The sequence below is a fragment of the Equus przewalskii genome, chromosome 5 (genome assembly GCF_037783145.1).
Source record: "Equus przewalskii isolate Varuska chromosome 5, EquPr2, whole genome shotgun sequence".
In the NCBI taxonomy this organism is placed as follows: Eukaryota; Metazoa; Chordata; class Mammalia; order Perissodactyla; family Equidae; genus Equus; species Equus przewalskii.
In genome coordinates, this window is record NC_091835.1 from 12,831,068 (window position 1) to 12,975,246 (window position 144,179).

The 144,179-nt window shown below is 40.3% G+C and overlaps 1 long non-coding RNA gene and 1 other non-coding gene across 2 annotated transcripts; both read right to left on the minus strand.

The window, feature by feature from the left end:
• Window positions 1–54,761: 54,761 nt before the first annotated feature.
• Window positions 54,762–91,116, minus strand: LOC139083461 (uncharacterized). Its single transcript, XR_011540179.1, has 3 exons — window positions 91,023–91,116; window positions 90,521–90,900; window positions 54,762–55,893 (listed from the first exon to the last, which is right to left on the minus strand). It is a non-coding gene; the product is annotated as an uncharacterized lncRNA (long non-coding RNA).
• Window positions 91,117–131,583: 40,467 nt separating this feature from the next.
• TRNAF-GAA (transfer RNA phenylalanine (anticodon GAA)) lies at window positions 131,584–131,656 on the minus strand. Its single transcript has one exon. It is a non-coding gene; the product is annotated as a tRNA-Phe (tRNA).
• Between the last annotated feature and the right edge of the window lie 12,523 nt (window positions 131,657–144,179).

Here is a 144,179-nt window from a genome sequence, read left to right on the forward strand (position 1 = left end):
CTCCTCTTCTCTGCCGTGAGTAGGCTTGAAGAGGGTGAAAGCATGAAGAGCTTTCTTGGGTGCCTGTAACAGGATTCCCACCCACCTCCTAATCCTCACAACGTCTTTACCTCCATCTGCCAAGAGACCATCAGGACAAACCTCTTCATCAGCCACCATTAGGAAGTTGGGATCTCCCCAGGTCTTCCCTCATTTTCCAGACTCTCGCCCACATCCAGCACTGTACATCTCCTATAATGGCCCCATCTCCCACTCCTGCCCCCAAAGCAAAACCTTTCCATAAGACCCTCTGGAACTCAACAGCAATCATCAGCAAAATTTCCTATATCCTTTTACTTGAATATTTCCTCACCTTCGTACCCTCTCTGAATCCTGGATCCACCCAAGCGCACTATCTTCACTGCGGTCTATTGAGTGGTGGCTATTCTACCTTCCTCAGCTGTTGTATTTGTCTGAAGACTCTCCATTTGGTTAAATGCACCTCTCTGAATTTTGAAAGCCTGCCCCAGGGAGCTGGGTGTGGCTGGAGAAAAGCGCATATCTCTGTGGACAGTTTCACTTCAAATTCCTAACCACTAACTTCATGTGACCCAAGCAAGCCCACCATAATTCCCTGGTTTATCCACTTACTCACGCTCCTAGATGATTATTACACTCCCATCCCTCCTGTTTTGGGCTGATGTCCTTGATTCTTATTTCACTGAGAGATGGAAGCAATCTGGAATATCCCATCAGTCAGTAACCAACTGGGCCCTCTCTACGCACATAGACATTTTGCTTTCCCTCCAGTACTGTGGAAGAATGACTTTGTTTCTGTGGAAGACAAAGCCACCCCTCCTACTATTCATTGGGTCCCATCCCTCTCTTCAGGACGTTGCACCAGGACATGTCCTCCCTCTAGCATGCACTTTCATTTCCCCTGTGCTAATGTATCATTCCCATCAGCACTCAGTACTAGAATATTTCCCACCTTATAACAAAAATAGTACAATTTTGACCACCTCCTCCATGTGTCACCATTTCTCTGTTCTCCCTCTAGCAAAACTCATCGAAAGATTTGTCTACACTGTCTCTACTTCTCTCCTGCAAGGCTGCTACTATGGCCTATGGTGCATGATGTGAATTTTTAAAAGCTTTGTATTGATTAGCTATTGCTGTGTAACAAAGTACCACAAATTTAGTGGCTCAAAACAATACAAATTATTTATCTCACAGTTTTTGTAAGTCAGGGGCTCCAGCACAGCATAGCCTGATTCTCTGCTCAGGGTGTCCCTGGGATGATATCAAGATGTTGGCCAGGATTGTGGTTTCATCTGTGCTTAGGGTCCTCTTCCAAGCTCACTGATTGTTGTTAGCACCCTGTTTCTTGTGGTCACAGGGCTGAGGTCCTTGTTTTCCTTCTAGCCATTGCTTGGGGACCTCTCACAGTTCCTAGAGACACCCATGTTTCCTCCCCTTTGGCCCTCATAAGCGATTCACAATCTGGGTGTTTGCTTTTTGCAAGCCAGTTGGAGTGTGTCTCTCTGACTTCCTCATTTCTGACTAACAGGAGAAAACTTTCTACTTTTAAAGGACCCATGTGACTAAGCCAGGTCCACCCAAGTAATCTCCCAAAAGGTCAACTAATGTGAGGACTTATTACAGCTACAAATTTCACAGCAGTACCTTAGTACTTAGTTTTTGATTGAATAACTGGGAGAGGGTGTGTGTATACTAGGGGCCAGAATCTTGGGGGCTTAGAATTCTGCTTACTCCAGGTAGATAAATTACAAAAAGAAAATTGTCCTTTCCTCTGCACTGACACAGCCCATCCAGGGTGGAGGACTTGGCCGGTGAAGTTCCAGCTGGATAGACTTGATCCCCACTTGACCCTAAGCTGAGTGCCTTTGTGAAAAATACAACCTGTTATCTTTCCATGGTGGTGCTTTCTCCCATGCTTTCTAATCGAGGGTGTCCCACGACATCACTAAAACTACCCTTTTCAACATCAACAGGGACTTTCATGTTGCCAAACCCAATGCTCAATTCTCCTCGTTATACTGCTGTGGACTGAATGTTTGTGTCGCCCCAAAACTCATGTATTGAAGCCCTAACCCCTCAATGTGATGGTATTAGGAGGAGGGGTCTTTGGGAGGTAATTAGGTTTAGATGAGGTCAGGAGAGAGGAGCGCCCATGATGAGATCAGTGTCCTTATAAGAAGAGGAAGAGGAAGAGACATCAGAGCTTCCTCTCTTTGCCATGTGAGGGCACAGCAAGAAAGTGTCCATCTCCAAACCAGGAGGTGGGTTCTCAAAAAGAATTGAATCTGCTGGCACTTGATCTTAGACTTGCCAGCCTCCAGAACTGTGAGAAATAAATGTCTGTTATTTAAGTCACTCAGTCTAGCTATTTTGTTATAGCAGCCTGAGCTCTAAGACTAAATCTGACCTACAGCATCATTTGACAGTTGATCAATCTCTCCCTCCAGACACACTTTCTTCTCTTAACTTTGGGAAACTATTCTATTTTGGTTCTTCTTCCACACGCCTAGCTATTCTTTGTCAGTCTCATTTGCTGAATTCTCTTCATCTCCCTTTCCTCTAAACCTTGGGGATCCTTAGGGCTCAATCCTTAAACTTCTTTTCTCCATCCAACATGACTTTGCCTTTAAACACCATCTAACACTGAGGATTCCAAAATGTGTATCTCCTGCTCACATTTGTACATCCAGTTGGCTCCTGAGCATCTTAGACATTTCCAGTTGGACTACAGTTGCTCTCTTGAGCTTAACATGTACCATATCGAACTCATACATCACCCCATGACCAAAAAAAAGCAATAACAAAAATAACGTTAAAAAACCTGTTCTTCTTGAAACATTCCCCTTTCAGTAAATGGCAACTTCATTTTGGTCAGGCTAAACACCTGAAAATCATTCCTGAGCCCTTTTTTCTTTCATTCCCCACATCCAATCCATCGGCAAATCCTAACGTCTCTACCTACAGAATATATCCAGAATCTAATCATTTCTCCACCTGGACCCAACCCACCACTGTCTTAGCCTGGATTATTGCACTAGGTTTCTGAAAGTTCTTGCTGTTCTACTATTGCCTCTGTATGGTCTTTTTCCCACAAAGCAACAAGAGCGAACCTTTTAATAAGTACATCACATCTTCTAAAGGCCAGCAATCACTTCCGAAGAAAAGCCAAAATTCTTACAAAGGTCTCCAAGGCCCTACACCTCTGTAACCTCAGGACTGACCCACCCTCCCCTCAACTCACTCTGCTCTGGTCCTGCAGGGCCCTTGCTGTTCCCAGCTCCTCCAACTGAAATCTTTCTCCAGGATCTTTGCTTTTACTGATCTTCCTGCCTTAACCGTTTTTCCTTCCAGATACCTGCATAGCTTGTCCTTTCACGGCAGGTCTGTGCTCAAAAGTTACCCTTGATGTCACATCCTATCTCTTATCTTGCTTTTTCTTTGTCTGTCGCCGTCAGTCATGGAGTATTTTGTTTGTCTGGTTTGTCTCTTCCAACCATCTCCACTAACTGGTCTAGATATTAACCTCCATGAGGGTCGAAAGTTATTTGTTTTGTTCATTGACATGTCCATCATGATTTAACAGAGTGGGTGCTAATAAATACTAGTTGCATTAGTAAATACATTTTAATCTTATCACTATTTTTCTAAATCAATGCAGGTAGGGAAACTAATACTTTCTAAAAGGCCAGGCGTTGTATTTGACATTGCTCTAGAGTTTTCAGATGGTTCTGACAAAAATACTAGATGGAAACAATTTCTCAGATAAAAATTATATTATGGAACATTTAATAATGACAATCAGCATTATATTCTTTTTCTTACCAAATAAGTAAAAGTATTTTAAAAATCTCCAACAAACCATGAAGTTTGGCTTTTCTGACTCAAGACTGGTTCTGTTATAGACATTAAACCAAGATTACTCATAGCACAAAAAATTATTTTCAATCTGGTATCTAGTACAGAAGTTAGAGCAATTATCAAAGTGGTTTTTACACAGAGCTGCAGCTTCCGTGTGGAAAACACATTTCCACTTATCAAGAAACGACATTTTCTCAAAGCATTTGAACATCATGTCCCAAAAAACGACTCTCCTGAGGAGAATTTGGAGGGAGCCCCTTTTTTTCATGTTGACAACCTCCAGATTTGAGTTACTCATCAAAAGATTGATTATGATTAGCCAAACGAGAAAGACTCAGTGCACGGCATCATGACTTCTAACTACTCCTTCTAGAACTCGCGACTCCTTAAATTCACATATGTGCCTGCACAATCAATTTACGATCTGCGTAAAGAAGAAACTCATTTTTCTGCAAGTTGAATATGGCCTTGATGCCAAAAACTTGTAGCATCAATTTTTGAAAGGCACTTGGGAGCTAAATTAAATCTTTAAAATTCTTGATTCGAGCTTGATGAAGTTACCAAAAGTGCCTGTCTTTAAAAAGTTCTGCAACAAATAATTTAAAATTTTGCATGTTCTGTGATTTAGAAATCCCACTTCTAGAACATTATCCTAAGGAAATAGTTCTGTAAATGGAACTTAAATGGAAAGTGTGCAGACTTTGGAAATAGACAGACCTAGGTTCTGCCCTGGCTCAGCATCAACACCAAGTGCATTTGTATAACTCTCTCTGTGTCTCGGTTTTCCTGTCTGTAAAATGGGAATGACATTATACACCTTTCAAGACTGCTGTGAGAATTAGAGATATGAGGAATATTGCCCCCTAGGCAGGTCTATATGTGGTGTATACACAAATGGAATATTATTCAGTCATAAAAAAGAATGAAGTACTGATACATGCTAGAGCCTGGATGAACTTTGAAAACATTGTGCTAAGGGGAAGATGAAGGACAAAAAAATCGCAATTATGATTCCATTTATATGAAACATCTAGAATAGGTAAATCCCCAGAGACAGAAAGCAGATTAGTGGATGCCATGGGGCGTGAGGAGTGAGGAATGAAGAGTGACTGCTTAACGGAGATGGGTTTTTTTCCTGGGGTTTTGAAAAAGTTCTGGAATTAAATAGCGGTGATGGCTGCAAAAGATTGTGAATGTGTTCTTGCTGCTGAATTGTACACGTTAAAATGGTAAAATGGTAAATTTTATGTTGTGTGTATTTTACTGCAGTAAAAAAAGCTTACCTAAAAAAAATAAATTGCAAAATTGTGTTTACAGCAAAATTTTATTTACAGTCATCTATATCTATCTACACACGCACAGACACACACACACTGGAATTTATACACCCACATATTAGTGGTGGTGATTTCTGAGTATGGCAGCACAAGTGTTTTTTTAAAAAATCATCTATGTTAAAAATTTTTTTGATAAATATGTATTATTTTTATAATAGGAAATGAAGTTTAAGAACAAAAAATCAAGAAAACAAAAGTGCTGAATAAATGAGAAAGATGAAAGCAGACCCAAGACCGACTTGCACTGTATGTTTATAAAATGAAAGTGTTCAGCACTATTTCTTCATTGGACCTGCCTGCTCGCAGGTCTGAACGGCTCTTCGCTGCATAGCGCCATTCTACGTTGTGCACCAGAATTTACGAGGAACCAAGTCTCATACTTAACATCTAATTTGCAAATCAGCAAAGCAAGGCACAAGCCGAGAGAGTAAGCAGAAATATTTGCACCTAAATCATGACAAGATAAGATCACTCTAACACTTACCCCAACAGTATATATAACTATCAAGGCCCCATTAAAAAAATTCCCTCTCAGTGAAGGGTTCAAATACTGGACAACGAGGTTCAAAGCAGAATGTTTGGCAACTCTACTCATAATTGCCTTTATTTCTCTCAACAACCCCATGAAGAAGATATCATTATTCGTATTTTACACACAATAAAATTTGAACTCAGGGTGTGTAACTTCCTTGGTTCAGAATGCTCATAAATGGTGGACCCGGAATTCAGACCCAGTCTCGTGAGAACCTATGGCTCACGCTCTGTCCACAATGACATTCTGCCTCTTGTCATTTGATGGGTGGGGAAGCAGATGTTCAGAGAGGAAACCCGACTGAGCCGAAGTCACAGCAAATGTGTGGCAGACCTGGGATTCGATCCGAAGTTTCCCAGTGAAATGACATTCCATAAAACTTGGCTGCCTCCCACGCATTTCTCAGGGGTACCAACTATATAGACGCCATTGCTTCAGGAAGGACAACCGAAGACCATAGTAGAGCACAACCTCAAAGAAATGGTAAAAAGATAACTGGCGCTTTAGGATAAATGCATCTCACATGCCGAGAGAATAAGCATTCAACTAAGAATAAACTTCTGACATGACGCTATAAAACATTCCGAGTTCAAGCACATGCAGATACTTTATTTTACATGGTAGGATGATGTAGGGATAACACTGAAATGAGATCTACATTAAAAGTTGAGCTGTCATGCAAAATGAATGAGCCCTCTTAAAGACAGAACGAGCCTCGCCAGGAGAGCCCACAGCCAGCCTGGTGAGCCATCCGGAGCCTCTGTTCGGAGGATGCAATCTGTGTGCGAGCCGATATTGATATTCAAGCCACATCCCACTTGCCTCCACGGGTAGCCTAAAGGTGAAGTTTAGCTAGACCATGTTCTCTAGCCACATTTGTAGGAATGTGTTCAGTGTGGAACTTTTCAGCCTAAAGAGAAAATAGAAATCATTTTTCTTCATTTGCAATCATTATAACATAGCAGATTATTCACCCAGACAAATCTATGCTGGGTTCTATTTTGCATGCTCCCTTGCGCTTCTGAATCTCTTTCAAACCCAGCTCAGAGCCCGTCCAGGGGGCTCTCCAAGCCCCATGTCAGTCAGGTGGCCTTTGGTACCCTCGCTGCCTCATTACAGGCATTGGTGCTAAAATTACATTTCTTTTCTGAGTCTCTGACCACATCACCCCTTCTTTAAATACCTGACCTACTCTTTTTCTTCAATAAATTCTAAATACATTCAAATTCGCTGACTTGACCTCTTGATTCTCCCATGTGTCACTTTCATGTTCTGCCAGCCTGTGCCTCCTATTGTCGTTTTGCCTCACACCTGCCTTCTCTTTTGTTCAGGCTCTCCCTCTCAGTTGCCCCTGTATTTCTGTTCTCAGGCTTTCTCACGTGCTTCCAGGCATGACAGCCCTTATGCCAGAAACACCTTCCGTCTCAGACGCCGGCCTCGCCCTCAGTCTTATACCTCAGTCTCTGTGACGTTCACTTCCTTTGTGAAGCCTCACTATGTGCCAACTTAGGGGTGCCACCATCATCTCAGAACCACACTTGGGTTCCATTCTCTTGTCCCCAGCCTGTCCTTTGAAAGGTTGGAATTAAGTTAACCAAGAAGGCTCCAAAGTGAGATGAGAAACTTGAACACACTTCCAAGCATGAGAAGGCAAGCCAAGCTTCTTCGCTCATTCATTCATTCATTCCTCAATATATCTGCTGAGAAATTATTATACATCTGACACTGCGCTGGGTTATTTGTATGTGTATGTATATAATTCTGCTTATATGTGTGTCACAGAGTCATGGCAGAGATTCTCAAACTTCCTTGGTCATGGCACCCTTAGTGTCTCAGTAATATTTTCATGACACCCCTAGGCTGAAAGTAATAACTAACAGTTAGGTTTTTTTTCAATAGTTAGGTTAAAAGAACTTAATAAATACTTATGGATTAACAATTTAGTATTCATTTATTTGAGCTACACACAAATTCAAAGAAAATAATATTTTTATTTCATTTCGAAATAACCACAATTACTTACTCATGGGATGTATGTGCCTGTTGGGCACTGCGCAGATTCTCAATCTTTGGAATCCAATCAGACACTGCCATCCTCATTTTTTATCCCATATTGACTTTGTGCTTACTTGCATTTTATGACACTGATCACTAAACTCAGCTTTGCAAAAAATATATTACGAACAGAAATGCAACATAATCTAAATTTGAAGCAGAGCTACTTCAAGCTAGAAGTTCTTGTGATATCTGATGAAATGTTGCTGTGTTTCTCTCAAAATTTCAAAATATCACGCAGCACAGGGTGCCTGGGTGCACAGGTTGGGAACGATGGGGACATGGTTTCTGTTCCCCTGGTCTTTATAGTCTGAAAGAGGAAAGAAGTCATATAAATAAGGCAGGATGGATTAAGTGCCACAAAAATTCACCAAGTTAGAGCAGAGGTTCTATATGTGATTTCATGGACCAATATGACGTCAAAGTAAAATTCTGGTGACGATGAGCAGTTGCCTACTTTTTACGTTACCCAAAAGGACTTTAAATTTAAAAATATATATCATCATCTACTATTATAGTTATCTTAACTATTTTTTAAAATTGAGGTATAAATTACAAAGCCAGCCCTGGTAGTCTAGTGGTTAAGAGTTGGACTCTCACATCACGGCCTGGATTCATTTCCCAGTCCGGAACCACATCATCCATCTATTGCTTATTATACTCTGGCAGCTGCGAGTTGCTGTGATGCTGAAAGCTATGCCACCGGGATTTCAAATACCAGCAGAGCCATCCATGGTGGACAGGTTTCAGCAGAGCTTCCAGACTAAGACAGACTAGGAAGAAGGACCTGGCCACCTGCTTCCGAAAACGTGTCCATGAAAACCCTACAAAACAGCAACAGGGCATTGTCTGATAGAGCTCCAGAATGTGAGAAGGTGGTGCAAAAAGAGTGGGCAGGGATCCGCTCTACTGTACACAGGGTGACAAGGGGACAGAATCCACTCCATGGCACTAACAACAGAAGTAACTTCTGTGTAGTCAAATACACACATCTTAAGTGTTCAGTTTGATGAAATTTTACATATGTAAACGTCCATGAACAATCACACTGGTCAAGAGGTAGAATCACCTCAGAGGTTCCCTCAGGTGCTTTCCCAGTGGATTTCCCAGTTAACACCTCAAATCCTCACTCCCCAGCCCAAACTTCCCCAGTGAGGTAACCATTACATTGATCTTTATCTCTACAGTGTTTTTTACTGTTCTTGGGCTTCACGTAAATGGAATTGTACAGTGTGTACTCTTCTCATCTTGCTTCTTTCTCAGAATAATGTTTGTGAGATTCCTCCGCATTGCTGTATGCATCAGTAATTTGTTCCTTTCTCTTGCTGAATTATATTCCATTGTATGAACATCTCACACCACCTCTTTTTTTTAAAGAAAGACTTCTCAAATTGGAAAAAATTATGTTTTTTACTTTCTTTATAGATGTATTGCATATAAATGCTTCCATAAGCAATATATTATTGAATTTTGCCTGCTTATGAAGTTCAGAAAATTCTCTCATACCATTTTATTGAATTGAATTGAATTCTTTTCAACTTCCTTTTTTCGCATAATACTCTGTTTCTGAGAGTCATCACATTCAAGATGAACCTATTGTTCATTCATTTTTAGTGCTGTGTATTACTCCATTTATGAAAATGTCGCTATCTATCTATTGTCTGTTGATAGACAGGGGCAAGTCATTTGTATCCTAGACACATGAGACTTTTCTTTCATTGGACATGTTTAGCTTTCAAATTAATACAAAACATTTGCATAATTTTTAAACCACCCGTTTCTCCTTTAAATAATTTTTTAAACGCTGTCTCATTGAGGCTATTTTAGGAAAAGTCTGCAGACCTAAGGCAGTCTGCTGTAGTTGTTATGCAGTGTGTTCAAAGTGGCTGGTCTTGGTTCCTGGAGGACTTTTTGGCCCACGGGTTAATGGTCACGTGGCCCCAAACAGGCATTGACCTCCCTATTAACAATACCCATACCTAAGAGCAATGCACGGTGCCAAGTGAGGAGCCTTTCATCTTAGTTAATGTCAAGCATGAACCCCAGTGAAAGAGGGGTCATGGAGTGACATGCAGCTAGTTGGAGAAAAGTGGAAAGATTTTTCAGCTACAAGAGAAGGGTGTTAACAAATGGAATGCACTCTGAAATTAAAGAATTCTATATGCCTTCAGCATCCTCCTAGTTTCTTCATCTAATGGGAATGGTTTTGCCCTTAGGCTTTACAAAATTCTCAAACTAATCCCCAAAGGTTTACTGACAGAAAATAATCAGAGCTAAGCTAACCCAACTGCTATTGAATGTTTCCTAAGTAACAGGCATTCATAGAGCTAAGTGCTTTTAAATGGTTTATCTCATTCATTTCTCACAGCAAGCATATTAGACGGCTACTGTCACTGTCTCGTTCATTCCTCACAACAAGATTATTAGATGGCTGCTGTCATGATCAGCCTTGTTTTATGGAGGAAGTGGAAATAATTTGCCCAAAGTCCTACGGCTAGTGTATAGCAACATTGGGTTTAAAACTAGCTCATTTGAGTTCCTAGCCAGACACTATTGTGTCCCCAGGCACTTGCCTGCCCAGTTGCCAAGAAGTCTACGGGCACTGTTGATATTTTGAATATTGGGACTGGAGACTGAGTGAGGCCGTGTTCAGGGGACAGTTTGCCTCTTTTTGGAGTGATAGGTCGATATTTCAGTGTTATGAGGAAGTCTTGACTCACGTTCAAACATTTTAGTTCAGGAACATGCTGCGGGACACAGAAGGAACATAACTCTCAGTTACTGAGGTACTAGTTCTAGACATTCTATTAGGAGCTTTCACAGATATGGTCTTACTTAATTATGACACCAACCCTGTGAAATCGAGCATAAAATCCCCATTTTGTGGCTGAGAAAACGAACGCTCAGAGAGGTTAATTGAAGCATAGTCTTGGAGATGGGCGTCAAGGATTCACCACTTACCCAACTCTTTTTGAGATTTTGCACTATTTTAAAAACTCAGTATTTGTGACTTTTTAGGCTGTCGGAAACCAGATTTTATTTAGTTCTTTTTCGAATCTGTATTTACATTGGCTTTAGGATGTGGTTAGGTTGGGAAAGGAAGATGCGCGCTCCAAGGTAAATCTCATGGGCCATAGTTCTTAGGGCATCTGTGAATTTGCCTCCTTCTTACTCAGAGACATCACCTGCCTTCTTTCTGCCAGGATTAAAAGGGAAAACACGAAAGCCCAAGATTAACACTCATTTCCTAAGAACCATTTTGAGGACACCCCTTTGACTTTACCACTACAACCAACACTAACTACATTAAGTGGACAAACCTCGGAGCTTTGAAAAGCTGAAAAGAAACTTCCTGCTAAACCTTTGACTTGAATTGAGGAGAAGGAGCTGCCATTTTGTACAGCATGGTCCCGCCCTCTGCCTCAGTTGATTGGACAGGGGTAGCCACATGACTCAGGCTGGGCCAATTAGACTTCCTTTCTCAGGAATCCGTAACTGGGGCTAAGAGAGATTCGTTTTCATCAGGTGACTGTACCTGCACGGTCTAAGCTCTGGAGCCGTGCGGTAGGGTCCTGAGGAGCAGTGAAGCCACTGTAGAAAAAGACGAATGAAGTGAGTGTTCTGCGTGTATCAGTCAAGTTCAGTCAGGAAAACAGAAACCACACCAGATATTTTAACAGAAGATTTAACAATGGCAATTGACCAAAAGGCACTGGAGGGTTATAAAGGCAAAAGGGAACACTGAAGTTAGAGAGAGTAACGTCAGGAAGGAAGTACCTAACATCCCTAGGGCTGGAGGAACAAAGGGAAGAATTTGGAGTTATCAGAACCTGACCTCTTACCTGCGACACAGGAAGTCCTAAAAGCTATCCTAACATTTGCTAAGATCTTCAACATGCCTCAGGCCCTGTGCACTGATAGGCATCATTTCAAGGCTCAAACCTAATAGTTTAGAAGAGGGTGTGCAGAGCTAGGACTCAGATTGTCCTGCTGATTTTGGTGCCTCTGGAAGTCTCCATGGACTGACCTCAGGGACAGAATGCTGGCGGCTCTTGCTGATATCTCTGAAGGGTCACCATGAGGTGGATTATGGGTGTGCAGAACAAAGCTGAAAACTGGAATCTATCACTACTGGAACCAGTTGGGTGCTGGGTTGAAGACCTGTCACCAGGTGACACAGTCAGGAACCACAAACCAATTGGCACAAGCAAGTCCCTTTCCCCTCTTCCAGCCTTTGTAGACTCTCTCCAGCATCCCTTGCCCTTGACAGAGCCTGGCAAGGAACCAGTTAGCAAAGCCAGAAATGCGGTTTGCAGAGACTCAGCTCCAGTATCACCAAGAAAAGGAGACAAGAGTGTGTTTGGCACTAAAAGCTTAATGGCCAGGACACACTGACAGGTGTGGCTTTGAGGGTCCATGTGACTCTCAAGCTCCTGGCCTGGGTTTCTCAATAGCAAGACTGTTGACATATGGGGCCAGATGATTCTTTGTTGTGGGGGCTGTCCCGTGCCTTGTAGGATGTTGAGTAGCATCTCTGGCTTCTACCCACTAGATGCCAGTACCACCTCCCTAGTTGTGACAACCAAAAATTGTCTCTAGACATTGCCAAATATCCCCTGGAGGGCAAACCACCCCCACTTGGACCACTTGGAGAAGTTCCTTCTTTGTGTTCTGTGAGGCATCTTTGTTTTTCTAATAATCCCTTTTCCCCTTAAGCTGTTTCAGTTTAGCTCTTACTAGCTGCACACAGGGAGTCCTAAAAGCTACTGTAACATTTACTAAGATCTTAAATATGCCCCAGGCCCTGTGCACTGACAAGCATCATCTGTTTCAAGGCTCGCAACAATCCTGTGAGGGAGGTACAAGTTTTGTCCTCATTTCACAGAAGAGGAACCTGAGGGTCCAAGAAGAAACTTGTCCCAGTCACGAAGTGGAGTGGGCACTTCGTGACTGCACTATGTTACCACTCACCAGTGTGACAGGCAGCCACGCTCTTGCTCCAGGCCCTTTGCTTATATTGGGCATATGAAATTGCCACTTTGGGGGCCAAAATGATGAATCAGGTATCAACAATTTCATTTGGTTCAAGTGAATATCCCCTGCCCTTTGCTAGAAATGCCTGCCCCCATCCACAGATCGTACCCATCCTTCAGGATGATTTCTATTCCTTCGTCCTCCACAATGCTTAGCTGCACCATTCCAGCTCGCAGAGACGTACTCGCTTGTTAGGACCACCATAACAAAGTACCACTGAGTGAGCGGCTTACACAATGGAAATTTGTTTGCTCACCTTTCTGGAGACTAGAAGTCTGAGATCAAGGTGTTGGAAGGGCTGGTTCTTCTGAGGCTTCTCTGTCTCCTTGGCTTGTAGATGGCCATCTTCTCCCTGTGTCTTCACATGATCTTTGCTCTGTGCTTGTGTGTCTAGGTCCTAATTTCCTCTTCTTATAAGACTACCAGTCAGGGGCCAGCCCTGTGGTACAGTGGTTAAATATGAGTGCTCTGCTTCAGTGGCCTGGGGTTCATGGGTTCAGATTCTGGGTGCAGACCTATGCACTGCTCATCAAGCTATGCAGTGGTGGCATCTCACATAAAAAATAGAGGAAGATGGGTACAGATACTAGCTCGGCAAGAATCTTCCCCAGCAAAAAGAGGGAGATTGGCAAAGGATGTTAGCTCAGGGGCCAATCTTCCTCACCCAAAGAAAAAAGAAAAAGACCACCAGTCATATCAGATTAGAGCCCACCTTAATGACCTAATTTTAACTTATTCACTTCTTGAAAGACCTTATCTCCAAATATAGACCTTATCTCTGAAATCCCTGAGTTACAGGGATTTAAGACTTCAACATATGAATTTTTTGGGGTGGGGAGAGGGACACAATTTGACTCATAACAGGAGACCTTGCCCTCCTGGAATCGCCAAGCACTTGCTCTCTGTGAGATTCATTTGTCTCTCAATCATTTCTGTTTCATTTGGCTCTCGAAGCGTTTTGCCATCCACGTGCGATATCCTGCCCCTTCAAGAAGTCCACATGCTTACTAAAAGCACTTCCTTTCCTAAACCGGGCACGGTGCTAGTCCCAGATCAGTAAAATATATAAGGTTATCATAGCTTGAACATTCCTGCTGTATTAAAGCAGGAACATTGATTAAAAAAAAAACAAGATTTCTTCCAGCTTGAAGTTTCCATGGCTCACTGGCCTTTAAAACCAATTTTTATGCAGTTAAAACACACTTTGAGGTCTCTTGAAAACCTTTATTATTACCTTAATTTTGCTCATGATGAGCCAGTACTACTGCTATCAAGAACTGAGGTTTACAAACACTCGAAACCGATTTCCCCCGCTGGAGGCCCTCGAGGTTTTCAGTTCTAACTGCTAATGAAGTAAACATGGCATCTAAGACTAAGGGAAGAGAAAGAAAAATATCAGGACCGAAACAGAATATGTAAATCTCTTGGGGCTCCAACCCACAGGCCAGCTGAAAATAGAGCCGTGGCATGACCACTCTCTTAGCCCAGCAAGAGTGACTTTGAAGAGTGGCTGAAGGATGTCATTGCTTGGAAAGGAAGCAGCCGTTTATGGAATAAATGTAAATGTATTCATTCTAGGGAGTTCTTTTCAGATTCATATTGGCTTTTGGCTCTGGTCCATAGCATGTCTGGACACAGAAGGATTTAGAGCTCTGTGCTCAGAACAGTCATTGTTCCTTCTAGAATATGCAAAAATTTCCCATTTATAACATTTTTATTTGACTGGGAGAATATGGCAAACAGCCCCCAAATCATTTCCCTGATGAATTGCCTCTGTGTGTGGTTTTATTAATCATGTTTTTGCATTTATTTGTTTGCCTTCTTTCAGCAAATATTTATTGGGTGCCTGCTCTGTGCTGGTTTGTGATATGACTCTCCCATCGTTGTCAGCTACGCTGGGTCTAGGGTGAGCCACAAGATGTAGGAAGGCAATAGGGGTTCTGGTTAAAAGTGGATTCTGGGGTCAGCCGGCCTGGGTTCCCAGCAGACTCTGACACCGCCATGGCTGCAGGCAACGTTGCCCGGGGCCTCTTGTAATACAAGGATAATAATCTAACTTACCTCATGGGTTGTTATGATAATGAATCTATGTAAGGCATATGAATTACTTATTGTAATTCCTGGCTCATTAGAAGAGCTAAGAAGTAATTAGCTACTATCGCTAGTACTGTTTTTCGGTAATATTTCTGCAATTTACATTCTTGGTATTTTCTGGTACTCTCCCTCCTTTCCTATTTGGGTCATTACCCTTACAAACCACCGCTTTGAGGAAATGTTGCTGCGGCAGAAGGGAATGTGAAAGGCTTTTGACATTCACATTCAAAAGGAGAGGCAGAAAGAATCCACAGAGCTGGAACAGCTTTCCACCTTCTGAGCCTGGAAACTTATCCCTCAGTGTGGGGAGGGGGTGGCAAAGACAATCTGGGAGACTGAGAAAGGAGGACCCTCGTGCCTTGGGGTGGAAGGAGGGGACAATCCAGAAGGCGTGGTGCATGGCTTAACCCTCCAATAAGATCAGATACCAGTGCCCTAAAGGGACTGGAAGCAGACAAGGTCTCAGTCAGTCTCTCAGGGTTTCCTGTGGCCAATAGTTGGGGTGAGGAGAGAAGAATGAGTCTTTATGCCAAGCGCCAGCTTTAAAGACACAGAAAGTCTGACTCCAAGGGGCCTTCCATACGAGGCTCCCAGGACCAAGGAGCTGGGGACCTACATGGACAATAACTGAACATGAGACCCTCCTGCCCAACCCTATACCTCAGCACAACATAGGACCCCAAACCTTAGATGCAATCATGATGTGGGTAGGGGGTGGGGTTGGGGGAACTTGCGACAATTATTACCATTATTGAAAGTTTTTGAGGGCAACAGACTATTATTTTATATCCATAGTGTGTAGCACAGGGCCTTGTATGTAGTAGGTGCTCAATAAAATTTACATGTGACTGGCAGGCACTGAATTAATTGTTAGGGCTCTACAGATGAGAAGGCATGGTCCTCGCTCTGCAGGAACGCAGAGTCTCTTGGAGACACACACACACACACAATGAGGTAAAGATATAACAGAGGTGCAATGAAAACTTGGTGGAAAGAGCCCCCAAACCTTATTGCAAAGCTTCAGAGATGGGAGCTGTTGGCACTAACTTATGCAAGGGCATCGCCAGCAGAAAGAGTAACGTACACAAACGCAAAAACACGGAACAGCATGGTCCTGAAGATCAGAAGGAACCAAACCTAGCCGCCATTTTACTGGCTGCTAGTGTGAAGGGGAGACTGGCACAGGACACTGATGCCCTACAGGGCTCTCCAGAGCAGCTCTTGATTGGTTAGATTTAAAATCTTCTCTGAATGCATTGATATTTCACGCAGCTCCCTCCTAAGACATGGGATTTTTGCAACAAATGACTTCGGAAGCAGGAAGGAGACATAGCCTGGAGCCTGGACAGCTGGACGCTGGTTCTGGCTCCATCACTTACTAACTCTGTGATTTTGACCAAGTGAATTAACTTCCTCCTGCCTCTGAAAGAACCAATCCATCCATTACCTGAGACTGAACAGAAAAACTGCGAAACTTGCCTGCGATTTTGTCTTAGTGGTCAGAATGGCTCTGAGCAATGGGTTTGAAGAGACAGTGGAAGGGTAGAGTAGAGTTGCTTTCGGCAGAAATCTCCCCGCCGAGTCAGACATGTTCACTCAACCAGTTAGAATAAGCCCACAAGCCTTAAGGCAGGAAAATGCAGAATGCACTAGCAGAGCTGAAGGGAGACCAGTGGGATTGGTGAACTAATATTTATTGAACTACTTTGTACCAGGCGTTATTAGGGAGGATGGAAAAATATAGATCCACAAGCTGCAATTACTAATCTTTAAAAAAAATCACAATTGTTCATGGGAGAAAAGCCTGTGAAAGCAAGTGGGTATGGAACAGTGGGATATATATTTTCCAAAGACAGAGAAGGTAACAGTATATCTGCCTGAGGGGGGCACCTAGGGGGAGCCACATAGAGGAATGGCATTGGGTCTGGAAGACTCTTTCATAGATGTGAAACCAAGAGAGAAGCAGAGAAGAGTTTGCCATCAAGCATTAAATTGTATTTTAGTGGATATTTAGCCCTGAGGTGTGACAGTAATCTGATAAAACATGAGTGATCCATCATTTTGTATAGATTTCTGTATATTATTGCTTTTTCCTTCTTTATTTTTCCCCCACACGTTTTTGCATAAAATGTTCTTCCAGTGTTACGGGCATTTGCTGATACTCAGTGAAGAGTATCAGGCATGCCTGTTGTCCAATTCAGGAAATCTGAGTCTAGTTCTTGGTTCTGGTGGGGAGACACTAGGTGAATAGAATAGCAACAGCAATAGAAACTGCTAGAAGAGGTGGAGAAAGACCAGAAGATGCGCTTTGGGCTTGTGGCCAGGGTCAAAGGGGTTTCAGAGAATTCCCCTCGGACCTCAGTGTCTGACCTCACCAAGCCCTTCCATCTGTCAGTCATCCTACAGAGGAGGGAGAAAGAGCAAAGGGAGAAAAGAGGGGAGACAGAGAATTTGGCCGATATCACGGGTAAGTAGTTGGGTGGCTAGATCTGGGATCAGCCCATCTGGGTTCAAATCCTGTCTCTGCTATTCACATATATTAGCCATTAGCATTTGTCCACTCAGCCCCCTCCTGGCTCCCTTTCTTGGCAATAGACTTTGAAGGAGGAGGAACAGGAGTTGGGCAGGACCACAGGATTACCTATAAGGTAGTACTTATAGTACTACCTGTAAGTACTGATTTACTTAGAGCCTCGGTAACGGACTCAGGGATAGACCTGTGACACAAATGGCTCAGAGTCCTTACCTGGGTTTTCCCATTGCAGCTGAGCTCTCCTTTCAGATCTTGGACCCCTGTACCCCTGGGGTGGATAGCTGCTGTGTCCGCCCACATGGAGAGGGCCTGTCTGTGATTGCAGAGGATGAAACCTCATAGAAAAGGAGAATGCGGTAGTGTACGCTGGATCCAGATCCGGAGGTCCCACAGTTTTCATTCCATAGGTTCTCAGTTCTTGCTTGCATTTGGAGTTCTATCCCCATCATTCTTGCAGTAAACTCTCTTTTTGCTTCGGCCAGTGTGAACTGGGTAGAAGTCAGACCTGAACAGTCTTGACTGATGCAAAAAAGCAAGGGAAGGAGCCAAGAGAGACAGGAGATGTCTGCAAACAGCTTGACTTTGCTTAGAAGAGGACAGGGAAGGTGAAGCCCGTGTAACAAGGACTAAAGCAGCATTCCCAGACATCTTGGGCTGATTGATTACCAAGAGGTTTAGGTTGATGGCTAGCTTTCCATAAGATGCTCATAAGGCTGTTCTACTTAAGCTTTTTAGGGTGATAGAGACCATTTTAAACCCTGCATTTGCAATTTCTATTCTCGGAAGTCTTTCTAATGCCCCGTGGTCTTTGGACCACTTGTTCTGAAGGTTTAGGTTGGTTACTGTTATGATGAAGTTTTCCTAATAAATCAAATATAGAACAAAGATCTCATGATCCCTACATTTCTGTTTCAGCTGGATGATTCATTTAGTTCAGACTATATATCAAATGTATTATGCAAAAGTAGAGTAAAGTGTTAACAGAATAATCATTAAGAAACCTAGTGCCATCCATTATACTTTAAAAAAAAAAACTATTAAAGATGTGGTTTTAATTGATGCCCCTTGTTAACTTAGCTTTTGTCCTTTGAAGCTAAGAAATGTATTTGCAATAGCAGCAAGATTTGCATTTGTAAGACTTCTGCTTCTCTTCTTTGCAGCTTCTCCCTTCAGTCAGGGACATTCTGGCCACCAAAAGGACAAATGATCTTAGCCCACAGGAGACCTAATTAGCAATAACAAGTTACCAGTGCGGGAAATGCCTTAAGGGCAAGCACTCAGGGAGAGAGACAGCATCAGAACGAGCCTGCCAGTGAGAGCTGGAGAGGGCGTGTGTAGAAACTGAGCTGGACCATCCCTTAACTGCATCTGCCCTACACAGTCGGGCAAGATGAAATAAAAATTAGTCTGGCCATCCATCAACACTGTCAGTTTGAATTTTGAAAGGGTATGGCGTGGGTGGCTTTTCCTGAAATGTAATTTTTAACATTAAAAACAGCTATCAGGGGTCCAGCCCAGTGGCACAGCGGTTAAGTGCTCACATTCCACTTCTCGGCAGCCCGGGGTTTGCCAGTTTGGATCCCAGGTGCGGACATAGCACCGCTTGGCAAGCCATGATGTGGTTGGCGTCCCACATATAAAGTAGAGAAAGAGGGGCATGGATGTTAGCTCAGGGCCAGTCTTCTTCAGCAAAAAGAGGAGGATTGACAGCAAATGTTAGCGCAGTGCTAATCGTCCTCAAAAAAAAAAAAAAAAAGAACAGCTATCAGGGCCAGACCCATGGCCTAGTGGTTAAGTTTGGCATGTTCTGCTTTGGTGGCCCAGGTTCGGTTCCCAGGTGTGGACCTACACCACTCATCAGCCATGCTGTGGCAGCAACCTACATACAAAATAGAGGGAGATTGGCACAGATGTTAGCTCAGGGCAAATCTTTCTCAGCAAAAGAAAGCCAAAAAAACCCAGTTATCATTATAATGTCATTAGAATTACCAAAAAAGAAAAAGAAACCCCACAAAATCCACTTCTATGTTGGCATTCTTCATAAGGATGGAGATGGTTAAATTTCTTTAGGACTAAAATTAATTATTTCAAGGCTAAGATTATTCATTCATCCATGCCAGGAAGTAGCCATGTAGTGACGGTGGTTTTAATCTTGTTAATGACTAATTTTCTAGTCCTAAAGGTGAACATAAGGGTGAGTTGTTGAAAACAGTAAGACTTGGCAGATCTGAGTAACGCAAAATGGACCTTTCTTACTCCCTCGGTTGCCTTAGACCAAGTCTGGGAGGAAGGCAAGGGTCCCCGGCTTAGCCGCTATCAGAGGTGGGTTACACTGAAGGCTGAAACAAAGAGAAGAGGGTTGGGATAAAGAAAAGAAATTATCTGAGCAACTCATGGGTCCCCTAGGAGCAATGAATTTACCTTATTCGATTAAAGAGGAGCAGCTAATTTCATCTTTGGGTTCCTCTTTGGGGGGTCTCATTACACAAGGCTGTCCCAGAGAGAAGCTTAAAGGGCTCCTTCTAGGGTCACTCACTGTCCCCATTTGCTGGGAATGAGGGTTCCTGGATTCAGTACAGTACCCATGACAGCTGGTCTCCCCAGCTCCTCCGTTGACCTTTGCCAGGAATAACCAGGAATCCTCCTCTCTTAATGCAAGAGGCTAGGTTTTCATAAGCTCGGAGTTATTCTTACAATAGCCCCATAAATTCATTTATTTTACATTTTAAAATTCTAATTGCATTCTTAAAATTCAACATAGCCTTTGAACCTAAATACAAACTACTAAATTCAACCAAAGTTCATCATCATGCTCGTACCTTGGGTTCCGTCAGGAAGGGGAGAGAGTTACTTGTGAGAGGAAGGAAGTTACCTGGAATGGTGAGAAAGAGGAGCAAGAGACCAAAGTCAGTATGACTCGGGATTTGGGAGAAGAGGGCAAGGGGCATTTTGAGAGAAGGAAGAGGAGGTTAGGGGTAGCTGCTTGGACCTGCGAGAAATTTGGAGATGACTTTAAGAAGTTTTGCCATGTGTGTGCTTGGTGGGATTTACCCTGGTGTCTCTTAGAGAGATTTCTCTAAAGATGTTATTGTAGCTGTGGGCCCTCCAGGGGCCCATCTCTTATCAACAGACCCCATCTCTTATCAACAGAGTGATTAAGGACTGTCTTTCAGAAAATCTGCAAAGTCTCGTAGCCAGAGCATGCGCAAAAGAAGAAATCTTGACCTGAAGAGACCATGGAATCAAAGATCCTTCTTCCCATGGAACCCAAGGACTGGAACACAACCAGAACTTGAAAGTCAGACTCTTATCAGAGGTGAGGGGAGGTCCCTCATTCAGGAAGATCTAATGTTAAAATTCCTTCCCCACCTCATTGAAAATGCTTGGAACCCTGCCATAAATGTTTAAAACCTTACCATAAATGCTTGAAACCCACCAGTCAAAACCTGTCCCACCAGCATTTCTGCATGCCTGCCTGTTCTTCCCAACCTCTTAAATTTTGCTCCAAATCCTAAACTGGGGAGACCGATCTGAGGACACATGACCCCTGCCTCCCTGCAGGTTGATCTTGCAGAATAAAGTTGATCTCTTTTCCCAAAGGCTGATGTCGTAATTAATGGGTCATTTAGGCATGTCGAGCAAGAGAACCCCAATTTTGTGCAATAACACTATCATGTTATCTGCTTATCAGTGTTCTGTTGGGTGACAAAATGGGCTCTGAAGAATTTGGATTCTATTGGGTGACACTTTCATTTCCTCGTAGCATGATCGATTGCAGTGGGTATTTGAATTCCCTCTTCTTCACCTGTCATCATTATTAGTCATTTCCCAGAACACATCTGCGTAGCGTTGTAATGGACAGAGTGTATCTGATAGATTTTAAAACATAACCCCATTTCAAATATTGTCTCCCCCACTCAAGGAAACCAGATGCAGTACAAACTCTACACCCTGGTTTTACTCTAAGCAATCTTTGAAAGCTAATTAACAGTGTCTTCCTGGAAACCAAAGCCACATTTCCAGCTGAGAGGTTGCTTTAAAATGACAGAGATTGCTTTGATTGTTCAAAAAAAGGAAACTTGTACACATCTCATACCAAACTGTGAGAAAGTAAATTTGCTCAGCAAAAGAAGAAGGCCAGAGGGAGCTAGAAATGAAAAAAAATTTAAGGGCCAAATCCATACTCGTGATAAGTGTTATAAATGCTCAGATTTCTGCTTTTCATCTAAATTCATTTCCTTGAAGTTTGAGACAATCTATGTTGGGGTTTAGCTTTTATTTTGACCTTGTCTTTTATTCAGGTCATATATTTTAATCCCCAAGCATATCAAATATGCTGAGGCAAGACTAGGGAAGAATTTTTAAATTTCATGGTTTTTAAAGTTAAGAAAATTATGTTACCATATTGAAACTACTAAAGAGTATAATGATATTTAAAGTGTGGGGCGATTGTAACAATTCATACTCACAGTTGATGGGATTCAGACATCAATAACATAAAATACATCGTGTAAACTGCATTTCAGCACATCGGGCATAAGAACAAATTTTCCTGGGATGGAGAATCTTGGTTGTTTAGGAGAGAAGGCTAAAGAGACCCAGGAATACTTGAGTGTGAGCTGCATTCTACGCCCAGCAAATGAAAACCACTGGAGACAACGCAAACCCGATCCGAGGATGTTTATCATGAAAAACGAAGGGCAGCCCATGGCAGTGAGCCAAATTGTTAGTTATCACTAAGGAGAATATCTGTCATCACCTTCCCATCTCAAAAGTAGGTTTGCATAAGCATCACCTGATGAATTTAAATTGTTAAAATTCAGATCCCAGGGCAGCACCCCAAGGGATTTTAATCCGGTAAATTTTACACGGCTTCAAGTAATCTGCACTCAAGTATCCTTCTCCACCCATTTCAGCGGGGTGAGGTGGCGTTTCTGAGGCTGCACTTCCAGAGAAATTTAACTCTTTCATGAACACGACACAGTGGGACTAACACCCAGATCATTCATATAAAAATAGATTCTTTCATGATTACACCCATTGGCCATTCTAACGATTTAGCTCTAACACATTTGATGAGAGGATGCAGAATGGAAAGGAAAGATGGTGTGGAGGAGACAAGCTGTGACAGATGTCCCCAAAATGCTATATTATTGACGCTAAAATATCGTTAGGGGCTCTGGAGTGAGCTAGTAGCTTGATTTTCCAAAATAGATTTTTTTTTCCTACTTCTCTTTCTAGTAGCAAAATAGCCCCTGGGAGTCCTCTCTCCATAAGACGTGCCCTAAAGAGTTCTCTCCTCAACACCCTGCCCCTTGATCTGCCTCATTCATTTTCCTGGTCTGCACTAAGGATGCGGTGAGTCCTTGCTTCAGAGCGCAAGCTCTCCTGTTTCCTCTTTAATATGTGTCATCTTACTTCAAGGAAGGGCTGGCTTCCGCATCTCACTAACCTCCTCCCCTGAGTTGTCATTTTCATAAAACACATAAGCACTGCCTTTTTATAAAATTATTCAGAACAACGTTCACTTGACATCAAAGGATGTTCTGAATTTCCCTGTGAGATTTAAATTCACTGAGGATGAATTTAATACTCGCTTTTGGCTTATTGCCTCGAATGAAGGAAACAAAGACAGCAGTGAAGTGGTATTGAGCCTCTACGCTCAATTATATATTTATGACTTAAACGTGTTTCTTAGTCTAAGAGGACTAAGGGACTTGGGGCCCCTTATGCAATGGCAGACATTGAAGCCCCTTAGCAATCTGGCCCAGCACACGTTCCTATCATCTATTTCTGTGACAGTGAGTTGAAGAATCTCTTCTTTATTGTGAAGAAAACTGGCTGTGTTTGCTGAGTTCTCACTGTTCGCCTGGAGCTGGTAGAAGGTAAGTAACCTGAGCAAGGGCTTCCTGGAGGCCAGTGACCAAGCCAAGTCTTAAATTCCTAAGTTCCCAGTAGCTCGTATACTGATTCATATCATCTTCTCATCTTGGGAAATCACACACACACATGTCTTTCAGCATCTCTGAACTCTAAGAAGATGATTCCAATTAAGAGTTTAAAATATTGCCCCTATTGGCACTGAGAAAAACCCATCTTTGTCCCATATGAAGATAAGTTTTATTTCAGAAAATTATTAAGTTAGCTTCTTTCCAAAGAAATGGGACACGTCAGCAAATAAAAACCAAAGATGAGAGCAAAAAAAGGGAAAGAGCCACATTTTAAGAGAAGACTGGTTTCAGAATCCTGCAATTTATCTAGAAATCAGACAGAGATGGGAAAATTTCCAAGTTCAGAAACCCACTTAAAATTCTATAATTGGATTTCTTAACTCTCAGTTCTCCCTACTACTGATTTTATTTGGATTCTAAGAAACTGAAGTTTTAAAAGTGATGTGTATGTGCATTTCACCATATAATCTATGTCTTTTTGACCAGGCTTCCTGAGTGCAAATCCTGGCTCCACACTAATGGCTGTGCAATCTTGGGCAAATTAATTTCTCTGTGCCTCAATTTCCTTCCTCTATGAGGTGCCTACCTTATAGAAATGTTGTGAGTGATAAATGAGCTAGTTTATATAAAATACCTGGTACCTAATAAGCATTCAATGGTTAACCAAGATTATTATGTGCTAACGAGAGAATACGACACAGAGGAAGACAGAAGCTCTGCCCTCAGAGGACTTTCAATCCAACAGAGGAGACATATGTTAAGCAGTCGATCAATAATTATTTCCTTAGAATTTTCATTTGTGTTGCGAAAGAAGAATGCCTTTCGGAGTGCTATGAAAGTGGTCAATAAGGGAACTCTGGGGAAACAGGAGAGATGCCTCAATGAAGAGATTTTAGACTGAGGCTTGAAGAAGAGGGAGAAGCTTCCCTCAAGGAGAAGGATGAGCTTGTGCAGAAGGATTTGGGGCACATAAGAGAAAACAGTAGCAGTATGACAGTGGGAGAGAGTCATAGTCATGTGGAAGGACCACCCTCTGCCTGTGGGATGAGTCTGGGGGATGAGCCCTGTCCAGTTAAGGGAAGAAGCTTTGTTTTGCACTCAGGATCAGGATGGGGGCAAACTTCTCTAGTAAAATAAGCTCACATTTGGGTGCAGAGGTGAAATGTAAATAGAGAAAAGTCAATAAGGTTTGGGGAAGGACATTAATCTTTTGGGGTAAAAATTTTTTTTGCTTGTTTTTGGTTGGTTTGTTTCGTGGATTCATGGAGAAAACTACAAAATGCAATCCAGATGTTCTTCCTTCCCAACGCAGAGCATCTAAAGCTGACTCTTCCCTCTACCCTGGAGGAGAGAAGAACAATGGCGTTCATTCACCTAAGACCCTGGAAGTCTTCAAAAATAGACTCAAGGAGGGACGTGGGACTTGCTGACTTCTGAGGGAGGGCAGTATATCCAGGAAAATGAGGAGACAGAGATTTCAGAAAGATGGAAGGGCAAAAGCAGAGAGACAGATGAAGAGGGAATAAGGACCGTGTTAGAGTGTGTAAGGGGGCAACACCCTGAAGGTCTGGGCAGGGTGTGAACTTGCTCTTTGATTAGGCAACAGGAGTGAGGTGCCTGGAGTAATGGAGTAAGTCAGGATGCTCAGAATTACATCCTTCACTAGTGTCAACTCTATTCGGATTTATTACCAAACTCTGTGAAGAATGGCTTTGGCCTTTCCAGGGTTCCTGTGTGTGTTTGCCTCTAGAACAGAGGCCAATGGGATAGCTAGAATAGAGAAGGGAATAGTCATTGGCAAGTACAAGAGATGCTTTTGTCATGGGCTATGTTATGGGCAAAGGGTCCATCTGTAGACAGTACTTGGCTGGAAGAACCATAAGTGTACACCGCAGTTGTCTCTTCTCCCCAAAAGATAGCTAGGAGATTGTCTCTTCTCCTGCCCTGACCCCACTGTGCAACAAAGGAAAAGATCCCATCACACACTGTGTGCCTTTAAAAGGAGCTCTGGCTGCCATGCAATGAATCATGTGAAAAATAATGGTAGTTGACTAGGCTGGTGGCAGTAGAGAAGGGAAGAAGTGGATGGACTTGTATTATTTTTAGGAATCTAATAAACAGGACTTGATGACTGCTTGAATGTGTGGGATGAGAGAGGAAGCTGTGATGCGAGCATCACTGATGGCATCCAATTGGTGGTACAGCTTCTCCTGGAGTAACTGCAAGGATTAGTCAGGGCTATCGTTTACTCAAATGAGAACCACTGTAGGAGGAGCAGATTCCTAGGAAGATGACAGGATCTGTTTTGAAAATGTGGAGCAGGATGTGTTGATGAGCCAGCCCACAAGATGTAGAGTAGGTAGTTGAATATAAGGATAGAGAACTTACTAGAGCAAGCGGCTGGGGTAGAGTAGTGAAGAAGATCACTGATGGGGATGAGGACAAATGTGTTGGGTGGTTCTTCCAAGAGGATGTCGGAGGGAAGAGGAAGAGTTTGCAGGAATAAACCGTCAGTGAGGAAGGAGGGATTTGGAGGTTGGTAGATGACTCAATGGGGAATGGGGTGGTTGCTAAAGCAAGACGGTATGCATTTTAAAAGAACAGGGGATTGAACAAGGAGGGATGCAGAGCAACTTCCTGGAAGTAGTGGTTGTGGGTAGGGAAGATTTCCACCCCACTTCCTGGACTTGAGGTATTTGGACCTGGAAGAAATAAAAGAACATCATCGTGGAGCAGCCACATAGGAAGCTGTGTCCTTAAAGGACAGTTACTTTTCACTTAAAGGCAAGGAACTATAGGGCATCTTTGGGGAAGAAGTTGGGCTTAGAAGGGAGCTGTGATCAGCACATTTGCTCAGGTGGATGGGTTGGGGAGCGGAAAAGTGAGAGAAGGGTCAGGAGGTGATAGAAGATGGGGAGGTACACTGGGTACTTACGTCTAACAAGGCTCAATGTGGCCAGGAAATGATGCCCATGGTCAAAGCATGGGGCTCAACTTCCTCATGGTCAACTGACACTAGCCACTTCCCTGGGCATGGTAGCAGCTGATGCCAATGAACAGGTCGCTTGGTTTTTTCAAAGCACAATCCGATTATGTCACATATGCCCCTCTTCCCAACTTCAAGTCATGAAGATAGAACTTCTTAGTGTGCTTTACGGGGTTCTATATGGTCATCCTTCTGCCTGCCAATGCACTCCACTCTCTCTAGCCATCTTCCCTTACTCTCTTAAACTTACCACTTTTTGTCTGTCACAGGGCCTTTGCATATACTGCTTGTTCTGATTGGAATACTACTCCCTCCACGTATCATCTAGTTAACTCTTATTCAGATTTTCTGAAATCTCAGCTCAAATTTCTCTTACTCCAAGCAGACTTACCTGACCTCCCTAACTGGGTCAATCCCCTTTCTATGGATGAGCATTGAGTATCTTTCTGACACTTATCACAGTTACAATTTTATATTGTTCATGAGATTATTTTATTAACATCTCTTTCCCCCATAGGACTAAATTCCATGAGGGCAGGAACCATGTTTGCTCCTTGTGCAAACTGTTTCTCCCACCACATAGCACCGTGTCTGGCATTTATTCCTGATTTCAGTAAATACTTGCTTAATGGATGGAAAGAGTGGTCTTCACTGGTTGGCACTGGGCGAGGGTGCTGCAGCTTGTCAAGGCCCTGGTCCAGCTGGTGAGTTGCTTCTCTTCAGAGTTGCAGGACTGGAACTTCTCCTGGCCTCCCACTGGCGATGGGGGTGCCATCAGGGATGGGAGCTGGGCTCTAAAAACTCCCATGTCCCTTTAATTAATTTACTTATTCCTTAAAAAAAAAATTTGAGGCTATTTTAGCAGCTGATTTTTGTGGTTTGGCTGTGATTCAGTAATTTTCGTGAAAGACGAGGGCCCTGGATAGTTTCCCTGAGAAGAGGCAATCCCATCCCTCTTGGATAAGAAGAGCACATTGTCTATTCACAAGGGGCCTTCAGAGCTCTGGTTCTTGGGGGAGAGCCCAGGAGATGCAACAGCTGCAGACTCAGTGCCCCCGGGGTGTCAAAGGGCAAAAGGTCAAGAGTCTCTTTCTCTGGAAGGATATCTCAATCAATGAAGGCTAGCCAAAGAATTGCCCCTTTCCCAACTCCTAAATGGAACTTCCTGCCCTAGGCTGAGGGCACTGCTTCTTCTAAGGCTTTACTGAGGCATGATTTGAGGTATAAATGGACATGAGCTTTGAGCTCTCTTGTCTCTAGGGGGACTTGGGAGAGGGGCCCTCCTAGCTTAGTGACTAGTGGATTTTGTGCTTCTTTCAATCAGTGCTGCTCAGCCTCCAAAGGACCTATTGTCTCAGAGAAACAGAACCTAAAATTAGTTTGTTCCTCACCAGGAACCTAGGTTCCCTGCGAACAGGATCCTTGTCATCTCCAGGCCTCTGTGTTGAGTCAGCACACAAATATGACACCAACAAATACCACATGCTTACACAGTTGCTAGGCAGGACTCCATCCCTCATTGGGTCACCTTCAGCTCTTCAATCCAAATAACTGGATTCTAAGGTGGTACAAAACATTCACGAAGAAGGAATTCACTCACAGGAAAAACATGAGTCACTGCTGTCTCAATTATGACCAGCAGGGCCTCCAAACAAGAGGTAACATTGGAAGCAAATGTGGCGCATGATATGGAGCTGTGTAGCCTCCAAGAAAAGCTACTTTCTCCGTAGGAGCTGGAATCCTGGCAGGGACAGGCCCTCCAGCCACCAGAAAGTCATGCCGTAGAGTCATACATTCTGACAAGAATGCCAGTTTCTTAATTGGCCCTCTGGGGCTCACCAGGCAAAAGGCAATGGGTCAGATGAATTTATTATGAAAAATAGAGTAGATGAAGTGAAGCACACATTGAGCTGCCTGGTTGCAGAACTCTCCATTTACACAAAGAAAGGATGCTTCATTCATTCAGTCAGTCGGTCGGTCCTTCGTTCCTTTGTTTAACAGTAATTCACTGAGTGCCTAAAATTGTGTGCAGCACTACACCAGGCACTGGGGCTATGAGGTAAATTAGGCAGATCTTCTCTATTCCCCCACATTTGCTCTTCCAAGACATTTCAGACCTGTTCACATTATTCATGGGTTCGAGACTAATATTAATAACTTTTCTAATTTATTCTCAGAAAGCCAAGATTAATAAAATAAGAGAGTGATGAAGGAGAAAACATGAAAGAGAAAACTTTGATGGCTATTCAACTCTTCAGACTTCAGTTTCCTCATCCGTAAAATATTGGGATCAATTACGTGTTATATAAAGTCTATTCTGTTTTATAAACACAAAGTGAAACCAAGTTTTTTAAAGAGATCTGATTGACCACTGTTCCACTAAAAACAGTAACTGTTGGGGCCAGCCCTGTGGCCTAGTGGTTAAGTTTGGTGCGTTCCACTTCAGGGGCCTGGGTTTGGTTCCTGGGTGCGGACTTACACCACTCGTTGGCAGGCATGCTGTGGTGGTGATCCACATACAAAATAGAGGTAGATTGGCACAGATGCTAGCTCAGAGCAAATCTTCCTCAGCAAAAAAAAAAAAGTAAGTGTTTTTACTGTTTTGTGATTGTTTAAACCAAAGCTTAGTGACTTAAAACAACAACCACTTTGTCATATCTCACAATTTTGTCAATAAGGAACTCAAATGACTCTTCATGAGGCACATCTACTACTCCATGTGGTGTTGACTAAGGTCACTCACAGTATTCAGTTGGCAGATGGGCTTGGTACTAAAAGTACCAAGATATAAATCCCAAAATGGGTCTTAGTTGAGATGCCTGGGAGACTGGGCTCAGCCGGAATAGTCATTGGAGTGCCTAGAAGTGGCCTTTCCAGCATGGCCGTCTCAGGGGAGTTGAACATCTTACAGGGCAGCTCAGCACTCCAAGAGACCCGGGCAGGAGACAAAAGCTTCTTTTGAACTAGACTTAAAGTCCCAGAATACAACTTCTGCCACATTTTATTATGTAGCCCAGATTCCAGGGGAGGGGAGAAACAGACTTGACCTCTCCATGGGGGACTTTTAAGAACCACATGGAGAAAGTCATTGATGACAGCCATCTTGGAGACAAGCTACCACTGTCACCATGAGAGTTTAAACCTTAGAGGCTCTGAGACCTGGCGATTAGAAGTGCTAAACCTCTCTATGATCTTTGATTTCTTCTTCTCTTCCTATAAGTCTTCCTACAAGAGGTTCTCAATCGTTATTTGCTGAATGAACACAAACTCTCTCGTGGGTTTTCAGGGAAAGCTGGAAGTAGCATAAAGAATAGGGTGATAGCCGCTCCTGGTAGTAGAAGAAGGGAATTCCATTATCTCTAACGGCTAATGTTCAACAGTTCGTCAACGTTCTCTAATGGGCAATAAAAGTGAAAACATCCATTGGGTGGTTGGTTTCTGGCCTGTGTCTTGGTAAATTAAATAGCTCACACTTCATGGCAGGAGACAGGAAGGGGTTGTGCTGCTCGTTTTCACAAAGAACTAACCTTGATCTCTTTGCCTGCACACAAACCACTCTTGGCCCCGGGGTTGGCTTTGCAAGATGGTGTTGGCACAGGGTGAGAATCCCACATGACACGGATGGGGGAGGGTGGTTGGTGTCCAAGGAAGATTAATGATCACCTTTACGACAAGTTTAATTAGTATGAAAATAGAGGAACACTGGGGAAAAAGCAGAGGCTTCCTTATTTACATCCTATTGGAGAATCCATTTCAGGATCATAAAAAAATAAGATGTGAATTGCAGACCCGGAAAAGATAAGAACACCATGTTTTTCCATAAAATGTGGATACCACTTAAGCAAGAGCCTACTTGTATTTACTAAAGCCAGCCCAGATTCAAGGGGAGGGGAGAAATAGACTATAAACTATAATCTTTCATTTCTTTTCCATTATAAAAGAAGTGTTTTAAAGGTAATGTCATCAGAACCCTCCAAGGAGCCACAAAATATTTTTATGACTATATAATAGCTAAATTATATATATATATATATATATATATATATATATATATATATATAAAACTATATAATAACCAGTGCTCCCACTTTTTCTTTCTTACTTTCTACTCATTCCCTCAGTTGAAATCCTGGCTCAATCTCTCTCTTGCAGTGTGTCCTTAGGCTAATTCAAACGTCTCTGTTCCTTAATTTCCTCAATGTTAAAATGCAGTTAATAATAATACACATGCATCTGGCAGTTTTGGCACACAGTATGTGCTCAATATGTATACTCTGAAATCAATGAGCATTTTGCCTACATTTTCTCATTTAATCTTCAAAACAAGCTAAGCAGTATTAGGGAAAATCAACCACATTAGGAGCTAGGGGCCTGCATTCTGAAGTCAGACTATGTGGGATTGAATCCTGGTTCCCTCTCTTACTAGCTGCACAATCTTGGCAAGTTACTAAACTAGTCTGGGCCTTAGTTTTCTCATCTGCAAAATGGGCATCACCACAATCCTGTTTCATCAGTTAAATGTGATATTCCACTCAAAGCACTTAGAGGAGTCCCTGGCACGTGGTAGGTGCCTCTATTTTATCTACCTTGCTGAATGGCTGCAGATTGTGCTGGGCTGGCATAAAGGTCCACTGTCTGCACAGACATCCTGGCGTACCCAGGCCCCCATTCAGGGCTGGTTTCACAGGGCGAATAGGGCCCCATGCTCAGAAGGTCCTTACACTTGGCTTAATGCTCTGCTGTCATCATCTCACAATTTGTCATAAATTTTTGAACAAGGGGCGCTGAACTTTCATTTTGCTCTGGGCCCTGCAAATTATGTAGCTGGTCCTACCCCAATTTTTTAGAATTAATTCAAGAGCGCCGCCACCCGTAGGCCATTATCATGCACACTCATAGGAGAAATTTGCATTTATTTTAGGACATCCTTAACATCTGAGCTTTTGTAACAGAAGTTGCAAATGTATTTCTGTGCATTGAGCTTTGTTCCTGTGGTCGGATAAAGGAGCTGGGGGTCAGCTGGGTTCTAGTCCAGTTCTGTGCTTCTCCTCGGATCCGGGGTGTAACTTGGAGATGGAATTATCACAAAGGGATGACAAATCTGTTCTTCTCATATTGTACGGAAGAGGGAACGCGTTTCAGACACGCATTTACTGTTATGTAGTAACATTATGTAGAAGTCACTGCCTTAATACAAAAATGCATAAAAAGTGTTATTGGATGTATAGTAGCTTCTTGTCATTACATAGTTTCTCAATGAATGACTATTAAATATACTAAAGTATTATTAGGCAGGAGATTGAGAATTTTTCTTGTAATAGAGGTCTGCATACTTGAAACAATTGGGAAACTCCATATTAGGCAGTAAATTCCTGAGCTGCCAGGCCCATCTCAACTCATATTTGAGCTGTCTTTGCTCCTCATTCAGAACCTTGCACACAGCAAGTGTACAATAAACGTGTGTGCGATGAATGATTTACGTTTGCTGGTTTTAATCAGATTTCCGCCTAAATGTATTGATAGCAGGAAATGCATTAGGTTGAGTTAGAAATAAAAAGGGGCGGTGAATTCAGAGGAGATATTGGAAGATATGTGAGATTAAGAGGGGGACCACAGAATGTTTACTATCTTAGAAACATAAGGAGCCGAGAGGAAGCAAGTGCACAACTGGAGTCCACGTCCCATAGAACAGAGGTTGGTTTGACATGGAAGCAGGCAGACGCTACGCCCAGTGCTCCAGAATGGCCTGCCTCCTCCATCCAGTTATACATGTCGTTCCTCTGCTCAAAATGTTCCAGGAACTTCCCAGCCGCCAAAGTCCTACATCATCTGGCTCCCAATCTCGCTCCTGTCTAATTCCTACCTACTCTGTCCACCTCGCTCTGTTCCATTCGTATTGTTTTTCAAGCTGCTCCTTGAACATGCCTTGCACATCCCTGTCCAGCTGAGGTTCCCTTTGACTGGAAGCTACAGATTCCAGACTGGGAGTCACGTTCAGCCCTCTTGAGGCCAATCTGCAGTCAGAAGCAGAACTACCCCAGATAATCTGCAGGCTTGTGAGTGAGAATAAGAAATGCATGTTATTGTAAACCACAGAGATTTGGAGTTTGTTTGTTATGCCATAGAAACTTGACGAAGACATTTTTTGAACATTTTCGGCAACGTTTCTGATCATTGTGCCCTACTTGTCAAACATAGGTGCTATGGCTTAGTTATGTTTCACACTCATTTTGACCAAATCCTGCATCAAAGAATAAGGGTCAGATTTTTCATTTGTAGGATGACTTGGGGATAAACAGTCCTTCTTGTACTGTTCCAAGGAGCTTGTCCACTTTAGGAATCCATCCTGATGAACCAGCACCTAGGACGTTTCCTCAGCAGAAAAGATCCAATTCTTTTGCATCTTCTCTTACTCTCCTTTGCACAGAGTAGGTACTCAATAAATGGAACTGACTATCTAGCTGCACTGCCCAATAAGGTAGCCATTAACCACATGTGGCTATTTAAATATAAATTAATTAGAATGAAATAAGGTAAAATTTTATTTCAAGTTCTCAATAAGCGCATATGACCATTGGCCACCATATTAGACAGCACAGATATAGACCCTTTCCATTATCACCTAAAGTTCTGTTGGACAGTGGCTAACTCTAGAGTCTAGAGATTTGGTAATTTATTAATCTTGAAGTTTGGGAGAAGTAAATTCCTTGCGGTTTAATTATATGTGTGTTGGGACGATAGGGTGGAAGAAGAGGAGAGGAAGCAGAAGGAAAGATGAGCTCTATAATCACCTTTCACCTCTGGTTTAGACATAAATAATATTTATAAACTATCACCTGGTATGTTAGTCTTTTTCATATTGCTGAGTCTTCTGGAAACACTCTAAGGTGCACAGTTCAGCAATCACATTTACCATTAAACGGATATGAGCATGTGTTCTTCCAGGGTGTGTCTCCACACATCAACTGTATTTCAGTTCATCTCCCAAAGGCAGGAAATGTGTCAATAAGAATACTTGTAAATTCATGACCTCGAACTCCTCCAAAACAAAGAAACCAAAAGAATGATGGAAAAATCCAAGGAGAAAGGGTGTTTTTTGCTGAGGTTAGCACTCCCAGCCCCAGTTCAGTTAGAGTGGTGGCAGGCATTATATTTGTCTCCCCAAGATTCATCACACTGTACTGGCAAAGACTCAGCGAGTAGAAAGCAACAGAGCATGGACTAAGATCAGCAATTTATCTGAGGCCAAATACCAAGAAACAAAGCAAGATTCATTATGTACGCCTGCTACAGGTGTATTAGTTCCGTTTCAGAGACTTCCAACAGGTCTTCATTTATTTCTACATTTAACATCACTATCAACCTTAATATAAGAAACAATACAGTCATTTTTTATAGTACTTGGAAGGGAAAATTCTCAGGAGGAATTTTTCAAAGGATTTTTCAGGTCCATTTTTCTTATAGGAAAGTTTTACATTTGAAGTAATACAATCTGTTCCCAACAGAGTGGAAAGTCTTTGTCTCTGGTCTTTGGTGCCAATTGGTTGACTTTTTAGTACTTAGGCTTCCTTCGTTGGCAACAGTCCCCGGACTCTGTCATCCCCAGTAGCTGTCATGCACAATACCCAGAACTCTTCAGCTAACTCTTTCCCTTCTTCCAACCCATTAAGCTAAATCTTACATCAAACTATAAGGGTCAGATTCTTATAGAGCCTCTAGAACTTCTACTGCAACATATTTTCAGCTTCATTGAGACCACCAGCCTCAGGAGAGCTTTTTCTCGTTGTTTTGTCTTCCCTTCATAGTGTCTGTCCCATGATCCATTTTATAATTACTATCTTACTAACACCCTTAGATTTCATGCCTTCTCTCTGATGTACCTTCTCGGGGAAACCTTGGACAACCTGGTTTTACCAAATTATTATCTTTTTCTACACTGCCAACTGAATGGCTGAGCAGGTCAACCTCCACTTTGGATTGAACACTGCCCAGCATTTGTACCTCTGCTCCATCCGATATCAGCTGGGCAGCTTGAAGTTGGGAACTAGAATTGTCTGAAGGCTCACTCATTCACACATCTGGCGGTAGATGCTGGGAAGATTGGACTTCTCAAAACACGATGGGTGGACTCCAGGGGCAAGCTTCAAGCGAGAAAGAGTGAGACAGAGAGAGACTGAGAGTGACTAAGGGTAAAGCATTTTATGACCTACCTTTGGACGACTACATATGAAGTCTCTATCTTGGGATTTCTCTCCCACGTTAAATTCTCCTACAGGACAAAACTGTACACTCATAGGGTTTAAATATTGTATTTGTGCTGACGTCTCCAAGAACTTATTCCAGCTCTAGAGCATTACCCCAAGCTTTGACATCTCAAATTGGATGTCTGATAGTCCTTTCAAGCTTACCAAGTCCAAAAGCATAACTCTTGATCTCCCCTGTCCTTCTCTAGCCATCCCCCTTTCAGTAACTATCATCGTCAAGTCCAAATCCTGAGAATCATCCTTGTATTTTCCATTTCCTTCAATTCTCCTCCTTCAGCCCCTCAGCAAGTCCTGTTGGTTCCATCTACAAAATGAATCTAGTTCTTCCTATCTGTTCCGTAATCACCTTAGTCCAAAACATCTTTTCCCTGGATTGTTGTGTAGCCTCCGAACTTGTAGAGAGCATCAGGAACAATTGCTGTTGTGGAAGTTTAAATCTTTCATATCATTTAATCACTCTTCCTTCAAATGTTATCTAAAAAAACACCTGGGACTATGTTGAAGTGAAAGCTCCCAGCCTGGGTGCAGCACCAGCTTCCACCTACCAATGACTCTGATGACAGGAGCCCAAAGAAATGGCTCCCTGTTATATTTGCCTCCAAGGAATTACACTGTACTATCAGTAAAGAACACTAACCTTGTCTAGAAAAATATGATGGATATGGAAAGTGTTGCATCTTTTTTCTCTGTTAAACTAACCATGTCTTCAAGATGTACAGATCTTGTTAATAAGGTACAGGCCCTGTGATTTAATAATTTATTAAAAATAAGTGTTGGGGCCAGCCCCAGTGGCCTAGTGGTTAAGCTCAGAGTGCTCCACTTTGGCAGCCCAGGGTTCAGGTCCCTGTTGTGGACATATACCACTAGTCAGCAGCCATGCTGTGGCAGTGACCCACATACAACCTAGAGGAAGACTGGCACAGATGTTAGCTCAGGGCAAATTTTCCTCAGGAAAAAGAGGAAGATTAGCAACAGATGTTAGCTCAGGGTGAATCTTCCTCAGCAAAAAAAAAAAGTATTACACGTCTCTCATATGCCAAGCATTGTTCCAGTTGCTGAGGAAACTGGTAAACAAAACAGAGCTTCTAGCAAAGAAAGGCAGACAATAAAGAACAAACATAAAATATGTCAGAAGGTGGTAAGGGCTGTGCAGAAAACTGAAGCAGGGTGAGGGAGATGGAACATGAAGGACAAACTGCAGGGCCCTGAGCTGCTTTCTATCTGATGGTCAGGGGGTGCCTCCCCTTAAGATGATGCTTAAGATGAACCACGTGAAGGGGCAGCCATGCGGGTATCTGAGGAAAAGTGTTCTAGGCAAAAAGAACAGCAGGTTCAAGCGCCTTGAGTATGATGTGTTTGGCATATTCAAGGAACCGAAAGGAAGCCAGTGCAGCTGGAGTGGTGTGAGCAAGGAGGAAGGTGGCAGGAGATGAGGCCGGAGAGGGAGAGCATGACGTTGATGGTTGATCGGGCAGCTTGTGTGACAAGGCTGAGAGAATTTTGGTGGAAGGGGCAGTCCTGTTAGAAGCACAGGCCAAAGGTAGAGAGGGCATTATCAGAAACAAAAAAGCTCTGGGGAAGTGGATGCCTGTATGATGTAGGTTTCCCTTAGAAACCCCAACATCTATTCAATATATGCAAAGCACACGGCAGGTGCCCAATAAATGAAAGCTGTTCCTGTTTCTGTCAAGTTTGGTGTTAATTGGAAAGGTGGTCAGCCTGGCTTCAAATCCTAAGTCCAGCCACGGTTCAAGTCTTGTCTGTGTGACCTCCAGCCAATCACCTAACTTCTCTGGACCTCTCTTATTCTGTGTTATTGTGCTGACAAATAAGTTGCTTGGGAAAGTGCATGGGAAATGCTTAGCAGAATGCTTAACGCATGTTAAGGGCTCAATAAATGTTGCTTATTATTATTATGAGGGATTTTGTAAGCCCCTCCGTTTGTTGTAACAGCATGGAGATGAGAGAGATCCTAAAGACACAGTTAATGTTATTTTGTGTCTATTTCTAGACTCTCTTCTCCATTGCTGTCTTCCTTGCTTGGTTCACATCTCTGTTCATCTGACCCCCACCACTCTGCATCCATTTTCTCCGTTTTATTTACCCACCATCGCAATGATCAACAGACGACATGCCACATGTTTACTTCATCATCCTTTTTCTCCTCCAACTAAAATGTAAGCTCCGTGAGAGCAGGAATTTTTTCTTCTTTAGTTCATTGATGTCTCTCCAGCGCCTAGCACAGTGTCTGGTACACAGTAAACTCACAATTAACACTTGAACAAATATCAGGGGAGCTCTTCAGCTGTCAGAAAGAATGGGTACCACCCCAAACCACAGGTCCTCGCATTGGAATTCAGAGTGTTGAACTTTCTAATCCAGAGCATCGCTCTGTGACATTACTGTTATGAACATTCGGGAACTAAACATCTTGGATTTCAAGCCTGACAATTTGGAGAGCTCCAGAATTTAGACCAATTTCCTTTCTCAGGAACAAGTAGCCAGACCTACTTTGACTAAAGCCCTGGGAAGCCCGCTGGGACCTCACCCTGCCCGCCACTCTGCACACTGAGCGGGTATGTGCGTTCTGTAAATTTCTGTCATTAGTAATTGCCAAACAGCCCTTTGCTCGACTGACTTGGCTCCTCACTTAAGTTGCATATTTCGACTTGTAATTTCTCCAAAGGGCCATTTCAGACGTTTTACTTCCTGAAATTATAGTGCTTGTATTTTTTAAGCCATTTGCAGTCCTGTCTTATCCACCGGAGGTTAGGCTTGGAAAGATGGAAGAGACATAAGATTTTCTTCAGCCACATTTGGTTTAACCAGTATGAACTTCACAAAGAATATCTTGTTCATTTCCCCAGGGCCAAGAGAAACTTATGGAAGGTGTTCTATAAAATAGAAATTGTATTTTGTTTGTCATCCCTGTATTTCCTTGGGAAAGCACAGCCTGGGGATACTTTTGCATTGGATTGCAAGTTTGATTTAAATCTCTGCATATACTTCCTGGGGGTAGGGATTTGGGGCAGCAAGTGGCAAGGAGCAGGTCTCTAACAATTACTGTGACAAAAACTTTAACTTTGGAGATTTGAGGGGTTTTCGGTAATTCTGATCAACTAAGACACGTTTGTGACACCCAGTTGGTCAGCTCCTTTTTTTCTCTAAGGCTTAAAAGTCAACCATCAAGGGTCACACGTGTAAATAACCAGTGTTGGCAAAACGTGTCCGAGAAAGCAATTTTACCTTTTAATTCCTCCTAAAATGAAAAGAATGACCTTTCTGCTCACACTTCATCTGAGTATGAAAACCCGGCCTAGCAAATGCTGATCTTCACCCTGGTGGGATGAGAGACTTTGAGCCAGGAGCCACCCCAGGAAAGCTGTGTTCCAGAGACTCCGGCTGGCACATTTCTGAAGAGCACCAGGAGGCTCTGCTCCCTTCCTCCAGGCAGGCAAGGTTTTGGGGGATGAGATCAGCTTTCCTGAATAAGGTCTAATTTAAATAATGGTGGATTTAAATAATAGTGATTCATTTGCTCCCACTAGATCAGGACTGCCAGAAACTGCAAGGGGGAGGTTTGCATTTATAAGAAGCCTGAGGGTGCGGGGGGGGGGGGGTGCTGGTTGTTTCCACTAAAAGAAATGTCACTCATCCTGGAATAGGAAATGTGGGCATCCCTTGGGATTGAAAGGGAGAGTTAGCTCAGGGCAAGAGGTCATGGGATGGGGTAATAGTGTTGACGTGTGGCTGTGATCAGAGAAACCTCCGGACCATTAGGGATGTGCCTTGGGGAAAATGGTGGGTGAATTGCTACGTGGGTTTTTAAAAGTTGAGTAAGTAAAACACTACAATGCTGGCCCAGCTCCAAGGTGGTGGGAAGCCAGCATAGATGAGTGTAGCAATGAGGGAGAGACTTCCTCTGTCAACCATCCCAGAGACACTGCAGCGAGGTGATCCAGGACCTCAGAAAAGAGTGGAAAGATGGAGAGCGCCATCACTGAGCAACTCCCATCCTCACTGGATGTGTTTCCTTCCCTGTTCCCCAAAGTAGCCTAGGGGAAGGAATGTTTAGGATAATTCACTTACATTAGGTTGACAGGCAAGAAATAATAAAAAGAGATTCAATTAGCCATGAAAGTGTGTGTGTGTCTGTGTGACTGAGAGGGTGATCAAGAGAAAGCCGTGGGGCAGCTGAGAAGATTGACTGTGCCGTCCGACACTCTGGATAGGTGAAATCACCTTCAGAGAATCCCAGGTATTTACGAGGTTCTTCCCGAATAGAAAGGATGCAGTACAACTTCAGAAATTGCTTTAGTCCTCATAACAGATGCTGCCCCGAAGCTGAAACCTAGGCTAGTACCCTGCAGCAATACTGGCTCTTTTATGTTGTTCTAAATTAAATTCAGAGCCATTCAACCCGTGCCACAAGTACTATTATGTGGGCTTACTTGTGCTAAATCTATGTTTATGGGAACATAAAATACATGTTGTTCTTGTCGTCAGATTTTATTATTGACGATGATTTCTAATATGTGCCCATCAGTTGCCCTTTTAATCACTGTCAATCATTCTTTTCTATTGCAGTCAGATTTAAAACAGCAGTGATGGTTTCAAAATAAGGCCCTTCCTCTGCTCAACTGTATTTAGGGCTAATTAAGATTAAATAACTATTCCCAGCAAGGAGGGCAGAACCCAAGCAAATCTTTGACAAATGCACCCTTCCCCTTAGAGGAACATATTCTTGTCTGCTGCCAGTAAATATTTCCATTATAATCATAAGAAAGTTTGTTTTTCTGCCCATTGAGAACATCATGCTGCTTCGATACAAGTGGAGAAAAATATACCAGTCAAGACCAGGAAGGAAAACACAAGAAACATTTAATTAAGAAAAAAGTATATAATTCCCTGTTTCTTTCAGTTTATCTCAGTTCCATTTGGTTGTGATCACAGGCTCTTAGCTCCCACTCAAGTCTGACATTTCCCCTAAGTCTTCCCACCTTCTTCACTCCCACACCCTCAGTGATGCAACACAATTCATTCACTATAATTTGAAGGTTATAGTCAATTGCTCCAAGACGAGAATGCAGAATGGATCGGATCAGACTTCCTGCATTACGAAGGTTCATCTTGATTTTGCTTCTGTAGACTCTCCTGCAATGTCTTGCCCAAAGGACTCTCTGTTCAACTTTGCTTTGACTGGGCCTTTTAATTTCTCCTTTCATTTAAAGATGAGAGTTACCGTCACTTTGCAAATGATAGATTTTAATATTTCTTATATTTTCACTTCCCGTTGGAATCTTACAGTTACTTTTATGAAATTCCTCTAACTGATAAAAGTTAAAATGAAGTGTCTTCCCAGCCCAGGGAAGGAGAAGGAAGAAGTGTATTGAAAGATGTATTTGCTCTGAAAAATTGGACTGGGTGAGAAAAGTAAACTTTGAGCTACCTAAATGGAAATATAATAGATAAATTCATCCCAATTTTTGGAAATATAAGAAAATTCTATCATAAAATATAGAGTTGAAAGAAATTAACATAGTGAAGAAACAAGCAAGGGTATAGTTTTTTAAAATACAAACACACTTAAATAAGAATTTCTTGTGTGCATTCAACACAGAATGGTTGAACATCAACATTGTAATGTTCTGTTCAGTCCTCCTTACTAATTTCTCCAGCTAAAATTTCTTAACTCCAGTTTTTGCTGATTTTCCGAGGGGACTAGAAACATTAACAATCTTCAAAATAATTTTTAATTAATCTACTTAAGAGTTATTGGTAGACCCTAGTTAACTAATTGCTCCTTGGTACCAGTGAACTACACTATATACAGTTTTGCTGTGTATACTATGGTATCTAAACTCATTTATTCTTTCCAGAACTGTTTATTGAGCACCTATCGTATATCAAGTCGAGTTCTAGGTGCTGAGGATGCAGGAGTAAAAAAGATGAATGTAAACCTGAGCCTGCAGAGCTTACATTATAATAAGCAAGATAGTCAACAACAAATAGATACAACACTTTTCGGGAGTAAGACATGCTATGAATAAGGGGATAGATATTATCAGATGGGGCCAGCTAGTTTAGAGAGAGAGTCACCAGGGAAGTCTTCTCTGAGGACGTGACTTTTGAACAAAGACTATAATGGGCAAGACAGAGGGAAGTGGGAGAAGAGGTTGGAGATATGAGGATGGCAGCCTTGTAGGCCACGGCAAGGACTTGGAACTCTGGTTTGAAGGAGACAGAAGCTCTGGCTCAGAGAAGTAGCATGATCTAGTTTACATTTTACAAAGATCTCGCTGGCTATATGGAGAAGGGACTCTTGGAAAAGATTGCCAGATAAAACACAAGATGCCCTGTTAAATTTGAATTCCAGATAGACAACAAATAATTTTAGTGGAAGTATGTCTCATATGTTGCATGGGGCATACTTCTACTGAAAAGAATATTACTGTGAGGCCAGAATCCCTGAAATAAAATGCTGCTACCACTAACCAACTTGGAAGTAATTCTTGTGTGGGCCACTCTTCTCCTCTTCTACCACCTTCCAAGTAAACTACCCAGACCTGTTGCTCCTGGATTTCCAGCCTGACTCAGAGGCTCACAGAAAAGAGCGGGGAGGCGGGAGGAAAAGGTGGTGGGCCTTTGGCCAATGGCTCCTTTGCCATCTATCTCTGACAAGCCCCCTCCGACCTCCTCTTTCCACAGTCATCACGTAGTGCTTCTTACCAGTGGCTCTGTCCTCCCTGAGCCTACTTCAGAACACACTAAAATAGAGTATTGAGACTATCCTTTTACCCCTAAGGCAAAGCCACTGGAAGTTTGTGAGGAAACACACACACACGCACAAACCTAGATTAAGCAGCCAGTCTTCATTTCCCCAACACCCAGGGCTAACATGCTAAGTGTGCTTGGGTATGCTTATGCCTTGACTCTCTCTCCCCATCATTATTAACTCTGAGAACAAGATGATCCTCCACCTAATAGCAATATGATTGACAAATAAGATGATCACAAACACTTGCCAACAATAGGTCATTCTGAAGACTATGATTAATAGAGGGAGAGGCAACAGAAACTTTCCAAGGAGGAACGACAGAGACACTTTTCTGTTTCTTAGGACTTAAGAAAACCAAAAACTATAGACAGTTGAAGAACTAAGGCTAGTTTTCTAGAGTGATACATTAGTTTGCTAGGGCTGTTGTAACAAAATGCCACAGATGGAATGACTTAAGCAACAGAAATTTATTTTCTTGCAGCCCTGGAAGCTGGAAGTCCAAGATCAAGGCGTCTGCAGGGCTGGTTTCTCCTGAGGCCTCTCTCATTGGCTTGCCAACTGCTGTCTTCTTGCTGTGTCTTCACGTGGTCTTTCCTCAATGCACATGCGTCCCTGGTATCTCTTTGTGTGTCCAGATTTCCTCTTCCTATAAAGACTCCAGTCATGTGGGATTAGGGACCACTCTAAAGGCCTCATTTTAACTTAATCACTGCTTCTAAGGCCCTATCTCCAAATATGGTCACATTCTGAGATACTAGGGGTTAGGGCTTGAACATACAAATTTTGGCAGGATACAAGTCAGCTCATAAAAGGTGAGGATATGTTTGTAATGGCAGTTGAAGTCATCAACACTGAGGGACCAAAGGAACAAATTGGGTTCTCCAAACAGCAGACTAGTAGGGCTCTGCTGGTGGTAGGGGTGAGAAACGAATGCATGAACAGAGGGTCAGATGGTAAACTGGGTCCAACTCCCTCTAACTGTGAATGTGAATCATCAATTTTCTCAGTAGATGAGGGGTTGCCCGCTTTTTCTCATTGGGGGTAGATTAGACCATAAGGAATATAGAGGGTTTATGAAAGCAAACATAACACTGTATTAGAAATTTAATTCTCAATATCCCCTAATCTGAAAAGTTTGATAGTCGTCAACCATAGATTGTGTTTAAAATGACTTTTTGACATGGCAAGGGGTATAGCAAGGCTTTTGATGATGGAAGAGTAGTAAGCACAAAAGAGAAATTTGGAAACCACTGGCCAGAGTAGAGCTTTTTAAACTTTTCAAACAATATAAATTTGATGTCGGAGGAGAGTGAACCCCTGGCTGGGAGAGAAGAGAGAAATGGATGTTGTGTTAACATTGAATATATTTGAACTTCACATTCTATTCTACAATATATTTCTTTTTATTTTGATTGAAAAACTATGTTACCTTTATCCCCCAAGTCCTCAAGAAAGTTCATGACCCAACAACAGACCTCATGCTTGTTGTGTAGCTTTTTCTGACCTCTGGCCTCACAGTTACAGACCTGGATTATTTGTGCCTGGATTTGAGAATCCAGGCCTCAAAGTCTTAAGTGTCCTCTTGTGGGGGGGAGTAGCCCTCTGGATAAAAAGTTTAACACACATCCTTACTAAGCCTTGGCCACAGGACTTGCTCCGGGCATGCTATGAGTGAATGAAAGTCTAGAGTCTCGGACAGACAAAGGCAGGATCTCTCCTTCCCAATCTCAAGGCAGCCCCTCCACAAATCTCCCTGACCACTACAGGAGTTCCCACCACTTCTCTGGCAGTAAATGTATAGTTATCTATTGCTACAATTATGATGCATAAAAAACCACAAAACCTCAGTGGCATAAAATACAAACATTTATTTTCACTCATGACTCTGAATTGGCTGAGTAGTTCTGCTGATCTTGGCTGGCTTGGCTAAGCAGTTCTTCTTCTTGTCTTGGCTGAGGGTCGCTTACATATCTGGCAGTCAACTGATTTTTGTTAATGTAGGATAGTCCTGGCTGGGATGACTGGCTTTGCTCCACGTGGTCTCTCATCCTCCAGGAAGCTAACACAAGCTTGTTCTCATGGTACAGGGAAGAGAGGGTAGTAGGCATGCAAGATCTCATAAGGGCTGGCTTCAGAGGTGAGGCCCCATTCTATCAACCAACAGTGAGATAAAAGAGCAGCCCAGATTCAGGGGACGGGAAAATAGATTACACTCTTTTTGGGAAAAGTGGCAAAGTCACATTGCAAAGGGCAGAGATTCAGGGAAAGTTGGAGAATTAAGGCATTTTCTCAATCAATGTATCACAAGAAGGCATCTGAGTCATCTTTTTTGTAAGCAAAACTCTGTAATCGTATTATCTTTTTCCATACTGTTTACTTACGGAGCCCAGAGAATCTCGCTGGAATCCAGGATGGAATATCGGGGTGAAAGGTTTTAAGCCCTCCTTGTATGTCAGTTTTAGCTACTTACACATACTCTTTGTTGGGAGAAGAAAAGGGTGCACATCCAAAATGACTTCTCTGAAGACTGGTGGTTGACTAGAGATGGGCTTGCTCTGTTACATTGAGCCAAATTCTTGATAAACATAAAATATATTAATAATAAATTTATTAGACTTGTGACAATTTGGCATCTGCTTGAGCAAAGATTTCAATCACGCAAAGAAAAAAAGTGTCAAAAATGTGGAGGAGAAAAATTACGCAAGTCAATAATGCTTAGATGTATAGAGGAAAAATTAATCATATTTTTGAAGCTAGTTCAAGAAACTTCAGTAATTATGAGGCAGATTTATAGCTCATAAAGTGTAGTTTTTCCATGGAATCATATGTCACAGTTAAAAGGATATATAAAAGATGCTTAGCTCTTCATTTTTAAAGTGTATATCGTTACCCTGCTCAGATATTTACTTACCTTTATCCATGACTAAAGATGAATACTCAGAGAAAGAGAAGGAGAACTCACATAGTTTCAGGAATAGCCATGCAAGGTGAATTTTGGAATCTACAATGAAGGGACACAGACAATGACATTGATTGGCCATTGCAATAGGCACATTATCTCATTTAATCTCCACCATAACATTGTGGGATAGTCATTAACAGCCTTTGATTTTATAGATAAGGAAGCTGAGATTCAGAGAGGATAAGCAGCTTGCCCTAATTCGCACTAGTGAAAGAGAAAGCCAAGAATTGAACCCTAATCTCACGGTTTCCATTTCTGGCTGTGATTTTTCCACTATAACGGGTCATTTCCATCTTGGGTAACCACATCTTTGTAATTTGAAAATAAAAAGGTACTGAGCTGATTTTTACTCTTTGGGGTGTTTTTTTTCCCTCAAAGGCAGAGAAAGAAAGCCTATTTCACGCTGTATGAATGAACACCTCACCCTTTGTTCATGGTCTTCCCTGGAATGATCTTTGTTAAACTGAATACAGAAAGACTAGTCTTCAGGGGAAAAAGCCAGCAGAAATGATAAACACAAACGATGCAGTGACTCCAGAGTTTACAAATTTGAGAAAGAACTTTGCTCCAGGTCAGGCTTGGGGGAGGGGAGGAACAGCCACCCACATGAGACACATGCCCAGGGCTCGGCTGCTGTGGGCACCCCATGCCAGTATCCATGAGGTAATTCTGGAGAACAGCAGGACTCATTCATCCCACATGCCTTCTCAGACAATTAGGGTAAACAACTTTCAGATGTGTTTCCTGTTAGCTTAAAAAAAAATTTCCATAGTGGTACTAGGCAAGCAGTATTTGAAAATTCCCTTTTGTGTTTCCTTTAAAAGTACTTTCTTTTGCAAGAGATTTCCCGGACATGATATCATCCTAATTATTCCTTGACCAATTTTATCACCAACCACTTCACATCTAGACAGTTTACCCAGCCTTACAAGGTGGTTAGGGTCACTCTGGGAATGTCTGAAATAGTGACGACAGGAACACTTTAATTCCGTGGCCAGATCCTACGTTTGGAGTAATACGTGACCTGTCTGCCTGAAGAACATTTACTGCAAAACTGGGAGACAGAACTAATTGGTTGTGGAGTCATGAGGCTAAAGTGGCTAAAAAAATCTGTGACTGGAAACGTGAAAGAAAATAATGAATTGACAGCTAGTTCTTACTCTGAGTTCTAAAAGCAAACTGTTCAGAATTGTTGCAGAAGCTGACACTTCCAAAATTGTCCCTTGGCTCCCTGAATAGAGTTCAGAGTTCAGTGCTCCCCACTTCCCTGTTTAGGCTTTTCTCAAGGATTTTCAAACAGAGGAAACAATCCCCCTTCTACCCCGGGCTCCCCAGAGGGTATAGACAGAGAAAAAGTTGAATCCAGATTTACATAGATCTGCTGTTCTATAAGATTCTTGCCTCAAAGATGAGATAAAATGAAAGAAATGTTGGCATTATGTTGATAAATCACTTGAGACAATGCTAGGTCATTCTTAGAAGAAGATAAGGAAATAGACATTCAAAACCAAAATTTGAAGTTAGAGATAGTTCCAGAACTTATTTTGGAAATGACGTTTGCCACAGATAAAGTCTACTTGAGAGAGACAAGTCTCTTATCATCAGATTTCAGGGTTGTGAAATTTTGCCAGTTTTTATCTAAAGAAGTGAGGTCAAGGCCAGCACCTCTGGCCATAGTGGCTAGTTATTTGTGTATGTATCCCACGTTCAAAGATCTTAGCTTTGTTCAAAGCAAATTCCAGCTGGTCTTGCCCACTCATGGGACTGGAGAGCCCTCGGCAGTCCACGGAGGTACCACTCATAACCGCAACAGCATGAGGATGAAGAGGGGAAGCCACACTATCCAGGGACAGAGAAAGGCCTGCGGGAGCCTTGGGACCCCTCAGCCTGGTAAACCTGGGAATCTGCTCCCTCCTGACCTAACCTAGATATCACAGGACAAGACTACAAACGGCCTTGGCATTTCACTGACACAGGGAAAAAGTGGGAAAGGGAACGAGGTGTGAGATCTTGGCAATCTTTCAGGTCAAACGAGGGTTAGCCCTATAGCTGCCAAGTGACTATTACTGTCTGAAATAGAAGAATCCCACTTTCCTTCTGGATGTAAGGCTGACTTGGCTTCAGTAGCCATCTCTTCATTGATCATCGGGGTTGAGCTGGCTCCCCTGGCTGGCTAAGAGAAGGCTCCTTCCTTCCCAAACCTGCATTCTCTCTACTGTAACCCTTTGCTCCCTCTGCGTACAACTTCTTTTCTAAACCTCCCAGGCTGTGAGACTGTCCTCCCCAGCTCCCCACTCCCACTTCTATAGGAAAGGCACCAAGATCACCATGGGCCTTTGAGCCACATTGCAGCTCTAAATGGCTGTGATTTATTTTTACAACAAGAGGAGGAGTGAGTGGGCACATGTTCCCTGGAATTTGAAAGAAATTTCCTTGCCTAGAGGGCTTCAATTCTTTCCTCCTAAAAACTCTCCTTAAGAAACAACCCAGAAAAAATGCCCTTAGTCATCAGCAATCAAATGTGTGAAAGTCATGACCTTGTCTGAATCACCTCTCTGGTGAGGACAGAACCAACCAGAAGTCAGTTTGAGGCAGCTGTTGAAGAATAGTAACCCTTGCCTTCAAGTTAGCTTGAAGAGCTTGTTTTAATTAGCATCAGAGCAGAAGAGTATGAATTAAGTCTAACGCTGGAAAAAACAAAAGAAAAAAATAGTACAGAAAAGAGAAAAAATGAACAAAATTATGAAAGCCTGACATTTTCATATTTTTTTAAATTCCATATATATATATATATATATATATTTTTTTTTTTTTTTTGGTAAGGAAGATTGACCCTGAGCTAACGTCCATGCCCATCTTCCTCTATTTTGTATGCGGGACGCCTGCCACAGCATGGCTTGATGAGCGGTGTGTATGTCCCTTCCCAGATCCGAACCCGCAAACCTTGGGCTGCCGAAGTGGAGCACACGAACTTAACATTTCACCGCCAGGCCAGCCCTGTAAATTCCATATTTGTATAAAATTCAGTTCAGCAAAGATTTTACTGTGCACTAGACAGTCTGCTAAGTTCAGGAGATAGAAAGATGAGTAACACCAAATCTCTCTCCTAGAAAACTATGCTAAGCACATGGTAAACTTTCAATAAATGTCAATTCTCTTCTTTCTGCTAGTGACAGAAATTCTAAATTAGTGAATATTGTGATTACTAAGAGTTTTTAAAAATAATATACTGTGGCAGAGAAGACTAGCTCTCCCCCAAAATCCATTCTTAGCCTCTTTGCCTGGGCATGTTAGTAGACTACATTTCCCAGCCTCCTTTGCAAACTTGTGACACGTGATTGAGTCCTAGCCAATGGCATGTGATCAGAAGCAATGAGTTGCTTCTGGGCTGAGGATTTTTAATAAGTGGCTGTCTCTTCTCCATGCCCAGTTTCTTGGCTACCACGGTATATAAAATAGATAGGTCTTTATCACAGCAAGTGAGAGTGGAAGGTGAGACCATCCCTAAGGTATTTTTAAACAAGGGGATGGATATGATCAAATTTGCTCAAGTAAAATCCTTCTGGTAACAGGATGGTTTGCTGCAGAGAAAGACCATAGGGCAAGAATACCAGTGAGCAAGCTATTGCAGGAATTTGGGTAAGAATATTGAGGCCCTGAATCAAACAGTGCCTCTGGGTGTGAAGAAAGGGGGCTAATTAATTATATCTTCAGACCTCTGTTGCTAAAAGTTATCTGAAGGCAGACGGGGTTGGGAAATCGCTCATAACTCGTGGACACAGTCAGGAAGGAAAGCGCCTACCACTTTTTCCACTCTCTCTCCTCCTCCTGTTCCTCATCCTCTCCACACTTGACAATTTTCCATTTTTCAAATATCAGGATACATCCCTGAGTGCACATACAAGAAAATCAATGTTAGCAAAAATTCCAAATCCCATAATTGCACTCCACATCCAAACCGTAGTCCAAGACCACTAAAAATTATTTGTAAAAATGTCTTTAGTCAGCAACTCCATGACTAGCCATTGGAAGGAATCTTACCAGAGAAAAATACTAATAAATAGAAAGCATACAAAGGGAACACTTATAAGGAAGTTTTAGTCTAGGACTGGGGAAAGTGGAAAAGAAAAAGGTAAGGAGGAAAAATATTTAAACATATAATTTATAAAGTTTTTTTGTAATGAAAGGAAAATGTGTAATTTGTAATGAGAAACAAATTGCAAAGGTTTAGGAACCAGGTTAGGCACCAGAAAATTACAAAAGGCTCTGATGACCTAAATCTTTGCCGGGGCACAGTAGAAGAAACACATTTACATCCTTGGTCTTAATTAGGCAACTAAATCTTTGCAATAATCCACTATAGCAAAGCGTACTAGCATTGTCAGTCTGAACCTCAGAAACTGAAATGATGTCTCTTAACCTTGATTTTATAAATGTTTTTCTTGGCTTCAACTGGGGGAGGTGGGGATGCCTTTGCAAAAGTTCACAAATGTCTTGTTTCCCAATAAGCAGTTTCAACATCTTTCCTTTGGCCTCACGTCCAGCTATAAGACTTGAGCTCTCTATTAACATTCCTGGCACTTAATACTTGATTGATTCGTGAATCCTAAATTAGCTACCCAAACTTTTAAGCAAAACTACAAGCCCAATGTACAACACTTTAACAAAATTGATTTAAGAAAGACAAACTATTTTGACAGTCTGAGAGATTCTAGCTTTGACTATAAGCAAAGGAAAATTTAAAAAAATACTTTTCTGTCTCATGGTGTTCTTAGTAGACAAAAAAATGGTTCATTCTTTGAAGATAAAATGTAGAGTCCAATTAAGAAAGGAAACATCTGCCAATAGAAACAGCAATGAGAATTAGTTACATATCCTGGAAAAATAAGATTTATCCCAACACTGTTGATGCTGCTTAGTAAGATTGGACACCAGAATTGGCAAAAACATTTCTTATTCAACTATTTTATGGAAATCCTATGAAAATAATTGAAAACAGAAACATGCAATTGCTTCAGCAGAGAGAGCGCACATTCCTTCTCTTCTACCTTCAATGGTTTTGCAAATCTATAGAGGGCTTGGAAGGAGAATACATTAAAAGAATCCTCAATATGTGGAACAGATATGGAAGTTAACTGTGAAGCAAGGTTTTATATAGCAAACTTTTTCCCACTGACTTTCTTCTTAAAATGGAATGAATACATTCTACTGCTTCAAAACAAAAATGACTTCCAAAAGGAAATAAAAATTGAACCCAAGAATGCAACACATCTCTATAGCATACATTTAAAGCAAGTTAAATTGGCTATGCTACTCATATTAACGCAAAAATACGTATGCCAAAAATGAAAATTATAAAAATGTGGAGCCATTGCGTAGAGGTGTAAAGCATTAGGATGGGGGCATTTGCAAGCATCCAAGCCTTAATAATGTGATCCTAATTCCCATGGACACATTTGCCCAATTCGAGTTTCTACTTTATGGCTGTTTTTAAGTTTACTGCCACTTACTGACCTCTATTGACTCAACTTGCATAGAATTTAGTGGTCAGTGCTCACAAAATTGTTTAGGACCAGTTAAAATAGCACTAAATGAAGGATCCACTGTGCAATGATGGTTGTTTACACCAGTGCTACATTAAGGTGTGGTCTGCACACCTTATGTTACCAGTCTTAGTACAAAAACTAAGACTAAGCATCAAGAAATGCTTATAGCAATTTAGTACTGCTGTGATATCTAAGCATGGGCTCTAAGTAGGAGCATTTTGTTCAAATATGAATAGACAAATAATCAGCCAAAGGTGGGTTGGAATTTTCTTTTTTAAAAACAGCCTTTCACCACAAATAGATTGAGAAGCATTGGTCTACTTTGAATTAGGATATAATCATAGTCTAAGTATGGTGACAGGAAGACGCCAGATGAAAGGGAAGAAATACTTTCATCATCTCAAAGTTTATTTTTTAAAAAAACTAGTTTCCAACGGGCAATGGAAACCACTAAAACCACGATTTACCTTCTACGTTTACTGTGATTCACCTCTGTATCTGTAACTTGGGCTACAGTCATAGGAAAGGTCCATAGCCCAATTGCCAGTCTGGCAGCTAATTTTCAAAATTGATGATTAATAATGGGTAGCACATACAACGCCAATAAAATCACCCAAAATCATGTCACCCGTAGATAATCATACTAATATTGGGGGTGGAGAAACTTTCCTAAATTCTTTCCCATATCATACAATTCACTTAATAGATCATGAATATTTCTCCAAGTCAGTAAAGATACTTCTCCATCAACATTGGTAATAACTGCAGAATATTCCATTTTATGAATATGCTATAATTTGTTTAACCAATCTACTCCTGTTGAGTATTTAGATTACTTATACCTAACATCATATCTTTTTCTATCTTTTTACCTTTAATTTCTGTCTTTATATGTAAAGTGTGTCTCTTGTAGGCACGTACAGTCTTACTTTTCAATCCAATCTGACAATATCTTCCTTTTAATTGGAGTGCTAGACTATCTACATTTAACATTATTATTGATATAACAATATATTGATATATCGGGGTTTAAATTTACTATCTTGCTTTTGTTTTCTATTTGTTCCTTTCTCCTATTTTTCTTCTTTCTATTGTACTATTTCTTACCATTCCATTTAGTTTTCTTTCTTGGCTTATTAGTTCTAGCTGTCTATTGTGTTACTATAGTCATTGTTTTAAGGTTCATAGTATCCATCCTTTACTTCTCACCGTCTCCATTGCAGTGATATTATACCATTTCACATATGGTATTAAAAATCTTACAATACCTCTCTCTTCCTGGCCTTGGTGTCATTTTTGTCATAGATTTAGCTCAGATGTGTGTCATAAACTCACATACGTTGTTATTATTTTTGCTTTAAACAATGATCTTTTAGAAAGACTCCAATGATGAAAAGAAAAGCTCTTTCATACTTACCCACATGCGTATGTTCCAGTGTTCTTTTGTTACCGTTTCTAGTGTTCTTTCTTTAGATCCCTTTGTTTGGATCCAGATTTCCATCTGTTATCATTTTCCCTCTGCCTGGAGGACTTGCTTCAACTTCCTTACAGGGTTGGTCTGATGGTGGGCACTTCTTTCAGTTTCTGTACATCTCAAAATGTCCTTGTTTTGCCTCGGTTTTTGAAAGATCATTTCACTGGGTGTGAAATTCTAGGCTGGCAGATTGGTTTTTTCTTTCAGTACATTAAACACAATAAAACGCTATCTTCTGACTTGAACTGCTTCTGGTGGGAAATCTTCCATCATCCTTAACCTTGTTCCTCTGTGTGTTAGGTATCTTTTTTCCTCTGGTGCTGTTAAGATTTACGTTTATCACTGTTTTTTGACAATATGGTTATGATGTACCTTGTATTTTTCTTCACGTTCTTGTGCTAGGGGTTTGTTGGACTTCTTGAATATATAAGTTTATAGTTTTTATCATATTTTCAGCCATTACTTTTTTAATATTTTTTCTCTGCTCCCTCCTACCCCTTCACAGACTCTGATTATATGCATATATATCTCCGCTTAACATGTCCCACATTTCACCCATGCTCTCTTTTCATTTTTAAAAAATTCTTTTCCCTCTCTGTTTTTCACTTCAGATAGTTTCTTCGCTGTGTCAAGTTCACCAGTTGTCTTAGCTCAAGCTGCCATAAAATGTCATAGACTGGGTAGCTCAAACAAGAGACATTTATTTCTCACAATCCTGGAGGCTGGGAGGTCTATTCAGTTCCTGGTGAGAGCTCTCTTCCTGGCTTGCAGAAAGCCACGTTCTCGCTGTGTGCTCACATGTTGCAGAAAGAGAGATCTCTCTTTCTTTCCCGTTTCATAAAGCTGATAATCTCATCATGAGGGCCCCACCCTTGTGACCTCACTTAACCCTAATTACCTTACAAAGGCCCCATGGCCCAAAGGCCATCACAGTGGGGGTTAGGTCTTCAACATATGAATTTTAAGGGACACAATCCGTGACACTAAACTTTTTCTGGGCAATATTTAATTTGTTATTAATCCCATCTAGTATGTTTTTTATCTCAGACATTGTAGTTTCATTTGTTTCTTTTTTTTTTTTTTTGAGGAAGATTAGCCCTGAGTTAACGTCTGCTGCCAATCCTCCTCTTTTTGCTGAGGAAGACTGGCCCTGAGCTAACATCCATGCCCATCTTCCTCTACTTTATATATGGGACGCCTACCACAGCATGGCTTTTGCCAAGCAGTGCCATGTCCGCACCCGGGATCCAAACTGGCGAACCCCAGGCCGTCGAGAAGCAGAACAGGCAAATTTAACCGCTGTGCCACCAGGCCGGCCCCCTGTAGTTTTCATTTCTAGAAGTTTGATTTGTTTCTATTTTATATCTTATATCTTTATATCTTCCAAGTGCAATCTTTTCTCTAGCTTCATAGCTCTATTATCTGGGCACTTCTGGGTTGATATCAATATTTTTTTTTATCACTAGGGGCATATTTTCCCACTTCTTAGCATGCCTTGGTTGAATGCCCAACATTGTGATTTTTAATTTGGTGGGTGCTGGATATTTTTGTATTCCTATAAATATTCTTGAGCTTTGGTCTGGAACACAGTTAAGGTACTTGAAAATAGTCTTTAATCCTTTCAGATCTTGCTTTTAAGTTTTGCCAGGTAGATCCAGAATAGTGTTTAGTCTGCCCCTCATTTTCTCCTACTACCGAGGGCTCATCTTACCCCAGTTATTTCACTGAGGCAAATGTCTTCTGAGGTTTTCCACCTTGGCTTGGTGGAACATCAAGTATTCCTAGCTATATGAGAACAGGTCAGAGTTTCCTCTGTATCTTTTCAGTGATCCTTTTCCTGGTCCTGATCAGTCCTCAGTTGAGGACTCAAGGGGAACCCACTGTAGATCTCCAGAGCTCTCTCTTTCTGTGGAGCTCGCTCATTTCTGGTACTCTGCCAGCAAACTCTAGCCACCTTGGCCTCCTCAGGCTCCTATCTCTGTATCCTCAACTCAAGTAGACTTCTGGACTCTGCCTTACTTTCCCTTCCTGTACTCATTCCTGAAACCTCTACCAAGCAGTAAGCTGGGGTAACTATAGGCCTCACTTCATTGGCTTCCCACTTCTCAAGGATCACTCGACTTTGTTGCCTGATGTCTAAAGTCTTAAAAAGCTTTGTTTCATTTTTTTTCCAGTGTTTTGATTGTTACAGGCTGATGGGTAAATCCAGTCCCTGTCACTCCATCTTGACCAGAAATGCCCTACTTATTGATTTTTAAATTACTTCACATATTAAGAACATTTCCATTTCTCTTATATATTGCAAACTGGAAATTATATTTAACTCAATCTTTGTGGAGTTAGTCCTGGAGCCCAGGTCAAGAGGAAGAAAACTGAGAAGGCACAAAACTTGCATGGGTCCAAACTCTGAGTCAGACATAAGCTAAACTGGTTCTCCGATCATGAAGTTGTATAATAGCGATACGTCTTGTACTCAATTGGATTTCCCTGGAATAGGAGACTTTGATAAATGTACACCTGGGACTAAACTTTCCTAGAAATAGGCCAGATCTATATGTTCAAGCAAACTGAAAACAAAATAGAAGAAGCTAAGTAGGAAAACATTAAGTTTAATTCATTCATTTCTTCATCTAATTAACGTAAGCACTTACTATGTGTCTAGGGCTTTTCCAGACACAATTAATATCATTTCATATTAAATATGAATTCCAAAATAAACTTTAGTTAACACATGGAGAAATGGAGGGAAATCATTGACACCTCCTAAATTTCTGTATTAATTTAGGAGGTGGCAGATATCAGGAGATATTTCAACCCTTTGAAGCACAGACTTATTTTCAAGTGCTGTTCGCCCTGAGAAGTTGAAGAAAAACAAAAGCAGGTTTTTCTAAAATGAGGGTAAAATAAGAGTTTATTGCAAATGTGTCACTCAAATATCAAAAGGCATTGGCTTAACAAAAGAACAATATGGAAATATTTTGCCTCTAGTAAATTATGTACAAGATTAGTGTATCAGATATTTGAGTTAAGAAATTTAGTACTCCAAAGATGGCTAATGCTGCCACTTAAATCTCCACGATGATTTGTTCAAAATGAATTTGTGACATTTCTAAAGTTGTAGAGGATGCAATCGATGGTAAAAACAGTCCAAAAATTGTAGGTTTGGATTATGAATTGGAAAATGCTTAAAATTCAGTATGAAATTCCAAAGTAAAGAGAGATTTCCAAAATTTCCCCAAATTATTTCCATTGCCTACCCAATACAATCAATACAGCACATATCAGTATCCACTACAATTAATTAATTAATCTCTTCCAATTAATGACCACAAATTACTTGTTAGTGAACTCTTTATTTTGGAATAATTTTAGAATTACAGAAAAATTGCAAAGCCAATGCAGAGTTCCCACATCTCCTCCTCCCCACACGCATAGTTTCCCTCAGTGTTAACATTTTACATTAATTACCAGGGTAACTTTGTCAACACCAAGAGACCAACTTTGGCACCTTACAATGAACAAAACTCCAGTTATATGGAATAACTTGAAAACTGTTCAAATAATGAATGCCAACGTCTTTTTTAAAGGAAAACATACTACCATTTTGGTTGATTGATAATACCCTAAAGTTAGGTAGTGACGTAGCTCTGTGTTGAGTTTCCTTCGGAAGAACTGAAAGCAAACTAATTTGAACGGAATTTGCTACAAATTCTCAGATGAGAGCTGTTGTATCTCTCACGTTGGGCTGACCTTGGACTCATACTAGCCATAGCAGCACCATTCTTCAAGTGCCGAGGACTCCAGGAAAGCTGGTTTTCGTTTTTCCAACAGTATTTTAAAGTGCTTTGGATTTATTTACTTTGCTTTTTTTTTTTTTTTAACTAATTCACTCAAATCATACCTATCAAATTTTCTTGACAAAGATGAGGGTTCATTATTTGGCAAAGTATTTTCTTCTGTTTGTGCATTAATGCACACATGAAAGTAAGCAAATCACACTTATATTTGCATTCTTATGAATGGCCTTTATTGAAAAGAATAAGATTTCATGAAATAGAGACCATCCTGGAAAATCCGGGATGTAGCGATTTTGTCTCCATGGCAACTGGCTAACTGGTTGCACCTGGTCCTCCAGGGTAATTAATTTCTTGTGCGCTGGGATAGTCTGCTGCTTCTCAAGGCCAGTGAAACAGAAGAAACAAGATGACCTTTCTTTAAAACAAAACAAACTTAAATCACACATAGAGAAATTAGACTTTTGTGTATGCTCTAATTTCACTTTTGCAGCGGGTTTTATATTTGAGGAATAAAATGGGAGGCCAGATGTTGAGTTCTGTGAAGCTTATTTTTCGGAGAGCTCTATTGCATTAGCCATATTTGTAGGATATTGAAGAGTTTTCTCTTGCTTGAATTAGTTCAGCTGAATCAATATCTGTTTATGGGTCCGTATTTGCACATCGTGCTTCACCTGAAAAGAGGAGGAGAAATGTCAGAAGACCTACATACTGACTATCCAAAGACTGGTGACCCTTCACTCTGGTAGCATATTAGAATCAGCTGTAACTCTTTTAAAACAACCAGTGTCTGAGCCCTGGGCGCCAGTAATTTTCAAAAGCTGATTAGAATGTGCAACCATAGTTAAGAATCAGAATCAGATAGTATAGTAACTTAGTTAACTTTGTCCCAATGAAGTAAACGTCTTTGTGGATAAAGGAGGGGTAAATATGTGCTATTTATTAAAGTGGGTTACTGTTTGTTACTTAATATTCCTTCCATGCTACAAACTAATGAAAGCTTCTGGGAATGCTTAAGGTAGTAGATCTAGAAGATAATGTTCTTGGTTTTCTTTTTTTCAATCCAAGTGTGGGATAACTTAAGCTTTTAGGATATACCATTCCGTCTGAGGAGGTTATAATGTCTGAATCTCAGCGAGCCGCACTTTAGAGTTTTCCCAGCCGTGCGCTGGAATCAAACTATCCTGGCTCCAAGAGCCGATGGTAAAATTTTCAGAAATTTTGCTGGCTAGCTGTTAAACCATTAGTGGCTTGAAAGTGACCCTCGTGGGCGTATCTACACCATGGTAATCAGCAAATGCTACAAATTAGGGCTTTGTTTCTCCTGGAGAGTGAGTTCTTAAACATCTACCTGCAAACCACCTGTTTTCACCTGTGTGATGAGATCAAAAGGACGAAATTTGACTGGGCTTCAAATATTTGTCACCTCTTTGTTTTTATAGATACAGAAACTGAGGCTTGGAGGGTTTAAGTGACTCGTGAAGAAAATTTCTGGTGGATCCAAGAATAGAAGTCAGTTCACCAGATTGTCTATCACGTCTGTCTTGATTCTAGTCTATATAGCAAACGCTTTCAAACAGCTCAGCATTGTACAAATAAGCACCCATCCATACAGTATTATTTTAAGGGCACAGGTATTTTTTGTTAAGATGCCAAAATTCTGTAATACCTATGATAAGTCTAGATAGTGGAGTATTATGCACCCATAAAAAATAATGAGAGACTTCTGTATATGTATACAGGAAGATCTCCAGTGTATATTGATAAGAGAAGCAAGCAAGGTATAGAATAGTGTATGTAATATGCTACCTTGTGTCTATGAAGGGAGAAATAAGAATATCCATGATTGTATTTGCAAAAAAAGAAATACTGAAACGACAAACAAGAACCTAATAAAGATGATTCCTGAACAGGGTGGGAGAGAAACAGGGCAGCAAGGGCAAGATGTCTCTGTGTTGAAAACCAAATGAAGGCTCTGACAACTGACAGCTGGTGACAACCCACAGTATTCCCTATAAACATAAACAATTTCACAGAATTTCAACATTAGATGAGGTCACACCATGACCATGATGGAACCAGGCCCAAATAAGACCACTCTGTAATCATGTCTGAACATAGACGAAAACAAGGACACTGCACAACCACAAAGGCAACAAAATATCCTTCTGCCCCCACGAGTGACTACTCTACGCTTTCTCTGCCATGACAACTCTAGCTTCACTTTCTTCCTCTTGCCTCCTAGAGAAAAATCAAGCTTCTCAATCATTGAATTTTCCCCCATTGCCTTCCAGCACCTAACTTGGTCAGTGGTTAAGTTTGAACTTCCAAAGGTATAACAGTTCTGAAACATACTGAAATTATGAATATCTAAGCATATATTATAAATTCATAAAAGAGAAAGCAGGTTATGATACCAACTTGATTTTATTATGATCTGATATGATGAGCCACATAACTGTATTCTCAAGGAGCATGAAGAAACTAACTGAGCGCAAGACCGATCAGAAGTGGCACAAGAAAGAGATGCTGAAATGGAGGTAAAGTGGAAAGGATATATTTGTTTATAAAATTTGGTTCACGGCTTGAAATTTTCTCTAGTCAATGATAAGTGATCTTTTCTTCAGCCAATATGAATAATCTCAGAACAAATCCTTCACTTTCTTGCTAGGTTCTTTTAACTTCATTTCTGTAATGAGATGAGTGTATTTTTCATTCAGCACCTAATCTCTGAACCTCAATCATGTACCAGGCAGAAAGGATTGAAAGACGAATAGGATCTGGTTGCAGCTACCAAGGAGTTTGCTTCCTAAAGTGTGAGCCTACATTCCTCCTCCTCCTTCTCAGTTCTGTTTAGACATCACCCAGGAAACCACCTCTACAGTGATTTGATCAATGTCTGTCTTCTGTCTCCATGCACGACTTGTGGCTCTTGGAAGGCGGGGACTATGTGCATCACATTCACCATTACATTCCTAGTGCCCAACAAAGCATCTGATACAAGTAGACTCGTGTACTGGGCTGAATAGCATCCTTCCCAAAATTCATGTCCACCCAGCACCTCAGAATGTGACCTTATTTGGAAGATGTAATTGGATAAGATGTAATTTGTAATTGGATGAGATCATACTGATTTAGGTGAGCCTTAAATCCAATACGACCGGTGTCCTTACAAGAAGAGGAGAAGATCCACAGAGGTGCACACACAGAGGGAAGAAGGCCATGTGATGACAGAGGCAGAGATTGGAGTGATGGAGCTGCAAGCCAAGGAAAGCCAAAGATTGCCAGAAAGCCCCAGAAGTTAGGAAGAGGCAAGGAACAAAAGAAAAGGAAGAATTTGAAATTGCTTTCTCAGTTGCCAAGATCTTTTTGAAAGCATAGGAACCTAGGTCTCCAAGCAACTTGGAATGCCTGTGGCACAGTGGTTAAGGATAGGACTTCCAATCAGGCTCTCTGGGTTTGAGTCCTGGTCCTTCCACTTATTACACTGTGAGCCTTAGGCCAGTTGACTTAACATCTGGGTGCCCAGTTTCCACATCTGTAAAATGACAAAAGTAATAATAACTACCCTTGGTTGTGAAGAGGACTTGATGAGATTATACCTGTAAAGTAAGAACCTGCGCTATTGAATAGGCGGCCATGAGCACATGTGGCTACTGAGCACTTGAAATATGGCTCCCCTACACTGAGATGTGCTGCAAGTGAAATTCACACTAGATTTTGAATACTTAGTATGAAGGAAAAAATGGAAACATCTTGCTAGTACTCCTTTTATATTAATTACATGTTCACATAAGAATATTTTTAATATATTAAGTCAAATAAAAATATTATTAAGGTTAACTTCACCTGTGTTTTGTGTGTGTGGCTACTAGAAAATTTAAAATTACATACGTGGTTCAAATCTACAGCTCACATTATACTTTTATTGGACAGACCTGGAATAAGTGGTGCCTGGGCACAAATAAAATTACCTCCACTTAAAAATATGTAGAATCATTGTAAAATTTAGTGTTGGACATTGATTCAGAAGTAGATATAAAAGATTGGCGTGGGGGCAGGAAAATAGTTCTATGCGTAAGAAAGGTTCTATAGTGTTCTTGGCTCCCTAGAGAGGTCTCTCCCAAGTCATTTATCTGCTTTTCCTCAGAGGTACCGTTTAGTGGCACTTGCTATGTGTCAGACTAGATACTAAGTTTTTTCATTCACTGTCTTATTGAATAATGTGGTCCTATAGTTTTTGAATATATATAACTTACAATACGTACGTTATTTAGAACAGATGTTAAGGTTTCTATTATGTTAAAATACATCATTCAGTCTTGAATTATGATAAGGAATGGCAGTCACAGCAAGTGTGTCCATGTCATAGCCATAGTGAGCACCTCTGACCTGGGTATGTCCACGGGAGTGTAATTCAGATCCGAACATTATCTGTTTCATCTTGGTGGGAAAAGGGCAAGAATCCCTTCTGGAGAGAAAGCAGAAACCTAGAAAACCTTCTAAAGCTTGGCATTTCCTGGAAGCACCACTGACCCTTTAAGTCATAAAGTCCCTGCCCTCCAGACATGAAATATGAACCTACTTAAATAGTATTTCTTCTCTTTTGAGTTGAGGTGCTGAAAAAAATTCTCCCCGCCCAGTCTTTTGACATTTCCATTGAATTAATCCCTAAAGGAATTGTAATCTCCCATTAAGAGGTGACCTAATTCTTGGCATCTACGCCGAGGCAAGAGAAAAGCAAGAACAGAGTGTCAATCTTGTCCCTGTTGGGGTCACATTTAGGCTGCATACTCTTTGCACAAACCATAAGGGGCATGAGATTTTCTTGGCACTAAACTTGTAGTTCCTGAGCCACTAGGAGCAAAATGATTGTGAGCTTTAGATAAGGCATTAAGCTTCTCCACCTCGAATTGATGTTAGGACTTAATCTCTGGAAGATACGAGAGTGATAGTGCCTCTTTCTGTTGTCATTAGGTACCCAAACGACCTCTTCTTCCTTGTTAAAAGATAGAGTGAGAGAACTTGCTGCGTCAGCTGGAGTGACAGTATGAAGGATACTGGTTAGATGACAAGACCAGCTCCCTGGGATACATGCACTCTCATATAATGCCATTGAGTATTCACTCTTTGCTCTTGCAGGCGTTTTCATTATTTCCCCTTAGGAGACATTTTAGACATTTTTTTCTACTCATCCCTTCCCCCAAGAAATTTTAATATCACAGATATACAGTATATCTGTTCATATACTGCATGTATATCTGAGCTTTACGCCTAAAAAAAGTAAAATTATTTCACTCTCCAAGAACAAATTATGGTTTCCTTGGGGGCAATACTGCCCCTGTTGAGAATGTATGGAATGGAGTGATTCTTTTAAGATATCAGTGCATGATCGACAAATTAATGAACACCGTTAAAATGACTGTCAGAGGACCGAAAGATGCAGACCGTGTCTTTGCTATCTTTCCACCTCTAGAAAGTTGTCTCTAGTTAACTGACTTGATAAATAGAGCAAATTATGTAGTCATGGTAGCACTCTGCTCCATGCCGGCACTGTAACTCAATCAATGCCGCCATTCAGGGATGGGAGGGTATTTCATCCAGAACTAATTGTTCTATATAGGATCTCCAAATTGCCGTAAACTGACTCCCTGGAATATTATTGAACAAAAAGCAAGTTAGAGAATATAATATAATATATTAGAGATATATATAAGTAATAATATAATATGTAATAATATAATATAATATTAGAGAACAGAATATAATAATGAATTTATTATCACAAAGGAAAAAATTTCTGGGTAGAAAGTGGGAAGTTTTTGCTCAGCTTAGTGTTGATTATTATAAAATAAAGAACAATGTAGGAAGTAACAAGTAGAACTTTAAGTGAATATATTTTTCCCAATAAAAACCCTATTACTCACCAATGATCAAATTACTAAACATCTAAGAGTCAACCATAGTTATCATTTGAATCTCTTCCTGCAATTGATACACTTGCTACATTTCCACTGCAAAAAATATTTCTCTTTGAGCCTTTTTTTATTATTATTATTCAAGGAACTTTTTAAAAATTAAGAACTGCATGCTTAGGAGTCAACTTTGCATTGACCAAGTCTTAAGGCTTTGGGGGACTCTGAGCTGGAAACCATGGTGATGGCTTTTGTAAATATCACATTAGCATAATAAGCAGCAGATTTTGATTTTGCAGTGGGAATACACATTTTATCCAGTACTAAAAATAGATTATTGAGATTATCTTGAAACTAACTTCAGTAATCCCAACACGTAAAATGGAACATTTGGAAAAATCTTGTGTTCCAAGGGAGTTTACTGCTCTAAGAGCTAAACAGGTGTGCAGTTGGACACAACATTTACCCAGCCTTCAGACCACTGCACAAAATGACTTTTAATCAGCAGTAAGATTCACAAAGGAAAATGACCTTATCTCATTTGATTATCTGAAAGTACATAATCTTCTTGGAAGAAAAGCAATAAGGACAACAGTAAACAAATGGCTCATTTTATATGCATCATTCTTTTCTCTGCTGAAGAGTATGTTCTTAAGGTGTTCTGTTTTAGGAGCAAGCATGATGGTGAAGTGCTTACTAGTGAAGACTAAAATTGCCTACTGATCACCTGCTTAGAGGTATTTTGTGTTTCTTGTCAACAACAAAGTCAAATTAAATTTATTAATACATCTTGATGTTTTCATCTCTTTTGTGGATCATTCACTAGTCACAACTGTGTTAACTTCGAGGAAAAGAGGAGGGAAATATTCATTGATATTCTTTATGATTTATAGAGCATGCTAAGGGTCAATGGAACTGTTGGAAAAATTATTTTGTTTCCCATCACATTCAGGCTACTGTAGAACTCATTGGTGGCCAGAGCATCTTGAGTCACTGAAACACCACTGAACTCGGAAACAAAGATATCTGAACATGCCTGAGGTAGAAACCGAAAAGAAAATGAGACAAAATTGTAGGTGCTATCCAAAGATGTACAAAAAGAATTATACACTACAATCAAGTGGGACACATCCCAGGTATGCAAGGCTAGCTCACCATTCAAAAATCAATTAATGTAATCCATCACATCAACAGACTTAAAAAAGAAAAATCACATGATCATATCAATAGATGCAGAAAAAGCATTTGAAAAATTCAGCACCCATTCATAATAAAAACTCTCAGTAAACTAAAATAGAGGGGATTTTTCTCAACTTGATAAAGATTGTCTACAAAAACCCTGACACTAACATCAGACTTAATGTTGAGAAATGCAAAGCTTTGCCACCAATATCAAGTACAAGGCAAGGATGTCCTCTCTCACGACTCTTTCTCAACATTACACTGGAAGTCCTTGCTAATGCAATAAGGTAAGAAAAGAAAACAAGAGATACATAGATTGGGAAGGAAGATATAAAACTACCTTTGTTCACAGATGACATAATCGTCTATGTAGAAAATCCAAAAGAATTGGCAAAAAATTCCTGGGATTAATAAATGATTATAGCAAGGTTGCAGGATACAAGGTTAACTTACAAAAGTCAATTGCTTTCATATATGCTAACAATGAAACAAGTGGAATTTGAAATTCAAAACACAATATCATTTACATTAGTCCCCAAATAAATGAAATACTTAGGTATAAATCTAACAAAATATGTACAACATCTATATGAAGAAAATTACAAAATTCTGATGAACAAAATCAAAGAAGATTTAAGTAAGTGGAAACACAGTCCATATTTATGGATAGGAAGACACAATTTTGTCAAGACGTCAGTTTTTCCCAACTTGATCTATAGATTCAATGCAATCCGAATCAAAATCCCAGCAAGTTATTTTGTGGATATTGACAAACTGATTCTAACGTTTATATGGAGAGGCAAAAGATCCAGAATAGCCAACACAATATTGAAGGAAAAGAACAAAGCTGGAGGACTGATGCTACCCAACTTCAAGACTTCATATAAAGTCACAGTAATCAAGACAATGTGGTATTGGTAAAAGAATAGACAAGCAGATCAATAGGACAGAATTGAGAGCCCAGAAATAGACCAGCATGAATATAGTCAACTAATCTTTGATAAAGGAGAATAGGCAATACAATGGAGCAAAGAAGTCTTTTCTACAAATGGTGCTTGAACAACTGGACATCCGCATAAAAAAAATCTAGATGAGAGTTTACATCTTTCACAAAAGTTAACTTAAAGTGGATCATAGACCTAAGTGTAAAATGCAAAACTATAAAACTCTGAGAAGATAACATTGGAGAAAACCTAGATGACCTTGGGTATGGTGATGACTTTTTAGATACACCACCCAAGACCTGACCCATGAAAGAAATAGTTGATAAGCAAAACTTCACTAAAATTAAAACCTTCTGCTCTGCAAAAGACAATATCAAAACAATCAGACAACAAGCCACAGACTCGGAGAAAATATCTGCAATCTGATAAAGGACTTTTAACCAAAATATACAAAAAACTCTTAAAATACAAAAATAAGAAAACAATCAACCAAGTTAAAAAACGGGCCAAAATCCTTAACAGACACCTCACTAAAGAACATATACACATGGTTAACTAAGCATAGGAAAAGATGCTCCACATCACACATCATCAGGGAAACACAAATTAACACAACAATGAGATATCACTGCACATGTAGTATTAGAATGGCCAAACTCTCGAACACTGAAAATACCAAATCCTGGCAAGGATATGAAGCAACAGGAACTCTCATACATTGCAGGTGGGAATGCAAAGTGGTACAGCCACTCTGAAGACAGTTTGCAGTTTCTCAAAACTCAACATACTCTTTCTGGGCTATTTAGCAATTGCACTCCTTGTTATTTACCCAAAGGAGTTGAAAACTTATGTCTACACAAAAACCTGGGCATGAATGTTTATAATACTTTTATTCATAATTGCCAAAACTTAAAAGCAACCAAGATGTCCTTCAGGATGTGAATGGATACATAAATTGTGGTACATCCAGACGAAGGACCATTATTGAGCACTAAAAAGAAATGAGCTACCACGTCATGAAAAATCATGGAGGAAACTTAACTGCATACTACTAAGTGAAAGAAGCCAATATGAAAAGGCTATATACTGCACAGTTCCAACTCCATGACATTCTGGAAAAGGCAAAACTATAGAGACAATAAAAAGATGAGTGGTTTCCAGGGGTGTTAGAGGTGAAAAGGCAGAGCACAGAGGATTTTTAGAGCAGTGAAAATACTCTGTATGTGATTATAATGACAGATATGTGTCATTATGCATTTGCCAAACCCATAGAACATACAATATCAAGAGGGAACCCTAAGGTAAACTATGCACTTTGGGTGACTATGATGTATCAATGTAGGTTCATCCTTGGTAAAAGAGATACCACTCCATATCAAAATTGGACATCTCCAGAAAGCCAAAAATAAGTAAGAACATACAAGAATTGAACAAGTTTACAGTAAGTAAACTCATGTATGTGTGTGTGCCTACCCATGTGTGCACATGCACTCATGTATATAGGAGAAAGATCCTCAGATCCTTTGAATAGACAAGACACACTTTCACCCCCATGTGTTCATGGGACATTTTAAATAGTTGATCCATATTTGACCACAAAGAAAATCTGATACATCTTTTCATTATTTCACTTTTGCAGCAATCATGTACTACTTTTATAATGTAAAAAACACCAAAATAAAGGAAAATTAAAAAAAAAAAAACCACTCTGGGGACTGATGTTGATAATAGGGAAGGCCATGCATGTGGGAAATCTGTACCTCTCTCTTAATTTTTTTGTAAATCTAAAACTGTTCTTAAAAAAATAGATAAAGTCAAAAAAATTGTAGGTGCCAGAGAACAAGGTTGTGGAGTGTAAGAAAGATATTCAAAGACTGTGGTGGTTGTTGAGTTTTAATTTGTTTTCTTTTCCCCTTAGAACCTGTATTACGTAAAATAGCTAAAAGAACTTCTTCAGTCTGAAAAGAAAATTATTGAAAACTTAATCTTCGGGGTTGGCCCCGTGGCCGAGTGGTTAAGTTCGCGCGCTCCGCTGCAGGAGGCCCAGTGTTTCGTTGGTTCGAATCCTGGGCGCAGACATGGCACTGCTCATCAAACCACGCTGAGGCAGCGTCCCACATGTCACAACTAGAAGGACCCACAACGAAGAATATACAACTATGTACTGGGGGGCTTTGGGGAGAAAAAGGAAAAAATAAAAAAAACAACAAAAAAAAGAAAACTTAATCTTCAAGTAAGTTATTTCTAACACATTAATTCTCACGCAAATTTATCTGATTTGCTGAAGTTATCAATTTCTTGATGTAGATCTATTTCTTTTTTGACAGTAAAGTAGAATCTTCATTTGATCCGTATACATAATATACTTCCTAACTCAGCCAACTGCATATTCCCTGGAACCGGCCTCCAATGACCAGAATCAAGATCTTGAATATGGAGCAAGAAGAGGGAAGAAAGAAATCCCTTTCCAAATCAAAAATATCAGTTTCTAAATGCTGTGAGTCATCGATATTGAATAGGAAGCCTAGTACCATCTCATTTGCGTTGTATTAATGACCCTGGCTTCTTTGAACAAGCCATTTATTCTTTTTCAATCTCTGTTCTGTCACTAAAATAAATAAAAACATGGCCGGCCCAGTGGCCTAGTGATTAAGTTCACGTGCTCTGCTTCAGCCGCTCAGGGTTTGCAGGTTCAGATCCCAGGTGCAGACCTACACACCATTCATCAAGCCACGCTGTGGAGGCATCCCACATACAAAGTAGAGGAAGATTGGCACAGATGTTAGCTCAGCAACAATCTTCCTCGCAAATAACTAAATAAATAAAAACAAGCCTAAGAATCATTCCCAGAATTCCTCTCAACATTAACAGAAATTTTAGTTTATATACATATATATATATATTTTTTAATACAGCTATTTGGACAGGATTGTGCTACTTAAGAGAAGTACAATTCCAAATGTTTGCAAGTTGAAATAACAAGCTGTATTTTTTGCAGCAGACTTTCAGGGAGAATAATAAATTTTACAAGGAAAATGGAAACTTTGGTTTGGTTTATAGATATATAACATACTAATATATTTGGGTCTTCAATATTTCCTATTATATCTCACTCCACTGAGCTCAAACAAAAGCTATTCATGTGTTTTTAAAACTTAGATTCTCTCATGAGTTGGAGAATATTAGAGATATTGGGCAAAGGTGCCAGGGATACTCACATTGTATCCTAGCCCAGCCGCTCTTCCTGTGAGGTCCTCTAGTAAGTAGTAAAGCATGGAGGAATGTTACAAGCGAAAGTACTTTCCTAGCTGGACTCTTGGCCCTAAACCCAAAGGGAGAGCATTGGTGAGGTAGGCTGTTGTGATCACGAGTTGCTGTTCCCTGAAAGCCACTTTGAAACGAGGAAAGGAAAAAAGCCTATTCTTTCCCGTTGCACCAAGCTGGTGCTTGCATCTTGACTGTAGACAATGCGGTGTGAAGAAAGCTCAAAGCAGAGCGTGCCGGTCTCTTCAAGGAGCAAGAGAGTACAGGAGCAGTGAGAGACACTGTCTCCAGGGCCAAGAGAGGCCCACTCCAGGGCTCCTCAAATCTACCCGTTCCAGGTCTAAGCCTGAGGATGAGAGAGCCCAAACAAAGACTGAAGAAGGGAGCCAAGGGGAAAGTGAGATTCCCGTGCCTGTATCCCAGGAATGAAATATACCCAAAGGAAACAAACTGTGGAAGGAGTGGATGGGCCTCCTCCCCACCTAGTGGAAAAGACACAGAAGGAAGTAAGGCTACAGCCAGCATTTGCTCCAATACAGGTGCCTTCACCATAGACACCACGTTAAAAAAATACATGGCCTAATTGACATCCTTGACTTTGACTAAGTCATAGCCACATTCTTCATCAGGGAATTTGAGAGTCTGGGGACTTTGATAGGAGAAACTACAGGCTTCAAGTCAAAATTTGTCACGATTTTACTCTCTACGGTATTTTTATGTATTATAATATCTTTGCATCTTCATGTACAAAATACCTACATGTGCACATATTCACAAAGTACCCTCCTCCCCTAATTGCGAGTATGAAATTACCTTTAAAGTCCTTCATATTTGTAAGCTTCTGTTTACAGTAGACAACCCTTGAGGTCAGGAACCATAACTTACTCTGCCAACCCACTAAATACGAGTATGAACCAATGAGAATAAAGCTGACTAAAGGCGATCTGTCCTGCTTCATATATCCAGCAAATCTTGGCTAACCTAAAATTCAAAACAGATGGGCAACTTGAATTCTTTTATTTCCATTTTTGCTGTACACCTACAGTAGTTCCTATTCTGTGAGAAGATAAATCGTGTTATAACAGATGTCTATTGTTTTGGGAATTGTTAAATTATCCTTGGCTGTGAAAGAAATGTGTGCTATATATAAGTGGTCAAATCAAAGAAGTCTATAATCCAGGATTGAACCTTAATCTTTTCCCAGGGCCTGAATCACTTCACCCAACATTTATCCACTGCCTATTCTGTGCCAGCCACTGCCATAAGTGTGGGAGATTTTGAGAGAAATTAAACACTCTCTCTGTCCTGAACAAATTTATAGAATATAGGGAAGACAAACAGAAACTCAGGGCTGTAACCTGACCTCTCCTAAGCAGCCTTTTTAAACTTAAGCCACGTATCTACATTGGCTGTGACTCCTTCTTCCACTGGCATCAATTGTCACTTCCAAGCTCCCCAACTGGAGACCTGAACCCCTTTCCCGGTATGCCTCCTTCTCACGCCCTTCTGAACACAACTAGGAATAAAATATTTCAAAAACCTATTAGCATGGGAATCTTTTTATGATTTTGGCTATAGTCTCCCTCACACCCAAAAGCTGTGAGAGCTTTTCCAGTAAAAGTGGCCTTAATACAAAGTCCTCAAAGCTATACCCCATGGCACACGTCAGAAGTTAGCAAGGAAGACGTCTTAAGTATCAGCTCTAAAATGTCCAAATTCTGATAATTATACAGAAGAGGTTCTTGACACTCACTTGCGCATCAGAACCATGAGACAGAGTTTTAAAACCTACAGATTCCGGGACCCCACTCCCAGACATTCCAGTTCAGTCAGTCTGAGAATGACTTCAGGTGTTGTTTTAAAATTTTTAAATCTCTAGGTCATTTTAGGGTGCCATCAGGTTTGAGAACTGCTCTATACAGAACTTGGGATGGGGTGAAGGATTTTCTCAGGATCAATGATGCTTGAAGGATGTTGAAAAAGACTAAGAGGTCGTCTTTCTTTATTCTGCTGCTTGAAACCCTGAGCGTTTGGTCTTTCTGCCCCTCTTATTAAAGTGATTTAATTTGTGGATGGCCAGCTCCTCAACTCATTCACTCACTCTTCTGTTGTAGACTGAATATTTGTGTGTCCCTCCCCACCCCCCACCCCCGCTCCCCCGAATTCATATGTTGAAGCCTAATTCCCAACATGATGTTATTTGGAGACTTTAGGAGGTAATTAGATTTAGAGTCATAAGGGTGGAGCCTCCATGATGGGATTGGTGTCCTTATGAGAAGAGGAAGAGGCGTGAGAACTTGCTTTGTCTTTGCCTGCCATGTGAGGACACAGGGAGAAAGTGGCTGTCCATAAGCCAGGAAGTGGGCTCTTGCCAGGAACCAAATCTTTAGGCACCTTGATCTTGGATTTCCCAGATTCCAAAACCGTGAAAAATAAATGTCTGTTAAGTCACCTAGTCTGTGATATTTGTTATAGCAGCCCAAGCTAAGATACTGCCCTCGTGCACAACCCTTACCCCCTGGTTTTTTTGTAGTGCCTCATGATGCTTAACGTAAGCTCACAACTTGCAGAGTGTTTAATGGATGTCATTGGTTTTCTATCTTCACGTTTCTCAACTCCAAAAGGAAAATTCAAATTCTTGCCAGGTGACACTTTATCTGCTCCCAAATTTTGCTGGTTCCAGGAATCAGGCAAGGATTCCATGAATTGATTGTAACTTGCAGAAATGCAAGATACACTATCCTTTTGGAGAGTTATTTTCATAACTGTTGCATATCTATGACATGGTGAAACCAATGAGGCCTTAGTCATCACTCCACAAAGAAGATCAAAGTTGACCTCAGACCCCAGCATTTCCTGCAAAAACCGAGACTCCAACTATTCTTAAAAATATAAACATACGATAGCTTTTGGCTCAGAATTGAATACAGCCCCCGAAATTATTTTAAATGCTGAAATTTTTTTGATTGCTTTTATTCAAGTAAGGTGCAAATATTTATTATTATTATAAATATTTATTCATTATTATTTAATTTTATTGCCTCTTTCTCTTTTTACAAGGGCACTAATCCCATCCTGGGGGTTCTACTCTCATGGCCCTGTCTACAGCTAAATTTTTCATTGCTTTTATTCAATTTCATTTCAATTTTTGATTGCTTTTATTCAGGTAAGATACAGATACTCTTTGCTCCCTTGCCTGGAGATCAACACATGAAAACTATCAACTTGCCTGCGTGGGTTGCAGAGTCTATTAGAAACAAACTGACATCCCTTGTGCATGGCACACAGCTCACAAAAACACTTGTTTTAGGAAGGGCGTTTTGGCATTCAGGTAGGAATTTGGTTTTGAAGGGTTTACAAATAAGAAATCTTTAATTGAGCACCTCGTATGTTGCCAGGACAGTGCTAGAGCCTTTGGGAGATGCAAAGATGTGAGCTCTGGTCCAAGACGAGAAATTCACAGTATGAAAATAATAATGAGCCGCTCTGGGGATTCTGATAACAGGGAGGTCAATGGGAGCTAGAATGACGAGGAAAGGCTTCTTGAAGGAGGCAAGCATTGACGTGGGCCTGGAAGGCTGTGTAAGATTTAAATAAAAATAGAGATAATAAGAGAGAAATGAGGTAAGAGGAGCAACATATCTCAAGAAGCCATGGGAGTAACATGCAGTGTTCAGGAGAACAAACAAACAGGCCTGAATGTGTGACCTTGAGCGTGTTACTTAACCATTCTGGGCCTAAGTTTGCTCATGTGTTCAATGGAGACAACAAGAATCAGCTAATCAGAATAGCTCATAAGGTTGTTGTGAGGATTAAGTGAAATCAGCCTTTAGAGTAGCAGCTAGAACAAAGGGCATTCAATAAAAAGTAGCCTTGTTGTTATACTTATTATTACGACTATACTTATTATTATGACTATACTTACTATCACTTAATCAAGAGAAGTACTCAAGAAAAAAAAGTGGAAATAACTATTGACTGTAGAATGTGGCTAGATTATGGAATACTATAAATTTGAGGAGAAAGAATGACAAGGAATCAAAGCGTTTGAACAGGTGGGTAACAATGGAAAAGACCATCAAGAAGGACCAGGAGGTGGGTTTCGGTTGTACTTATGGGAGAGCGAGAGACGTCCTAACACTTTGTCATTGACCAAGTTATTGACCTAAAGACATCCTTCATGAAAGAATACCCAACTGCAATGCCACCATCCACCTGCAAAGAGATTTGGGCAGCAATGTGCGACTTTTTTCACCTCACTTGTTAAAAATTATAACAGCCCGTTCTCAGTTATTCTTAGAAAGAAAAATATGTTTTGCCAACGCATACTATTTAGGAACTGGGAGTATTTTTTCTGAACACCTCTTTTAGTAAGGGTATTGTATTATTATGACATGCTGAGATCTCTATTTCTGGAGTTCTGGGGGGTTTTGTTTGGGTTTGGTTTTTTGAGGAGAGGAGAGGAAGTGACTTGACAGTAAAACCCTCTTTCATGACAGAAACAGATCATGTGGTTTTAATTAGGAAGCGGTGTAGTGTCCGTCGGGCTGAGCAGTAAATCAGGGTTTTGTGGGCATGGCAAGCTCTGACAACTGAGGCTCAGCTTTCCCACATTCGGGGGAAGTCGGCCGCTAGCCTTCACATTAACTGCAGACTTTACCGTAGAGTACGGCTTTGCTTTCCAGTCGCACTCCACCCTCCTTCCACCAGCAAATGCAGAAAAATAGAGCCAGCTACACCCCGTGGAGGCCGGGAAAGTCTCTGTATCACTTTCAGCCTTCATAATTCTCTCTCCGCCCATCATTTTGATTCACCCAGCAAGAAAATGCGCAAATCAACACCTATTATCTCCTGGGGAAAGAGTCTCAGAAATTACAAAATGCCCCAAACCTATGTCCTGTACTTTTATATAGAAAAAAAAAATTACCCTGGACAGAGGAATGCAGACTGGGTTCCTGCTCAATTACGTCCAATGGAATATTCCTAACTGAAGCCACTGAGGCAGGACACACACGCATGTGTAAGAATCCTCAGTTTGTTCTCTCATCCGAATGCCTAAATGTGACGCTTTTGTTGATTATCAGCATCAGAAGAATAAAGGGCCTTTGTAGGAATGTTTTTAAAAGAGTGATAAAACAATATTTCAAATTTGCTGCTTATTAAAAACTATGAAAGTTTTAGTGTGGATGAAGGTCAATGGTGACGGCTGAATTCTACTTTTCGAGTTATGCTTGTTGAATTGTCTGTAGATTTAGGCATTCCTAATGCCACCTTTGCAGAAAAGAACAGAAACTGCCTATTAATACATAAGGAGTTGCTAGAAAAACTGAATGCAATGCAAGGAAATGCAATTATCCTTTACAAATTTGTTTTCTCACGTGCAACAAGACTTTCTTTTTGTGGGATTAAGGTGAGGGGTGAGGACGGACATGAGTGGTTAGTACAGAAATAGGGGCTTAAACTCCACTCCGTATGAAAATCGCCTGGGGAACCCGCCCACAGCAAAGATTCTGAGGTAAGACCAAGGAATGCGCATTTTTACGTAAATTCAACATAGTTTTGATGCAAATTGTCTTTGATCCACAATTTGAGAAAGTCTGGTAGAGTTAAACCTCTTCAGTTGCTGGTTTTAAAAGACAGAACCACCTCCACCGAATGGTATATGGTGATATTTCAGGGGATTTGGTCTCATTTGGTAGAGCTGAAGCCCCTTATACAAGGCATGGATTAGCAGTGTTTGCTTGAGTGGGGAAAAAAGCCTAGACGTCTATAATTTACCAAGTGCTGGGTGTGTCCGTGACATCTCATTAGGTATCAAGGAATTAACAACTATTCCTCGTTTCTGCCAGGCTCTTCAAAGGACAAGTATTAATTTTCACATTAGAGCTATGTATTCGTTCGGGGAAAAAAAGAGTCACATGAATTTCAAACTATTCACTTTCCCTTAGAGTACATAAAAATCCCCTCTAATCTATTTTTGGTCTCCTCTGGGAATAAAAGTTAGATTTTTTACCTAAGAAAATTCCATGCTGTACAGATTTCAAATTTGTAGTTATCAACCCACATATTTCTAAGAATGTTAGGAAATTTTAGTCATGAAGCAAAAGGTATAATAAAGCCTCTTGTAAATAAAAATAATCTAGGAAACGTAAAAGATTAGGAATCAATGAGAAACTTTATCCTTGACCACGCTTCCTAACTTCAAAGCGCACCCCAAGAAATTATTGGGGATGATTCGTTAAAATCATCAAGCCAACAGGTGCTGAGGAAAAGAATCTGGAGTGTGAAGAATAAAGTTTGAATTTTAATGAGCACATGGGCTCCCTTTAAAAGTTCTTCTGCTGTTATCTGCAGAAAGAGCTTACATCCTGCCTCTGCCTCATATTGGCTGTGTGACCACAGGCAGGTTACTTGGCCTCTCTGAGCATCAATTTCTATATCTTTAAATGTGGAGATAACAATGCCTACCTACAAGTGTGATTATTAGGAGTAAATGAGATAAAGTGAGTGGAAGTGTCTAGCAGAGGGCCTGACTCATAGTGGATGCTCAGTAAATCTGATGCTTTCCCCATGAAAGTGTGACTATTTAATTTAGAAAGAAAAAAGCAAGGGAGAATGAAATAGTTTAATTATTTTGGAGTTTACAAGTAGTTTAAAAAATGTAATATATGAGATCACAATGGTTAATACATTGCTTTTTGTGAAAGTCAGTTTTAAATCCTGACTTAGCCTCTTAGTAACCTTGTGACTTCAGGCAAGTGACTTTTTAAGCTTGGGCCCCTCATTTGTCAAAATGAGACTAACATAGAGATACTGTGGGAATTTCCAGGAGAAAAAAGTATAAACTACTTAGTATAAAGTCTGGGACAAGATAAGCCTTTGGGTTGCAGCAGATGTTATTCATGTCACTATCTCATTATTATCATTATTATTCGTTAAAATATCAAACAGATCAAGGCCCTTGAATGTCCATTTCTAGGCAAACTTATTTTGGTACAAGTCCCATAAGTCTGCAAAAGGTCAAATTACATGATCTTGGCCTTCTGGCAGCAGAACTTTATCAGCCTCAAAAGTAACCTCTAAACTGTTTTCCAGATCACTGGAGGCGGGCCACGTGCTATTTGGCTTCCAAGCCCTCGAATGATTGTCATCTTTGCAGAGAGCTCCAGCCAGCCAAATGAAAGACCTGGCACAGAGCTTACAAAGTAAGCAAATCCCACAACCCTTTGAATAGGACGGTGGGCATACAGTTAACCCTCATAGTTTAAACCACAGGAAAGTGCCTGTGCCCCCAAGAATCCACTTAATGCTGGCAAAATGGGGACCTGGTAGACCCTTAAAGAAATAAACATGTATATAGATTCAACTTAATTATTCAGAGGCGTAAAAGAAAGGCTTATGCATGGTATGCAAATTAGGTAACAGATATGCAAATCATAAGCCAAGTCTTTCCTTGAATTAGAAACAATTAAGAATTGGCTCCAGTAGTTAAGAGGATAGGGAGGAAAGTGTGACCCTCCTCTGGTTCCACGCAGCTAAAATATCCAGGTATATGGAGGGAGAGAGGGCGGAAGATGGATATGAATGATTCTGCTATTTCAGACCCTTTGAAACGATGTTTGGGGGAGAGAAGTTGGGAGTTTCTCTCTGCAGCCTGACCTTGTTATTCCCAGCACATTGTGTAGTCAAGACAGGGGCAGCTCCTTTTTCAGAATGACTCTAGCTTTCAGGGGATTCTGAACTCAACACCCGTTTTAGATTTTTTGAAGCGATCACTAACCCAGGCACCTCTGATTCACTGGAAGACAACCATATTTATAAAACCTATTCTCTCATTTTTTGCAAAGATAATATTCCCCCCGTACTTGAAGATTTACTTTCCAAATATTGCCTGTGCCAGGCCCTGCGTGAGACACTCCACATACGTTACTGCATTGAATGCCCCATGACGTAGGTACATTAGCCCCAAGACACTTGGAACTAGTAATAACCGCCTCATGGGGTGTCCTGCTGCAGCCCGTATAGATATAGATCTATCTTGACCCCAAATCCATGTTCCTTCTCCAGACATTAAAGAAAAACTGAGAGCAATGCAGTCTCTGTGCTAAAGGAGGAAGGAGAATAGGATTTGCAGCAGAGTACTTATATGACACCAAACAAGGTGGAGAAAATAAACACAATAAGATTGCAAGCAAAATATGAAGTGGGGTGGTTAAAGAAAGAAGAAGCTGCATCCACCTGGAGCAATCAGGAGATTTTTCATGGAGGCGGTGGCGTTTGAAATTCACTTAACGTATCTCAATAGAGCGGGAGACGGGGAGGCATTCCAGAGGGCTAGAGAAGCAAAAACAGGCAGGGGGAGAACAGCACATTGTAGAGTTTGACTTGAGCATAAGTTGTGAACATTGGAAGGGTGGGGCGTTCTATAATTGTACTGGTGTACTAGTTATTGTACTAGTTAATTCTGTTCGTGAAGAAGAGTTTTCTGAAAGTACCGTTGCAAGAGAAGAATAATCTGGAGCTGCTCATGGGAACAAGTGGGTTGAGGGGAAACAGGAGGCTAGAAGAGTCAACAGAAGACCTAGTAAGGGTCTGAATGAGGATGGGGGCGTGAGTGGCAGTGGAGGAGAGACCAGCCATGACTGTCTGGCTTCACCGATCTTTCTAGCACATAGCACAGTTCCTGGTACTAAATTGGTTCTCACTGTGGAAGGATGGAAGCCAGGGTGGAAAGAGTGAGGGAGTGAGGGAAGGAAGCAGGCATGGAGGGAGGGGAAGTATTAGCGACATTGCCCCTTAAGACTTTGGGTACTTGTATTGAATGTTCTCAAGTTGTAAATGTCAATCCAGATACAAAAAAATAGAGTGCGTGTAAACACTGGTTAAATCCAGGTAAGTTCTGTTGTCTAGTTAACCGTACTCTGCCAAGGTCAATTTCCTGGTTTTGATACTATACTACAGCATGTAAGATGCTAACATGGGGGAAAGCTGGATGAAGAAAACATGGGACTTCTCTGTACATTTTTTGCAACTTCTAGTGAGTCCATAGCTAGTTTAAAATACAACGTTTTTTAAAAAGTCAAGACGAGTGGTAGAACACTTTCATCCCCTCTTCTATCGGACGGCTGTCCTTGCTCTTACTCTCTTTGGCAGTTGACGAGGCTGAGTTAGAACAGAGTGACCTGTGGGGTGAGCCTGCTCCGTTAAGGTTCCCAGTCTGAAGGACATGCCCCCTAATCTCTGACATTCCTCAAAACCCTTTATTTCTCTAATCTCCCAAAGAGTTGTTGTTTTTTTCTAGATGTATCAAAGTTCACAAGTTTTCCATTTCAAAACCTTTCCTATTCCATGGCCCAGTGCATCAAAATAACTAAAAAGTGTGATCTTTATATTCACATTCTTTTAAATTTCCGCATCTCAGAGTTGTTCAAATCATTAAATTCATCGCGTCTTACTCTTCAGTCCACATAAGTTATGATTCCACTCTTTTCTATTTACTTATAATTGTTACTATGTAATAGGTCAAGTTTAGGGTACTCATAATGGGACATCCTTCTAAAATTTTTGAAATAAAAGACAGCGAAGTAGTTAAATTCTGTCTTACAGTGAATCCATTATTCCATTATTTTGAAATAGCTTCTAAATATATTTAGAATAAAAAGTGTAAGAAAAGGAAATTGTAGGATTTTAAGATGATTTGGTAACACAAGTTTGGAACCCTACACTAAACAAATGGTATTTGGAACAAGAGGTTTGGATATTTTTAATTTTTAAGGAAATGCCCACACCGTGTATATCTTTCTCTATAACTGATTTATACCTGAACATCTAGTAAATACATTCTTGAACTTTTCTTTCTTTTTCTGCCTTTCTCCATCTCTCTTTCTCCCTTTTCTTTCTTCATTTTCTAACCTTAAAAAATGCGGTATCTTATTACAGCAAACACTTCCATGAAAGAAACTGGCAGGCTTTCTAGGAAATAGGCTCTGTCTATTTCTGAGTTAATTTCACAAGGTACACATAACCTTGGGAAAGAAAACAGGAAAACACATGTGAAGTCCCATTTCACTTGAACCTCAAAACCCAAATGTAGGAAACAGCCCAAAATGAATGAATACTAGATTTCTTCAAAATGTTTATTCTGTGGAAGGAATTATGGTCACTACTTTTAAGTTTTCCAAATATATTTATGAATATAATTCTACCCAGCATTTGTATAATGCTACTGTTTTCAAAATGCTTTCATTTAAACTGCTATGGTCTGACTGTTTGTGTCCCCCCAAAATTCACATGTTGGAATCTTTACACCCAGTGTGCTGGTGTTAGAATGTCCGGCCTTTGGGAGGTGATTAGGTTACGAGAGTGGAGGTTTCATGAACTAGATTAGTGCCCCACCGCGCTCCCTAGTTCCTTCCACCACATGAGGACACAACGAAGTCTGCAAACCGGAAGAGGACCCTGACCCAACCAGGATCTCAGACTTCCAGGATCTCAGATTTCCAGCCTCCAAAATTATGAGAAATAAATTTCTGTTGTTTACAAACCACTTAGTCTGCAGTATTTTGTTATAGCAGCCCAAATGGACTAACGCAGAAACCAACTCATTTGACCACAAAAATCACGTGACTGTCCTTAAATCTTAAAGAGATAGTGATGAGTGGATAAAGAAAAGGTAGTACATACATACCATGGAATATTATTCACCCTTAAAAAAGAAGGAAATCCTGCCATTTGTGACAACATGGATGAACCTCAAGGACGTTATGCCAAGGGAAATAAGCCGGTTACAGAGGGCAAACACTGCATGATTCCACTTACGTGAGGTGTCTAAAATAGTCAAACTCATTGAAGCAGAGAGCAGAATGATGGTTGCCAGGGGCTGGAGGAAGGGGAAATGGGAAGCTGTTGCTCAATGGATGTAAAGTTCCAGTTATACAGGATGAGTAAGTTTTAGAGATCTACTGTACAACATAGTGCCTATCGTTAACGAGGTAGTATTATGCACTTTAAAATATCCTAAGAGGACTGATCTTATGTTAAGTGTTCTTCACACAAAAGCGCACACACACATGCATACACACACACACATACATACACACACATGCAGATGCAAAAGAACAGACGCACATTTTCGGAGATGATAGATATATGTTTAGTACCTTGATCGTGGGGATAGTATCAGAGGTGTACGCATATGTCCAAACTCATCAAAATGTGTACATTAAATATGTGCAATTTTTTGTATACCAATTATAGCTCAATAAAGCTTAAAGAAAGATTTGAAAATATTCTGATACATTATCACTCAAGCAGTATAGTGACAAGGAGAAATTAAATAACGAAGTTTGGTATGCCGTTGATCAACATTCACGATTTTTTCCGAAAGCCATTTTTTTAACTGAATAAGTTATATAAGTTGACGTTTTATGATGGTATGATCTGAAACAGATCATGGTACATTACTCTCTAAATGCTCTGTGGGTCATTTTTCTTCCCTGATTCTCTTTCATGTCTGTGTGATTATTTCAACCACCAACTTTGCCACACAAAATCCACTTTCCAGCAGAACTCTTAGAATGCTATAAATTCCTACTTTCCATCTCCTTTTTAAGACTCCCTGATTATATGATAAAATAAGCATATTCATATAAAATGCTTAGAACAGTGTTTGTGTCAAAATGAGTACTTAATAAATTATAGATAGCGTTATTATCAATGTTTTATTTGCCACCTCCCATTAATGCTTTTTAGAAGTGTGATTTTTTAAATTCTTTAGCTTAAACTTTTAATTTTTATTTTTGATGTTATTTAATATTTTTCTTTATTTTAAATCTGCTGAAGACAAAAAGTGCAAAATAGAAAACAGAGAAAATACCACAGTAATCTCCCGTATTCAAAACTGGTTTTGATAAAAAAGCATTTTAAAATTCTCCAATCTCCATTGCCCACTGCCTCTAAACAAAGTCCAGAAAGATGTGGCATACCTCTATTTATTAGTCTATAGTTCAGCAAATATTCTAACTTAGGACAAATTAGCTTAAACAAATAAAAAAAAGCTGAGTCATCCTATTTGAAAACCAGGCCTTCCATTTTCATTTTGGGCATTCAAGCCTTGTTGCCTAGAGATAATGTTTACTGTGAAGTTAGAGAATTCTCATTTTCTTGGACTACTTCAGAGGAGGGGCCCACTCATCGGAAGGGTTAAGTCATTTTCAAAGTTAACTGGAAGAGAGGTGAGTCTCTAAGAACAGAAAGAAGAACTTAGATAGAACCCACGTGAGCAACAGGAAGGGGATCTTTCTTGGATTTCACCATGCAGGTATCACCATGGAGGCAGTGGTTCCCAAGTGAGAGGTATTAAGATGGTACCTCCAAATGGAAAAAGGCTGGAAGTTGAGCCCCTGAGAAATCCTTTGGAGCTGAAGCATATACTCTGTATTAGTCTGCTCAGGCTGCCACAACAAAATTCCATAGAGCAAGTGGCTTAAAGAACATTTATTTTCTCATAGTTCTGGAGGCCAAAAGTCCAAGATCAAGGTGCCAGCAGATTCAGTTTCTGGTGAGAGCTTTCTTCCTGGCCTGTAGATGGCCACCTTCTCTCTGGGTCTTTACGTGGTCTGTCCCCTGTGCATGCACTTGGAGAGAGAGAAAGAGAGAGCTCTCTGGTGTCTCTTATAAGGGCACTAGTCCTACGAGATCAGGGCCCCATCATTCTGACTTCATTTAACCTTAACTACTCCTTAGCAACCTCATCTCCAAATACAGCCACGTTGGAAGTTAGAGCTTCAACATATGAATTGGGTGGGGGAGGGGGGACACAAATATCCAGTCCATAACAACATCCTGAGACAGTGTGCAGAGCAGGTCACCTGGAAGTCATCACCCAGACATCATGACACCTTCACGATCATGTCCAAGGAAGAAAGATCCCCTCTCTGCATCCCACTTAGAGCTCTACCTAAGTTCTTGTTTTTGTTGTGAGAGGCACAGCTGGGTAGGATCAGAAAGTTACTCTTTAAAAACCATGCTGTGTTTAACCTTTATCTATAAACATCTGGATTTATTGCTCTTCTGCTCTCCCTTGGTATATGTAAAGTCTGCTCTGAGTTCCCCTATCCACATTCAGAGAAACCAAGGGGAGGAGTCTGAGCGATGGAACACTGGCTTCCTGGAATTAGCACATAGAATCACCACTGGGGATGACACTTAGGGGGTCCCAGTCAGGCCTGCTGCATCAGCCCCCAGCCCCATCTGGAGCATCTCCTCTCATGTCGAATCCTGACATTTCAGAACTTATTAATACAATAGGTTAGGAAGTGTTCTCTTCCATAGTTCCTCACTTTGCTTGCCTACAATTATTTCTACATTATTTTCCTTGTGCTTAGAGTATCCTGAGCATGTTTGCTGAATGTCGGCTGTTACAGGTTGAATTGTGCTTGCCCAAAAAAGAGATAGATTGAGTCCTAACCCCTAGTACCTCAGAATGTGATCTTATTTGGAGAGAGAGTTTTTAGAGAAGTACTCAGTTAAAATGAGGTCATCAGAGTGGCCCTAATCCAATATGACTTGTGTCCTTATAAAAAGGGGAAATTTGGACACTGAGAGAGACATCCACAGAGGGAAGATGATGTGAAGACACACACACAGGGAGAACACCATGTGAAGGTTGGAGTTATGGAGCCATGAGCCAAGGAACTACCAGAAGCTAGGCAAGAAGCATGGAACAGTTCCTTCCCTAGTCTCTTCAGAGGGAACATGGCCCTGTCAACACCTTGATCTCGGACTTCCAGCCTCCAGAACCGTGAGACAATAGATTTATGTTCTTTAAGTCACCCAGTGGGCTGTACTTTGTTGCAGCAGCTCCAGAAATACATCAGTGAAACCAGCTGAGTCAGGTTCTTGTTGGCATTAGATTATACAGACCTTGCTTTATTCGTTGCAGTATCAGCCACTGATAATCTGGGACCTTTATGACTGATTGGATCAAAGAACACTAGGCTTCAAAAAGGGAAAGACTGAGCAGGACCAGATGGGCATTTCAGAGAAGATGTGCCCCAAAACTATTGATTGCAAGGTGGTAAATGATGGCATTAAGACAAAATTGTAGCAATGATAAAATTATAGAAGTGGAGACTAGATCAGGGTTGTTAGGGTTTAGAGAAGGAGGGAAGGGAGTGACTATAAAGATATGGCACTGGGGAGTTCCCTCATGGTGACAGGGCAGTTCTGAATTTTGATCGCTGTGGTAGTTATATAAACCTATACATGAAATAAAATGTCATAGAACTATACACACACATACCAAAAAAAGAATGAGTGCATTCAAAAGCTGGTGAAATCCAAGTAGTAATATCTGTGGTCTAGCTAGTTGTATTGTTCTAATGTCAATTTCCTCATTTTGACTATGTACTGTAGTTACATAAGATGTTAGTTACCATTTGAGGAAGTTGGCTGATGGGTGCACAGGCCCTCTCTGTAATACTTTGCAATTTTTTGTGAATCTGTAATTATTTCAAAACAATCGATGTTTTACCAAAAAGAGCTTGGCTGGGAGATGAGATAGAGATTTGGTTCTTTCATTTCTCCTACCCACGTGGCCTCAGTCTTTGACCTCAATGGCCCCCATTTAATCATTTGTTAAACTAGAATCATACAATGTGAATACTCACAACCAATTTTGAAGAATAGATTTCAAGGGCAGAGAGAACAAAATACTACGCATGTATTGTGGAACTTGTTAGAATTTCACTTCTTAATCTAACATTGATTCAGCCTCGCCAATAATTTCTGCTCTAATTTGAATCCTGTTGAATAGTCAAAAATAATAAAAAAAAATGGAACCCCCTTGGAACTGTGACACAGATGCCCTCCAAAGTGACATCAGGTTTCATCAGTTGTCAGCTGGTGACTGCTGCAATTATCAAGTTCAGATTATCTCTAAACCTGTACCAGCATTATTTTTACTTTTAAAAAAATGAAATAATTGATTCAGAATAAATGGTTCCAGACTTAGTCATTAGTATCTTTTAAATTTCTCCCTGATGTTTTGTTAGAGAGCTAATCAGATCTAGTGCTCTTCAGTACAATTTTCAGGCAATATTCATATATTCTGTTTTCAAGATTTATTTTTAAAATGATGGTACTTAAGATACTTGGTCACTGAACAAACAAGGTCCAGAACAGGATTCTGGATAGTCACATTTCTGTGTGAAATATATATGCGTGGGTACATGCACATTATATTTATCTTAATATATGCATAGAAAGAATCTGGAAGAATAGATTCCACACTTTTAACAGTGCTCATCTCTGAAGGATTGAGATCACAGGAGACTCATTTTCTAAGGAATATGTTTCCATAGTATTTAATCAATAAAGATTAAATTATATTTGATGCCTTTCCCGATCCTACTGGCCAACAGTATGCATATGTTGATCCCACTCCTACCTACATCACTATACACACACACACATACACAGTGTATATTGGCAGATCACTAACCCTGCAATAATGATACAGAAGGAAGCTTATATTGTAGAGAAGAATTGCAGGCACTGTCCTTCTTGCCTCTTATGTGTTAATCCAGCCTAACCCGGCCGTACATCTCAATGCTGCTGGCCCATATTATCCTTTGAGCCCTTCTTTGTCTGCCTCAGAACCCTTGGGATGGTAACACTGACATCCGTCTCACCTGTAACCCCAGGAACTTGGTGTTCACAAGTAGTCTGTTGAGTTTGAACCTTAGCTTGGTTTACTCCTATGGCACAGAGTCTTTGTGGTAATTCTTCTCCCTGACCCCAGCCTTGGAAAAGGACCCCAATCCTTGAGCTCATCTGTTCTGCCAGCAGTGACTGGGGCAGAGATGCCCAGCAGCATGGGTAAAGTGTGAGGGAGAAAGAAGCATCGAAGTGCTAACAGCCTGAAAAATGTGCAGGAGGGACTGAAAATGCTTGCTCTTCGATAGAGCACGACCAAAGCACGATGACATCATTTATGTGAAAGAATTAAGGATGTCAAGATGAAAGAACAGGAGGTCGCCACCTAATGTGCTTTTATACATCCAAATTCAATACACGTGTATGGAAGTCTAAGAATTAAAGGGAGACCTAGAGTGCTCCATAAACAAAGGAAAGGGGAAGACAACATACATAATGTGTACCAATCTCCCAAGTAGGGGAGGTGTGGAAAAGGAGTGGGTTCTACCTTTGCAGATAAAGAATGGTGGGAGGGCAGGGGTTGCATGTTGAGAGGGTGCCTCAAAGTAGGGCAGTCTTCAAAGACTGTGTCATGCTGAGAAGTTGGCCCTTTGGAGGCCACTGACCCAGGACAGAAGATAAGTTTCTTGACAGTCTGGGCTCCGTTCTACTGAAATCCTCTCCAGTATATACAGAATTGAGACAAAAATCAAGATACAATCATGAAGAAAAGCTGTAGTCCTTACCCTCCGTGGGAGAAACCAAAGCTTGGTTCACTAATTGTCAACAGTATTGCAGTGAGGGGCCCACAACTCTGAAATGTTCATGCGTCATAAACTTGAACTCTGATGAGAACTATCACCCTCTCCCCTGGAAAATGTGTCTACGCACACACGTGGAAGTTTGCATAGTCTCAGGGGTTTCAAGAACCCAGTTTAAGAACTTTTAAATAGAACTTCTCCTTGGAGAATGTTAAAACTCAGTGGGAAAACAAGATGCTCTTAGTGTGGAATTTAGAATTCTAAAGAAAAATATGGGGGGAATGAAAAGAGGAAAACTAATAACAAAATGAAAGCCAAGATTAATAGGCTTAGTAAAATAGCAAAATCTCTTTGGACCAGACTTTAAACAGAAAAGTCATTTAGTAAAGCTGTGTTTCCTCAAAGGAACAATAGAAAGACCCCAAGGGTCAAGATGGGGGTGGGAAGCTACCTTATATGAAACAGAGAAGGAGCAGAAAGAAGGGGAATTGACTATGCAAACAATCTAAAATACAAATTAAAATTACAAAGAGAAACTTGGTCAGCTTACCCAAGAGAGCACAGGGAGATAGCAGGTAATTGAACTAAAATCAGACAAATAAAAGCCAGAAATGAGATGCAAATTGCAAGACACAAAGACATGTCCAAAGTTCTTTAAGTACATAAGGCTTGAGAGACAGTCACGGGGTTGTTGGCCCTTCCAAATTGCTTTTTAAGAAATGATTTAAAAAAATCTCTTAGCAACTTATAACTGTATAGGAATTCAGTTTGCAAAGTTTCTAGCAGTCAATAATAACAATAACAATAATGATAATAATAGTAATAATCGTGGTATTGCCAGTATGTCATAGGCATGAAACATAAGCCCTAGGCATGAAACTTTGTTTTCATTCATTTATTCCCTCAACATCAATTTTTGGAACATTTTAGTGGACATCTTAAATTAGTCAATTCATATAAAGCTCTCAATAAAAATTAGCTATTACTTCTCTTATCCTTATCAATATTTTTCTTGCCCAGCATCCATTCCCCCTGTTGTGGTACAGGAATCCCTCTTCTCTCTTTGGAAATCACTCTCATCCTACTCTCAATACATGTGGGTCAGAAAGGGCTCACCTCTGCTCCTAGTTTCTGGAAGGTCTACTGATCTCAACCAAGGCAGTCAGAGTGCCACACTCCTCAGTCATGGTGACAGACTCACGGCTGGGCCTGTGACCCAAGCAAACTGTCGACACAAATAATCCATAATCAATCTATAAATCAAAATTGGGGTGAGTTTATTATGAGCCAGATCTGGGGACTAGCCCAGGGCCTTCCTTCCCCAAGGAAGGCAAGGCACCAAAGAAGTGGGGTGTACAGAGTGGTGATATACCGTCTTGGAACAAAGAGCATACATCACATATAACAGGAATGTCCTTTTACAGTAGTCATGAGATAGCTTTGCTGGCACAACAGGTCAGTGGTCAGCAGGTCAGTGCTCACAAGGTGAGCACAGCAGGTCAGTAATTAATCCTTAGTTCCCAGGAAGAGATGCTTATTCTTAAAGAAATGCTAATATGGGGGGAAGTTACATCCCCACCTTTAGGGGCATCATTCTTGTCTTTGGGACATGGTAAATATTTAAAGCAGACATACAATGCATACTCAACAGGCCATGTCAGACCCTTTTGGAAAAACAAGGTCAGGCTAAATTAGTTTTAACCCAAATGGCTTCCTCAAATACGCCAATAAATTCTATTGCTTGTCATTTATTTATCAAAATCAATGAAAACCCTAAATGGGATATTTGCTAAAATGATGTCTTTCTAAGATATACAGTAGTGAGAATCAGATGAGCCTGGAACAACCAGAGCCATCTTGGCCCCTACAAAGGTAGAATATATCTAAGAGTAAAAGAAATAAAAGAAAAAATCATCCAAAGGACAAAATTTGAGTCCAGGGATACAGCTAGGATGAGACCACCCACTTCTGTCTCTAGACTTTTTAGTTACCAGATCCATTGATTCCTTTTTCTGGCATAAGTTCGTATGAATTACATTTCTATAGCTTGCAACTCGGAGTCCTGGACAGAAAAGTGCTAGCCATGTGTATGGTTTGTGCTGGAGAAATATTGGGGTCCCAGACAGATGAGGTCTCTGTCCTCATGGAGCCCAGAGTCTACTGAGGAAGCCTGGCACGAACAAGTCATTGCAAATGTGTTGAGGGTGATAAGGGGGGAGCATAGGTGTTTAATGGAAAAGTTTAATAAAATATGCATCTCACCTGATCTCAGAGATCAGGGAAGGCTTTCCCAAGGAAGTTTTATTCTGAGACACAAAGGACGAAAAAGAGTTCATCTGGTTTAATCAGATGACAGTGAAGAAAAAAATTCTTGCACAGATACAAAATCCTTGAACAGAATGTTTCCTCCACATATTCTATAAAAGGCAATTTTGAGTTGACTAATAAAACAAGCAGTATTAGAAATGCAAAGTCAAGGATACATATTATACATAAACCAAGGCCTCTATAGATTAAAAAGAAATATGTCAGATATATTAATTTCTGTAAACAATGAGAAATTACACATAAGGAGATGGCCAAAGAAATGTAGAAGTGTTCATGAATGCACAGGGTCAAAGATTATTCCAGTGATGGGTACTCTGGGGGACCTATTAGTATAGGAAAAGTTCAGGCGGTAGAATGGTATTTTGCTAAAGAGGGGAGACATTAGGAGTTCTGAGGACTGGAAATTATTTTCGTGGTCTTAGAAAAGTCATGCAAACTTTTCAGCATCAATTTTTTAAATCTAAAAGAAGACAGAGTTGTAATAGATGACCTCTAAGAAACCTTGCACAAATTAAATTCTATGATGTGTCTGCAGTCTACTTTGTTGAAGCTTAATTTTGACATATTAAAGTATCATTCAGAAACCTACCAAGGGCTCACTTTCCTGAGTTCATATCTCACTAGGGCCTTTACTGATTATTCTCTACTGGCAGGATTATAACTTATCTAGAGAACTTGACATCTAAAGAAAGATAGAAGCTAACGTCCATGTTTCCCATTGTAGAGCATAGGATGTCGGCACAGTGTGATGCTTTTAAAAATCAAACGGCACTCCCAAAGCTATTCACCGAAATGTGTCTGGATTGAGAAATGATGTGAAAGTAAATTAAATGCATGAGGTATGAATTTAAAATAACGTGTCTGGTTTCAAAAAAACGTACCAAGTGGGCATGATCTCTTTCAAAGAAGTCTTTTGGGAGATAAAACCCTCATCTCACAGATGTGCTCAGCCATACACGGGTACTTTTGGAAACTACTTTTTTGAATTGCCTTTAGAGACACTATTTGTTCTTTTGACTACCCTTAATAGTGATAAAATTTGTCCTTTGGGTGATTTTTGCAAACAATGAAAAGGTACTTAACTCCTTATCAGGTGAATCAAGTGGACAATCAAGGTGCAGAATTCCACTTTGATCTGAAACACGAAGCAGTGAGTTTTGTTCCCCTGTGCTCACACTGACTCTAGGGGAATTCCACAGAAGATCCAAAAAAGTAAAAGTTTTGAACCACGACAATATCTTGAGAATAAGGGTGTCTCCTGCTGGGGTGACCACTCAAATACATACTCTGGGCTGACCGATACATGAACAATTTTTTAATGACCTATTATACCAAATTGAATACAGGTAGAATTAAAATTGAGGACCCTCCAATAATTCTCTGTGAATTCATCATTCCAAAATACTTCGGAGCCTTTAGCAGGAGCCATGTCCGATACATAACAGGTGCTCAAAGACCAGGCACAGAATAAAGCAGGGCAGAAGCAAATAAGAAGGGGAACTTGTCCTTGAGTTTAAATTCCTACTGGGGGACCCTGAAAAGACAGCATCTGGCAATAGATGATGACGACAGGATGAAAATTCAAGACTATGGTGATGGGGCTTTTGGGAAATTAAACTTCATTTCTCAACAACGTTTTGAAAAATTAATGGGATCTAACTAAATATATTCATTTTCTGCTTAGGAGACAAGAAAATTGTCCTAAATTATATTTGGAGTAACATGTTTGAATAAACCGACTACTTCATATTATGTCTAAATCCCAAACCAAAGTCCTTTAAGAACTTGAGAAATCTAGACATTGTCTTTCCTGCATGTTTACTGCCACTAGTTGTAACTCTTTACAATTAAATTAATCATATTCAAATCCCACAATAGCTCACAATCCGTTTTTACCCTTGGAGAAAAGATATTTTGTCATTGACAATTTAAATCATTGTAGAAGTTCAAAGAAACTCACTAGTTGTTAACTTTAAAAACCATAATAAAAATAAGCTATGTTAGTGTCCTAGCGTTCCCAACTTACTTAGGCAACGCTCAAGAGCACAATGTGAACCAAAGTTTCCTGAATGATTTTAAATGATCGAAATGCTTGGGGGAAAAACTGGTGATAAATATTACAATGTGTTTTCTACTCTGTAACACATGCTGTGACATTATTAAGTACACATTAAACAAAGATATTTCAAATAACCTACTTGCAAGATGTATACTGAGGTAAATTATAAGATATACTAAGAAATGGGAGAAGATAAAAGACAACCGTTAAGATGAGCATATTTACTGTTAACAGAAGTCTCCCAATAACACACTACACACATTGACTCTGGCAACTAGTATCTTTAATTTCCACTTAGCAGAATTTAAATGCCCTCATATAATATTTACCTCAGGTCAGAAGCCATCTAAAAATGTTTCTCTAAATTTATCTTTAGCCTCTAAGGTTGAAGCCAACATTTCTCTTAAGCAAATATGGTAAGTACCAATAAGTGAAATAAAATTTTTTGTTCCTGAGACAAACGAAAACACACTTTACTTCATCCATTTTGTAAAACGACCTAACTCAAAATTGTGACTGCCTCAGCAAATTCATCTACCCAATTTTCTGTTAAAAGATTAGGGGTATGCCATTTCAGGGTGTAAATTCTACAAGAGAGCATGTATTGCTCTGCTTATATGGAATTGAGTTGAGCCAAAAAAGATTTTGTGCGCATAAAATTGTCATATTTTCTAGGTCAGCACAATCCCATAGAGCATAGCGGTCCTAGGGGCATGGGCCAATTTCTCCAAGAACCTCAATCTTGCCTTTAGAAAATGGTTCTCTTTCAGTTGAGATTTCCACCATTCCATCTCTTCCCTACCTTTAAATCCACATAGAAAATTAAGTATTTCAAAAACAAAGATTGAAGCTAAATTTGATACTTTCTTTTGTTGCTTAGTATTCTACAGTTAAACACTAAAACAATCTTGCACATTTTCACAATTCACATGTTTTCTCCACGTCTAATCAATTGATAAATACTAGTTGAGCTTACTAGGTGGGCCTATAAAATGGCCCTTGCTTTTGCTGGATTGAGGTCTAGTTGGGCAGACAGGAGACACATGGGAAAGAATAGCAAAACCTAGAAATAAGTGCTCATTTGTGGGGTTCAGACTGCATGTTCTGGGGGAGTTATGAAATGAGGGAGAGGTTTGGGAGCTGTACTGAGCAGTGAGCAAGGAAAGTGGTCTACATAGAGGGTGACAGATAAATGTCACCCTGGTGAGACAGCATCTTCAGACCCCATGTGTGTCACTTGCTTGCAGGGTGATGGCTAGGCTAGATAGCTCCCTTCTCTAAGCCTCCACATCCTCAGTTGTATCAGGAGATAAGAACAGTAGCTCCCCCATAGGTTATTATGAGGATTGCCGGAAGTGATGCTTAGCATCTGGCACACAGTTATGAGCTGCTATTCAGTCAGGAGATAGGACTTGATGAAGGTTTTGGCTGATGGATAGGATTTTGTTAATATAAAGGAGGAGAAGATTTCAGAACAGGAAGCAACGTGTGAACAAACCTAGAGGCAGAAATGATGATGCGGTTTAGAGATAAACACAAGTGAAATTTTTAAGCTTTCTACCAACTTACGCTAAGAAAACACAGCCTTTCAGAATAAATATTTTGTGTATTTAACCCCAGGAAGAATGTAGATTCCTACTCCGGTTTCCCTGGAGAATCTGATTCAGCATGTCTATAGAGAGATCCAGGAACCTGTATGTTGTAACACATTACATACATTACATGTGAGCATTTTGATCAATTTTGGGGTACTCTAAGCCAATAAAGTTATGCCTAGGAGTCATAACACCGTAACACTAGCTATTCTGTGATTCTATAAAATCACATTTTAACATAAGTTGTTAGATAATAATTTTCTTCTAATTTTAATAACTCAAGGCTGCATATTCTAGAGACCGAGTGTGGAGCAATTAAGAAGTAGGTGGAAAGCACAGAGAGAATCCCAGAATTTGTGGTGTGACGTTAGAAAACACCTCTTCATTTGAAAAAAACTAAGACCCAAAGGAATTAAACGACTTGTTTGTATATTCGCTATATGGTAGCTATAATATCTGAGGCCTTGGATGAGAGAAAGGGTGGTCTTCCACTTTGCATAAGCAGTTTAAGGAATTCAATATTGTTCAGTATGGAAGGGGGTCAGTTGGACAATAGAAAGGCCACAAATTTAGCAGATTTGCTAAAAAGTGGCTCTTCTTCTGCAGGGGCAGAGACAAGGTCTGGAAACCCATTAAAGAAAACACATATTGATTTCACTTGGACTCGATCAAAGGTGTATAAAAGCAGCTGGTCTCAGTGGAAAAACAAGTGGTCTTGCTGGGCCCCTTGAGAAGCACCAAAATCTGCGTCCTTAGCCCACTGTAAGAAAGTATCCGTGATTTCACCAGTATCTCCCCAGATAGTTGAAACTAGTCGGAATCTTATTTACCGGGTATGATTAGATATAAATTTGGCCCTCCCAACAGCCCAAGAAGAAACTTGAGCAATTCCATATCTCTAAGCAAAAACAATCTTTCATAATACTGAATACTCCATCCCATAAGTCAGGTTCGCTTTGGGCATTTGCATTTGGTCTTTGCTTGGAACATTTATTCATCCAAGGTCAGAATTTGATTACAAATACAAATGTCTTACCTATATCCTAAAACTTAACCATTTCTACCCACTTTTGATTTACAACTATTTAAAATTGGGATGTTCTATTAACTGCTTAATTTCTAAAATGTGTACATGCAAGGGGAGCACTTACTCTAGTCTTCTGAATGTTGTCTATTTTGGGGGCAGGGCGATCTTACTAGACTTGAGTCATAGTCTTCCTCATCTTTGAGCCCCGATGGTGCTTTAGGAGTAGTAAAGGCTGATAAGCTTCATTAAATTGTGCTCTTCTCTAAAATTTGGACAAATCCATTCCAGTTATAGAAGCCAGAAACCCAGGAGTTATTCATGACATCTACCTATTTCTCACATCTTATATCCAATTCGTCACTGATATTTACTCCCTAAATCCTTCCAAAATCTATTTTCCCCTCCCCATCTCTAGAGCAGTACCACTCCAGTTTATCCACATCTAGTAAGATCCTAAGATTGGGGCACATTCATGTATACCAACACCGTGTATACCAACAACCTCCTAGATAGCAAAGATAACTACTTACCAACTGTCAAATCAAGGTTCTTATGTCTTGGCAGTAATTAGGTCTCAGTGAATACGTTTTTCCTTGGGAAGTAGAAGACGGTAGGAATCATTTTGGAAGGAGGGGACTTTAGGAAAGGGCAGATGTTTAAGGCAAAGGATTTTAGAATACCGGAAAGAGTGAGAGCTTCTAAGACGAACTTCCGTGACTTAGCGATACTGCCCAGGACCCTGAAAACAGATGCTGTGCTGCTGAAAATCCCTGTGCAGCCAGCCTGGGGTGCCAGTGGCCAGGCTGGGATGTCATGATGCCTGTAATCCTCAGCTTCCCATTTTAATTGAGTCTTCCTAGCTCAGCCCAGTCTTCTTCAGCCTGATGTTCATTCCACCGCTCCTCTCCATCTAGGAGGAGAAGGGAAGGAAAGAAAAGGGAGAAAAGATCAAAGAGAAAAAAGATCAGAGAAAAAGATACATCTATGCCAGTTTTTATCAGTGGGGAGAAGAGGTTGAATTCGCTCTGTTACCAGCTTTTCTTTCCTTAGTGAAGTTCCCTTCCTTTACTATATTTACTTAACATTTAAGCCTCGCTTTTCCAAGGACCACATTCCTCTCGAACCTACCCTCTCCCTTCAGTGCACCCAAATGGCCTTGTAAGCTTTCTAGAAATACTACTGACGTCTAATCCAGTAAGCCTGGGGTGGGAGGAGGGAGTATAAACCTCTGTATTTTTAAAAAGTATCCTAAAATCTAACCTCTATCTAGGGCTGAGAATTACTGTTTTAGTGTGTTAAGGGTCTGTTGAATATTTTATTGTAGCTAGAATGGAGGAAAGGTTGGCAGAACAGAAAGAACTGGAAGGAAAGAGCAGAATGGCACTGCAGGAAAATAATAAATGAGAAAGAGAAAAGCTGAGAAAGTTTCATGTAGACTCCTAGAGAGATTCAGACACGTAAAGGGCTTCAGTGTGAGTGAGGCCTGGGGTGGTGCCTTGTTTAAGCCACGCAAGCATAGTTACGACTGGAGCCCTGCTCTTCAGAACCCTAGTCCACGCTTTTTTACCTAGAGGGCTTTGAAGGGTAAACCGAGCTTGAATAGGATTCCAGCTCCAGTGGTGGTCAGGGGAAGTATGGAGTGGGAGGCAGGTGGTCCTAACTTGGGAGCTTGGGCTCTGGAAGCCCAGAGAGTTCTAGTCCCTCCCATTCTGCTCTTGGAGCTGGGGTCACAGCCCAGCCAACTGGGTCAGAAGGGTCTGCTGAGGCTGCAGGGTTATAAAAGCCAGAAACCCAGGAGTTAGTCTCAGGGCCTGGGCAGGGAGGCAATGGGGCCATGGCAGCTGTGTCCCTAGTGTGAGCAGTGACATGCAGCAAGTCCCAAGACTGCAGCAGGCGGTGCCTTCCCTGCAAGTCTCAGCTCACACAGGGACCGCTGCCTGGGCCAGCCCAGAGCAAACTGGCTGAGTCTCCCAGGAGATCCCTGCAGTGGACCGATGTGATGCACTCAAAGAACATAAACAGCAACGTGAAGCAAACTGAAAAGGCTTGAAAAAATTATCTGCTAATAAGTTAACTGAATACCAGAATATGTAACGGCAAGCATGTCTTCCTTAATTCTGCAGTCTGAAGGTAAAATATGATTGATGAGTTAAAGACCTTCTTCCTTAAATGGTGTTTAAAATCTACAAACATAAGAAAAATCCAAATGATTTTGATTTAAAGGAAACAAACTTCTTGACTTTCCATTGGAAAACATGTTGAGATGGTTTTCCATTAAAGTTACTGGATTTCTATTAACCCATTCGCATGATCTTCTCCTGTCCCCTTGTGGCCAATGGTGGACAGTGGAGAGCCAGCTGCCTAGGGAAGACCTTCATAGCACAGAATGGAGCAGGTGGGGATGAAAGCTAGTGCTTCCATCTCATTAGGATAATACCGAATCTAGACAGTGTCATGCCCAAGAGACCTCAATTATTGGGTGAACTCACAATTAATCTACACTTGTCTGCAGAGACATAAAGCCTTTAAGATGACCTTTTAAGGTCCAGGAAAGGAAATTTGAGGAGATGGCACCCCCTGCTGGTAAATTTTATCACCACCAGATCTTAATAGCTATGAGCCAAAGGAATGGTTAATATGGTTAAAATGAGATATTCATGCTAATGAAGCACGGTTAATGAGACATTCATGCAAAACTGAAATTCCTCCCAGCAGGCCTCTGACGGTTCCAGAACTTCACCTCACCTCTCTTTAATAATTGCCCTGGTAAATTATTCATCTTCAGGTGGTCCCCATCTGCTTTCTTTTCTCTAATCTAAGCACCACTAAGAGTAAAACCACGTGATGCCTTTGGATGCCAGTCTCGCGCTACATCCACTCTCCCATTCTTCGAGGCAGAGACAAATGCCATCATTTCTTATCCTTCATTTATAGATTACCTTCTTTTTCCAAATTTAGTTTTGAGAGAAATCTCCTACTTCCAAAAAAAGAACTTCCACCACTACCATGGAAATCTCTAGTCTAGATGTAGGACAACAAAGACTTCCTTACTCAACGGAGAGGAATCTAAATACAAATACACTTCCGTTCAGTTCTTGACATGCTATGGAAAACCTCAGCATTGTTTGGTTCGCGGCCATGGCCAACTTCATTCTCAGGGTCTCCTCTTTAGTTAACCCCTCCTCCAGGATAAGTGTTTGGTGGTGTCCCTTGGCTGCCTAGGGATCCAATGAAGACACCTACCTTTTCTGGTCATTTGTGAGCCCCCTCTGTTTTGCCACAGTTTGTTTTTCTGATATCTATTCCCACCAGATTTAAAATCATCCCCAATGGTCCCAGTCCAACCTTTTTATGTGGTATAAGAAAATGCAACATAAACAATATCCAAAAGGAATCAAACTGTTCGGAATCTTCCCTTCTTCCCAGATAAACAGGCTTAATTTAAGGGAAGTTCATTAACGGTGTGAAATTCAAGTAAAAACTATTTTATGGCACAGATCCCCTCACACCAACCAGCCCACTCATGTGAGATCAACCGTGAGCTTTGTAAAGTTTTTCAGATAGCTTAGCACCTTCACAGTGATATCTGAAGTCTTTTTCTCTCCTTTTGGGTATTTGCTGTTACGAGTGGTTGGGAGACCTCTGAACTTCTTCAAAGTACGCTAAGAATATAAAAGACAAGGACGAAGGAAGAAGAAGAAAAAGCAGTGCATTTCGTGGTTTGATTGTAGTCATTCATAGAACGTAATTCTTCTAAGTTTGCAATTTTCCCTTTTTTATAATATGGCAAGTATTTAAGAAACTGTAAAATTAATTGATTTTGCCAGAATGCCAAGAAATCACTAGCAAACAGAGATTATTGACCACATTCTGCAAATCCTGATCCATCAACTGGGACATGGCATTTACTCTTTACAAGAGGCAGCGAGAGGGGCCAGCGGGGTGGTGTAGTGGTCAAGTTCACACTCTCTGCTTCAGTGGCCCAGGGTTTGCCAGTTGGGATCCCCGGCACGGATCTACACTCCGTTCATCAAGCCATGCTGAGGCGACATCTGACATACTAGAGGCGGACTGGCACAGATGTTAGCTCATGGCCAATCTTCCTCACCAAAAAAAGAAGCAGAGGGGGAAATGCCTCAATGTTCCAGCTTTCAGAGTCATTGGACCAGATAAGATTATATCAAAGTTACAGAAACTGGAATGGTAACAGAATACTTGAGCACCTCTGAAAAGTTCAAATATAACAGCAAATTTTACCCAGAATGTATCTCTGGGATTTTTTTTTTTTTTTCGGTTGTTCCATTTTGTTTTGTTTGGCAAGGAAAACTTAATCACATGTAAATTTTACGCCTTCCTCATTTTAACAGGAACCTGCCTGCAGAGGCACACACTGCCAATCGAGAGCACTTACCACCTGGGAAAATTCTCAGGACATTAGTTATAAATGGATTCTCAGCAAGTCAGATAGTTGAAAGGAGAATGGAAAAGCAACTCTGAAACAGGATATTTTACACCTCAAAAAACAAGAGCTTTTCCTTTCTCCTTTGGAAATAGCTAAATCTTGGATCCTTGCACTATCAAACCAACAGCTCAGACTTATCTTACCGTTTCCTCTCATTAAGAAGGTCTCACTAATCACCTATCTGTAAGTATGGAGAACAGCTACGTCAGATTCTCTTGTGGGATGCATCATGCGGGGGGATGGGCACAGATCCAACTCAAGTTGAGGTGACCCTGTGTGTTATTCGTCCACTTCTCAACGTAATTTACTCGTTGCAAAGTGTTTTCACTATTAAGTGCATACTCACAAGCAAAATCAGCTTTGGCTTGGCGTGGTGCGTGCTGTCCAAAGTTGCTGCAAACAGGTCAGTGTATTTTATTCCCCATCACACCGCAACGGATCCTGGTAAGAACCGCCAAGCACCACCCACGCACAGTTGGTGCGCTTCCTCGCTGTTGCCATCGGGATGTTGACAATGTCGGCCAAGGTTTGCTGCTGCTGACGTGGGAAAGGCTGGAAGTGCTTGGATTTCTACAAATACAGACAAACGCACTCTGTTTACCAAAACAAAACAGAACAATCAGCTGCCTAACATCAGCTTGACTCTAAAATAAAAATGCATATTTTTAAAAGCAGGCCTAATTGGGAACTCTTCTTAGGATCATCTGGATGACAGCGAGCCATAAATGCAGGAACTAGCAATAATCACTATCACTTTTTGAAGTCTCATTTTTATGTCATTTCCACTTGTCACCACTGTGAAGGAGTTTCAAATGCCGCTCTCATCCATACGGTGACATTTTCTCATACACTGAACTGAACCACAGCCGTCAAATTGTCACCCTGACTCAGAACAGCCCATTTTCGAAAGGGCTAAATTATCAATGATTCAACTCCTTCCAAGGAATTAAGAAAACTCACAGTTAATTGTACTTGATGTTATTTTCCAGTCTTTGTAGCTCGCCTGCTTCATCAGACAAAGCCATATTGGAATTCAAGTTTCCTCAGTCAAAAGAAAACTAAGTAAAAATGTGCTATTTCGTTACTTTTCAGTGATGTTTTCTCCATAAGAAGCTTTCCTATAAATTAAGGATTTTTTTAAAATCCTAATTTTTAGAAGGAAAAATCCCCCTCTCCCAATACACTCAACTCAAACTGCATAAGGCTGTATGTAACTAGCTGAATATCAATTTAAAATGGACGAAGGACTTACGATATTTACAAAAAGGAAATACAAATGGCCAGCCAATAGATGAAAAAGTTTAGCTCTTTTTATTATCAGAGTAATGGAAACAGAAATAAGATATTTTTTCCTCTACCAAACTGGCAAGGATTGTAATCCTGGATGGCAGCACTCAGTATTAGCATGGATGTGATGAAGCAGGCTTTCCCATGCACCATTGTGGAAGTATTGAGTAGTAGGACCTTTCTGGAAGCAGTTTGTACTCATATTACAAGGGCTTCAAAAGGCAAAAAATATAGCTTGGTTCAGGAATTTCACTGCTGAGAAGCCATGGCAGGTCTTGCCAATTTCCCCCTCTTATCCATTCTCTCTGTCATCTTCAGGTCATTAAATTCCTGAATTTTAGCTGGACACGTGGCTGCCCAGAATTAGTACTACATACCCCAGCTCCCTTACAGCCAGACACGGACTTACTGTTTAAGTTCAAGCCAATAGGATGTACTGGAAATATTATGTATGACCTCCCAAGAAATTAACTTAGAAGACAGCCAGTAAGTCTATTCTCTCTTCTTTCATGCTGCTTTAAATGTGGATGGCAGGCTACACCCTGGACCGTGAAGACGAGGTCTTCATCCTATTAGTGTCAGCTCAGAAAACCAGAAGTGGCCTGGGTTCCAGACAACTATGGTGTCACTATGCCACTCTCGAAGCTCAAAGTCCTTCTCCTTTGCCTTATCATGTCTCTAAAAGTTTGTTGTTTTTGTTAAGATGCTATATAAGCCCAAGTTCTAAGCACTCCTTTGAGTCACTCATCTCCACTTCCACGTGTATGTGCAATGCACATGATAATAAACTTCTCTTTGTTTTTTTTCTTGCTAGTCTACCTTTTGTCAGTCTAAATTCACAGGGTCCCAGCTGGAGAACCAATAAGGGTAGGAGGAAAAAGAATTTTTTCCTCCTTTACACTAGAATGTTACCTCACCACAAAAAGCTGAGTGACTTAGAATCCAAAAGCACTTTTGTTGAGACACAGCTAGAAAGAGGTTGGCGGAATCTCAAGTAATTATTGGTCTGTCATGATAAATGGTCCAAGGAATTATGCCTCATATAATAAAGGTATCACTTCACTGACACTAATCACATTCTCAGGGTTGTAAAAAGCAATTCTTACTTCTTATTTAAAAGAGAATAAAAGGCTTTGACATTACACTGGATTTTTTCATAACCTTCAGAGGCACTTTTTAAACTCCATTCTATTTGCTTGACGTCATGCAATGAACAGTTTATAATTATAAGCAAGTAAGCTAAAGATATATCTTTCAACTGACAAAAACAAAAATATAGGGAGCAAGAATAAGCTATTCAGTCAAAAATAGGCCTATATTCTTGCTTCTTGCTTTGCCACTACAGGTTGAATCTTAGCAGGACATCAGTTACCGTTGATAAGTTGTTTTAACAAAAGGGTCACCCTGCTTCCATGGGGAGAGAAATTTTCATGGCTTGAAATTCCAATAGAGTGGAAAAAAAGAACCAACAGGTATATCATTTTCCTTAAATCTGTGCAGGAAAAGCCAAAATTTTAGCATGCAATTATAGTACATGAGGAGTACATTTCATTCAAAAGAAACTTCATATGAATCTTTTTTCAGGAAGGTCACCCCATCACCGTCTTCTACCTACAGTTTTTTTTTTATATGTCATTTGAATTTTCAAATCTTCAGCTTCCTGAAAGAGGAGCATATTTCATAGTTAAAATTGCATGAAAAAAAAGAGAGAGAGAATAACCACAGCAACAAGAACATTCCCCAAAAGGAAACCCTTAAACTCACCCCACTGATTGGCTGTGTCCATAAAATCCATGTTCCAGAGCTAAGCAGAGGGATCTGAGGCTCTTGCATATGTCAGCCAGGTAACACTTGGTAGCATGATTCTCTACCGGCAGCTCGCTCCCCTTTAATCATTAGAAACGCTGGGCCATCAGGTTTATAGAAGTCACGATGAATGAAGTAGCTCTGTAAAAAGAAAACATTCTTTTAGCTCACTAACTACCCATGCCTTGCAATTTGTTTGTGACTTCTGCTAAGTGGGTGGCGGCACGATTTGGCCTGTCAGAACAGAGATTTGGGTTATGGGTCCTGACATCCCATCTAAATCAGTGACATTACAGAAGACTTTGTGCCCTCCCATTAGACAGATTTATTTTTTTGCTTTTTAATTTGAAAAGCTTTACCCTATACAATAGCACAGAGAATAAGATAATGAATCCCCATGTGCCCATCACCCAGCAAGGTAGGCTGAATAATAGCCCCCAAAGATACATGGCTCCTTAATCAGCGGAACGCATGAATGTTTCTTTATCTGGAAAAAGAGTCTTTCCAGATGTGATGAAGTTCAGGGTCTTGAGACAGACTGATTATCCTGGATTATCCAGGAGGACCCTACCATGTAATCACAAATATCCTTATAAGTGGGGGGTGCAGCGAGATTTGACTCAGACAAAAGGGAAGAAGGCCATGTGATGGATGCAGAGAGAAGCAGATGCTGTGCTGCTGGCTTTGAAGATGGAGCAAGGGGACCCGAACCAAGGGATACAAGGAAGGCTGCTTAAGACACTGGAAAAGGCAGAGAAATGGATTCCAGAGGCTTCTAGAGGGAGCAAGTCCCTGCAGCCACCTTGATTTCGGCCCAGGGAAAGTGATTTTGGACTTCTAACCTCTGGAGTTAACTGTAGGAGAATAAATGCGTGTTGTTTTAAGCCACCAAGTTTGTGGTAAAAGCAGCCATAAGAAACTAATACCACCAGTTTTGACAATCATTAACACACATCAACACACATCTTGGCCACACACACACACACACACGCACCCTCTCCACATTCATTCCTTCTATCCTAAACAATATATATTATATACACACATTAAAATAACAACTAAATATAGTATTAAGATATAGATTATTAATCTCTTATTGAGACTAACAATATGATTGTTGGAAAGTTTTAGTTCTTTACAACTGTGTGTGTGTGTGTCCTTAGGATTTATCCCATAAGAGCCATAAGTCAAAGTACTGTACTTTCAATTCATTGGAACAATTGTCTCTGGCTAAATCGCAGACTTAATAGACAACTAGCTTCATTTGTTTCATTTTATTTTCAATTTTTAATTGTTTTACAACTCTGTGAAAGCATCGCGTTGTTGCGAAGTTAAACCTGCACAAGAAAACACATTCAGAAAAGTGTGATGGCATTTCTGTTTCCTAAAGTTTACCTCTCTCATTGTATGTAACCATTTCTATTAACTTTCATTTCTCTTTACTTTTTGTAAAAAAAAAATATATATATATATATGCAAATATTTTATTTTTCTGTCTTTTTTTAGGTAAGGTGCCATGCTGTAGTTTACTGTCTTCATATAACAATGTATCTGGGAGATCACTATGCAGCAGTATGCAAAGATGTAGGGCTGTTCCTCACTTCTTTTTACAGAGCCACGGCATTTTCTAGTGTCAATTAATTAATTAAACTCATTCTATTTATAAACATTTGGCTCCTTTTCCATCTTTTCCTATTCTAACTGGAGCTGCAATGAATAGTTTGTGCATATAATCTTTTCATATTTTTGTTAGTGTATCCTTAGGCTAGATTCCTAGAAGTGTATATAACTTTGATAAACATCCCTAAGTTCCCCTCCAAAGGAGGTGTACCGTTTTTCATTCCTGCCTGCTGTGTATGAGAGTGCCTGTTTGCCAATAGGATATCTTATCGAACTGGAGAAATGGCACTGGAAAGCAGTTGATGATTGTAGCCAAAGGTTTTTCCCAAGAATTAAAAGAGCTTAATGACAAATCATCTCTGTAAAAAAAGAGATCCAGGGGCCTGCCTAGGGGTGTAGCAGTTAAGTTTGTGTGCTCTGCTTTGGCGGCCCAGGTTCACTGGGTCGGATCCCAGGCGCAAACCTATGCACCCCTTGTCAAGCCATGCAGTGGCAGGTATCCCACTTATAAAGTAGAGGAAGATGGGCATGGGTGTTACCTCAGGGCCAATCTTCCTCAGCAAAAAGAGGAGGATTGGCAGCAGATGTTAGTTCAGGGCTAACCTTCCTCAAAAACAAAAAGGCTACATTATAGGAAAAACCGACATCAAGCTGGCAACACCAAGATGTATCCCAGGAAATTTTATTTACTTCAAAGGAAAAAAGAAAAGACCTTTCAGGCATTGAGGCAAAAATCCCCTATTTGGCTGGACTCAACTTCCTATGTGCAATGCTGGAAGAGAGATTAACAGCGCACTTGACCACAGAGGAGAGAAACTGACACATATGGATTACGTACCTAACCAAACACACAATAGACAAGTATTAAAATTCATGAAATATAATTCCTACAGATCCTTTTCTAAGAAGATAAATGAGATAAATCTATTTATTTATAAAACTAAGCCTAAAACACCTTGAGATTCTGGTTACCAGATAGAATGTTAATGCCATAAAATATGAAAATTAGAAACAAAACTATCACCAACAAAAATAGGAAAGTAGAGAAAGTGGAAAGCTGCAGGGCAAATGGACTAAAGTCTTCATCTTTGATAAAGTTAGAAATATAAGCACTAAGAATAGTAACAGAATCACTCAAAATTTGGTTTATTAAAATATCTTGCTTTATAGATCTCACCTTATAACCATGTAAATACTTCAGATAATTATAAAACAAAATTAAATTTTATGAAACCTGTACTTAAAAATAAAAATAGACACAAATGGTATCTGACTGATGAAAAACCACCTAGGGAAGAACAATTCTGAGTGGCTATAAAACCAGTAATTTGTATGTCTTCAGTAGAACTGACTGAAGAGAAATAGAACCACAAAGGAAAAGTTTTAGCATTTTTTAGTAATTGTATTACTGGTGGTAGTGTTGGTATTGTTATTCTGAGACTGCTGGGTAATACAGGGTGAAGCAAAGAGTGATTACGTAATATAATCTAAGGAATTATTCCAAGTGTCTTTTTAAGATCTGGTAAATAAAGGGAATGAATCAAGCCTTAATCCCATCTTTCTGATACAAACTGTGCCACCATGTAACCCAATAAAAGATGATGAAAAGCCTCTTTTTTGTAGAAGTATTCCAGGTGATAAATGAAGAAGAATAGAATTAGAATGTCATCATTTTACAGCCCACAATGAATGAATAGATCTAAGCATTGGGTGTCAACACCTTCTACCACCTTAAAAAAGAGACACTCAGAGATTATGTATCTCTTCATGAAGACCGTGCATGCTGCCATCTACAAAGTGGTCTTGCCACCACCACCAACCCCCCAAAAATAAGAGCCAGAATATATAAATCCTATAGATCCAACAACTAATTTATTTGTGGGAGTATAGGTACCAGAGGAACATGTTGAACTATGACATTAGGAAGCAATCAGCAAAATCTAGACTGTGGAAAACATTACAGGAGAAATGACCCAAAAACTAAATTGCAAGGCGAAAGAGAGAGAGTTGAAGGGGCAGCTGAGAGCCTATAGATTAAAAGAGACTTAAACCCATCAAAATATGTGGATTTTATTTGAATCCTTATTGAAACAAAATTTTTATATCATTTATGAAATAATTGGAAAAAGGAAGAGAGAGAAGAGAGGAGGAGAAAGTGGAATAAACTAATTTCATAATGGGAAGTTAGTCCAAACTAGAGATTTAAAGGATTAAGTATATTACACAAAATTATAGTTAAAGTAATCCCTAGAAAGACTAAAAACTGAGTACAAACATTCCAAATTGCTAGCAGCCGTGTGCCCTTGAGTGCTCGTGTACACACACACATGCATGCACGGGAAACAAAGAACATTTCGCTTAGGAAAATACACTAAAATAAAGGAAGCATTAAAAAAATGAACAACATAATATAACTAAGATAAATTGTATTAGTCATACCAAATTTTAACAGGATAAACTCGTCTACCTCTGCAAAGAAAAGCTCTCAGCTGTGGTTCTAAGTAGAGCCCAACAGAAGGATGTGTGTAAGTGAAGACTCAAACTCAGGACAGTTGAAAATCAAAGAATGGACAAAGGTGCCCACATGCAAATGCAGACAAGGGGAAGCAAGCGTCACGGTCATAACATCAGACAAAGCGGAATTCAGGTACAGACACGATAAGAGAACCAAGAAAAGTGCTTTATGATGATGAGCGATAAAATACTCAAGGCAGATCTCATAGTGATGCATACCTGTGTGCCACGTATCATTGGACCAAAATGCACAGGGAAAGATGTACAGGAACACAAGGAGAAATACAGGCACATCAGCAAGGGAGACCAACGCACTGCTTTCAGATCGTGACACGTTGGGTAAGCAGACAAAATAAACAGATGACCCAAATCACATAAGAACAATGTAGATCTAATTAATATGCATCAAACTCTAAAGAGTGAAAACTAAGTATTCACCTTCTTTCCAAAGGCCAGTGAATGGCAGGCCTTCTAGTTATGGAATTTACCCTGAATATGTAACTCCAATATCACAGGAAAAAAACATTCACAGTAGTATTCATTGTGGCATTATTTGTAACAGCAAAATAATGGGAAAAACCGAAATCCCATACATATGAGATTGAATAAATAATTATGGTCATCATCCTGTCAAAGGAAAATGATGCTGATGTAGAGAAAAAGAAATCTCTATAAACTGATATGGAGTAATTTCAATGATGTATCACTAAGGCTGAGAAAGAAAAATCCAAGATACAAAAGATACACCCTTTGTATAGGAAAGAAGGAGAAATAAGAACCTACTATATATGTGCTTATTTTTGCATAAGGCTAAATCAGAAGCTAATACAATGTTACCTATTGAGAGTGAGTGGGAAGAGGTGGAAGAAATAGGGATGGGAACAAGGTTCCTCAGAATAGACCTTTACAAATAGTTTTGACTTTTGATCTATCTTAATGTTTTGCATATTCAAAAAACGAAATTAAATTAATATGAGTAGGGGAAAATCCTAAAACTAATTTTTAAAAACATGAACCTGGGGCTGGCCTGATGGCAGAGTGGTTAAGTTCACACAGTCCACTTTGGCAGCCCAGGGTTCACAGGTTCCTATCCTGGGCATGGATTTACACACCACTCATTAAGCCATGCTGTGGCGGCATCCCGCATATAAAATAGAGGAAGATTGGTACAGATGTTAGCTCAGGGCCAATCTTCCTTACCAAATAAATAAATAAATAAATAAAATTTAAAAATGAACCTGACTTTAGGAGAGGCAGATAATTTCACAGCTGAATTCTATCAAAATATTAAACAACAGTAACTTCAATGCTACTTAAACTACTCTAGCACATGGTAAGAAGAAAGAGTAAGAATCTCCCAGATTCTTTTCATAGCACCTAACACTAACATCTGACAGAGAGAGCACACACAAAAAAGAGAATTAGAGAACCGTTCAGTTATGAGTCTCAAGGCAAAAATAGTAAATGACCCATTTTCGAAAATAGATTTTAGCATCACATTAAAATAACAATGCCCGATGAGCAGGTGGGATTCATAGCAGGAATGCCAGGAATATTCATCTTAGGGAATAAAAGAATATATTTTGGCATTTTAGTAAATCAAGATAGGAATAGAAATCAAATTATCATCCTTATGGATGCCAGAAGACAGTGGGTAAAATTCAATATATATTTCTGTAATGGATGGGGAGGAACAGATGGGTGATTCCTTAATATTCGAATAAGAATATATACATCTTAATGATATAAATGTACTTATTTATTCATGTGTCTCTACAGAGTTGTATTCTATGTAAAAAGGAAGTATCTAATGACATGCAAAATGGGTGCCTCTTTCAAAATCTGGTTAATGAGCACATTCCATTTCCCTGGACACAGAAGAACCAGCAAAAGTTTAGGGCACAGCATAAGCCAATGAAATCTCAGCCCTAGATATTTGCTGGAGCTATTGAGAAAGAGGTTTCCCTCCTCTGAAGTGTTGTTAGTAGGATCTTTGAACTGTGACTACAGAGGCAGACCAACCTTGAGAGTTACGCAGAATCCAGCTGGAGCTGTCGAAATGAACTGGCGTTCAGAGAATCCTATCCAACCTCTGTGTCAACACACCTGGTCATAGACTGATCATGGTTTAATTAGCTCATTTCTAATAGGACTTGAAAGGCATTAAGCCAGATTCAGCACTTCCAGAATATATAAGAAATTCCTGTAAGTCAGCAAGACAAAGATAGGAAACCCAATTTTTAAAAAAAGATAAAGGATATTAACAGATAACTCACATAAAAACTAACGGGAGTAATGCTCCGCCTCTCTAATTATCAGGGAAAAACAAATTAAAACAAAACCAGGCACTATTTTACCCTCCTTGGTTCTCAATAATTAGAAATTTGAGAACCCTACACTCTGGTGAGGGTGTTGGAAAATAAGAGCCGTCATATACAGCTGGTGGGGCTACCAGTGTGCACAGCCATCGGAGAAGAACCCGGCAGTATTCTTGAAACTGAGTGTGCAGATGCCCTAGGGCACAGCAATTCCAGCCTGCATGGAAGTACCCCCACAATAACTGAGTCACGAGTGCAAAGAGAGATGTCAACTGGTGAGCGGTGCAAAGCACTGCTTCCAGCAGTAAGAGACTAGACATTTGGTGTCCATCCAAATGTGAACTGCAAATAAAATGGAACACTACGCAACGGTTAGATGAAATTAACCAGCATCAGGTTTAGCCAAGTGGATAGATCTCAAAAATAAAACATTGAGTGAAAAAGTAAGGAACAAAATGAGATTTAAAGCACAATGCTATTTAAGTAGGTTTTTCAAAACATAAAACACTATGCTTTTGAGGTGTACTTATACATGTAAATAAAAGGATGGAAGGTCAGTTGGAAGTGTGTACATTAAATATATGAAAAGAGGAAGAAAAATGAGACTGGGTATCATAAATGAAGGGAGAAATAAAATTTTAAAAATTTAAATAGCCATATACAGACTGAGGATATGCCATAAATCGAGGAATGTGATCAACTTGATCCCGTTCAACAAGGTCAAAAATCAATAATCTTTAGGTCATAAAGCCAATCTTGTTTTTCTAATTTAATTGAAATACCTATAAATAATGATAGTCGTGATTTGGAGTTACAAAACAAGAAACTAAAAATATTCCTCCAAAAATAAATGGACCGACAGAGGGTAACATATTAGCTCAATGAAATGTCTTCAGCCCCTGAAAATTGCTATTAAGATTATAACGTATAAGTAAAAGTTGTTAATTAATATATGGAGAACTAGTTTTGAAAATAGAATGCAAAGAATCACATTTCAACTGAGTAAAATGTTAAACGAAAGATTAAAATGCGCACAAACAAAACAACCCACTCAAAAATTTAAAATTTGTGAGCTTAATGGATGCGTGTGGGATCGTGGATGAAATTACCTTTAATGAAAAAATTTTTTAAAATTAATAACAAATGTGAGAATGAATAATAGCAAGAAAGAGGAATTAAAAATAAACTGAGAAATACATGAAAATTGGTTTTTGTAGCAACTCTTTCTGGGTTTTGTCTTGCTTGCTCATCTGACTGTTTTGTGTAATTGCGGAGAAATACATGTGACATGAAGTTTATCATCTTAACTATTTTTAAGTATACAATTCAGTGGCATTAAGTAGGCTCACATTTTTGTGCAGCCATTACCACCATCCATCTCTAGAGCTCTTCATCTTGCAAAACTGTAATTCTGTACCCGTTAAACAATAACTGTGTTTTCCGCTCCCCTCCGCCCCGGGCAACCACTTTCTCCTTTCTATCTCCGTGAATCTGACTACTCTAGGGATCTCATATAAGTGGAATCATGCATTTGTCCTTTTGTGACTGGCTTATGTCACTCAGCGTAATGTCCTTGAGGTTCATCCATGTGGTAGAATGGGTCAGAATTTCCTTCCCTTTTAAGGCTGAATAATATTTCATTGTATGTATGTACTACCCGTTCATCTGTCAGTGGACACTTGGGATGCTTCCCCCTCTTGGTTATCAGTGTCACTACCCACTACGAATGTATTCTGAGATCCCAAAACTCTAAAGGCCTCCTGAAGAGATAAGGCAGCATCTCTGCCTCTGGGATACTTTGTAATAGAGTTGAGAAGGCAACATATGCACAGGAGAGAAGAGAGGGAGGGACAGGAAAAGAGAAGGAAGGAAGGAAGGAAGGAAGGAAGGAAGAAGGGAGGGAGGGAGATAGAGAGGGAGTCAAACTAGGTTCCTAGTCTTGAAGCGCTTTGCTCACTCAAAATGCTCTTCAGGTTCAATGGCAGTGTGGAATTGGAGGGTTTTAAATAATACAAGGATTCCTATGGAGGTTGAGTGGGAGGTGGGGTCTTGAGTGCTCAATTAGAAGCATTTTTTCAAGTGCCTAGAGCCCAAAATTGACTAACACCACTGGCTCAGCTGCCAGACTGCATGGGTTTGAAACCCTATTATGCAACTTAATAACTGCGTGACCTTGGGCAAGTCATTTAATCTCTTTAGGCCTCAGTTTCTTCATCAGTAAAACGGAAATAATAATAATATCTACCTGTGTTGGAAAAACTCAGCCTTTCCTTCTGTGTTTTTCCTTTAGTCTCACATGACTACGACATTCACAACACTTCTGACACTTCTGGCCACCAAATGTGTGTGAGGGTTTTCCTACACCAAGCAATTCTGTGACACTGGCTGGGTGTCCTACAATTTAACTCATTCTGACACTATCTACCTAGAAATAGCATCAGATCCCCCAGGATAAGGGCTCAGTCCCACAAGACTGCCCCCAACTTCAGATGCCAATTGTAAGTAGTAGGTCTCTGGGTTACCCACAACTTCTGTCCAACTTGGCTACAAATTGGAGGTTCCTGTGACCTCCTTCCCCTTGAATTATTTGCTAGAACAGCCAACAGAACTCAGGGAAACACTTCATTTACCAGATTATTAAATGATATATAAAGGATACAGATGAACAGCCAGATAAAGAGATACATGGGGCGAGGTCTGGGAGGGTCCCAAGAGTGGGAGCTTCTGTCGCCATGGAGTTGGGGCGTGCCATCTTCCCACTATGTGGATATGTTTTCCAACCTGGAATCTCCCAGAACTCCATAGTATTGGGATATTATGGAGGCTTTCTCACATAAGCATAAGCAATTATTAAGTCCATTTCCAGCCCTTCTTTCTTTCCTAGAGAAGTAGGAGGGAGGGACGCTGAAAACTCCAAGCTTCTCATCATGGTCTTTCTGGTGATCAGCCCCAAGCCATCCAGGAACCCACCCAGAGTCACCTCATTAGAACAAGAGATGCTCTTAGTGCTTTTACCACTCAGGAATTTACAATGGTTTCAGGAGCCTGTGTCAGGAACCAGAGGCAGAGTCCAACATATAGATTTCTTATTATTTCACAATATCTTATAAGGGTGCTGTGAAAATTAAATGCGTTATCATATACAAAAGGACTTAGAACAGTGCTTGGCACATAGGAAGCCCTATGCATTAGCTACCATTTTAATTGTATGGAAGAATAGTGCTTACACTATAAGTTTCAGACATGTTCTCTTGGCACTGAATTTAGATCTCCTAAAATATATATCCAGATATCAAGCCCTCTCTGCAGAGAGAGAGATAAATTAAGAGCAGCAATAAATGCTTTCTCCCTAAGGAAACTTGCCTCTTCTACTATTTGACTTTCATCAGAGAGCATTCAATGATTTGCATCTTCCTGGTCCCCTTTCTACCCAGTCTTGGATATTCACAGAAGCTGGAAGTAAGGATTGGAAAACCGATCTTAGCTTAGTTTCCTGTTCTTGTCTTTTAATGTTTTCTCCTGAAGTTCAAAGTTACATAGTTGTTTGAAGACAGACTTCAGCCTAAGATTTCTGACTTTTTCAGTCAACGGATGAGGCAATCCTTCCTTCTGTAAGCCAAATAGCTATTTTCTTTTCGGTAATAATATTATAATGATGAGTCCTCTCTTTACTCTGTATAGCACTTAAAGTTAAGAATATCTGAATAGGCCTATTGTCTGATTTTTAACTGTCAAAAATAGAATGATCCCATATCCCTCTTGACCCCTTCCATGCCTGGTAAAGAATATTTTCTGTTCAACATCAGGAAATACCATTAAAATTTATGAGTGCCATGCGGGAAACTTTAGAGGTGATAAAGTATTCTAGATCTTGATTATAATGACGGTTACCCAACTGTAACCGTCTGTCCAAACATGGTAAAACTGTACACTTGAAAATGGTTAACTTTATTATATGTAAATTATTCCACAATAAAGTGAATTTTTGAAAAACTCATAGAACAGAATTCTTAGAATGTGAGCTTTTGATTGAATATAAATTATAACTCAATAAAGTTAACATAAAAATATTAAATCACTACCTACAAAAACAATGATGAGTTCTAGAGTCTAGAGCATTAAGGGAGGGAGTGAAATGGGTCAAACTTGGAAAAAGAAAAAGAGCAGGAAAAAATATTAGGAGGCCAGCAACCACTCCCACAAAAGTAGTGGCTGCCACCTAGTACAGAGCTCTGAGAGGCAGGCACTGTTACACAATGTAGATGCCATGTCAGCTACAGATGAGAAGAATTTAGCACACCTTGCATAGCGGCCCGATGATGTAAGTAGTATATCATCTTTCTAGTGTGTGATAAATCTCTGGTCCTGATACTTTCTTCAGTAATTAAAAAGTTTATGTTACAATGGAATACTACTCAGCCATAAAAAAGATGAAGTTGTGCCATTTGTGAAAACATGGATGGGCCTTGTGGGTATTATGCTAGCAAAATAAGTCAGACAGAAAGACAAATACTGTATGACTTCATTCATACATGGAAGATAAACAAAGAAACATGTAGATACAGGGAACAGATTTGTGGTTATCAGAGGGGAAGGGGGTGAAGAGAGCAAAAGGGGGAAAGGGGCACAAATGTATGGTGACAGATAAAAACTAGACTATAGGTGGCGAATACACAGTCTATACAGAAGCCAAAATATAATGATGTACCCCTGAAATTTATACAGTGTTATAAACGAATGTGACCTCAATAAAATAAATAAATACTTTTTAAAAATAAAAAGTTTGTATCACTTTTGGGGTGAACGTGATATTATTCCTGTGAAGGGTCTGTTGCATGTTTGTTTCACTTTCAGCTGGTGAGGAATGTTGGCTTCAGATGAACGTTGCCAAGGAACCGCTGAGCTTTGGCTCGAAGCTCTCCCGTGAAAGAAGTGCTGTGTTGAGTTCTTGGTTCCCTTGCTCAAGAGAAAGAAGGAAACTGCAGATAGCATTCTGGCGATTTCCCACAAGGAAATTTGAAGGATTTGCTTGCAAATGAATTCTAAAATGAGATTTATTTTAATAACTTGAGGGCATGGCTGTTTGCCCTAAAGATATCAAATTAGAGGCAGCCTGCTGACAGGTGGGCAGTGACCAGGGGCACTGAGACCTGGGAGAGGTGTGGAGTGGACAGGTACACCATGAACTCTATTTTCTGGAAATGTCTGGTCCACACTCAACATTTGTCAATTTATTGTTTGACCCTAAAGGGAATAAAGTGTTCTTAATCTAAAGTCTTGTAAATTCCTCTAAAGAACCAAAACAGGGAAGTGAAGAAAAAAGCTAAGGAGAGAGGATAATGTGCATTTTGGCAGGTATTACATAATCGCTTTTCCCTAGCGTTCAAGGGTAGAGCTCTCTCATAATGTGGATGAACTCAATTCAAAGGGAGTTTGCAAAGACAAAATATGACAAAAATGAATTGAGAGTGCTTACTCTAAAGAGAATAAATTATTATAAATATATGGTATCTTTTTCACGTTGAAGCTTACATTTTCCCATGTAATCAAATTAGCGGGATGACTCATGATTGGAAGTCTAGGGAGACTCAGGGATGCTTGGCTTGAGGTCGTCCTTTCACAGGTGCCCTCAACTCGACTGCCACAGGACCGTGGTTTCTAGAACAAGGTCAGATCTGCAGAAAGCACCCTCCCTTGGATGATTGATGGCTGAAGTGGCTTAGCGCTCCACAGTAGGCAGATCTGGGGATTTTTCCGTTTAATGCAGTCTGGAAACGCAGCTCCCCCAACCCCCGACAAGCTACCTATTTTGCAAACCACAGTGTTGTAGGGAAAAATCTCTGCTGTGGCGTTCTCCTGAGAGATGTCTGGCTTCATACCCCAACCAGCTAGTCAAACTCAGCCCCTAATTCCTCAGGTTGCATTGTGGCTACGGGGCACTCAAAACGTGGCTCGTGCAAGTTGAAACGTGCTATAAATATGCTGGATTTGGAAGACTCCATGGGAAAAAAAGAACGTAAAATATCTCACCGTATAGATTATATGTTGAGATGATCCTATTTTGGATACAGTGGGTTAAACTGAATATACTACTAAATTTAATATCACCTGCTTCATTATTTTTTAGTGTGGATATTAGAAAATTTTAATTACACATGTGCGTTGTATTATATTTATGTTGGACAACGCTGTCTGAAGGGGCTATAGGCCTTAATGGCCTCCAGTTTCTTCCTGAGCTTACTCACAAGTCCTTTTTTCCAGTATGTTCTCTGGCTGAGACAACCAGCATAGCAAACCTCTGTTGAGTCCATGTCTTCACATGATTTTCCTTAAAAAAATGAGTCTAAAGTAAGGTAATTAATTGGAGTCCAGTTGAATAAATAACAGAACAAAGTATCCTTTTCGGTCTAGATGAGTTTTGTGCTATATATTTTCTTTGATTAACTGTACTGTTTCATTTTCCTCTCTGCAAATATGAATCTGTGGTCTTTTATACACCTACCCTCCAACAAATCCATTTTCTCCTGGAACAAAATCCTAACACTTTCCACGACCTGCTGGGTCCTTCAAGCTCTGATGTCCACTTGTGTCTCCAGTCTCTTTTTAGGCCACTTTCTTTGCCCATCAAGCTCCTTGCACGTCAAGCTCCCTGCCCTTCTCTAAATGCACCAAAGCAGATCTCCAAACTAGGCTTTTTGCTCTCCTGGAATACTCAACCTTCCCCACCGGGACCCCACCATCCCTCCTCTCTTCTCCACCTGCTTATCTTAGCTGTATACACTGTAGCTTGTAGAGCAAGAGAAATCAAAAATTTTCCACAATAAAATAAATAAGAAATTAAAAATCTCATAGATGTAACAAAGATTTGATGAGTGAGATTCATGGCTAGAGTCCTTATTTTAAAAACGTATACCTTGCCCAGAATGTCATCCTATAGTAAGGACAGAGGGCACCTGTGTTAGGAAGTTACATCTGAAAATGAAGCAGAGATCTGAGATAGGAAGCTAAGTGTGGAAACGTGAAAAAAAAGGGGGGGGGGGAGAGAAAGATGCTCACAAGATGTTTGGGGAGTATTCTATTAACTGACTGTGGGTGATACTCCAAAAGTATATTGTTTATTTACATGTTTTGCTCGTTAAAAGATTTGTGTCATCCTTTGTAAGTGTCTTGTTAATTTCATTTATTTATTTGCTAAAGAGTTTTTACCCTGGTCTGAAAGTATCTTGTTTATTTACCTATTCAGTTGTTTCTTGCAAATCAGAATGTGTCACTTCTTTGCAGAAAATCATCCAATTAGTCCCTTGTCAACATGATGAGTAAAAGCCAATTCTTCACCCTGGCTTGCCAGCCTCTCTGACCTCATCACATCCCACTCACCCCTTGCCAACCACACTCCAGCCACAGAGGACTTCTTTCTTCTGCAGAACACTGAGAATTTATTCCTAAATTAGAACTTTGCACAGGCTGTTCCCTCAGCCATGAATGCACTTCTTCCTGATTTCAGCATGGCCCATGGTTGCTTGATAGTCAGATGCAGCTCAAAGGTCACCTCCTCAAGGAGGTGCTCCCTCACTCCCAGTCTATGGTAGTCACTTTCCACCACAGCATCTTCCCGGTGTCTTCTGTTCAACCCGATCTGATACTTTCTCATGTGTTCCTCTCCTGTTTCGTTGACTACAACGTAAGCTCCCACAGAGCAGGAACATTGCTCCATCTTCAGAACCTGAAAATAGCACAGGGGGAAACTGTACTTCCACTAAAGGGGTATAGGAATTGGAAAAGAGTCTGTCACGCTTAAAAGATGAAACGATAGTGTGCATAGAAAATCCATAGTTACTGATAGGAGAACTTAGCAAATTTGCTGGATACAAAAATCAATTTGCAGATGTCAATGATAGTCTATATTCTTGCAACACAACTTAGAAATGATGTTTTAGAAGATATCATCCACAATAGTATAAAAGATATGTTGTACAAGAAATGTGCTTTGTGATTAATAACCCAGGACAGAATCTTGTGAATAATTCACATTTTCTTTTAATTCGATAATATTCAAAGTCATCGCTACGACATCCCTTTAGTGAACATACATGCTGGTGTTTAAGGGGAGAGACTAGTCCTTATTTACTGAAGTGCGATTTTACAGCTAGATCTGCCTTTCTCCTAATTACTCTAACCATGGATAAAATTACATTAAGGAAGAAGGCCGAGGACAGAAGAACAAACTACAGATAGTGCATATGCATCTATGTTTTAGGGGGTGCAAAAATTATGCCACAAAAATCCCTTGTGGGATGACACTAAATAAAAATAACTAAATAAGAGACAAAGAAACAAGGCAAATTAGATTTGCAATAATGTTATTCAAGTTAAAATATTCTTAAAATTATAAATACCATATATTATAATTTAATCAAATGAGGTCTATTTAAGTTTATTTTAATAATATATTTTTGTTAGCCTTGCTAATATTGGCCATTGAGTCAAGGTGATATTACTCAACAAAATACTGATAACATTGAAATCACAATGACAAAATATGTAATGCTGTAAGTGGAGTCCCAGTTGTGTAAAATGCAGATTAAATTATTATCAGCATTATCGTCAGCTGTGTTCCTTAAGTGAGCACCATCTGTCTTGTGTGTCCTGTGATCCTGTGTTCAAATCTTGGCTTTGCTTCTTAGCAGCTGTGTGATCTTGTGCCAGCTATCTAACCTCTCTGGACCTCAGCTCCACATCTGTAAAAATGGAGTCATAACACCTACTTCATAGGGTTGTTGTGTGTGAAGACTAAATGAGTGAAAACATATAAAGCCCAGAAGAAGCCTGGCACATAGTAGGCATATGATAAATGTTAGCTATCACCGTCACACCACTGGAAATCTGAACACCACTGAGGGATCAAGTCCAGTTATCTGAGATGGAAGGCAACTCTCCCACTGAGCTTCAGGGAGCCTTGGTGGCTGCTTTCCCCGTATATAGAAGCAGCAGCTACTGCCACCACGGGCCACTTCGAGGGAAAGCCTAGCCTGGTGCTTCTTCCTCACTCCCCAGCTGTTTTTCCCAGAGAAAGGACCACAGGACCACTCACTCCTCACTCTGTGTGTCTCCTCTTCCACCTAAGAAAATCGCCAGCCCAGAGACTCGACGCTTCTTGTCCTTGCATCTTTCCTGTAGGAGAGACTGAACCAAACAGCACTGGTGGCCAGCGTCTCAGTTCTTCATCCTGCGACAGTTGACCTTGCCCGAGCTTCTTGTGACTGTAACGAAGCAGAAACTAAGAAGCAGTCACTTCATGGGGTAAAAACTGAGAGGCTGTAACACGCTTCTGAGAGCCTTACCCGACTCTGCCTCGCTGCTCGGCCCCTTCCTTCACAATCTCCATCAGTAGTGAACTTATTATCACAGCCACGTGTCAGTCGAGAGGCACACAGTAACTTATTAAATCTGCCATGCTGGGTCTCCCTAAAAAAAGTCATGCACGCACACAGACACACAGATAAAAAGACACACAAACAGAGTCACTGCCTAAAATCTAAGGTATTTATTATCTCAATCTTAGTGCAGGTGGGATAGAGCTATGAAGTTTTAAGGATAACTGAATGGCGCCCTCTCTATTTAGATCAAAAGGTGGTTGATGGAGCATTTTGAAAATTAAGAGACTATTCAGGAGACATCTAGACTTTTGTTTCTTTCCTAAATTATGGGACCATCATTTGGGAAAATTTTGTCTTAAGAAGCAGACTTCATCTCCCACCCCGGAACGTCTCCTTTCCATTTGCAAACTGAAAAAAATTCATGTAGCTAAATTATGCGTTAAATTTCTTTTGCTCCAAATGCACAGAGGCCTTCTCAGGTGTAACTGGAAACCAACTTTGGCTCATCACAACTGACAAGAATCAACTCAAGTAGGTGGCTTGCTCACTAATTGTGTTCCTGTCCTCAGAGTTCTGATCCCACGCTACTTTGCATTCTTTGAGATTGCCGTGTTAGGACTTGTAAAGTGAGGTCTACAGAAATATATTTGTGTTTTTGCACGTGGGGGGACATTCCCAGGGTGTTGGGCCCTTTTAAAGCTCTGTTCATTTGACATGATGATATGCAAAGCAATTGAAATAGCTCTCCAGTGTACACTTACCACTTTCTTCTGAATTTATGAGATATTCTCTGAGAACGGAGCTGCAGCAATTAATTTAACACCCTTGATCTTGAACGAGGGGAATACTTAAAAGTGTCTGGCACAGTCCTGCTTGCATGTCAGGACTCAAGAAATATTTGTTGATGGGCTGGTTGGAAATGATACACTGGACAAAGACAGACCCACACATGTCTCAAAGCTGCCAGAGGCACTGCTGCTGTGATGTCATTGTCTTTGCAGCTGTAAAAGTCTAAATGGAAACCACCCCATTAATATTAATTCCCAGTAAGCCTCCTAGATGAATGAGGCAGCTGCACGGGTTGCAGATTCCTAGCTGTGTGTTAATTATTAATTTTTTTTTTTACCTCTTACATTTAAGGCGGTCGAAAACAAATTTTAGTTCTCCGTTTTTCTGTTTAATTAGAATGTTTAGTGTTTATCTGGAATTTCTTTTTTGTGCCTCACCTGTTCAGAGCCAAATTAAGAAAATAGAAATACAGTCAGGATGATGCTCCGTTTGAAGGTAGAAAACTAAATTAAACAACAGCTTCCCAGCTAATGATCTCACATCCAACTTGACTGAGAAAATCTGAAACATCAAAAGAAAACTTCTCCCAATTCCAGCAGACCATATCTACCCACACACCCACATCCCTCCTGCTGATGTAGAATATTCAAGATCAGGTTATAAAAGCCATTGTGGCTTGTATTTAACGTGATTACCGATGTAGTTAGGTTTCAAGCTACCATCTTGTCTGTTTTCCATTTGTTCCATCTGTTACTTGTTCTATTTGTCCTCTTTTTCTGTTTGAAGTGCTTAATAATCTCACCTTTGAGTTTGTGTGAAGTCCCATGAGGGCATGCACAGGGGCTGGAGCCTCCACTCAGGTGTCCCACCTCCTGGTCCCTCCTGGGGACGGGTGTTGCGTCCCTCCCCTGGCTACACTTGCCCCGAGGCAGCCTGAGCATAGCCACCAGAGGGTCAAGTTGGGCACGTGTCCTGGGCTCTTGGGAAGTCTGCTTTCACTCCTCCGTGGTGCAAAGGGATCATGACATTAAATAACAAGTCAAAAACACCATGACGAGTTGAGAGTGGCCACAAGGGAAAGGGAAAGCTGTTGCCTGGATTTTTGAACTAGGAGCCCCACATTTTCAAGCTGTTACTGAGCAAGGGCTCGCTATCTGATGTGCACAGAAGCCAATACCATGGCACTGGCTTTTGAGAAAAGAGGAGGCTTTATTGCAAGGTCAACCAGCAAGGAGACAGAAGGCAAGGCTCTCAAATCTTCTCCCCAGTCCAAGGTTCAGGGTAAAACTTAAAGAGTTAGGAGCCACTAAGCTCAGCTGGGCCCATGTAAGCTGATCGGCTAGTCTTAAATCAGTGCTCAAGCTACTTGGGCTGCTGGAAGCCAGGTTTTCCTTACTGAAGGACTTTTTGTTTCATAAAGGGCTCCAGTGGCAAAATTTCTGAAGATTCTTAGTTCCGGGGTCACCCTGGGGCTCTAGGTTTCCACCTGGCACATGTGCGGGGCTGTCTCTGTTATTGAGCAAGGTTTGATTAGTCAACAACCTGTTTTAAGAAAGCAAAACTAGTTTAAGCTGGTCAATGTTTCATGTGCTGTTTCGACTTGGTACTGGGCCAGGCAAATTCTGTATCCAGCTCTGTATAGAGCTGATAGGAAAGAGAAGGAAAGCACAGCCGTGTGAATGGAGAAGGAGCAGGAGAGAGCGTGGTGTGGAGGGAGCTCCAGTACCCAGACAGTTATGGACACGGTTCATGGCTTGCCCTTGGCATCCAGGGCAGAGAAGCCTTTTCTTTGTCCCACCCTTGGCTGTGCATTAATTAAACAAAACATTAGAAACCAATTACAATGTGCCATGTACGGGACTGGGTACAGGAGCTGCTTTACTTTGTGCACTGTCACTGTCCCTTAAAAAGTGATATTTTATCTGAACCCAAAGTGACATCTGATCTGAAGGCAGCTTGAAAGATCCGCAGGAATGTTCTAAACAGAAGGAACAAAGCTAATGCAGGAAAATGCATCACTAACAGTAGTTTAACACTGATTTGTGGGCAGAAATAGTTTCACAAAATAATGACGGTTACCCATGATATTCAACTGAAGTCATGCTTCCTCTTTTTGACCTTAGAGTGGGAACTATTTAATCTACTAAGTTACAGGCTTGACCAACCCCTAATGGGTACTATCATTCACTTCGTCCACTGGAGAGCACTGATGAGCTCTTGAACGTTAGCTGTGACCTCTATTTACTACCATGACTTGAGATTAAGTGCCTCTTTGTTACCCTCTGCCCTCCCTAAAATACCATTTAGAACAAATGTATTCATTCAACAAATCTTGCTTAAGCACCTCTTATGTTCAAAGTCTCTGTAGGAGAAACGTCAAGGAATAAAACCTCCAGGTTCTTTAGAATCTAGCAGTGAGCAAAAGGTGCTTAACCTTGAGAATTTGATGAATCCTGCAGGAGGTACAAAATCAGTGCCTGCCTTTGGAGCCTAGCTGGGGTGGAATTGCTTTTACCTAGGGTTAAGTAGAGGGGGGTTCTATGAGCTGAGACAAGAAATCCATGTATGTCAAAGAACCAGTTAATATCAGGCTAAAAAAATAAAATCTTAAAGATACTAAAAAATTTAGCATCCTGTGTACCACGTTTTCCAAATTCTTCCTTAGTTGATTAGAAGCTTACCGAAAGCATTTTTTAAAAATTAGATTCCAAGTATGCTCATTTATTTTACCAAACTTCTCCATGAATCAGCTAACAAAAAGGGTGAGACAAAAGACAGAAGTCATAGAGACATTTAGCATTCTTTAAGTTTCCAGTTCTCAGAAACAATGCAATTTAAAACTCTCAAGGTGACTAACTCATAACCCTTATAGAATGTTGTTTTTGCACTGCTTCAAGATTCCTACGATTTAAATCTCAATATGCTTTATAGAATTCCTAATTTCATCCTGACATTTCCGAAACAATAAAACCAAGGTCCAAAGAGTCTATTGGCTTGTGTTAAGTTACATCCTTCTCTTTCACTGTCCTTTTGTGATTTTTTTTCTCAGAATCCATGTTGGCATATGATAAATTAGATACCCTTGTAAGTATTCCTGTCGTCAAAGCTGGCAATAAAGTGAAAGATAGGGAAATAGAAATGCGGATAGTGTTACTGGCCACAAGCACAGGTTCTTTACCTGCCATGCAAGAAGGGCCAAATAAAAACTGGAGGGCCAGGCTTATGGCAAGGAGGAAGTTTATCATCATCAAAAGACAGACAGACAAGGAGATGAGAGTTAGAGCTCAGATGCAGCTCCTTGAAGGGAAAAAGGTAGGGGTTTTTATCTGGGGTTTTAGGTACCGGAGGGAGAGTATGTGCTGGGGTTTTAGATGCAGGGGGTGGAGCATGTGGCATTGCTGGTTGTTGCCTTCCCACCAGCCTGTGTTTGGCCTTGAAGACTGAATTTCTTTTTCCTTGACTGCCTGGACTTTTCTGGTTAGTTTTCATCTTCAGCCTGTGTTTGGCCTTGTGAAGCTGCTTACAGAGAAGGGAATGGCGAGGTAAGGGAATCTGCAGGTGGATGCCCTTGGCTGTCTGTCTCCGTGGCAGATGGTGAATTCTGGTGCCAGGAAGCGAGGAGCTGGGGTCTGGGAAGCTTCAGCTTCTTGATATTCTCTGGATATCAGTTCCCCTGTAACAAACTTTAAGAACCAAAACTTCAGTGTGAGCCCAGCATGAGCCACCTAGACTTTTAATAATTTGTAACTTCTACTTGCCTTGTAAATTCAGGGATACAAAGGTTTGAAAAAAACGATATTTACATAGGAATGTAACTTAGAGAAGCAGAGAAAGGGGGTGAGTGCTTTTGGTTTTAACCCTATATATGCTGTGTTTAATGTACAGGAACTGATGTCAGAGCTGGTATCAACAGCACATCTCCAGGAGCAGAAAAGACCCTGCTTAAAGTTACCTTTATGGGCAGGGCTCCACACACAGTAGGACTCTTTGATTTTTGTCATTAGTGCCGTGGGATTGATTTGGACTCCTAGTGGCTCCGTGTACAGCAGAGTGGGACCCTGCCTGGTCTTTTTGCCCATCCTCTCACCTTCCGGTGCTACATCAGACAATGTTCTGCTGCTATTCACAGAGTTTTCATGGCCGATTTTTTTTTGGAAGTGGGTGGCCACGTCCTTCTTCCTAGTCTGTCTGGAAGCTCTGCTGAAACCTGTCCACTGTGGGTGACTCTGCTGGTATTTGCAATACCAGTGGCATAGCTTTCAGTATCATAGCAGCACACGGCCACCACAGTATGACAACTGACAGACAAGTGGTGTGGTTCCCTGACTGGGAAACAAACCCAGGCCATGGGGTGAAAGTGCCTGGTGAGAAAGTGGTGGTCTAACCACTAGATCACCATGGTGGTAGGAACCTGTGATAGGCAGGCAAAATAATGGTCCCCAAAGATGTCCACATCCTAATGCCCAGAATATCCCCAGGTTAAGTGGCAAAAGGGAATTAAGGTTGTAGATGGAATTATGAATCCTGGATCATCTGAGTGGGGATTTTATCTAGTAAGGTTGGTCAGGTAAGGCTTCTTGAGCAAGAGTTGTCTGAGCTGAGATCTCAAGGTGAATAGGCATTAACAAGGTCGTAAAAGTCAGGAGAAACATCCAACCGGTAAAAATAGGATAGGCAAACCTCCCGGGCCCCACAAAGCTTGAAGAGTATAAGGGATTGAAGAAGGCAGTGTGCCTGGAAGCGAGAAATAGGGAAACTGGTATGAAACAAGGGTGGGGATGCCAGTAGTGGGATGACCATGCAGAGTCCCATAAACCAGATGAACCAAGTCCACCTTCATTCTGGAAGAAATCGTAAACCATTGAATGACCTCCTCAGTTCAAATGGAGGTTAAAAACAATTTATTTTCAGGATACAAATTAACTTGGATAAAATGGATATTTAAGGAATGTTGCAAAATAATCCATATTGTTTTGGAAGGATTTCTCTTCAATCTTGAATTTTGAATAAATGTAACTTAATAATACCAGTATTGCTCTCTGTAGATGAATATGTAGTACAAAAATCCAAGATTTTTAAAAATTGAAAAATTCGTAGCATTTTGGTTAATTGCGTATATTTTCAGAAGAATTGAAAATAGACTGATCTGGACAGAATTTTAATGAAATGTTCCCATTGGCATCATTGTGAGTATATGACAGACATGCTATACCATTCTTCAAGCTCCAAGAGGATTGGAAACCAAAGTTTCCCAGAGATTCCAACACTTTATGAATTCTTTTTTGATTAGCTGATGTGGTCACAGGACATCTATGGCAAAATTTCCTGGTACAAGGAATGTATAAAGGGGCACCTGGGCTCAAACTGTTTTCCTAACCAAACACAAACACACACACGTGTAGACAGCTAACAACATGATTTAATCAAATCACACATGAACATTTCATGAATGGACTTTATTAAAAACAATAGAATTACATGAAATTGACATTATCCTAGGAAATCCAGTCTGTATGCTGTCTGTTTCTATGGCAACCAACAGTTAGGCCACACACCTGATTCTCCATTAATTTCTTATGTGTTGGGATGGATCAATGCCTTTAAACATCACAAAGAAGAACTTGATGAAATCTCCTTAAAATGTAAAACACACATTCACACACACACACTCTAAATCTAAAACTACTATCCTTTCATTTGCTCTAACTTCATCCTTGCAGTGATTTTGTGTTTTAGCGAGAAAATGGAGGGTAGATTGCTGATGTAGCTGAGCTTTTCTTTCTCAAAAATCTCTCGTGTTAGTTAGCCACTTTTGCAGAAACTAAAATTTTTTCTTGTGTATGAGTTAGTTCAGCTGAATCATTATTTTGGTTTAGATACGTATTTGCACAGTGGAATTCACCTAAAATGTGAAAATGTATCTAGGGAGATTTTAAAAATATGTATGCCCAGGGGAAGACCCCTGGCTGAGCAGTTAAGTTCGCGCGCTCTGCTGCAGGTGGCCCAGTGTTTTCTCAGTTCGAATCCTGGGCGCGGACATGGCACTGCTCATCGGGCCACGCTGAGGTGGCGTCCCACATGCCACAACTAGAAGGACCCAAAACTAAGAATATACAACTATGTACTGGGGGGCTTTGGGGAGAAAAAGGGAAAAAAAATAAAATCTTAAAAAAAAAAAAATGTATGCCCAGGGCAATTCCAAGAAATTCTCATTTAATTGGTCTGATATTGATTAAAAACACATTGTTCATCATTAATCACCAAGGGGTACAAATAAATGAAAGGTATAGGAAAATACCCGAGTTTGTCAATTTAGAGATTAATGTTTTTAATTAATCTCATTTGTCAATTTAGGAGTATGGTATAATTTAAGCTCCCCAGCTATGAATTTATTCCCTGGAAGTTACAAGCAGAAAGTTATCAACTACTGGGAACAAGAGCAAAAGGGTGATTTATAGTTTTATAGAATTTTAAGATATTAATTTTAATTAAATATGTTTGATTCCCTTATTTTACAGATAAAAAAATCTAAGATAGATTGTTTAATTGATTTGTAAAGACAATTGTTGATGAAGCCAGAACTGGAACCCAGTACGTCAGGCCTTGTGTCTTATCTGTCTTGACTTGATAGTGATCTAGAAATATATGGGCCCCTCCCCCATGCATACTGAATGCCTGACATTTCTTTGATTGATTTGCAAGGATGTAGGTGGTCTTGGGCTTGAAATCATGGCGATAGATTTGCAAATATCACATTAACATAATAAGTAGCAGATTTTGATTTTGCAAGGGGATAAAACTTGAACATCTCATCAAATACTAAAAGTGGATTATTTTGATTATTTTAAAGCTCACTTCAGTAATTTCCAACATGCAAAAGTTAATTTTTGATCAATAGATCCTTGCATCCCCCATGAATTTATTGCACCAAGAGCTAGGCAGACACATCGTCAGTCATTGATCATTGGACGCATCATTGGCCTAGCATTCAGGCATATCTAGAGAAAACAGTTCATTTTAATGAGTAATAGTATTCCTGAAAGAACGTGACCTCATATCACTTGATTACTGAAAGCACTTGTAGGAAAACCTTTAAGCCCAATAATTAACAAAATGGTTCCTTTTGTATCTCTGGCTATTCATGACTGTGTTACCTTCAATGTAAACAGCGGGCAAATCTTCCCTGATATCTTTTATGACTCCCAGAGCATTCCAAGGATCAATGAAATCATTGGGAAAGACAGTTTTTCTTCTCGTCACACTCAGGCCACTGTAGAACTCATTGGTGACCTGAACAGCTTGGGCCACTGAGAGGCCATTGAACTCAGACTCAAAGATATTTAAACATTGCTAAAGAAAAAAACTGCAAAAAAAGTTTGGGGGTTTAAAGAGGTTGCATTTTAGATCCTGGGGAGCAGAAATGAGGAGGTATAAAGAGAAAGATTGTGGGGACTTTATTTTGCTTTGTTTACTTCTGAAAATCTTGATTTGCTGAAAAAGTTAAAGGAACCTCTGCAATTTAAGAAAGGAATTATTGAAAATCCAGTTCTCTCTATTTCTTATAGAGAAATCTCTTTAATATGCTGAATTATGGGTTCCTTGCCACACCACCTAAAAACAGTATGACAAGCAAAATAGCTTTTCATTTGATGTATGCATATGTCTAGACAATAAAATTTACATACATAATATTCTTTCTTATGCAGCTGAAAGTGTGCACTGAGACCCTGTTCTCTAGAGCCTCAACTTCCTATGTGCCTAAAAGATGTTGGATTTAGACTAAGTAGAGAAACAGAAACATTTCTTGATCAAAGACGTCGTAGTCCCTCTTCCTTTTCCCTAAAAAAAAGTCATAGTCAAACTAAGATAAATCCCTAATATTCAACAAGTTAGCATTTGAGAAATGCAGTTCTTTCTAAATTAAGTTGCTTTACTGACCCTGTATGATCAAGTCCAGACTCCTCAGTAGGGTGTAAAGGCCTTTTATGATCTAGTCCCACCCACTGGTCCAACCTGTGATCTGGCCCCACCCACTGGTCCAACCTTATCTCCTGCCATTGTGACACCACCTCCACGTCCACTCATCTTTCAAGCTATATTTACTTCTGTGGTATACCCCCAGGTGGTTCCACAGCTGTCTGCCTTTTCCACTTCTGTTCTTTTCTACATAGAACAATACAGTTCTCTTTGTCTGATTTGCAAACTTCTGCTCATCCTTCTCTCTGAACTCAGAGACTACTTCTTCTGAATTTTTCCCTGATCTTTCCCCTATCGCCTTCCTGCTTCATTTTCAGAGCTTCCCCAACATCTTTGCACATGTTCCTGTTTAAACACTCATCCCCACATCTATCACAGTGTTTGGCTGGAGACTAAACCAAAGAATCAGAATTATGAATAACAGTTTAGAAATGTGATTTATCTAAAGTCTAGCATCAGAATTATGAATAACAGTTTAGAAATGTGATTTATCTAAAGTCTAGCAGTTATATCAAGAGTCTATGCATCATCATAATAGTTTATAGCCCCCTGCAAATAGGGAAAAAATACAGTAAAGTTGATCTACAGTGCCTGGAATGAGGTTGAGGAACAGATTACAATTTTAGATGGGGAGGACGGAGTGGGCGTCATCGGGAAGGTGGTTTGAGAAAAGCTTTGAAGGAGGTGAGGGAGTAAGGAAGATCATGTCTAGAACATCACAGAGCCAGTGTGCCTGCCCCAGAGTGACTGGGGCGAGGGTAGCGGGAGTGAGGTCAGACTGGGTGGGACCCGGCATGCTCTCGTCAGGACAATGGCATTTTCTCTAAGGGAAATAGCGAAGGTTGCATGGTTTTGAGCAGAGGATTGCGAGATCTGCTTTGTTCCTTAGGGGTCACTCCAGCTGCTGGGTTAGAATAAAGCTGCGGGCCAGAGGAAAGACATGGACACGGTGGAGGCTGTCCTACTAATCCAACTGAGAGCGGGTGACAGCCATGGAGACAGAGCAGGGAAGGCTTGGATTCTGGGAAATTATGGTTCCAAAAGACTAAAAACAATCTTGGAACTAGATTTTGGATTTTCCAAGTACGAACATCCTTGAGACATAGTCTCAAGAAATTTTCCAGCTCTGTCTTAGGCAAGATATTTGGGAACGTTGATGTGTGACAACTATATTAGGAACACTAAAGTGTCTCTTATTTTCCTGTCAACTTTCTTCTCCATAATTATCTTTTTATATTTACATTTGTATATTTGACAGGGATGTGCAATCAAACTACAGTAATTAAGTTACTGTAGGTTAAAAAAAGGATTATTCCTTCCCAAAGGCACGCAGAGATTGAGGAATGCACAACCTAGTGCCCTCTATGTCTCCATTTCTTAACCCCCAAATGTAAATTTCAGATGTCATCAGGCAGCACTCTACCGCCTTCGGCTACCCAGCCTTCTGAAGAAGCGTCAGCCAGTCCTTCCATGTATTTCTTGTAACTTGGCATGGAAGACCCTCCTTGTTAAATATTAGATATGCAGCCACTGCATATCTATCATAGATGGGTGAACCAAGGGAGGCATTGGTCATGATTGTACATGGATTCTCAGTAGTGACCTCTGATCCCCACACTCCCTAAAACCAAGATTCCAATAATTTCTAAGAGAATATGAAAGCCCAGAGATGAAAAGAAATAAACTACCAATACATGTAATGACATGGGTGAATCTCAAATGCATTAGGCTAAGTGGAAGAGGGCAGACTCAAAAGGCTACACACTGCATAATTCCATTTAGAACATTCTAGAAAAGGCAAAACTATAGTGACAGAAAACTGATCAGTGGTGGCCTGGGCATGGAGGAAGAGGTTAAATATAGAGGGCTGGGAGAATTTGGTGGGGTGGTGATGGAAATATTCTGTATCTTGTTTGTGGTGGTTGATATATGACTGCCTGTGTTTGTCAAAACTCAAAACTGCACGCTAAAAAGAGTGAAATTTACTGTGTGTAGATTATATCTCAATTTTTGAAATTTTTAAAAAATAACATGCAGGAAATTAACTTCAAGTCTAAACCAAATTTAAATTTGAAACTTATTTTTAAATATCTAAAGTGATTGCTGTTATTCAAGGTAGATACAAATTCAAATAATATGGATTCCTACAGGGTAGGATACCAGCTCACTTGGCCTGGAAGATGATTGTAAAGGCAATGGCCTGTTTGGATTTTTGCTTGTAGAAAATGACCAAAACAGTCTCAACTCGCTTAAGTGAGTTGTAAGGGTATTAAAAAAAAAAAAGTCAAAAGTCCGTTGTGTGAGACACATTTCTCACAGCTGCTCATTTGCTTTGGCAATGGCCCAGGATCCCTGGCTCGTTGGCTTGTGAGTAAATAATATATTTTCAAGAGTTTCTAAAGTTATAAGACTTTGACTATCATTTGCTGTATTCTCAGTACCGTGATACATAACAGAAGTGTAAGGCAGCATGCATGTCCCAGGCAAAGACAGTCTAGATAAAACGACAGGACGTAAGATAGCAAATACATGAAAACCAGCTGCTGCTGAAACTACAGATAGGAGATCACTGTGGGGTTGAGTAAGGGAAGCTCCTAGAGGAGCCAGGAATTGAGCTAAATCCGGAAGGTTGTGTAGAGACCATAAGAAAGTACATTTCCGGTGGCAGGAACGATCAGCATCCAAGGATAGTCCAAAGGAGGGAACAGAGAAAATGACGTGGCACGAAAATTGTCCTTCATCTCAGACGCAAGGTAGTCTTTTCAGCTAGGCAGTAAAAATGGGCTTTGATGGCTCTGGCAAACTCTGAAGCCTGAAACTCAGCTTACCTCCATTCAGAAGGGTTCAGCCGCCAAACCTACCTTCAGCCGGGTCAACATCCGCCCTGTAGCTGACACATGGAGGAGTGCCAGGGAGTAGGATCACAAGACATGGTTAAAGCTCCCTTGTTACACGGCATAGATTAGACGTTTTTGGTTGAAGGTTGAAGCCTTCAATAACATGTTTGGCGAGTGCACACTGCCTGAATGGCACTGTATCAGGTGACCTGGAAGAACTGGTTTTCCCTCAGTTCTCTGAGGCTCTCCAGGCACGAATGTCAATTTCCAAAGTAGAAATATACATTCGGGTCAAGATAAAGAAAACCATAAGGGTGTTCAAACAACTTTCCAGCCCTTAATGCAAGAGGAACCTCCATATTTAATTTTAGTGTATTCTCAGATGAGAGACTAATTTTTATTTTTTTTAAAAAGTAGCATGCCAGAAGATTTGAAGTCTGCAGTTACTGACCCACACATGTTCAAGGCTGTTCTGAGATTCTCTGTCCTAGACCAAAAGGTAGAGCTCCTTAAAAAACAACAACAATAACAACAGAAGTATACTTGGCAACTTAAAAAAAAATAAATTAGGGGCCAGGCCAGTGGCCTAGTGGTTAAAGATCAGTACACTCCACTTCAGCAGCCCAGGTTAGTGGATTCAGATCCTGAGTGCAGACCTACACCACTTTTCAACCATGCTGTGGCAGTGATCCACATACAAAATAGAGGAAGATTGGCATGGGTTTTTAGCTCAAGGCTAATCTTCATCAGCAAAAAAAGATTAAAATTAAAATTAATTAATTAATTAAGGATCAAAGAGAAAAGTCTAGTCTTTCAAATGTCTCCTTTAGTTACTTCCCATAAAAATCCACCTAGAATTATTGGATGTGGTTTGTTAAAAAACAAGCCAACATGTGCTGAAAAGAATGGGGCTGGTTGGTCAAGGGCAAAGTGTGAACATGAGTTAGAACTTTGGCTTTCATCAAATGACGCCATCGGCTCCAGGAAGACATTATTGTGGCAGGGGTGGGCTGATTCCTGGACCTGGCCCTGTTTGCTGTGTGACCAAAGATGGATTACTTCCCTGAATATCAATGTCCTTACCTAGAGTCGTGGAGACAATAATTCTCACCTCCAGAGCTATCATTACAAGTTTATAAGATAAAATATGTGGAACTGTCCAGCAGAATGTCTGGCACATAATCAGTTCTCAGAAAATTGATGCTGTCCTCATGATTGTGTGAACATTAATCTAGAAAAAGAAGGTAAGAATGAAATCATTGGATTAATATAGTCTTTAGTCTAATCTGACGACATGTGGAATTGATTAACAGGCCATCCATCAAGATAAGAACATAGTAGGGCAAGTAAGCCAGGGTTTGGAGGTCAGATAAGTTCAAATGCTGTCTTGGCCACTGTTCGGGTGACACTGGGCAAGCTACTGAAACTCCTTAAGTCTGGTTCCTCATCTGTAAAATGGGGTTAATATGGGGATGATGTAAGGATTGTATAACAGAAAGAGAAGAGATGACTTAGGGCTGAGGCCAGCTAAACCTTGGTTTATGTAAGGTGTTCTCAATATTATTCATTAATTATATGGAACTATTTAGGGAGCAAAAATGTTTATTTTGGGAAAATCTACTTTTTTACAAGTCCAATAAATTGGCAAAAGATGGAAGTGCATGCTCTTGGCCTTCTGGTAGAACAATTCTATCAGCACTGGAAAGTAACCTCTGAATGGTTTTCTAGATGACAGGGAAAGGCATTGATGGTAAATGTGGATCTTACATATCCATAAAGACATAAGAAATGCCTATCCAGTCAAGTCAGTTATTTAAAGTGATAGAAAAACTCAGGCCAAGCGTGCAAACTATGTGAAGAATATTCTAATTATATAGCATTTGTCAATTCTACTCTTAATTATCCTGGGGAAAAAATATCAAGGCTACTTCTAAAAGAAAAAAAAGGATAATCGTGAGCTTCATCAGTTGCACAAAATTATCCAGGTATATCTCATTGGGAATGAAAGTAAATGTTGATGATTTCATACATTTTTGCCCCTTTGAAGCTGCGTCTTTGGTGTGAAATTCTTGAAAGGGTCAGGTACACAGCACTAGTCTTTATGTGATAATTCTTTTCCATTGGCTGTACCCAGACAATGAACTTTCTCGTGAAAGGAACCCAAACATGGGAATTATTTAAAATACAGAATTAAGATAGAGGTTCATGGAGTTAAAAAAATATAGATGAACTTTATGGTCTCACATTCAATCAAGACAACTTTCTAAGTTTTTTAAATCAAAAGTACAAGAAGTGGCTGCATTTTGGAACAGAGTAATCATTATATGTTTTGAAATAGCTTTTAGATATTTTAATATAATAGATGAGTCAATGTGGAAATATAGAATTTTATGATAATGTGATAAAAGATATTCTCATCATTGAGCCTGTGCCAGTTCCACACTAAACAATTAGTGGTTCTCAAGACAGAAGATGCATTTTCATGAGTTTTATTTCTAAGGAGAAGCCCACACCCTGGATATCTGGAAAAGTAGACTCTTCAGCCCACTTTCTCTAATCTGCTGCTAATTTCTAAGCCGTCTCAGTAAGAGAACATTTGCTTATTCTTTTCTGCTCTTTCTCCATTTCTCAGTCCTTCTTTCTTTCTCCATTTGCTTACCTCAAAAGCCCTATTGTCTCTATTATACTGAGCAACCTCCATAAAATTACCCGCCAGACTTTCCACGAAATAGGTTGAATCCATTTCTGAGTTAATTTGGAGAGTTTCACACCCTCTAAGGAAAGAAAAGCATGAACACAATTTTTATTCCACTTCCTTGAAATTACAGATCCCAAATGTAGAAATAAAATGAACCAGTGCAGGAAGAAATGCTAGACTTGGAGCGGTTTATGTGGTTTCTAACAGGTTAGTGTTGACCAAGTTATTAGTTCTAGCCAATATTTTAAATTTTCAAAGAGAATGATTTGTAAATATAATTCCAGCTTACTTTATGTACCACTGCCATTTTTAAAGTGATTTCGTGAAAATTATAATAATTAGTAATAATACAGATTATAAAAGTGTTTTTGTACCACCATGAATTAAACCACACTGAGTGTGAATTAAATGACAGGTATATGAGCTATCACCACTTATTGAGTTATATATTTATTACTGAACAGATCGTATTTATACACAATTTATGACACCTGGTCTTGAAAAGATAATGACGGCATCTTCCCTAAACCCTCTGCACACTGCCAGTTCTCTCGGGCTCTTTCTTGGACTTTATGATGCTGTTAACTTCCTACTCCATCACACAGAGCTCCCTCTGTAATAGTCTTAAATTGCTATAAGTGTCTATAAGTTGCTCCCTGCTTTTTAGATTTCCTCATCACTGATTAAATGAACTAATTTCCGTAAATTGCTCAAAATGGGGCCTGACAGAGAATAAAAATTCAATAAATGTTACCTCTTCCTATTATCATCATTGCTACCAATGAGACCCATTTGCCCTCCTCACTGAAGAGTTTGTAGAAGTGTGATTTTTTGGTTCAGATTATGCTATAATTAGGTCTTTAATTTTTGTGTCTTAGCCTCATTTAATATTTTACTTTGTTTCCATTAAAAAAGAAATGAAAGGAAAACCTACCAAAGAAAATGAACTTCCATTATTTTAGACATTCAGTCCAATTGTTTAGAAATTGTGAAACAATATTTTGACCTGGTCTAATCCCTGTATAAAATACAAGTGCATTTATGTGTATACACGTTCATTTTATATTAGCAGTGCATAGAAAAAATTCTGGAAAAATAATAGACACCAGACTGTAAACAATGATTATCTCTAGGGTTGGGATTAGGATAGACCTATCTTTATTTCTTAAGCAATATAGTTCTATACAAATTTTAAAGTTTCAGTAGTTTATACCTTTTTATAATCATAAAAACAATGAAAAATTTAAAATATACTTGATTCTCTTGAGTCAATGCAATCCAAATTCCCTTTAGACAGCAACACCACTGTGAGAGTGTTTGTGTACACGAGTGTGCACAAATAGTACAGAGCCCTAGTCCCATTTAATAATGATGCAGAGATTATCGGGAAGAATGAAAAGTGCTGCCCATCTTGCCCATAGCCCTTTATTCCATCCTACCCCTGTTGCCCATGAAGGCTTGTTCCCCATTTGCTTTCCTGAGACTCCCACCCCATCTGGCCTAGAACACATGATCTCATCATTTTGACCCGGATCCTGCCTCTATCTCAGGGGACTTTGGGAGTAGACTGTGGTGTTGGACCCTTGATGTTTCTCCATGCACTTGGCTCACTTCTTTAGCCCTCAAACTTCTATGGGATCTCCCCTCCCTAGTTCCATCTTCATGGTAGGAATCCTATCCCCAAACCAAGCCATTCTTCATGGAACAGCTTGTTTGGAAGGATGGGTAAATTCTCAGGGGAAAAGAGAGATTGGAACAAAATAACTTGCAGCATTTGTACTTTATGTAAACGCCTAAAGCCTGGCAAATGTCTGGCATGAACTGAAAATGCTACTTCTTGACTAAAGCACAGCCAAGGCATGGTGTTTGGAAAAAGCCAGTCCTCCTGTTTCTCCTTTACTCTCACACTTTACCACACCCACAACACTTCTGACACCAGATGCATGTCCTACAATTTAACTCAATTCTGACACTACCTAGAGCTAGCATCAGATCCCACAGGTTAAGGGCCCAGTCCCGTGAAACTGCCCCCGACCTCAGATGTCAATTGCAAGGCGTAGGTCCCTAGGCTACACATAACTTCTGTCTGACTTGGCTACAAATCAAAGGTTCCTGTGACCTCTTCCTACTTGGATTTGATTATTTTCTCACAAAACACAGGGAAACACTTATTTATCTTAACAGTTTATTAAAAGATATGATAAAGGATACAGATAAACAGCCAGATGAAGAGATACGCAGGGTGAGGTATGGGAGGGCCCTGAGCACAGGAGCTTCTGTCCCTGAGGAGTTGGGGTGTGTCACCCTCCCAGGACGTGAAGGTGTTCACCAACCCGAAGGCTCCCTAAACCTCACGCTTTTGAGATTTTACGAAGCCTTCATCACTTAGGCGCGATTGATCATTCAAGCCATTTCCAGCCCTTCTCCCTTCCCGAGAGAATGGAGGTGGGGCTGAAAATCCCACGTGTCTAATTATGGCTTTGTCTTTCTGGTGACCAGCCCTCATCCAGGAGCCATCCAGAAGCCCACCAAGAGTCAACTCATTAGAACAAAAGACATAGCAATCACCCAGGAAATTGCAAAGGTTTCAGGAGCCCTGTGGCAGGGACCGGGGGCAAAGACCAATATATATTTTCTATTATCTCACACATGATGATATCATTTAAGTGATAAACATTAAATAATATAAAGATGAAAAAATAGGTAGCCATTGCCTGGTATTGCTTCTGGCTTTCAGCTGTCAACAAGAATGAAAGCAGAGGGAAAAGAATAGACTAATAAGGATAATGTGGAAGCTTCACCCTTAATGTCCCAAAAAAGAGACAATTAGGAACAGGGGGACCCAACTCTGCAGATTAAACATAGTGACGGGGGATGGGTCACCAAGAGGGTGCCCCAAAGTAGCAGGAGGGCCTCCAAAAACTGTCAAATCTACTTCACTGTGCGAAATCTGCCCCCAAGAACCGCTACCCAAACAAAATAAAAGTTTGTGGACAACGTGGGCTCCCTCCTGAAATCCATCTCACAGTAGGGACCAGGGACAAGACACAATAATCCAGGGAAGTCCTACCGCTCAGCACCCTGGGAAAATTCAAAGGTCGGGTCACAGATTATCAGCAGGTATTTGTGGTGAGGAGATCTTTTGCGTCTAACTTTTCTAAAGTTTTTCTAGGTCGCAGACCTACAATTTGACGAAAAAGCTACCTCTTGACATTCTCCCCAGGCAGTTGTGCGCATGAACGCTCCAATTTGCATTCAGTTTCCAAGACTTCAAAGACCTCCTGCTGCCTATGGATGCGAGGTAAGAACCTTTGGAATAGAAGCTAAGTCTCTTTGCAGAAAGGTAAAGCCTGGTGGGAGACTATCCTTTCACCTTTACCATATACAAGCAAGGAATTGTTAACATAGAATGTAAAAATAATTAAGAAGGTAGAAGGAAATGATGGCCTTTAATACCACCTTGTTAGATGGAGGGGTGAAGGGTCCTTAGAATAGCTCACATCTCATAGTCCCAGCCTTCAAAGTTCCTAGCCAATGGAAATAATAATGATAAAGTAAAAATCATTAATTGTATGCCTACAACACGCCAGGCCTCAGGCACAAAACCGTTCATTTATTTAACAAGTAGTTATTGAGAATTTTTGTGGTCATTTTAAATAAGTTAATACAGAGATCTTAGAAGAAATCTTGACACAGCAAATACTCAAGATCAGTTAGCTATTATTATGACAGTCAGGAAGTACAAAGTGTTGGTGGGTTTAAATAAAAAGACCCCCCAGGACACTTGACACTACCTCTCCCTGAAAAGCTATTGATCCATCCGAAGCATGAGAACCAAATATTCCCCTTAAAGCTCATGTGGTTAAGATTGCCAGGAAACTACATTTAGTGTAAATATCTAAAACCAATGCTGAAACCCGGGATCGAACCAGGGACCTTTAGATCTTCAGTCTAATGCTCTCCCAACTGAGCTATTTCAGCCTGTTCAGGTGTCTTCTCCTGCATAACTATAATGGAATAATATTTGTTTTACACTAACAAAAAAGGTCAATATTCAGGTTTAGCTGGAGGTAGGCGTTTAACAAATATTACGGAGATGATAAAAGAGGTGTTTACAAGCCAGAAGTAATACATAATTTCACTTTTCTCAGTTATGTTTTTAACTGCCCTGCAATCATTTTCCCATTTAAAAATAAATCACGGACTTCTTTCGTGTCAAAGAAAAATGTCTCTAGTTGGCATTTCCATCTAATATATGGTTATTTCCCAGAAAAAAAATGACAGCATGGTTCACTTAAATATTTAATTAAATGTCAATTTTCCATAAAAGCAATGTTCCCATAGACCCATAAACACAGCCAGGATTAGAAAGCAGTTGGAGACTGAAGCTCCAAGGAGATCACTCAGGAGCTGTGGCAGACGCAAAAAGTAGGAACAGGAAAGATGACATAAATCGAAAAGCTCTGTGGTAGCAGAATGATGGGCCTCCAAAGATGTCCATGTCCTAATTTCCAGAAAATACAGTATGTTAGGTTACCTGGCAAGGGAGAAGTAAGGTTGCAGATGGAATTAAGGTTGTTAATTAGTGTACTTTGAGATGAGGAGAGGACCCTGGATTAGCCAGGTGGGTCCAAGATAGTCACAACAGTCCTAATAAGTGGAAGAAAGAGGCAGATGAGAAAGAACTGGAGAGATGGCAGCGTGAGCGGGACTCAGCTTGGCATTGCTGGATTTGAAGATGGAAGAGCGCCGCAAGGAATGGGGGCAGCCTCTAGAAGCTGGAAAAGGCAGGAAAATGGATTCTGCCCTGGAGTCTCCACAAAGGACTGCAGCCCTGCTGACATCTTGATTTAACCCACTGAGGCTAATTTGGGTCATCTCACCTCTAGAACTGTAAGATAATAAATTTGTGTTGTTTTAAATCACTAAGTTTGTGGTAATTTGTTACAGCAGCAATAGGAAACTAATACAGGCTTGTGAAAAATGTATTTATTCGTACCCAAGGAAGGAACAAATTGGCAAGACTCCTCCCTATCCCCCCAAGGTTGGGAATCAGAGTTGGTTGAAGGAGGTGGTGGCGAAGTTCACTAGGGTGTCATGGGCCAGTTTGTCGGCAGTAGGCATGACATGCTGGGGCTGGTGATCAGGAAGCTGCCCACTGTAGGGGTGACACAATTCTCTGGAGAGTAAGCACCCATGGGCCTTCTGCAAGCCGCTGGCAGCTGTGTCTGAGCAGCACGAAGAGACGTCCCTTCTTCTGCTCTGCCTTGTGCCTTTAAGTTGTGGATACCAGTCTTCAGAGTTTGAGAGACCTAACCTTTTGAGTGAAAAATGAAGTGACAAAAACATTCTTAGCAAACCTCTTGAGGAAAAACACCTTTCACCAAAATGAAACAAATACACAAGAAAACGTCAGAATTAGAGGCCACAGGTCTTTAAAACAAATCTTATCCTTAAGTCTGTGACATTTTCTTGAACTGCTTTGCTCATATGGGCCTGTTTCCCAGAAGTGATTTTCCTCAGGGTAAGCCATGGCTGTGTTACTTTCTCCTCAGGATAAGCCATGGCCGTGTTACTCTCTCCTCAGGGTAAGCCACGGTGGTGTTACCATTTCCTCAGGAAGAGTCAAGATGGTGTCATCCTCTCCTCAGGATAAGCCTCAGCATAGGTCGTTGTAGTGTTACACTTATAATAACCACTGTATCTTGGATTTCTTTTAAAATCAGCTTCCTTTTCAAATGTATCTAGAGAGTTTCCCTCCTCCTATGTGGTTCTCCATCCCATTTATCCCAAATCCAAGTGAAACGATCAATTATGACACACCTTCAATCTGTTAAATTAATTCATAGCACCTGATAATCAGGTAGTTCAGAGCATTACCTGATTCTAATCAGGTAGTAGAAATTCTGCTGTTCACTTACTAATAAATGCTCTTTACGAAGCTGGCTTCTGTTGGCTTCATATTCCTGTCGATGGTCTTCAAGTGCATCGGTCCACTGTTGGGATCTCCTGGGAGACTCGGCCAGTTTGTTCCAGGCTGGTCCAGGCAGCGGTCCCCGTGTGAGCTGAGACTTGCAGGGAAAGCACTGCCTGCTGCAGTCTTGGGACTTGTTCCATGTCTCTGCTCACCCTAGGGACACAGCTGCCATGGCCCCATTGCCTCGCTGCCCAGGCCCTGAGACTTATAACCCTGCAGGCTCAGCAGACCCTCCTGACCCAGGTGGTCGGGCTGTGACCCCAGCTCCAAGAGCAGGACAATGGGACAAACCAGAACCATCTGGGCTTCTGGGGCCTATGCTTCAAAGTTTGAACCACATGACCATTCCTCCACATAACTGGAATCTGATTCAGGGTTCAGCTATCCTTCACACCAGAAGATTCTAGATTTCCCCAGAATATAACTTACTTTACTCCTAGAAAGCATAAGAAGTACTTTTTAGAAGCTGCATTTACTATTATGGTTTTCTAAATTCACCATGGATTTGCCATTCTAGGTTTGCTCATGGTGAACATGGCATTGTTATGGCTTTGATATTGTGTCCTTCACACAGCAGAACAAACTGTCCCTTGACCTTGGATCACGTTCTTAACCCCAATTAACCATGTTGAAACCTTACAGTCAAACATCTCTGGGCTTGAGTTTCCTTAGCTCTGAACAGGGCAAAACGTTCTTTAAGATATCTGCCAGGTCCAACTTCTAGGATTCCATAGGGCATTAGCCACCGTGTAGACCAGAAGAGGCAAGGGGGCTGACAGGTTGTTAAAAACCTTTAGGGACCAACCTTCAGGACTCAAGATAGTGCCCCCATCCCCGAAAGATTTGGTGTAGCTTCTACAAAAAGCCTTCACCCCCGAGCTGTGCTTCCTCTCGGTGTGTTTCTCTGTTGCAGCTGACACACCATCAGCAGGCTGTGTATTTTAAGCCAAGTTCTCATTAGAGGTGCTAGATTTACATCAATGCTCTCACAGTTGATGGGGCTAGAAGTTGTTTCGTGGCACAAAACAGAGCATCTCTCATGCTCTGAATCCATTAGAATGAGCCTTCAAGAGGCTCCACAGGACCCTGGTTTCCAATATATCAAGTCAAGTCTCAACGAATTCCAAAAAAAGCAGCTAAAATCTATGTTTCAAATACCAACGTAGGTTAAAAACTGCTTCCACCTAGAGAGTTTTAATTGGTCACGACACTGTTTTAAAGAGGTTGCGAAACTTTAAAAACAAGGTAAGAAGCAACTTCATTTGAGTAAAAGAAAAGGCTGCCCATCATGATTCTGCTGTGTTCAATGCCAGAGGGAAGTGCCTAGATCCAGAACCTTCGATTTGACCCATGGTAACTGTCCGATGTTCTTTGCCATCTAGAGAGTCATATTTAAGGAAATGACCTCCCCTCACCCCTCTTCCTCTCCCTGCTCCCTGCCACACTGGTGAATTTTATCAAAATTAATCCTTGGAAAACCAAAGGAGGGCCGAAACTGTGAGTAATGGTAACAAAGTCTGAACATGAGCTTTCTACATCTCAGGTCCCGTCATAACTAGCAAAATTCTCATTTTCCAAAGTAGGTCCTCAGACAGTTCCAGAACTGTCCCTTGACCTTTCCTTAGCATTTGAAGTACGAAACTGCTTCTTAAGCCCCATTAAAGTGTGCAGCTACGTGTAGCTTTTGAGGGGCTACTTCCCAAGACAGATGTGTAATCACTCTTCAAGGAAAATAAGAACCATTACTTTCTATCCTTTAATTGCATCTTATTTCTTCTTCCATATTCTTCTCTTCAACAGAACTCTGCTATTTTCTCTTAAGAACCTCTTTTCCTCTCCTTTGAAGCCACACTCAAAACAATCAACCATTCACAAGACTTTCATGTACAAGAGGAAAAACAATCTCAAATGTAAAGATGCTTGTACTCAGCTCCTGAGAGACTCCTAGAACCACGTCACAGTTTCAATAGCCCAAAGTCCTCACATCTAACAGCTAAGAGGAATATTGTGTGGGCTGGTGTCCAGGGTCATCCTTTTCTCTCAAGGTGCTTGGTCCTTTTCTAGGGGACTTTAAGGGACCCCTCAATTGTACCTACTCTCACCTGTCCTCCATGAGCTTCCTCCTGTGGGATCCAACATCTCTCTCTGACTGCCACCCCACCCAACTGAAAAGTATCTATTAAGGCTGGGATCTTACATGATGGTGATAAGCTATCAAAATATTTGGTAGGGCCAAACCTCAGTAAATTACCTCAAAGCAATTGGCCTTAACTTGATATGTTAGTAATGGCTGAAAATTCAAGTTAATGTCAGGTTTTTGGGGTCTAGACTCTCCTCTGCATTCTCTTGCACAAACCTTCACTTACTTGAAATTATTCAACAGCTCATCATAGCTTCCTGGGTTTTCCAGCATCTCCATCATGACTCAGAAAGCCTGTCTCACCATTTCTTGGCATTTCCTGTTACGTGCAGCCAGAGAATTTTGAACAACTTCAAGAACATAGAAAAAAAATTACACAAGGTCATTTAATATGACTTAATTTTGATAATTTGAACACCAGAGCAATGTAATTCTTTTAAGCTCTCTGTGACCTCCTTTTTAATATAGAGATGTAGAAATTGAAAAATTAAATGATTTTTGTTAGGAAGGAACAAAAAGTCAATATTAGAGCAGAGATGAAGAGCCATATTCTGCAAGTCTTGATCTATTAATCAACTGGGACACAGGTCTGCTGTCTAAAAGAGGCAGGAGAATAAAATTTTCAATTTGGGGGCTTTATTGACTTAAAAGAGAATAAAAATATGCAGCAAGGCTACAGAAACAGAAACTATCGTGCTATTTAATACTAGTTCATCACTGAAACATTTAAATGTTATAGCAAATTCCACCTAATGTGTAACCTGAGATTACTTGTTTCAGAAGTATCTATCTACTTAGAAGTTCTATGCCTTCCCCAGTTTAATGCGAATGACAGGTGTTTAGTCACATACAGCCAAAACTCCCAAGACAGTAATTATATGTAATTTACCATAAAATAGTTGATTATTGCTGGTTATAGAAAAGAGAATTAAAAGGCAACTCTGAAATTAGAAAGTTATACCTGTCAAAAATAAGAGCTTTACAGGGGCCAGCCCCATGGCTTAGTTGTTTGGTTTGACGCGCTCCACTTTGCAGCCTGGGTTCATGGGTTCGGATCCCAGACACAGACCTATACTACTCATCAACCATGCTGTGGCGGTGACCCACATACAAAATAGAGGAAGATGGGCACAGATGTTAGCTCAGGCCTAATCTTCCTCAGCAACAAAGATATATATTTATATAAGAGATTTTCTTTCATTTTTTTGGAAATTCTAGATTATAATTGACTTCACCATATAAGTCATAAAATTGAGATAAACCATTTTTAAAGCCAACACAGTCAGTTACCTCTAGAAATGGATAAATAACTAACAACTGTGTGTAGTCTGGGTATCTCTCATGGAGCTGTATCCAGGGTGGGGTCAGGGGTAGACACAGCTCAAATTAGGTGACCCTGAGGGTGAGCAATTGACTTGTCAACTGGTTCACCCACTTACAGAAATATATTTGTACATTAAATGTATACTCACCACAAAAATCAACTTTTGCTTGGATTGGCATGCTACTGCCTGTGACCGCAGCCAACAAGTGGGGTTATTTTATTCTCAAACACACTACAAGGGATCCTGCTTAAGAATGACCAAATGTGCCCCACGTATTGTCGGTGAGCTCAATTTTCTCTGCTATGATGTTTCGGAAGTTAGCAAGATCAGCCAAGGCTTGCCTGCTGTTGAGGTAGTGGAGGCGACAAGGACTCAGCTCTCTACAACTGAAGCACAAACACACTTTGCTTATGACAACACTTAGAGCAGAATGACAGGCCACTGCACACACGCTTGACTGTGAGGCCAAAATGCAACTGTTGCAGACATTGAGAGTTTTACCACCTTTCCATTTTGAACATTTGAATGAAGATGGGCAGAAGGACATTCTGGTTAATAGTGACACATAAATAAATGCAGGCAGCAGATAGTAAGAGATGGTACTACTTCTTAAGTCTCATTTTAAATGAGACTCTTCCCATCCTGGACACCAGGTAGGAGCTGCAGATAACCTCCCATTGCAAGATGGTCTTTCCTCCTGCGCTGTGCACACGTACCAGGCCAATCAACCATCAGCCTGATGCTTGTTTGAAAGAGATAAGCTGGTATTGCTTCACTGTTTTTCAAGAAATTTAGAGAATCCATGGTTAATCATGTGCAGGGTATTTTCTAGTCTTTCTGGTTTGCCTGCTGCATTTAGATAAAACCAATAGGAGCTTGGATTTCTTAAGTTATAAGGGAGCCAAATAACAATTTTCTGTTGAGCCGTTTTTCTGTGGGGTTTTCTATGAGCCTAAGGAGGTCTGTTGTTTGTGTTAAGGTTGTCTGTAATCCTCAACACTGAAAGAAACTACTCACCCTCTCCTTCCCTTGCTGGACATGCTAATTCAAGCAGCATGATGCCCCAAGTGGGTGAATGCAGATATCAAAAAATGGAGTAAAGATGTTAAAAGGGAATTCACAGAGAAGAAATGCAGATGGCTGATGAACATATGAAACAACTTAGTCATATGAATGCTCATAAATATGCAAATATAATTGTGACTTTTTTTCTCCTATCAAATTGTAAAATATTTCATTTCAATAATAATATTAAATGCTGATAAGAGCTAGATGAGGCAGACACTCTTGTGCTCTACTGGACAGAATAAAATAAGAAAACATTTCTTTTTTTTTTAAAGATTTTATTTTTTCCTTTTTCTCCCCAAAGCCCCCCGGTACATAGTTGTATATTCTTAGTTGTGGGTCCTTCTAGTTGTGGCATGTGGGAAGCTGCCTCAGCATGGCTTGATGAGCAGTGCCATGTCCGAGCCCAGGATTCGAACTGACAAAACACTGGGCCACCTGGAGCGGAGCGCGAGAACTTAACCACTCGGCCACAGGGCCGGCCCCAAGAAAACATTCCTAGGGAGCGTATTGGCCCTATATCAAGGGTCTTACAGAAGGTAAAGGAGCTTTTAATCCAGTAATTTCACTGCTGGGAGTCTGTGACAGGGACTGCTAAGAGGACCCAAATATCCACTCTCTCCTTCTTCTCTTAGAAAAAAAAAATCCAGCTATGTCATAGAATCAAAGATGCATTTCCAAGCCACAACAATGTTATTAGAGAAAAAATAGGCGATAAATCCTACAATACAGTTGGACTCTGTTTTGAAAAAAATTGTTCTGCATATTTAACCATAGAAAAAATGCAAACAATTGTAAGCCAAGTTCTTGGCAACAATTATCTCTGATAAGTCAGACTTCAAGTAAGCTTTCTTTCTTTCTTTCTAATCTTCTATACTTCCCCCCAGATACCAATTTTAAGATCAGGAAAAAGGGGTTGGCCCGGTGGTGCAGCAGTTAAGTTCGCATTCAGCTTCGGGGGCCCAGGGTTCGCCGGGTTGGATCCCAGGTGCAGACATACGCACCGCTTGTAAAGCCATGCTGTGGCAGGCATCCCACATATAAAATGGACAAAGATGGGCACAGATGTTGGCTTAGGGCCAGACTTCTTCAGCAAAAAGAGGAGGATTGGCAGCAGATGTTAGTTCAGGGCTAGTCTTCCTCAGAAAAATAAATAAATAAATAAATTTTAAATATCAGGAAAAAAATTGTCCAAAAAACCCACTAAAAAGCAGAGGACCATATTATATGATTCACAAATGTTAAACAAGGTTAATACAGTAAGAATTGCTATCATTTTACATTTTATATCATCTACCATAACAGAATGACAAATAAGTAACCCAGGGCAGAGTAACGCATGCTACAGAGTTTGCTCTTTAAAAAATTATTTCAGAAATAAATAGTGATTTCCTTAATCACTGTCAGCTTACAGTTTCCATTCTAGAGAGAGACAAAGATACTCTGAATAAGTGATGAAGGGGGGGTGTCACGTTGCTAAAGTTTCATTCTGTGAAGTCATATTTAAAGAAGTGCAATTCAACGAGCAATGGTAATTAAAAGGGAAGTCTGGTGTTGGCAGGTGCACCTCAAAGCACATTAAAGAACATAAAAGTCATAACCCATCTTAGCCCTTTCTGCTTCCTAATTCTATCTGGGAAACTCTCACGACCCAACCCTCCATACCCCCTCCTTAGCTCCAATCCAAGGACCCTTTTTTCCCTCTCTGCCCACGATTTTTTCTTTATGTGGCTCAGTCTATTCTCTTTCCTAGCTAGGATGGCAGTCTCCTCTTTGGTGATTGGCGGGTAGGGCAGCCATAGGGGAGGAAGTGACCTGGCAAATAAAGGATTTTCTGTAGCAAATGGGGAAGGAAGGAGTGCTTTACACACTTGAGCTAAGAAGTTTTATCCCAGCAAATAAAGAGCAATTCCACCCAAAACAATTGATTGGATCCCTTTGACGTATTACAGAATAATGAAACTAAGAGTTTGAGTCAATCATTGTTTCTGACCTCATCAATACAAGCTGTAAATTCGGTCTATACGAGTACTTCCCTTTCTGAAAAGCATTTCAGGACGCTATAGAAAACCCAGTCTTGAAACTTGTTATGGAATATCAAAATTCTGACAACACCCACACACAAAGTTTCTAATGGAAAAAGGTAGAGCTAGTGAAATTACTGGACTGTCACCACGTCATAAAAAAGTTACTGAGTTGGAATTCCAAGATCATATTTTTTGGAAGCTAGAAAGAGACCTATGCTGTTAACCTAAAGTTATGAATAGTTTTTCACTGTTAGTACCAAGAATTATGATTCATATAATAAAGATATCATTTCGCTGACATTAATAGCATTCTCAAGGTTGTAAAAAGCAATGCATACTTCTTGTTAAAATGAGAGCAAAAGACTTTGCACCAAATTTTTGATATTTTTTAAACTTTTAGAAACACTTTATAACTCATTTCGTTTCGTTGGTTTCATATAATGATATTAATTATAAATAAGTTTAAAAATTACAATTTCTACCACATAATATATAATAATACTAGGTAGGAAGGATAAGAAATTGAAGAACAGCCAGCTCTCCTTATCCTGTTCCTCTGTTGCCACTGCAAGCCAAAACTTGACATTACACTTAACAATGACAAACTGTTTTTAATAAAGTGGCCACTACTGCCTCCGAGTGGTGGGTTATTTTCAGAGATTAAATTTCATTAATTTCAAGTCCTCTCAGCCTAATTGGAGAAAATTTTGAGACTGATAGGATATACCTCATTTCAAGCTTAAATTTTGAACATGAGATTATAGTTTAAGAACACAAAGAGTATATTTTATTTAGAGAAAAAGAGAACAAAAACCTCATAAAAGTACGCGGTTGACAGGCTTTGTCCATAAAATCTGTGTTCTACAAAGAAGCAGAGGGCTCCAGTTTCTGGTGTTTTTCATCCAGGTGACGCTCCTTGACATCCACGTTTTGCTGGCAGCACTGTCACTTCCAATCATCAGAAACACTGGGCCACCCGGTTTATAGAACCCATCATTCATAACAAGCCTCTGGGGGAAAGACAAGGGTTATTTAAAACCATTAATGCATCACAGTTGGGATTTGTCTGTTTGCTATTTCTAATAATAGAGTGGTAGCGCAATTTGCTTTGTCAAAAATAAGGATCTGGAGGATGGTTCCGAGGGCGGATCTAAGCAGGTGACATTGGAAGTCACTGTTCCCACAAATCGCACAGACTTGTTGAAAATTACCAGCCAACGATATATTTGCCCACGTCAGACTCAACACAATTAAGATATTGGATTTTAGATTGTAGGATAGATTAAAGGTGCCTCTGCTCTCTTCTCCACCCTGAAATGAACCAAAGGCACAAAAGAAAATAAAGAGAAATGGCAACTCAATCTTTGAGGAGAACTGTAAACACTAAAAATCCAAGTCCTAGAAAGAGCTGGGAAGCTTGGGAAGAGCTGGCAAAGCACAGACTTCTCCAAACTGATGAAACATCCATGAACAAGCCAACGATCTCTAGTGTGGTACGAAAAGATCTGAGTGCACGGGCTGGGCTGTGGGATGCAGAAGCCCCCTTGAATCCCACCTCAAAGTGGCAGAAGTACAGATAAGAACAGCAACAAATGAATAGGCATCCAACCCAAGTGTTTAGACAAACATCAACGAAATGGATCCAAATAAAGCCCAAAAGAAATAATAAAGTTAAAAGCAGAAATCAATACATCAGGAGGTTGAAAAGTGGTAGAACTAAAGGAATAAATACGACAGCTGGTTCTTTTAACACAAAGTGATATTTTAAAAATCCGGATAAACCGTTATCTAATCTAGTAGAGTTCTCAACATGGGGAATTTTGCCCCACCCCCAGCGACATTTGGCAACGTCTGGAGATATTTTTGGTTGTCACGACTGAAGTGACAACTAGTGCTGCTGGTATCTGGTGGGTAGAGGTCAGGAATGCTGCTAAACGTACTATAAAATCAGAACAGCCCCTACAGCAAAGAATTATTTGACCCAAAACATCAGTAGTACCAAGGCTGAGAAACGCTAATCACGAAAAAGGGTAGAAAGTACATGTAAATAAAATAAGAATGAGAATGGAGAAATTATCTGACTCCAAGGTATGTTAAAAATTATAGAACACTTTACTCAAATCTAAGCAAATAACATTGAGAATCTGTATGTAATTAATGATTTTCTCAGACAATATGAATTACCAAAAGAGACTGCAGAAAAGATAGAACTTCTAAACACATTATCATAGAAGAAATAGAGAACGCTGAAAGAAAAGACAGAGAGAGAACGAAAAGAAATCATTCTATCAACATTTTAAGGAATAGATAGTTCCAATGTTATTTAAAATTGTTCCAGAGCAAAGAATAAGGAGGAAATCTTCCTTTTTTTCTTTTTTGTTTAATTGGAGTTATATATAATACAAAAACCGGACAAAATAAAACCCATAGAAAAGAAACTTCCAGGAGAATTTCAGTTGTAAACGTCAATACAGTAAAACAAAATATTAGCCAGAAGATTATATCAGTACTTTAAAACAACAATACATGGGATTCACATTAGTGATGGAATTTTCAATATTAGGAAATTTAATACAATTTACCACTTTGGTAATATAATTTACCACTTTAATAAATGATAGAAAAATAATATCACTTTTACTATGTCTGAAAAGCAATTGTTAAAATTCAACATCTGTCTTTTAAAAAAGAATATATAGATATTTTCATATCCTGATTTTATGCACCATGTAACTATCTACAAGATATACATACCTACATTTATATCTACTTATGTTTAGTTAATTATAAATATATGTTTTTCCTAATGTCACCATGAAGAAGAGAAAGCTTCTTCCCAAGATAGGTCAATCCAAATATTTCACATCCCAGGATACAGAGATTATTCCAGAAATGGGCACATGACATGGCACAAACAGAACCAAGTGAGTTCTCTCACCTAGAATTGTGGGTTTTACTTGAAAAGAGGCTTTTCTGCTGTGGAGCATCATTAGTATGACGTTGATCTGTGACCTGCAGAGCTTGACCAAACCTTTTCACGTTTGCAGAATCCAGTGGGATGTATTAACAAAATTGCAAGAGTTTTGGTCCTGCTAGATGAGAAGAATATGTAAAGAATTCAGAACAGAATCAAAGAGTTAATAGTTGAATCCAATCAAATGTTGAAAGCATCTGGGCAGGGGCTTATATTCTCAAATTTTGATTTCAGCATTAAGTAATGTATAATTTGAAGAGAGCTGTACGACCACCCCATTTGACAGTATGAACTTGAAGTCCCTTTTAGCTTAATGTCCATTAAGGAGGGCTCTGTTTGTCCCTCTGAATGGGGAGGAAAATACCCTCCCAGCATGTCACTCCAGATCTTATGTCCGATCCAAGACTTCAGGTTGTGTGCAACCTCATTAAATAAGGAAATAGCAATCTGTGCACATTGGCTATTTTAAGCACTGGTAATGCTTTAGAGAATATGAACACTTAAAAAATTAATCTAGTCATTCCAATATAAAAGAGCATTGGGGTAATTGATACAGACTTGAGTTTTTAAGATGAAAGGAATAAGAGAAGTTGACTAAGTTTGTAAATAGTATGAGAATATATAAGAGAATTTATGATTCTCCATACGTACAGTTTTGATATATTTGATTTATCAGAATGTCTAAGTAGAACTTAGGAAGCTTTGTTTGCTATCAGACATTTGAAGGACTTCAAAGAAAATTGAATATATTAAATTTATAAATGCAATTTAAATGTTCAAGGGAATTTTACTGGATTATAAAAGCACCTTTAAAAGTGACTGTTGAAATTTGCGAGGTTTATTAACAGATTATAAGATTTGTAATTTACTTTTTAAAGCATAAGGAAGAATTAGATTTCTAAATTTGTAACTTACTGAAGTTGCTAATGTGACTAGAGAGGAGTTTATAACTTATTCAAGTTACAAATTTTAGAAAAGTGAAATTTTGACTTATTA